The sequence below is a fragment of the Myodes glareolus genome, chromosome X (genome assembly GCF_982192425.1).
Source record: "Myodes glareolus chromosome X, mMyoGla1.1, whole genome shotgun sequence".
Taxonomy (NCBI): domain Eukaryota; kingdom Metazoa; phylum Chordata; class Mammalia; order Rodentia; family Cricetidae; genus Myodes; species Myodes glareolus.
Genome location: NC_142053.1, coordinates 129374306 through 129518011, shown reverse-complemented (window position 1 = coordinate 129518011; position 143706 = coordinate 129374306). Strand labels below are relative to the sequence as shown.

The 143706-nt window shown below is 40.3% G+C and overlaps 1 protein-coding gene and 1 pseudogene across 1 annotated transcript; one reads left to right on the top strand and one right to left on the bottom strand.

Annotated features, from left to right (window-relative positions):
- Window positions 1–65831: 65831 nt before the first annotated feature.
- On the bottom strand, window positions 65832–94685 carry LOC148117491 (spindlin-2-like). Its single transcript, XM_087902592.1, has 4 exons — window positions 94598–94685; window positions 73206–73305; window positions 66827–67012; window positions 65832–66658 (listed from the first exon to the last, which is right to left on the bottom strand). Exon 4 carries the CDS (start codon window positions 66654–66656, stop codon window positions 65847–65849), a length of 810 nt encoding a protein of 269 aa, XP_087758718.1. The 5' UTR covers window positions 66657–66658; window positions 66827–67012; window positions 73206–73305; window positions 94598–94685; the 3' UTR covers window positions 65832–65846.
- On the top strand, window positions 66807–139714 carry LOC148117490 (spindlin-2-like; annotated as a pseudogene).
- Window positions 139715–143706: the final 3992 nt, after the last annotated feature.

Here is a 143706-nt window from a genome sequence, read left to right as displayed (position 1 = left end):
CAAAATTCTTCACAGACCTTGGGAGAAAAATAATCAATTTTATATGGAAAAACAAAAAACCCACGACAACCAAAATAATCCTATACAATAAAAGTACTTCTGGAGGCATTACCATCCCTGACTTCAAACTCTATTACAGAGCTACAGTAATGAAAACTGCTTGGTATTGGCACAAAAACAGAGATGTTGACCAATGGAATCGAACAGAAGACCCAGATATTAATCCACCAACCTATGAACACCTGATTTTCAACAAAGGAGCTAAAATTATACAATGGAAGAAATAAAGCATCTTCAACAAATGGTGTTGGCATAACTGGATGTCAACATGTTGAAGAATGAAAATAGTTCCATATTTATCACGATGCACAAAACTGAAGTCCAAATGGATATTAAGACCTCAATATTAATCTGCCCACACTGAACCTGATAGAAGAGAAAGTGGGAAGTAGTCTACAACACATGGGCATAGGAAACCACTTCCTACATATAACCCCAGTAGCATAGACAATAGGAGCTACAATGAATAAATTGGACCTGCTGAAACTAAGAAGCTTTTGTAAAGCAAAGGACACTGTCATTAAGACAAAAAGGCAACCTACTGATTGGAAGAAGATCTTCACCAACCCCTCATCAGACAAAGGTCTGATCTTCAAAATATATAAAGAACTCAAGAAACTAGACACTAAAACTCTAACTAATCCAATTAAAAAATAGGGTACTGAACTGAATAGAGAATTCTCAACAGAAGAAATTCAAATGGCCAAAAGACACTTAAGGTCATGATCGGCCTCCTTAGCTATCAGGGAAATGCAAATCAAAACAATTTTGAGATGCCATCTTATACCTGTCAGAATAGCTAAAATCAAAAACACCAATGATAGCCTATGCTGGAGAGGATGTGGAGTGAGGAGAACACTCATCCATTGTTGGTGGGAAAGCAAACTTGTTAATCCACTTTGGAAATCAGTGTGGAAGTTTCTTGGGAAACTGGGAATCAACCTACCTCAGGACCCAGCAATTCCACTCTTGGGAATATACCCAAGTGATGCCCAATCATACTACAAAAGCATTTGCTCAACTATGTTCATAGCAGCACTATTTGTAATAGCCAGGACCTGGAAACAACCTACATGCTCCTCAATAGAAGAATGGTTAAAGAAGGTGTGGAACATATACACTTTAGAATTTTACATAGTGGTAAAAAACAATGACATCTTGAATTTTGCATGCAAAAGGATGGAAATAGAAAACGCTTTACAGAGTGACGTAACCCAGACCCAAAAAGAGGAATATCATATGTACTCACTCATAAGTGGATTCTAGCTATAAATAAAGGATATTGAGCCTATAATTTGTGATCCTAAAGAAGCTAAATAAGGAGGTGAATCCAAAGAAAATTATATAGCTATCCTCCTTGATATTGGAATAGACAAGTTTATCAGGAAAAAGTAGGGTTCATGGGGGTTGGGGTAGGGTCGGTGTAAGGGGAGATGAGGAGAGAGAATGGAGAAGGGGAGGATTGGGGAGAGCTTGGGGGAATGGGATGGGTGGGATGGATGAAGGGTGGATATGGAAGCAGGGATGTAGATATCTTAATTAAGGGATCCATTTTAGGGTTGGCAAAAGACTTGACTTTAAAGGGATTCCCAGGACCAAGGAGAGGTCCCCAGCTTGTTTCTTGTGCAGTAGAGAAGAAGGTGCCTGAACTGGCCTTGTCCCATAGCCACACTGATGAATATGTTGCATATCACCATAGAACCTTCATCTGGTGATGGATAGAGATAGAGACAGAGACCCACATTGGAGGACTGGACTGAACTCCCAAGGTTCCAATGAGGACCAGAAGGAGGGGGAACATGAGAAAGGAAGTCAGGACCGCGAGGGGTGCATACAACCACTGAGATGGTGGGACTGATCTAATGGGAGCTCACCAAGGCCAGCTGGTCTGAGAGTGATGAAGCATGTGATCAACACAGACTCTCTGAATGTGGCTGTCAATGATGGCTGAATGAGAAGCCAAGGACAATGGCACTGGGTTTTGATTCTACTGCATGGAGTGGCTTTGTGGGCGCCTGGTTTATTTGGATGCTCACCTTCCTAGACCTGGATGGAGAGGGGAGGACCTTGGACTTCCCATGGGGCAGGGAACCCTGAATGCTCTTAGGAACAGAGGGGGAGGGAAGTGGGGGTGTGGGAGGTAGAAATTTGCAAAAAATAGATAAATAAAGAAAATAAATACAAATAAAAAAATAAAAGAAAGAAAAATAGATAGCACATCAAATGTGTTCACACAGGACAAAGAGTTTTGGAGGCAATGTCTAAAATTGATACTCACCAACTAGAGGCCCTTTCTAGGGCCAGAGACCCTGAGTGAAATAAAGAATCTGTGTAAAGAAGAAGCAAGTAAAATGTAAGAGGATTCGTCAAATATTCCAAAGTCAGGTCCCACACCACTTTTCTTAAATGTTTCAATCACTCTCTGCCATGGTTAATTTTGATCAGTTCTGGGATCGACTATGAGACACCCTTTGTAGGGACCAGCCTTGACAAAAATACCTCTTGCCAGGTTAGAGGTGTGGGGATTTAGAAATATAATAAAGAATATGAAGATGTGAATGAAAGTAATAAAATGGAGAAACATAGAATAGTATCAGGAAGGAATTCCAGTGAGTACTGAAATTCGCCCGTTTAATTTCCAACTGCTTAAAATGCCCCTGGCCGCAAAAGGTAGGAGAAAGGCAAAAGACTTCATTAACACAGTACAAAGAAATGAACATACCAATTGAAGTTGGCAGACTGTGTCCTCAGTAAATCGTCCTGCTGTTGGGACAAGCCTACTCCCACTCGTACCCTAGACTCAAACATTCTATAGGTACCCTCTGTGTGGAATCCCAAGTTAACTTCATAAAGGAAACTATTACTTAGTTGGATTCTTAGAATTTTGTTTGAGGTAGGAACATATCTGCTTCCCTCTTGCTGAATTACATATTCTGGCTATAAGGCACACCTGTTGACAATAGCATTGAGAATACATAACTCTCTGATGTAACTCTAGGTGGGACCTTGTAGAAGCAATATAACCTTGAAGGAATAGAGTTAAGTTCAACTCTCTGACCTTTGGTCCAGGTGGAAATAGGCTTACAATTTTGGGCCCCCACAACACTTCATAATATTTTAGGGAAAAAATTAACTGAGCAGGAAATGCTCCCAGGAAATATTCTCCCAGGAAATGGGTAATACCTTTTGACTGTAGTGCATGTGTAAAAAGGCCTGAGACAAAATTGCTGCTCCCTTTGTCTGCCTCCCTTCACTTCCTGCTGATGAGTATACCTACTTGAGGCTCCCACTGCCTCTGCTGCTAACATTCTTGTTCCCGTTAGAATCCAGTTTCTGCAGACTTTTATCATGAACTGAGGACCAAAAGCACTTCAGAAATCCTCTAGGTTTTCAGCATTAAAATTGGAATGTATCTAGCTCCGTGGAACAAAAAGCTACCAGGCTCTTAGCCTCTCTGGTATGCAGACAGCCATTGTTGAACTAACCAGACTATACTGTGTAAACCAATCTAATACAACCCCTCTATGACATTCTGTATTATCAGTTAAGTTTCTCTAGGAAAATGGTTCTCAACCTGTGGGACATGGATCCATTTTCAAACCTCTATCTCCAAAAATACATTATGATTCATAATAGAAGCAAAATTACAGTTATAAAATAGCAAGGAAAATATATTTATTTTTAGGTGTAGCACAAATAATAAAATTCCAGAGACAGATATTGGGGTTCAACCTGTAGGACATAAAAGCAAAACAACCAAGCCACTAGAAAGTTCTTACCTTAGGAAATCTCCAGACTGAAATGCTGTAACAGTTAGTTCCTCATATTGTGGTGACTGTAATGGTCTGTCCTGTTCCTTTAAGAGACAAACCCCACCCACTCCCTTTCCCATCTGCTGAGGAAAGCAGATCTTCTTTCAGTTTCCAGCCTGAGTTCCTTCTTACCATCTCTCTCCTAAAGAGGCAGCTTCTGCCTCTCTCCCTTCTCCCCAATGCTCCCCTTCCCCCCTCTCTCTGCCTCTTACTCTTTCTTCTCCCTTCTTTCCTTACCTTTCCTTTTCCCCTACATAACCCACTAAATAAATACCCACTTTCTCTGCATGGTGTGCCTAATAGGTCTCTGTCTCTCATCTGCTACACATGGCTCCCTGACTGGGACTGACTACTTTCATGCCCATCTTGGTCTCATGCCTGCTTCCTACTGCCACCAACTCGGGGACCTGTGGTGTTTTACTTTTACCATAACAGAAAGAGAGTGAGTTTCTCCCTCATGCAACTTTATATTTCTCTCTAGTGCTGAGATTAAAGGTGTGCATCACCACCACAGGATCACTATGGCTACTAGTGTGGCAGCTGGGAATAAAAGTGTGTGCTTTTATTCCCATCACTACCTGACTTGTAAGACTGACTAGTGTGGCTGCTTTGCATTCTGATCTTCAGGAAAGCTTAATTAAAATACAAGTGAAATATCACTACAGTTGTGGGGCACTGTTATGGCAAAAATAAAATGGCACCATTCCCCAAGGGGGCTGTAGTCCATGATGGGTATTGAGTCCCAGGCAGGGTGAGAGACAGTAATGGATCGGCACATGCCATGCAGATTGCAGTTGGATTTTTAGTGGGTTATGGAATGGAAGGTGAGAAGGGGGAAAGAGCAGAGACAGAGAGAGAGAGAGGGAGAGAGAGAGAGAGAGAGAGAGAGAGAGAGAGAGAGAGAGAGAACACCATAGAGAAAAAAGAGAGGATGAGGGTGAAGGGGAGAAGGGGGATGAAGTGGGAAGAGAGCCAGAAACTGTCTCTATGGAAGAGAGATGAAAAAGAAGACTCGCAGACTGGAAGCTGAATGAAGATCCACTTTCCTCAGCAGACAGGGGCTGGAGTGGGTGGTACTTGTCTCTTAAAGGGAAAGGACAGACCTTTACAGTAACCACAGTGTGAGGAATTAATTGTTCCAGCATTAGTAAGGTTGAGAACCACTGCTCTAGAGAATTCTGATACACCCTTTTTATTTGGTAGTGGTGAGTTCACAATCACATAGACATTTTTCACCTATTATATTAAAGTTTAGTTGTAAAAATGCATAGAATGTAGATTTTTAATTATTTATTTATTCATTTTGTGTGTTTGAATATTTTATCTGCAGGTACCTTTGTTTGCCACATGTATGTCTGGTTCCTGTAGAGTTCAGAAGAGGGCATCAGATGCCCTGGAACTGGAGTTAGAGATGGTTGTGAGCCACCATGTGAGTGTTGGGAATTGAACCTTGGTCCTCTGCAAGACCAGCCAGTGCTCTTGGTCACTGGTCCATCTCTCCAGCCCAGAATTTAGATTTTTTTAAAGTCAGTGCAGCTGAATCACCATAAAAATCTATGTTCAGAGAAATTGCCACTTACGTATTTATGGGCTAAGTAATTATATGTTTGTATGTGGAGTCAGGTGATGTGTGACATATCTATGAGTTTTATCTCATTTATCTCATGATAAATCTATGAGTCAAATTTAGGGCAGGGTGAACAACCTGAGAAAGTAAATAAATGAACTAGACAATATGAAAGTTGTTCAAGTAAAAGCTCCACACAGATGCACTTATCCCATTCTAGACCCAGTTCCAGAGAAAGCTGGCTACGGATCATGTCCTCCCCCAGAGATACTCAAGACCATGCCTATAGGCTATTTATGCCAAAGTCCCCTGACCTGCCATGTGGTTTCCCCCTTGTTTCTCCTCTTCCCCTGGAATCTCCTGGGAATGCTGTGCTCAGATTAAACCTGCTAGATAGTCTACGGGCTAAAGATTGGATGCCTCAACAATGCAGAAGAACTTTGGGTGACTGTCCATGTAGTGAGATGTCTCTGTCAATTCTAGAGTTTTGGAAGTTGCTTATAATGTACTTCCTGTTTATAAGGTAATATTATATCTTTCTGTGGTCTTTGACAGAGTTGAAGTATTGATAGTTATAGTTTTTATTAGTTATGATAAAAGAGCAGATATAAATATTGAAACTTTAATTCTTGCTTGTTACTCATTTTGTTATATGTTACTATGTTAAAGTTAAAAACTTCCTTTTTATTTAAACAGAAAAGGGGAGATGATATGGGATTCCCCTGTATGCTGTGAATATAATTGGTTAATTAATAAAGAAAACAGGCTTGGGCTGATAGGGTAGAGTAGAGCAAGGTGGGGAAAACTAAATTGAATGCTGGGAGAAAGCTAGGCAGAGTCAGAGATAAGCCATGTAGCCCATTGGAGACAGACACTGGAAATTTACCTGGTAAGCCACAGCCTTATAGTGATACACAGATTAATGGGGATGGGTTAAATTCACATGTTAGAGCTATCCAATAAGAAATTAGAGCTAATGGTCCAAGCAATGATTTGATTAATAAGATTTCTGTGTGGTTATTTTGGGTCTGAGTTGTCAGGCAGTTGGGAGAAAATCAAGCGGTCTCTTATCACACATACATACCCTCTGAGCAAAGCAACATACCTTACAGAAAATGTACTAGAAACTTCAAATTGATGATTCATCAGGCCTATAAACATTTCCTCAGAGACAGGGAAGGAATCCCATCCATCCCTCAGGGACTGTTGTAGTAATCATTTGTCAGAGTAAGGCAAATAATTTTCTTCAGGGGTGAAACCACTGATAAGTTGCTTTTGCTCCAATAAATAATCTCCTACCCACCGTCAAGCAAAAAAAAAAAAACATTTTAACTTAGTGGGTTATACATAAAAATAAGGGAGAAAAGCTGGGAAAGGACTTGTTGAAAAGAAAGGGTCCCATGAGAGACAGAGGATGATGAGAGAAGGGAGAAGAGTGAAAACGACTAAACTTTATTGTCTAAGTATATGAAAATATCAAAGAACAAAAAGATTCTTAGGAAATTGCAAAGATGAGGCCCCAGATGGTTCATCTAGGTTATATTGTCTAGACAGGAGTTAACTTGTATCTGCCAGATAGATGTATATGCCTCATCTTTAATTGTTTGCAAAGATGTTTAACCAAATCTACTGCTTGAAGGTGATGTGGATCTCCAAGAGGCTATAATATGTCTGAGAATTAGATCCATTGGTGCATGGCTTTAATTCAAGTACTGTTAAGATTTGATATACTCAAGAAACCTGCCTAGGAAACAAATACATGTTTGCAGTATGGATCATGTAGTCTATGACTGTAGGACATATGAGGGTTGCTGGGCACAATACAGAATACATTATGAAAGCATAATAGATTAAAAATAAGTTTGCTGAAATAACCAAGTTCATACGAGAGTAAAAACATTAACATTCAGCCAGGTATGTTGTTACACAACTTCAAGTCCAACAATTGGGGAGAAAGAGGTAGGTGTATCCCTGTGAATTTAAGGACAGCCTAATCTACAAAGCAAGTTTCAGGGCAGCCATGGCTGTATCACAGTAACCCTGTCTCAAAAACCAAAACCAAGGCCAATAAAGTTAACATTGTTAATGGAAAGAATTTAGCTATGACTGCTAAATGAAAACCTTTCTAAAGCTAAACTATACGCTTTCAGCAGTTAGGACTTTAACCACTGCTCTAAAATGATAAGTAATATGGAAAATATGTGTAGTTTATCTGGTAAGGCATCAGTCATCACTGTACCATACAGAGTCCAAAGTAATCACCAGGTCCTTCTACAGTCCCAGACCAAATTACCCTGCATGACCTTCAATTTCGTCCTTTTTTTTTTTTTTACCTCAACGACAATTGTCAAGAGCAAAACACTTATAAATTGGAGCCTTGGGAATTTATCCAATGCCATATGAACCTGCTGAGTAAGTTGGGCTTTGTTTAGTGAAATATTTTGACTATAATGACTCTGTTAGGCATGGATGACCAAAATCTCTGGGTACCAGACTCAGTGGAGAAAAAGGCTACTGGAGGCACATGGAAGTTGTGCCATATTTTACATTCAACATGATGTTAGACACACACACACACACACACACACACACATTTAATTTTATATGTGTGTGCATAACACATTAAATGACACTTCTACAACAGAAATCATCTTACACATACTGTATTTTAAAAATATATACTAGCAATTACACTATTATAGCCAGATTGTGGCCTTCCCCAAATAACAGCACCAAGGCAAATCTGTATGCAAAAGCAAAGACACTTTATTCATTCAAGTCTGAGATGGGACCCTTTTGTTTGTCCAATGCGGAAGTGTAAATGGAGAGGTCCAGTCTCGTGGGGAAAGGTTTGTATTTTTAACATAGCAGTGGTTGGGGGTGAGGGAGTTTTCAGGTTTCAAACCCTGACTGGCTGATAATTGTCTAGGGGTGTTTTGGGGAAAGGAATAGGTGAGTGCTGGGTTCAAGGAATCTGGTGTTCCCATTTAATCCAATAGAACATTTAGTATATGCAGAATGTCAGGTACTTCCCTTTAGATACTGACCTGTCCCTGGATGGTATCAGCTTATGGATTTTCCTGGAATCAGGTGCTGCCTTCCAGTAAATGGAAACTGAAGCCTACACACTTGGCTGGTGTCAAACCTGTTAAGGCAGCTGTGCGGCTTGGACACCATATATGTGTCCAGACTTCCCTTAGCTCCATATTATCAAAGATGAAGTTGAACAACATTCTAAATAAAATATTACTGAAACGATGAGAAATATTCTGCAGTTTGATTCTTAGATTTTCTTTAAAGGCTTATATTATAAAGGTTCAGTTCCCAGGATGACACTGTGTGAAACATTAAGAGATTTAACATAGTGGAAGGTTATCAGGTCATGTGGTATGTTATTCCTCATAGATTGTTCAGCCTTTGTCTTAGTTAAAGTCTCTTTTGGGTGTTTTCTAGACATGGTTTCTCGGTAGCTATGCAGCCAACCCCGGAACTTGCTCTGTAGTCCTGGCTGGCCTTGAACTCACAGAGATACGCCTTACTCTGCCTCCCAAGTGCTGGTATTCAAGAGCACAACACCACCACCGGCTGTTATTGAATGTTTCTATTGCCGTGAAGAGACAGCATGATCACAAGAACTCTTATAAAGATGAAGATCAACATTTTATTAAGGTACTGGCTTACAGGTTCAGAGGTCTGGTCCACTCTCATCAGAGCAGGAAGCATGACGGTTGGGATTATGGTGGTGTGCAGGCAGACATGGTACTGGAGAGGAATTAAGGCTTCTACATTTTGCACAGCCAACAGGAAGTGGTTCAAGACACTGGGTGCTATCGTGAGAGCATATATGAGATCTCAAAGTCCACAATGACATGTTTCCTCTAACAAGGCCATAACCACTCCAATAAAGCCATACTTCCGAATAGTGCCACATGCTTTAGGAGCCATTTTTTCTGATTTCTTTTTTTTTCTTTTTGATATTTGAGACATGGTTTCTCTGTAGCTATGGAGCCTGTCCTGAAACTCACTCTGAAGACCAGGCTGACCTTGAACTCACACAGATCCACCTGCATCTGCCTCCGGAGTGCTGGGACTAAAGATGTGGACCACTACCACCTGGATGCCATTTTCTGTGAAACTATCACAGCCTGCAGTTAGAGAGAGGATCTCAAGAGCCCCTCCTGTGTCTGCAATGGACTATTCTACAGCACTCTGCTTGTTTACTTCTTTATTGGATGTGAGAACACATGTCGTCCAACTGTGTTTACAGCTTTATGCATCTCTCTTCAATTCTGATATTTTTGATATATGTATTTGTTTATAATTATTATATCTTCTTCATAAATTAGTTTCTTTATCAAAATATTTTGTCTTTACCTCATTATAGTTTTTGTTTTAAATTCTATTTCATTTAATGTTAATGTAGCCATACCAGTTCTCCTTAATGTGCTTCACAAAATAGAAACAGAAGTGTCATTGCCTAACTCTTTTTTATGAAGCTACAGTCACCCTGATATGAAAATCACAAAAAACTTAAACAAGAAAGAGAATTACAGACCAATCTCACTCATGAACATCAATGCAAAAATTCTCAATAAAATACTCACAAACAGAATCCAAGAACACATCAAAAAAATTATACATTATGATCAAGAAACTTCATCCCAGAGAGGCAGGGCTGGTTCAACATATGGAAATCTTTCAACATAATCCATCATATAAATAAACTGAATGAAAAGAAACATATGATCATTTCATTAGATGCTGAAAAAGCATTTGACAAAATTGAACACCCCTTTATGATAAAGGTCTTGGGGAGATTAGGGATACAAAGTTCATTCCTAAATACAATAAAAGCATATACAGCAAGTCGACAGCTAACATTAAATTAAAGGGAGAGAAACTCAAAGCCATCCCACTAAAATCAGGAACAAGACAAGCTGTCCACTTCAATACTTCTTCAATATAGTGCTTCAAGTTCAAGCAATAGCAATAAGTCAGCATAAAGAGATCAAGGGGATTCAAATTGGAAAGGAAGAAGTCAAACTTTCATTATTTGCAGATGATATGATAGTGTACATAAGCAACCCAAAAAAACTCTACCAAAGAACTCCTACAGCTGATCAACACCTTTAGTACTGTGGCAGGATACAAGATCAACTCCAAAAAGTCAGTTGCCCTCATCTACACAAAGAACAAAGATACAGTGAGGGAAATCAGAGAAACATCATCTTTCACGATAGTCACAAATAGAATAAAGTATCTTGGGGTAACTCTAACCAAAGAAGTGAAAGATCTATTTCACAAGAACTTTAAGGCCTTGAAGAAAGAAACTGAAGAGGATACCAGAAAATGGAAGGATCTCCCATGCTCTTGGATTGGGAAGATCAACATAATAAAAATGGCAATTCTACCAAAAGCAATCTATAGATTTAATGCAATCCCCATCAAAATCCCAAAGAAATTCTTCACAGACCTTGAGAGAACAATAATCAACTTTATATGGCAAAACAAAAAATCTGGGATAACCAAAACAATCATATACAATATAAGTACTTCTGGAGGCATTACCATCCCTGACTTCAAACTCTATTACAGAGCTACAGTAATGAAAATTGCTTGGTACTGGCCCCAAAACAGAGATGTTGGCCAATGAAATCGAATCGAAGACCCAGATATTAATCCACCAACCTATGAACACCTGATTTTCAACAAAGGAGCTAAAAGTATACAATGGAAAAAAGAAAGCATCTTCAACAAATGGTGCTGGCATAACTGGATGTCAACCTGTAGAAGAATGAAAATAGATCCATATCTATCACCATGCACAAAACTCAAGTCCAAATGGATTAAAGACATCAATATTAATCGGCCCACACTGAACCTGATAGAAGAGAAAGTGGGATGTAGTCTACAAGACATGGACATAAGAAACCACTTCCTCCATAGAACCCCAGTAGCAAGACAATAAGAGCAACAATGAATAATTGGGATCTCCTGGAACTGAGAAGCTTCTGTAAAGCAAAGGACACTGTCATTAAAACAAAAAGGTAACCTACTGACTGGAAGAAGATCTTCACCAACCCCTCATCAGACAAAGGTCTGATCTCAAAACTATATAAAGAACTCAAGAAACTAGACACTAAAACTCTAATTAACCAAATTAAAAAATGGGGTACTGAACTGAACAGAGAATTCTCAACAGAAGAAATTCAAATGACCAAAAGACACTTAAAGTCATGCTCAACCTCCTTAGCAATCAGAGAAATGCAAATCAAAACAACTTTGAGAAGCCATCTTATACCTGTCAGAATAGCTAAAATCAAAAACACCAATGATAGTCTATGCTGGAGAGGATGTGGAGTGAGAGGAACACTCATCCATTGTTGGTGGGAATGCAAACTTGTTAAGCCACTTTGGAAATCAGTGTGGCAGTTTCTTGGGAAACAGGGAGTCAACCTACCTCAGGATCCCACAATTCCACTCTTGAGAATATACCCAAAAGATGCCCAATTATACTACAAAAGAATTTCTTCAACTATATTCATAGCAGCACTATTTGTAATAGCCAGAACCTGGAAACAACCTAGATGCCCCTCAATAAAAGAATGGTTAAAGAAGGTGTGGAACATATACACTTTAGAGTTTTACATAGTGGTAAAAACCAATGGCATCTTGAATTTTTCATGCAAATGAATAGAAATAGAAAATGCTTTATTGAGTGATTTAACGCAAACCCAAAAAGATGAATATGGTATGTTCTCACTCATAAGTGGATTCTAGCCATAAATAAAGGACATTGAGCTTATAATTTGTGATCCTAGAGAAGTTAAATAAGGAGGTGAACCCAAAGAAAATCATATAGCCATCCTCCTTGATATTTGAAGTAGACATGATTGCCAGGCAAAAGTACGGTTCACGGGGGATGTGATGGGGTGGGTGTAAGGGGAGATGGAGAGAGAGAATGGAGAAGTTGAGGATTGGGGAGAGCTTGGGGAAATGGGGTGGGTGGTATGGATGGAGGATGGGTAGATATGGGAGCAGGGATGTAGATATCTTAATTAAGGGAGCCATTTTAGGGTTGGAAGAGACTTGACTCTAGAGGGGTTTCCAGGTCCAAGGAGATGTCCCCAGCTTGTTCCTTGGGTAGTGCAGGATAATGTACCTGAACTGGTCTTCTCCCATAGCCACACTGATGAATATGTTGCATATCACCATAGAACCTTCATCTGGTGATGGATGGAGATAGAGACAGAGTCCCACATTGGAGCACTGGACTGAGCTCCCAGGGTTCCAATGAGGAGCAGAAGGAGGGAGAACATGAACAAGGAATTCAGGACCGCGAGGGGTGCGTACACCCACTGAGATGGTGGGACTGATCTAATGGGAGCTCACCAAGCCTAGCTGGACAGGGACTGATGGAGCTTGTGATCACACTGGACTCTATGAATGTGGATGTCAATGAAGGCTGACTGAGAAGCCAAGGACAATGGCACTGGGTTTTGATTCTACAGCATGGACTGGCTTTGTGGGAGTCTGGTTTGATTGGATGCTCACCTTTCTAGACCTGGATAGAGGGGGTAGGACCTTGGACTTCCCATGGGGCAGGGAACCCTGACTGCTCTTAGGACCAGGGAAGGAAGGGGTGTGGGGGTGTGGGAGGGAAATGGGAGGTAGAAATTTGCAATAAATAGATAAATAAAGAAAATAAATACAAATAAAAATAAAAGAAAGAAAAAGAAATAGCACATCAAATGTGTTCACATAGGACTAAGAGTTTTGGAGGCAATGTCTAAAATTGATACTCACCAACTAGAGGTCCTTTCTAGGGCCAGAGATCCTGAGTGAAATAAAGAATCTGTGTAAAGAAGAAACAAGTAAAAGGTAAAAGGATTCTTCCAATACTCCAAAGTCAGTTCCCACACCACTTTTCTTAAATGTTTCAATCACTCTCTGCCATGGTTAATTTTGATCAGTTCTGGGATCAACTGTGAGACACCATTTGTTAGGGACCAGCCTTGACAAAAATACCTCTTGCCAGGGTAGAGGTGTGAAGATTTAGAAATATAACAACGAATATGAAGATGTGAATGAAAGTAAAAACATGGAGAAACATAGAAGAGTAACAGGATGGAATTCCAGAGAGTACTGAAATTTGCCCATGTTTAATTTCCAACAGATTAAAATACCCCTGGCCCCAAAAGGTAGGAGAAAGGCAAAAGACTTCATTAACACAGTACAAAGAATTGAACATACCAATTGAAGTTGGCAGGCTGTGTCCTCAGTAAATCGTCCTGCTGTTGGGACAAGCCTACTCCCACTGCTACCCTAGACACAAACATTCTATAGGCACTCTCTGTGTGGAATCCCAAGGTAACTCCATAAAGGGAACTGTTACTTAGTTGGATTCTTAGAATTTTGTTTGAGGTAGGAACATATCTGCTTCCCTCTTGCTGAATTACATGTTCTGGCTATTAGGCACACCTGTTGACAATAGCCTTGAGAATGCATAACTCTCTGATGTAACTCTAGGTGGAACCTTGTAGAAACAATATAACCTTGAAGGAACAGAGTTAAGTTCAACTCTCTGACCTTTGTCCAGGTGGAAATAGGCTTACAATTTTGGCCCCCCACAACATTTCATAATATTTTGGGGGGAAAAATCAACTGAACAGGGGATATCCGTCCAGGAAGTATGCAATACCTTTTGTCCACAGTGCATGTGTAAAAAGGCCTGAGAGAAAATTGCTGCTCCCTTTGTCTGCCTCCCTTCACTTTCTGCTAATGAGTATACGAACTCTGAGGCTCCCACTGCTTCTTCTGCTACCATTCTTTGTTGCCATTAGAACCCAGTTTCTTTAGAATTTTATCATGAACTGTGGACCAGAAGCATTTTAGAAATCCTCTAGGTTTACCGCATTAGAATGGGAATGCTGTTGTATTTAGCTCCATGGATCAAAAAGCTACCAGGCTCTTAGCCTCTCTGGTATGCAGACAGCCATTGTTGAACTAACCAGACTCTATTGTGTAAACCAATCTAATACAACCCCTTTATGACATTCTATATTATCAGTTCAGTTCCACTAGAGCAATAGTTCTCATCCTGTGGGGCATGGATCCTTTGCAAACCTCTATCTACATAAATACATTATGATTCATAACAGTAGCAAAATTACAGTCATGAAGTAACAAGGAAAATAAATTTACTTTTGGGTGTAGCACAAATATTATAATCCCAGAGACAGATATTGGGATTCAACCTGTAGGTCAGAAAAGCAAAGCAACCAAGCCAATAGAGAGCTCTTACTTCTATAAAATCTTCAGACTGAAATGCTGGAAAAGTTAGTTCCTCATGTTGTGGTGACTGTAATGGTCTGTCCTGTTCCTTTAAGAGACAAGCCCTGCCCACTCCTTTCCCCTTCTGCTGAGGCAAGCAGATCTTCCTTCAGCTTCCAGCCTGAGTTCCTTCCTTCCCATCTCTCTCTTAAAGGGGCATCTTCTTCCTCTCTCCGCTCTCCGTACTTCTTCCCTTCCCCCCCTCTGCCTCTCTCTCTTTCTTCCCCCTTCTTTCCTTACCCCCTTTCCCTATCCCCTCCATAACCCACTAAATAAATACCCACTTTCTCTGCATGGTGTGCCTAATAGGTCTCTGTCTCTCATCTGCCACACAGCTCCCTGACTGGCACTGACTACTTTCATGCCCATCTTGGTCTCATGCCTGCTGCCCACTGCCACCACTCAGGGACCTGTGATGTTTTACTTTTACTATAGCAGAAAGAGAGTGTGTTCCTGCCTCATGCAACTTTATATTCCTCTCTAGTGCTGAGATTAAAGGTTTGTATCACCACCACAGGACCTCTATGGCTACTAGTGTGGCAGCTGGGAATAAAAGTGTGTGCCATCACTACCTGACTTGTAAGACTGACTAGTGTGGCTGCTTTCCTTCTGATCTTTAGGAAAACATTATTAAAATACAAGTGAAATATCACTACAGTTGCGGGGCACTGTTATGGCAAAAATAATTTGGCACCATTCCCAAGGGGCCTGCAGTCCACGATGGGCAGCAAGTTCCAGGCATGGTGAGAGACAATAATGGATAGGCACATGCCATGCAGAGTGAGGTTGTATTTTTTAGTGGGTTATTGAATGGAAGGAGAAAGTGGAGAGGGGAAAAAAGAGCAAAGACAGAGCGCGCACGCGCGCGCGCGCGCGCGAGAGAGAGAGAGAGAGAGAGAGAGAGAGAGAGAGAGAGAGAGAGAACACCAGAGAGAAAAAGAGAGGATGATGGAGAAGGGGAGAAGGGGGAAGAAGTAGGGAGAGAGGCAGAAACTGTCTCGTTGGAAGAGAGATGGAAAAGAAAAGACTTGCAGGCTGGAAGCTGAAAGTAGATCCACTTGCCTCAGAAGACAGGGGAGGGAGTGATTGGGGCTTGTTTCTTAAAGGGACAGGACAGTTACCAGAACATGAGGAACTAACTGTTCCAGCATTAGGAAGGTTGAGAATCAGTGCCCTAGAGAATTCTGATACACCCTATTTATTTGGTAGTGGTGAGATGACAATCACGTAGACATTTTCACCTACTATATTGAAATTCAGTTGTTAAAATGCATAGAATTTAGATTTTTAAATATTTATTTATTCATTGTATGTTTGAATATTTTATCTGCATGTATATTTGTTTGCCACATGTATGTCTGGTTCTTGTAGAGTTCAGAAGAGGGCATCAGATGCCCTGGAACTAGAGTTAGAGGTGGTTGTGAGTCTCCATGTGGGTGTTGGAAATTGAACCTTGGTCCTCTGCAAGACCAGCCACTGCTCTTAGTCACTGAACCATCTCTCCAGCCCAGAATTTAGACTTTTTAAAGTCAGTGCAGCTGAATTACCATTAAAGTCTATGTTCAGAGAAATTGTCACTTATGTATTTATTGGTTAAGTAATTATATGTTTGTAGGTGGAGTCAGGTGATGTGTGACATATCTACCAGTTTATCAGATGTAAGGTAGGGAGAACTACTTGAGAAAGTAAATAGATGAATTAGACAATATGAAAGTTGTTCAGATGAAAGCTCCACACAGATGCACTTGTCCCATTCTAGACCCAGTCCCAGAGAAATCTGGCTATGGATCATCTTCTCCCCCAGAGATGCTCAAGACCATGCCTATAGGCTATTTAAGCCAAGGTCCCCTAACCTGCCATGTGGTTTTCCCCTCGTTTCTCTGCTTCCCCTGGAATCACCTGGAAATGCTTTGCTCAGATTATACCTAGACTTTAATTCAACTTGATTGGTTCAATATATTTGCAGAGTTACCCACTACCAGGTTCCTGGGAGATATTTTTACTAATCAGAAGTTAAATATTTTACTCAGTTTAAAAAACAGAAAAGGCTGGTCTTCTTTTATTTTTTTTCCATTTCACATGACAATGATGCTCATATCTTGACATTTGAAGTACCCCCCTTCATCAGCTATGGTGTCGGTAATATGCTATTAGTCTAAATTGCAGTGAAGTAAAATATGATTTGTATCTTCTTGTGAGTCAATAAAAAATTCTCCTATATACACACACCTGATGTGGGATTCCCCTATGTATGCTGCGAATATGATTGGTTAATTAATAAGAAAACTGGCTTGCCATGATAGGGTAGAGTTAGAGATATGCAAAGAAAACTAAACTGAATGCTCAAAGAAAGGTAGGCCTATTCAGAGATAAGCCATGTTGCCCTACTGGAGACAGACACTGGAACTTTACCTGGTAAGCCACAGCCTCGTAGCAATGTACAGATTAATGGGGATGGGTTAAATTCACATATTATAGCTAGTCAATGAGAAATTGTCCAAGCAATGATTTAATTAATACAATTTCGGTGTGGTTATTTTGGGTCTGAACTACCAGGCAGCCAGGAGGCAAACTAGCAGCCTCTTATTACACTTAACTACCCTATGGGCAAAGCAACAACCCCTTACAGAAAATGTACCAGAAACTTCAAATTGTTGATTCATCAGGCCTATCAACATTTCCTCATAGATAGGGAAGGAATACCATCCATCCCTCAGGGACTGTTGTAGTAATCATTTGTCAGGGTAAGGCAAGTAATTTTCTTCAGGGGTGAAACCACTGATAAGTTGCTTTTGCTTCAATAAATAATCTCCTACCCATTGTCAAGCAAAATACTAATTAAAATTAATGGTTATACATAAAAATAAGAGAGAAAAGCAGGGGAAGGACTTGTTGAAAAGAAAGGGTCCCATGAGAGACAGAGGAAGTTGAGAGGGGAGAAGAGTAAAAATGACTAAACTTTATTATCTAAATATATGAAACTGTCAAAGAGCAAAAATATTCTTAAGAAATTGCTAAGTTGAGACACCAGATGGCTCATCTGGGTTATGTTGTCCAGACTGTAGTTAACTTATATCTGCTAGATAGCTGTATATGCCTCATCTTTAATTGTTTACAAAGATGTTTAACCAAATCAACTGCTTGAAGGTGATGTGGATCTCCAAGAAACTATAATATGCCTGAAAATTAGGTCCATTGATGCATGGCTTCAACTCAGGGACTTTTAAGATGTGGTATACTCAAGAAACCTGCCTAGGAAATAAATAATAAATACATGTTTGCAGTCTGGATCACGTAGTCTATGACCGTAGGACATTTGAGGGTTGCTGTCCACAATATAGTGTACATTACAAAAGCTTGATATGTTAACCAAGTTCATTGGAGAGTAAAAAAAAATTAACATTCAGCCAGGTATGTTGTTACATAACTTCAAGTCCAACAATTGGGAGGCAGAGGAACTTGCATCTCTGTGAATTTAAGGACAACCTGGTCTACAAAGCAAGTTTCAGGACAGGTGTGGCTGTATCAGAGTAACACTGTCTCAAAAACCAAAACCCAAGACCTTTTGAGTTTTATTTTTTGTTTGTTTATTCAAGTATCCGAAAACACTCTTTTCACTTCCTCCCCTCCTCCCAATACCTTCCTGCTCCCCCCACTCCCTCTCCTCCTCCCTCACCATTCCCAAGAGTAGTCAGGGTTTCCTGTCCTGTGGGGAATCCAAGTTCCTCCCCCCTCCCTCCGGGTGTCCATGTAGTTGATGTAACATATGCATAAGTGTTGTTCTGATAACATGATTCTAATGGTGTTTGTGTTCTGATAACCCGCTGTAATTAGTTGTGTATGCCAAAGACCTTCGCAGCATCCTCAAGTATTCTTTATCAAATAAATGCATGTGAGTTTGAAGTATTACTGTTTTCTCAGCATGCATTAAAAATACTCTAACTCAGGCAGGTGTGGTAGCTCATGCCTATAATCCCAGCATTTGGGAAGCAGAGAGAAGAGGATTGCTGCAAGTTTGAGGACAGCATGGGGAGGACTAGACAAGCCAGGGATATATATCAAGATTTTGTCTCAAAATATCACACATACCCGCGTGCGCATGCACGCGCACACGCGCGCGCACACACACACACACACACACACACACACACGTATATACACATATACACATATGTATTCCTTAACTTGGATTGTAAATAAATGTTTGGTGCTATTGATTTCAGTGTCTGTTTCTTTTCATTATATCTTGAATTTTTCACTAAGAGTTAAAAGTTTCATTCATTCTAGAGAAGAGAATTTGCTGATCTAATGGGAGCTCACCAAGGCCAGCTAGACTGGGACTGATGGAGCATGTGATCAAACCAGACTCTCTGAATGTGGCTGACAATAAGAGCTGACTGAGAAGTCAAAGACAGTGGCACTGGGTTTTGATTCTACTGCATGGACTGGCTTTGTGGGAGCCTAGTCTGTTTGGATGTTTGCCTTTCTAGACCTGGATGGAGGGGAGAGGACCTTGGACTTCCCACAGGGCAGGGAACCCTGGCTGCTCTTTGGACTGGAGAGGGAGGTGGAGGGAAATGGAAGGAGGGGAGGAGGTGGAAATTTTTAATAAAAACAAAAAAAGAGAATTTTCTTATTGGAAAAAAGTTATCTGTGATATACGAATTTTATAGTAAAAGAAAAAACAAAAGAAGCTACTGGACAGAAGAATTATGTGAAATCAATATTTAAAAAATAACTTATCTATACCTTATGAATTGACAGCAGTTGGAAAATCTATGTTAGTAATCCATGCCTGATGTTGATTGAAAATTTCCAGTGATGGTATGACTGGTAAAAGCTCTGACTACCTAGACAATTTTGCAATATTTAAGTTTTCCCTTAACTGCTATTGTGAAGGATTTAGTCTTTGTTTCCCTAGAGCCCTTTTAAAGGGGTGGGGGGGTGTAACTATTTTAGGTCTCCAAAAACAGTACTTTGCAAAACGCAGCTTATGGTTTCCTACTTAAATTCTTGACTTCTCTTTGAAGCAGGAATGCTTAATAACAAAATTGCAAGCCTTATTATTTTAGTTAGAAATGTAGTTCACAATTTATTATGGTTCAAATAATACCTTCAGAGACTGAGATACAGGGGCCAACAAAGCGAATCCCTTGAACTCATGGGCTCTTTATTTAAATAAGGGAAATGGGCAGTAACCAATTCTGTATGTTATATTGGGAGACAAATGTACTATGAAGAAAATTACAACAGTGTTGGAGGAAGGCATTGAGGCAGTCAGAAAGGTTATCAGCTTCTAATCCCAAAATTAAGGTTACATACATAATTAAAGCTATTGATCAGCTGCCCTTCAACAAAGTAAGATTTTCTTGCATGATCCATGTAGCGTATCATATAAGAACCCTTTAAATTTGGATGAGGAAAGCAGAACAATCAGTATCAGAAGTGACTGTGAGAAAGACTAAAAATCACTGTTAAAAATGGAAGCAGGTGGCCACTGGGAATTTGATCACGCACCAGTGATATACGGACAAGATAAAATAGATTTGTTTTTTTCCTAGAGGCAGGGTAAGAGGTGGGGGTGGGGGACAGACATGGGAAGACAGGGAGGTGAGCACCGTTGGGGTGTATAATGTGAGATTCCCATATAATCAATAAAAAAAATTAAAAAGTGGAAGCAGGTAGCCACAAGCCTATTGTGGAGTCACTAGGAACTGACAGAGGAATGAAGTGGCTTCTAGAACCCCAATTGCCTCAAGAAGAAAATAACCATATTGATACCTGGAGTTTAGACCTATGAAACAAATTGTTATTTGACCTCTAGAACTGTAATAAATTTCTATTATTTCAAGCTACCAAATTCCTGATAATCCATTAAAGCAATAAAAGAAAATATACTGGGCCTTCTCAAGAGAAAGAGGTGGTTTGAGGTGGGGTGGGGTGGGGTGAGGTATGTGTGTGCATGCTCGTGCATGTGTGCATGTGTAAGTAAATATAGGGGTTGGCTTATGTGATTATGGAAATCTGAGAAATCTCGGGGATCTGTACTTGGCAAATGAGACACATAGAATAGCTAACCAATCATATCTCAGTCTGAGTTCACACGTATCAAGGATCTTGGTCTGGACTCTTTTATCTCCCAGGCCCTTGTGATCTCCATCAAAAGAATTCAGGCAAAACACTAAATGTAGTGTCAAAGACAGATAAAGTTAGATTAGAGTATACAGTCATGGGGCAAGGACAAACAATGGCCAGGGAGACCAGAGCCTTGATGTGCAATTTAGGCAGATGAAATACTTTTTTAAAAAAATATTTCTCTAGACTAAGTGTCTATTCCTGAGGGACTTTGTACTGTCCAAGCGAATGACAGGCTAGTTTGGGCTGTGTATTAGTTACTTTTCCATTGCTGTGATAAAATACCATGACCAAAGTAACTTATAGAAGAAGCATTTTATTTTCTTGATTTATGACTATCATGGTAGGACAGCATGGACAGCAAGCAACATGCATGTTGAATGGAGCAGCACCTGAGAGCTGAAGGAACCTCCTCCTAATCTTTCCCAACAACTCCACCACCTGGGGACTAAGTATTGAAGCATGAGCCTATAAGGGTCATTCTCATTCAAACCACCACAGCTTATGTCTTAGAAGAGGGGGAATGATACATCCTTCTTTATCAGTAATCACATAAGGTTTAGGGGACCTATCCCCAGGTTTAAAAAGTTTTCTGTTTAACTTTTTATGCAGTTAAGGATATAGCTCGGATTCGATTTTCCTGACAACTATTAAAATCCTGATAATTTTTCTAGATTTTTTTTTTATTTTCCAAGTTGTTGACTATGAAGAAGGGGTCTAACGTCAAGGTCCATTGAGCCTCTAATACCTAACCTGCTGTCTAATACAAAAGCTAGGGAAACAACAGGATTGATGGTGGAAGATCTAGTCCAAATGCTGATAAATGGAAATACTGGCCCAAGAAAGCCAGTGTTGCATAAAACAGGAAGAGAAAGGATAACAATCCCCACTTAGGTCAGTCAGGCCAGTCTCTTGCTGCCAGAAGGATCATCCCGTATTTTCTGTTCATCTTCACTGGATGAGGCTCGTCCACATTAGAGAACCAATCTGCTTTATTCAACCTACCAATCCAACTGTTATTTTAATACAACAACAGGGTCATGGACATGATATACTTGTACACCTTATGTCCATTCGAGTTGAAAGAAACGAATAACGGGGATGCATTTCGTTAGGGAAAGCAGAATTAACCTCCTTGATGAAGTGATATTTGAACAAAGATGTGAATAAAATTAATGAACCATGTGCATTTGGGAAGCTTTATCCAGGCAGAGGGAATAATTAAGTATAAGGTCTATGGTTTGGGAGGATTCTTGAAATACTAGAGGAGCAACAGCAAGGTTAACGTAACTAAATGGGAGGCGAGAGAAGTTAGATGAGGTGGTATGGTGAGTTTATTTTAAAATTGGAGGCAAGCAAGATGGCCGAGCAAGTAAAGGCGCTTCCCAAACAAGCCCTGTAACCTGAGTTCAGTACCAAGAACCCAGGTAAATGGAGAGAAAGCCAACTGGCTCCACAAAGTTGTTTTCTGATTTCCATGTGCGACCAACACATGTGTGTACACAAGCATATATGACAAAATTTTAAAATAGAAAGTAAAAGTGGGTGAGAGAAAAGAGTATCAGAGTTTTCTTTCTTCCTTCTTTCTATTCTTTTTCCTTCCTTCCTTCTTTCCTTCTTCCCTTCCTTCCTTCCTTTCTTTCTTTTTGTTTCTTTTGTTTTTGTTTTACAAGACAGAGTTTCTCTGTGTAACAGCCCTGGATGTCCTGGAACTAGCTCTGTAGACCAGGCTGGCCTTGAGCTCACAGATGTCGACCTGCCTCTGCCTCCTGGGGTCCTGGGAGTAAAGATGTGCACCACTACTGCATGCTAGGTGACTGTAGAGTTTGATGTTTATTCCCATGAATGTTGGAAGCCACTAGAAAGGTTTTAGGCTGAGGACTGATATCACACTTTCAAAAAATGATTGCCGCTAGAAAACAGATTGGGGATCGAAAGGAATGAAGTGTAGGCATTTGTAGTAACAAATATGAATCTGGAATTTGGGGTCAGAATAATGAAAATTCGAAGGATTCTAGACAGTTCCTTAGAGCCATAAGGAGATCTTAATAAGGCGTGCCCAACAAGAATCAGGTAAAAGCCGAGGTTTTTCAGCTTGAGCAACGAGGTCCACATATTTCTTCCCCCAGAGGTCTTTCTTGCCAACTTTCCAATCATGTTCTTTCCAAGTCCCTGACCATCCAGGCAATCCACTGGCTACAGCCCATGAATCAATGAACAATCGCACATCTGGCCATTTCTCTCTCCAAACAAAATAAATGATAAAATAAATGCTGCCTGAAATTCTGCTCACTGAAGATCTCCAATCACTGGTGTCTTTCAGGGTTGCCCCAGATAGGGGCGGTAGTACTTCACCTTCCTCCTTCTTAGTGGTGCCTGCATAATATACAGAGCCATCAGTAAACGAGGCCTTTGTCTTCTCTTCCTTAGTCAACTGATGTTAAGGAACATTCCATGAGGCTAAAAGGTGCATACTTGGCAGCAGGCAACATTGTAACAGGAGTAGAAATTATAGGCATTTGGGCAGTGTCTTCATGTGACTTGTTTGTGCCTTCAGGATCTGCTCAGGCCCAACCACATACGTACCACTTCTATTTGATAATAGACTGCAGCTGTGTGCATCCTGCATCGTGACTTGGTGGGTCAGATAACACCCAGCTCATGTTGGACAGCTCAGGTCTCATGGTAGCATGGTGGTCCATTGTCAAAATGTTCAGTTTCCACTGAGGAAAAATAGCAGGTCAAGAACTGTCTCTCTCAAAGGGAGAAGAGTTGTCTGCAGAGATGGCAGAGCATTGCTCCCAAATCCCAAAGGTCTCTCCTGTGATTCACCTGTAAGGGCCTGCTAAATGCTCGAAACAGCGTCCCAATATACCACTAACAGCTCATGTTCCTTCGGATCTGCCAGATCATATGCCCCAAGTGCTAGAGCAGCCTGCACAGCAGCCTGGACCTGTTGAAGAGCCTTCTGCTGCAGGCTACACACAATGATGGCAGCTTTGCCAGTCACTTGGTATATGGGCCAGAGTAACAAACACCCTAGTCAGGAATGTGCTGCCTCCAGATTGCAAATAGGCCCAGTAAATGTTGTGCTTCTTTCTTGGTGGTGGGAGGGGCCACCCTTTTCACCTTAGAAGGAATATCTCTGTATGCCCCATACTGCTGCACTCCAAAAAATTTCACTGAGGTGGAAGGCCCTTGAATTTTGGTTGGATTATTTCCCATCCTCTGATGCATGTATTTGTTACCAACAACTCCAAACCACTTGCTGCCTCCTGCTCACTTGGTCTAATTGGCACAGTGTCGACAATATACTCAACCAATGTGATGCTTTGTGAAAAAGATAGACAATCAAGATCCCTTTGAACTAAGTTGTGACACAGCTGGAGAGTTGATATATCTTTGAGGTAAAACTTTGCAGTTTTATACTTCCGGCCTTGCCAACGGAAAGCAGATTGCCAGTGGTGGTCCTTATAAACACGTACCAGAAAAGAGCATTTGCTTGATGGATAGCTGCACACTATGTACCAGGACATGTGTTAATCTGCTCAGGTAAGGACACCACATCTGGTACAGCAGCTGCAATTGAAGTCACTACCTGATTGAGTTTTCACCAATCAACTGTCATTCTTGATGATCCATCTGCCTTCTTCACTGGCCAGATAGGAGAGTTAAAGGGAGATATGGGGGGAACCACCACCTCTGCATCTTTCAAGTCCTTGATGGTGGCACTGATCAATGCAGTGCCTCCGGGAATGCCATATTAATTTTGATTCACTATTTTCCCTGGCAGAGGCAACTCTGAAGGCTTCCCTTTAACCTTTCCAACTCTAATAACCCTCACTCCACAGTCAAGGAACCAATGCTAACTTTTAAGTATATCTATGCCAATTACACATTATAAGACTGAGAAAGTAACCACAAGATGAGTTCTGGAAACCTTTGGACCCACGATAAGATTGACTTCTGCCAAATCTTCATTAATTAATCACCTGACCTTCACAATCCCTTACTTTAAGTGGAAGACCACAGTGTTTCTTGGGGTCTCCTGGAATTTGTCAATTCAGAATCTATATCCAACAGATCCTGGAAAGTCTGATTGTTTCTTTTCCCCCATTGCACTGCCTTTGTAAAAGGTCATAGGTTATTTGGAGAAGAACTGGAGAAAGGCTAACAGTTAAACTCAAACAGAATTTAACAAGCTTTTGCCTCAGGTGAAGTTAGCTGGCCCTTCATTCAAGGGATTCTAGGTCTGCAAACTGGCCCAGGTCTGGAAATTGAGTTACAGTCTAAGATTCCCTTTTGCCACAATCCAATGGAACCTTTCTCATTTGTTTGAGAGTTTTCCCTACTTATACAGAGCAAACAAAAAGTGCAGCATGCTTATCTATTTCATGCCTGGAAACACCATGATTGATTAGCCAGTACCAAAGGTACCTACGGATCATGCTTCCATAAAAACCACATTGCCTTTGTTGCACATTATGGGTCAGACCATTATGGACATTTTTTGTCTATGCTGTCCTTACAATATAACTGTGATTACATTGTCTCTGGAAATTCAATACTGCCACCTGGCCCCTTCTACTTCAGGGCGCAACTAAACTCATTGCATTTAATTCATTCAGCTGAGCAGCAGCATATCCAGCCCTAATGTCTGGCACAAGGAAAATGGTGTAGTAAATGAGGAGTGGTGGGCTATGTTCCCGCCACCTGGCTCACAGCTATCTTTACCTGAAATAATTACACAGAATCTGTATTCATTTAAACATTGCCTGGCCCATTATTTCTAGCCACTTATTGGCTAACTCTCACATATTGATTCAACCCATTTTTAATAATCTGTATGTCACCACGAGTTCGTAGCTTACCGGGAAAGATTCAGCATGTCTGACCTGGCAGGTTCAAGATGGTGGCTCTCTGCCTCTGCCTCTGCCTCTGCCTCACTTTCCCCAGCATTCTGTTCTGTCTTCTCTGCCTAGCTAAGCTGCTGCCCTATCAAAAGGCAAAGGCAGAGTCTTTATTTAATAAACGAAAGTGACACATAGGCAGAAGACCCTCCTACATAAAAATGGGGACAGCAAAGGTTTCAGATGTTCTGGTACCCCCTCACTGTTTGGCGTCATGCAGGATTCATGAAGGCCATGCATTCTGGGCTGTCTTCCCATTGTGAAGATTGAGCTTTCCACAGCATACCAACACTATGATTGCAATTTCCCTGAGTCTTAAAATCCTTTTATCAATGTTAAACCAAGGAATATCAGGCATCTCCAACACCTGTTCAGTAGGTCATCTTTTGACAATAGCTTCAGCCAACCAACCATATGATGACATCTTTTTTAACTACTTAAGTTTCCATACTAGACCTGGAATCTCCACTTAGTAGCCCCTTACAAATAAACTCAGCCTGATCCAGTTTTTTGGTCCTTTCACCATTATCCCACACCCTTTGAATCCATTCCCACATGTATTCTCCAGACTTCTGCTTGAATGAATTAGCAAACTCATTAAGCTCTTTAGTAGCTTAGTGCATCTCCTCCTGGACTACAATTTCTACATCCCCCCTAGGATCCTGCTTTGACTTGAGTCTGTTTATAGGTCTAAAGGCAACTGTGTCTGGGCCCTGAGGGAGAACAGTATTATCTTGCCTGGCATAGCCTTCAGAAAAAGTCACTGCTGGTTTAGCGGACAACTCGGGATTGATTTCCTCAATCAAAGCAGAAATGGCAGTATTTCAGGGGGTGGACTGAGGGTACATATTCTGCTGAGGACAGAGGGACTACATCCTCTAGTGAGATAAACCCTTGAGAATCTAAGGAATCAGGATACTCAACTTCAGTGGGGTCTTTCCATGTCCTCATCACAAGTTATACACTCCCATTTTTTTACCAGTTACCCTTACTTTAATTGCTGACACCCTCCAAGGTTGGGATTTGAATTTTTGCTGTAATTCAGCAGTCTTATACTGAAGGCCTTGGTTTGAGTTATCACAACTTGAGCTCTGGCTACTGGAGAAAAAATTCTCTTCCAGGGCACATTTTGAAACCATAAGACTGTTTCTGAGCACTTGAGCCAGTTGATTTTATCACTGAATTCACTGTTGTGCTTTACAATATTCTGAGATGGTAGAAATCGGTTAATTTTATCATGGAGCTCATTCTTTTCTTGTGTCAGCTTATCCAGGGATACTAAGAGCAACCAACCAGAGTCATTATTTTCACAAATTGTGTAAAGCTTTATATAGAGTCACCAAATCAGTTGCCTGTCACAGTTAGTAAATTAGGATAATCAAATGCATTTGTCTGTAAGTTTGTAAAATAGTTCACACACATCTCTGTACTCTATGAGCTTCTAGGAGAGGCTTCAGTAAAGCCTATTCTAGATAACTTAAAATATTCATCTTACAGCTGAAGGGATGGATCAGCAGTTAAGAGCACTAGTTGCTCTTCCAGAGGTCCTGAGTTCATTTCCCAGCAACCACATGGTGGCTCACAAGCTGTTGGCCCATGGGATCTAATACCCACTTCTGTGGTACAAATGTACATACAGACAAAACACCCATATACATAAAGTACATAAATAAATTTTTAAAAACTAATTATCTTGGTTTTTAAAGGCAGGGTTTCTTTGTGCAACCATGGCTGTGCTAGAACTAACTTAGTAGAACAGGCTACCTTTGAACTCAGAGATCCAACTGCCTCTGCCTCCCAAATTGTGAGATTAAAGGTGTGCACCATCATCATCCCATTGAATAAATCTTCCTAAAAATAAAATCATCCATTTTTTTTGTTTGTTTGTTTCACTAAGGCTGCAGGCAACAAACTAGACCTTTTGTCTGTGAGGTCCCTGGCCAGCAAGGGGCCCTGATCCTGTACCAGAAGATCCATCAGAGGAGTGAGTGTGTTCCTGACCGGTGGCAGAATCCCCGGAAACAGGGCACAGACATTCCTCAACCCCCTAATATTCCTGGTTATTCTGCAGGGGCTTCTCTCCCTGGTTACTGCCTCTCTCTTCCTATCCCAACCCAGCTTGCACCCAGGCACCCCTTCCCTTCTTCAGGGCCCTAAGACCCCCCAGCTCAGCCTGTTTGGGGGCTGGGATGGGGTGATGAGTGCAACCAAGCAGGAGTTTCTTTGTTTCCCTAAGGCTGCTGGCAGCAAGCTAGGCCTTTTGTCTGTGAGGTCCCTGGTCAGCAAGCGGCCCTGATCCTGTACCAGAAGATCCATCAGAGAGCATTTGAAGGAAGACATGGGCAGGCACCAATGCAAGAATTCCTCCAACACTCTGGAAAACAACATGATAACACCAGAACCCAGCGAACACACAACAGGAGGACCTAATCCAGAAGAAGTAGGGGAAAAATGACATTATGAAAGCAATAGAGTCCCTTAAACAGGAGGTGAAAATCTCCCTTAAAGAAATGGATGAGAAGAATAACAAAAAGTTTGAAGAAATGAATAAATCCCTCAAAGATACCCTACGACCAAGAAAAAACAATCAAACAGATAAAGGAAATGGTTCAAGACTTGAAAACTGAAATGGAGGCAATGAAGAAAACACAAACTGATGGCTGGCTGATATGGAAAATCTCTGTAAAAGAACAGAGACAACAGAAACAAGCATAACCAACAGAATACAAGAGATAGAAGAAAGAATCTAAGGTGCTTAAGATACCATAGAGAAAATAAATACAAATCCAACAAATTCTCATCACAAAACATCCAGGAAATCTGGGACACTCTAAAAAGACCAAACCAAAGAATAATCAGGGTAGAAGAAGGAGAAGAATTACAGCTCAAAGGCCCACAAAATATATTCAACAAAATTATAGAAGAAAACTTTCCCAAGCTAAAGAAAGATATTCCAATGAATGTTCAAGAAGCATACAGAACACCTAACAGACTGGATCAAAAAAAATCCCCTTTGATTATTTTGATAATAATCAAAACACAAAACATACAGAATAAAGAAAGAATATTAAGAGCTGCAAAGGAAAAAGGTCAAGTAACTTATACAAGTGAACCTATCAGACTTACACCTGACTTCTCTAGGGAAACCACGAAAGCCAGAAGATCTTGGATAGATGTGCTGCAGAAACTAAGAGACCATGGATGCAAGCCCAGACTACGATTCCCAGCCAAGCTTTCGTTCACTATCAATGGAGAATACAAGATATTCCAGGATAAAAAAAATTAAAAATACGTAGCCACAAATCCAGCTTTACAGAAAATCACAACCCAAGGAATCCAACAATGCCCACAATAACTCAGACATCTAGCGACCCTTCACCAGTACACCTCAAAGAAGGGGAACACACAAACACAACCACCAAAAAAGAAGAAAAAATAGCCAGAGTTAACAACCACTGGTCATTAATATCACTTAAATATCAATGGACTCAATTCATCTTCAAAAAGGCACAGACTAAGAGATTGGATCTAAAAACAGGATCCAACATTCTGCTGTTTAAAAGAAACACACCTCAACCACAAAGAAAGACATCTACTCAAAGTAAAGGGTTTGGAAAAGGTTTTTCAAACAAATGGACCTAAGAAACAAGTGGGTGTAGCCATACTACTTTCAAACAAAACTGACTTCAAACTAAAATCAATCAGAAGAGATGGAGAAGGACACTTTATACTCATAACAGGAACAGTTCATCAGGATGAAGTCTCAATCCTGAATATCTATGGCCCTAATATAAAAGAACCCACTTATGTAAAAGAAACATTACTAGAACTCAAGGCACACATCAAACCCCACACACTAATAGTAGGAGACTTCAACACTCCTCTCTCACCAGTGGACAGGTAAATCAGACAGAAACCTAACAGAGAAATAAGAGAATTAATGGAGGTAATGAGTCAAATGGACTTAAGAGACATCTATAGAACATTCCACCCAAATAGGAAAGAATATACCTTCTTCTCAGCATCTCATGGAACCTTCTCGAAAATTGACCACATACTCGGCAACAGAGCAAACTTCCACAGATACAAAAAAAATTACTAATAACCACCTGTGTCTTATTGGATCAGCATGGAATAAGTTATAATTTAACAATAATTCTACCCCCAAGAAGTCTAAAATCTCATGGATGCTGAACAGTCAACTACTGAACCTCTCCCGGGTCAAGGAAGAAATAAAGAAAGAAATTAAAGTGTTCCTTGAATTCAATGAAAATAAAGACACAACATATCCAAACCTATGGGACACCATGAAAGCAGTTCATAGCTCTACATGCCCACATTAAAGAAACAGAGAAAGCTCACATTAGAGACTTAACAGCACAGCTGAAAGCTCTAGAAAAAAAAGAAGCAGACTCACCCAGGAGGAGTAGAAGACTGGAAATAATCAAACTGAGGGCAGAAATCAACAAAATAGAAACACAGAACACAATCCAAAGAATCAATGAAACAAAGAACTGTTTCTTTGAGAAAGTCAACATGATTGACAAACCTTTCTCCAAACTAATCAAAAGGCAGAGAGAGAACATGCAAATTAACAAGATCAGAAATGAAAAAAGGGACATAATAACAGACATTGAGGAAATTCAGAGAATCATTAGGTCCTACTACAAAAGCTTATATGCCACAAAGTTGGAAAATGTAAAAGAAATGGACTTGTTTTTAGATAAGTACCATTTACCAGAATTAAATCAAGGCCAGGTGAAGAATTTAAATAGACCTATAAGTCGTGAGGAAATAGAAGCTGTCATTAAGAACTTCCTGACCAAAAAAAGCCCAGGACCTGATGGTTTTAATGCAGAATTTTATCAGAACTACCAAAAAGAGCTGATACCTACACTCCTTAATGTGTTTCACGTAAAAGAATCATAAGGGTCATTGTCAAACTTTTTCTGAAGCTACAGTAACCCTGATTACAAAACCACACAAAGACCCAACCAAGAAAGAGAATTACAGACCAACCTCACTCATGAACATCGATGCAAAAATTCTCAATAAAATGCTGGCTAACGGAATCCAAGGACACATTAAAAAAATTATCCATTACTTGAAATAGGCTTCATCCTAGAGAGGCAGGGCTGGTTCAACATACAAAAATCTATCAATGTAATCCATCATATAAATAAATTGAAAGAAAAAAACCATATGATCATTTCATTAGATGCGGAAAAAGCATTTGACAAAATTCAACACCCCTTTATTATAAAGGTCTTGGAGAGATTAGGGATACAAGGTTCATTCCTAAATATAACAAAAGCAATATACATCAAGCCGACAGCTAACATTAAATTAATTAAATGGAGAGAAACTCAAAGTCATCCTACTAAAATCAGGAAGAAAACAAGGCTGTCTTCTCTCCCCATACATATTCAATATAGTGCTTGAAGTTCTAGCAATAGCAATAAGATAGCATAAGGAGATCAAGGGGATTCAAATTGAAAAGGAAGAAGTCAAACTTTCGTTATTTGCAGATGATATGATAGTGTACATAAGCGACCCCAAAAACTCTACCAAAGAACTACAGCTGATAAGCACCTTTAGTAATGTGGCAGGATAGAAGATCAACTCCAAAAAATCTGTAGCCCTCCTATACACAAAGGATAGAGAAGCAAAGAGGAAAATCTGAGAAACATCACCTTTCATGATAGCCACAAAAAGCACAAAGTACCTTGGGGTAACTCTAACCAAGGAAGTGAAAGATCTATTTGACAAGAACTTTAAGTCTTGGGAGAAAGTAATTGAAGAGGACACCAGAAAATGGAAGGATCTCCCTTGCTCTTGGATTGGGAGGATCAACATAGTAAAGATGGCAATTCTAACAAAAGCAATCTATATGTTCAATGAAATCCCCATCAAAATCCCAACAAAATTCTTCACAGATCTTGAGAGAACAATAATCAAGTTTATATGGCAAAACAAAAAACCCAGGATAGCCAAAACAATCCTATACTTTAAAAGTACTTCCGGTGGCATTACCATCCCTGATTTCAAACTCTATTACAGAGCTACAGTAATGAAAACTGCTTGGTATTGGCACAGAAACAGAGACATTGACCAATGGAATCAAATGTAAGATCCAGATATTAACCCACAAACCTATGAAAACCTGATTTTCGACAAAGGAGCTAAAATTAAACAATGGAAGAAAGAAAGCATCTTTAACAAATGGTGCTGGCATAACTGGATGTCAACCTGTAGAAGATTGAAAGTAGATACATTTCTATCACCATGCACAAAACTCAAGTCCAAATGGATTAAAGACCTCAATATTAATCTGACCACACTGAATCTGATAGAAGAGAAAATGGGAAGTAATCTACAACACTTGAGCACAGGAGACCTCTTCTTACATAGAGCCTCAGTAGTACAGACAATAAGAGCAACAATAAATAAATGGGACCTCCTGAAACTGAGAAGCTTCTGTAAAGCAAAGGTCACTGTCATTAAGACAAAAAGGCAACCTACTGACTGGGAGAAGATCTTTACCAACCCCACATCAGAAAAAGGTCTGATCTCAAAAATATATAAAGAACTCAAGAAACTAGACTTTAAAATGATAATTAACACAATGAAAAAATGGGGCACCTAACTGAACAGAGAATTCTCAACAGAAGAAGTTCAAATGGCCAAAAGACACTAAAGGTCATGCTCAACCTCCTTAGCGATCAGGGAAATGCAAATCAAAACAGCTCTGAGATACCATCTTACACCTGTCAGAATGACTAAACTCAAAAACACCAATGATAGCCTATGCTGGATAGGTTGTGGAGTAAGGGGAACACTCATCCAGTGTTGGTGGGAATGCAAACTTGGACAACCACTTTGGAAATCAGTGTGGCGGTTTCTCAGGAAACTGGGAGTCAACCTCCCTCAGGACCCAGCAATTCCACTCTTGGGAATATACCCAAGAGATGCCCAATCCTACTACAAAAGCATTTGTTCAACTATGTTCATAGCAGCACTATTTGTAATAGCCAGAACCTGGAAACATCCTAGGTGCCTCTCAATAGAAAAATGGATAAAGAATTTGTGGCACATACATATACACCTTAGAGTTCTACTGAGCATTAACAAACAACGACATGTTGAATTTTGCATGCAAATGGATGAAAACAGAAAACACTTTACTGAGTGAGGTAACCCAGACCCAGAAAGAGGAATATGGTATGTACTCACTCATAAGTACATTCTAGCCACAAATAAAGGACATTGACCCTATAATTTGCGATCATAGAGAAGCTGAATAAGAAGGTGAACCTAAAGAAAAACATACAGTTATCCTCCTGGATATTGGAAGTTGAAAAAATTGTCGGGAAGGCGTTGGAAGCATGGGACTGGGGGTGAGGTGGGGATAAGTAAAGATGGGGGAGAGAAGGGAGAAGGGGAGGATGGGGAGAGCTTGAGGGAATGTGATGGTTGTGATGACTGAAGGGTGAATGTGGGGGCAGGAAAGTATCTATCTTAATTAAGGGAGCCATTTTAGGGTAGGGAGACTTGACTCTAGAGGGGTTCTCTAGAGGGGTTCCCAGGTGTCAAAGGAGATGTCCCCAGCTTCTTCCTTGAGCAGCAGAGGAAAGGGTGCCTGAACTGGCTTTGTCCTATAGCCAAACTGATGACTATCTTGCATATTACCATAGAACCTTCATCTGGTGATGGATAGAAATAGGGACAGAAACCCACATTGAAGTGCTGGACTGAACTCCCAAGGTCCTAATGAGGAGCAGAAGGAGGGAGAACATGAGCAAGGAGGTCAGGACCGCGAGGGGCACGTTCACCCACTGAGATTGTGGGACAGATCTAATGGGAGATCACCAAGGCCAGTTGGAAGGGGACTGATGGAGCATGTGATCAAACTGGACTCTCTGAATGTGGCTGATGGTGGAGGCTGACTGAGAAGCCAAGGATAATGGCGCTGGACTTTGATTCTACTGCATGTATGGGCTTTGTGGGAGTCTGGTTTGTTTGGATGCTCACCTTCCTGGACCTGGGGGGAGCGAGGAGGATCTTGGACTTCCCATAGGGTAGGGAACCCTGACTTCTCTTTGGCCTGGAGAATGAGGGGGAGTGGGGTTGGGGGGGAGGGAAGGGGAGGAGAGGAGGTGGAAATTTTTAATAAAAAAATAAAAATAAAAAAATTATTTTCAAGATTATAATCTAACTTAATCATCAGCTAGTTCCTGAAACAGAGTGACTGAAAAGACTAATCTAGATTTTTGATTCTTCTCTCCATGCTAGATTTTTGGCTGTATTTTTTCTGCTAGAGGGGTCTGGATTTATCCGGGTCTTTCATTACTATAGATCACTTGGCTTTTCCTTTTCCCCTTTTTATTTGTGTCAGGACTCCCAGCCATGGATCATGCCACACAAGTTCAGAGACAGTCTTCCCCTACTTTCTGAATCTCCCCTTAAAAAACCCTCAGACACTGGGAGGTATTGATAGATATCCCAGGTGTTTCTTAATTGTCAGTTGAAATAAACCATGATAATTTCTGAATTTATGGGACTGGAAACTAATAGTGTTGGCTGTCAACTTGACTGACTCTGTAATCATCTAAGCAATATGACTCCTCATTGTTCCAGAGTGGGTGTCACTTTCCAGTAGTGTCTCATAGAAAAGGAGCTGCTGTTTCTTGTCTGCCTTTGCTCCTTTCTGGTCAGTGGATCTACGATATTGCTGTTGCTGCTGCTACCGTCTTTACTGACATCATAACCCATCTTTTTCAGCCTTCTAATGAAAACTGAAGACTAACACTCTCCAAGAATCCTCCAAGCTTCAGGACCGTATTGGGACTGTGGAGGCACCTGACCATGTAGACTGAGCAACTACTGGATTCTCAATCTCTCCAGCATCCAGACAGCCATATTGGACTAGCTGGTCCATATCATGTAAATCAATCCATATTCACAATATATACATATTTTTTGATTCTGCTGCTCTAGAGAATCCTTACTAATATAAGAGACATACCTGTCACATAATTATATAACCCTTGGGGTAACTGATTAAAATCTATCATTTGCTGTATATCTGTATGCTCCATAAGTACAAGATCCATGCCTTGTTGCCTTCTATCATATCTTTTGGATTAACATAATGCATGGAGTGTGGGAGGCTTCAATAAATCTTTATTGCAAAAATAGCAAACCTGAATGAGTCATCTGTGTCTCCTGGTGTGATACTTTGCATTCATCTAGTTGACTTTTACCCTAATTCTTCACATGACCTTGTTTGCCCTTTTAAGTAGAAAAAGTGAAATTAGGCAGAGCTGGCTTGAGAGTAACACCGAGCATGTTTTCAGACTGTTTGGCTAGGTATGAGAGATGTAGACAGAAACTTTTTTTTCCAAATGAGCCATCTATCTCTTTATCTTTCTTCTAAAACAGTTTATCATTCTTCATTTTGATCTCTTCCTTGCCTTTCTGCTCTTTCAAATAATTTCCATTTTATGTATTTTCAAAATCAGAAGTAAAAACATACTAGATGCAAGTGAAACATTTGAAAATGTGGTGCTCTGAAGATTACCCAAAGCGATTATTACTTGGCATGCTTGTGAGACTTGGGAATGTGGCTGGAACTTCATTGCCTATCAGGCAGAGACTCACAAACAGAAAGGGGTTATAACAGACTTGTAACCACACTTTGGGGTGACATCTGTTCGAGTCTAGCCTCAATGGGATTCACACTTGCACGGTCCAGGGTAGGGGTGTGTAGATTAGAAATTTAGATATGAGGAACAGATATGAACAGAGAGACATAGGATAGAATTGGGAAGGCTATCCAGTGAATACTGAGTATGCCCATGTTTATTTTCCATATGCTTATATACCCCAATCCAAAAAGGGGGAAGAAGGCAAAATCCTACTTTAACATAACACAAAGGACAAACAGAACAATTACTTGCGTCAGTACTTGAAACATCAATCAACTATATCTTTAATTAAGTATTCTGTTGTTTAGGCAGTACATGAACAACCATACTTTAGTGGGCAGCCACTCCCTGAGCCAAACCTCCTGTTACATCCTTGAAGAAGCAGGAACAGGCTTGAATTCTCTGTTCTTTTTGTCAATATAAAGCAGATCCACCTCTATGTGCTATCTTATATCCAAAACACCAAGTAACCACATCCTAGGTCAGGGTATCTTGTTTGTAGCTACTTTTAAGCCAGACTTCCTGTCAATAACTTTGAAAGAGCAAGAGTAGGCCTGCACTCTCTGACCTTCAGTCAAAATGGAGCGGACCCACTTCTGTGGACACCCCGCACAGACACAGATTGGCTCCTTGTGTCTCCTCTGATAGAACATGACTTAGTTAAGAAGACAAAATGCCAGAATCTCTCCATGGTTGTATTACCTAGAAATTCAAAGCATAATTAACCTCCCAGGTCAATGACTGCGGCTCTGCATCTGCATATTTTCCTTTTGGTTCATACTATTATGTTGCTCAAACCCAATAAAGACAAGTGCTTATGATCCAAGCTCTTAGAAATTGTGACGTCCTGGATTATGACTGCTTTGTGCTTCCATTGAGGACCACTATTGAAGCACTTTATGAGAAATAAAAATGGGAAAGCTGTATATCCACTCACTCAAGCAGACAAAATGTTTCTGTATCAGCTAGCGCACTTACATGTATTGCATTGAAGCACAAGGAATGAAGCTTTCACATTCCAGTTCTGCTGCTAATATGAAGTGGTAATTGGTGTGATGGCCATACTTGGTTATCAACTTGACTCCATCTGGAATTAAATAAAGCCCAACTGGCTAGATACACCTGTGAGGTATTTTTTCCTAATTAAATCATTTGAAGTGGGGAGATGCACTTTTATTCTGTATCTTTTGAGCTGGGAAGATAATCCAGGCCATACCTTCTGCTGGTTGCCTATATAAGGACATTGAAGAAAAAAGTTTTTGCCCTTTGCCTGCTTGCTCTCTCCTTGCTAGCACGTCCATTCCTTCCCTGGCATTACCGTCTACTTCTTTGGGATTTGAACATATACTGATGACCAACTGAGACATCCAACCTCGTGGACTAAACAGCTACCATATTCTTGGATCTCCCATTGGTAGACAGACATTGTAGGACTAGCTGGACCACAGCCCATAATCTACTCTAATAAAATATATTCTATATGCATAGAGATTCTTTCTATCAGTTCTACTCCTCTAGAGAACCCTGACTAATACAGGTGAGTTCTGCCTAACTCATTTGATTGCTCTGTAGTCAGCTGCAATAATTTTATATAGTATAGGGATACTTTTTCTGGGTTTACAAAAATCTTTTTACTCTTTCCTTAAATAATTTTCCAGTGTTTTTGGCAAAGTAGATAAATATCTATTCTCTCTCTCTCTCTCTCTCTCTCTCTCTCTCTCTCTCTCTCTCTCTGTGTGTGTGTGTGTGTGTGTGAGAGAGAGAGAGAGAGAGAGAGAGAGGTGGAGATGGATAATATGAGTGTATTTATTTGTCTTTGAAAGAGGTCTAAAATCTTAACAAATGCATATATGCACATACACGATAATTACATTGGAGTAGCAAAGTTACTAGGATATATTCAGCAATATCCCAGAGCAAAGAGATTTGAAACATTCCTTCTAATTGAATAGGTAAAAGATTTCCTCTATCTCAATCCTCTAGAACCTCTTGATAATAAACTAGAAGATGCCCATATCTTAAAACCCAGAAACTACATCTTGGTCATATTTACCTCCCCTCTAGATACTATATTCTTTTCCCATATTCTTCCCAACTTCATGAACTCCTTTTGTTTTGTTGAGACAGTATCTCACTGTGTATGTAGCCCTGTTCAGGTCTGAAACTTACTATGTAGATCTGGCTGGCCTAGCACTCACAGTTATCTGCCTGTCTCTGCCTCCTGAGTGCTGGCATTAAAGATGTGTACCACCATACCCAATCATGTATTCTTTTTATTTTTATATTCCATTCAAAATTATTCAAAATTTAAGTATTTTGGAATACATGTAACAAAAGAAATGAAAGACTTCAACGTCAAAAATATCAACATATTGAAAAAGGAATTCACAGAAGATATTAGATGATGAAAAGATATTCCATGCTCCTAGATTGACAGAATTAATACTGGGGACATCACCATAGTACCTAAATTAATTTACAAGATTAATACCCATCAACATTCTTTAACCTCTGAGCCATCTCTCTCCAGTTCCCTATCAACATTCCTATGTCATATGTCACAGGCTCAGAAAAAAAAATACAAGATTCCATATGGAATCAGCAAAGATTATGAATAGACAAAGAAATCCTAAAGAGTAAGAACAATATTGTAGGTATTACAACAAAAGTCCTCAAATTATCCTCCAGCATTATAATTATACAGTCTGCTATGGACATAAAATAGACAAGAACAAAATGGAGTCTAACAGAGGTCCTGGAACTAGAGTAAACCCACTTTACCTTGGAAAAAGATTTAACAAACGGTGCAGGCAAAACTATTTAGATTTCTACCCGAAGAGGAATGAACATAGGTTCTTTTTCTTTTCTCTTTTTGTTTGTTTGTTTTAAAGAATCTTTTACTGTGTAGCTTTGGAACCTGTCCTGGAACTTGCTCTGTAGACCAGGCTGGCCTCAAACTCACAGAGAACCACCTGCCTTTTCCTCCCAAGTGCTGGGATTAAAAGTGTGCATAAATACCACCCATCTTTATTTATGTATTTATGTATTTACTTACTTACTTACTTATTTATTGTGAGCTTAGATTCTTATCTTTCACCTTGCACAACAACCAACTCAAAAAGATCAAAAGCTTTAATTTAAAACTTGAGACTGGGGGCTGGAGAGATTACTCAGTGGTTAAGAGCACTGATGGCGCTCCCCAAGGTCCTGAGTTCAATGTCCAGAAGCCACATAGTAGCTCACAACTCAACTTCCAGGAGACTCAACACTCTCAAATCACATAGATGTATATGCAGGTAAACACCAGTGCACATACAGATAAAATTTTAGAAATGATCCTTCAATTTAGCAAGGTAATCTGAATTCATTTAATATAAAAATAAAACCTAATATTGAAACTTGTAGAATAAAAAACAAAGTGAACATTTCAAAACACTGGGGTAGGCAGGAGTTTTTTGAACAGAGCACCAATAGGCCAGGAATTACTCCCCAAGAATGAACAGTTGGGAATACACGAAAAGAAACACTTTCTGTCCAATAAAGGAACCAGTGAGCAGAGCAAACTGCCTGTAGAATAGGAGAAAATCTTCACTAGCCGCACATTACACAAAGGGCTGATATCCAAAATTTACAAAACTAATTAGAAATTAAGCACCAAGGAAATAAAACTGCCAGCCAAAAATGCTCAGATGAACTGGATAGTTTTCTTTTGTAACATGAGGGGTTGGCTTGTTGGGGTTTTCTGTCCTGCCTGGTTCCACAGCTGTTTAGCCCAAAATAAATCACACAGAGGTGTCCATAAGTTATAAGCTGATTGGCCCATTAGCTCAGGCTTCTTATTAGCTCTTATGACTTATAATAACCCATTATTCTGATCTATTTTAGACATATGGCTCAGTACCTTTTTCAGTTGGCAGGTCACATCCTGCTTTCTCGGTGTTTTGCGCAGGACTGGAAGGAATCAGCTTCCTCCTCAGAATCTTCCTGTTCTCATTGCATCACCTCTTCTTTCTGTCTGGTTTTCCCACCTATACTTCCTGCCTGGCCAATCAGGGTTTATTTAAAACATGATTGACAGAATACAGGCAATCTCCCACACCACTTACCCCTCTTTAAAACAAAAAATTAATAGTCCATTTTTTGGATGGAACATGTGGGTGTAGCATTACTGGCTACAGGCTACTTCCAGCTAGTTGGGGGCTGTGATGATTTTATAAAGACCTAAAGGAAATTAGAATTATGATCAAGTCCTGACTGAAGGATCCCATGAGTCTTGATCATCTCAGGCAGCAGTTTTGAACCTGCAGAACTCAAACATCTGTGCCATCTATTCCTGCCAATGATTTCTCAGGTGGTCTTCCTTGATCAAAGCTGATTTTTTCTTAACTCTGAATAAATCCAGAGCCTCTCATTTTCTGTGGAAACCAAAGCAAAAATTTCTTCTCCAAAGTAATACACCTTTTCACTTCAATTTTGAAATCAAGGTATTTTCAAAATACCTAACTTGGATTAATTAGAAGCTGTTGCTCCTTCCTCAGCATTCACACAATTTAAAGAGAGCATAATAGCGTACAGTATCAAGATTCTCTGTGTATTTTTCATCTTTACATGGCTTTATTTTAACCTCTATTTCTTTTATTTTTACTTTTAACTTTTGGCTTTCTGAGACAGGTTCTCTGTGTATCTTTGTCCTGGAACTCCCTCTGTAAACCAGGATATCCTTGAAATCACAGAGATCTGTCTGTCTCTGCCTCCCAGGCAAATCCTACAGGCATGTGCCACCACAACTGGCTACTCTCTTTCTTTCTTTCTGTTTTTATTTTCACTTTGAGAACTTTAACCTTTAGCCTGTATACATTTTTAACACACTTTAAACCATTTAGAGGTTTTCTTCCTCTTTGAATCTCTCTTTACTGTATATCTCTCTTTTTCTGACCATGTGGGTCTTTAATTTGCTAAGGAATATGGAGAAGATTAAAGCCATGGCTTTGACTACTAGATCCAGCCCACTCATTCTCTTTACAAAATTCCACCCTCATGGTGGAGGTACCAGCTGTAGTGACGGTTTTTTTGCCACAACTCTATGGTGTTTTCAGGTCCTTGCCAGAAAGCAAGCTGCAACAGTGTGTCCATAAACAACACTCAAAACCTCCATAGTCAGGACCGCCTGCTTGAAAGAGTCAGAGTTTTCCCTGGCAGAATTGCCCAGAAAGCCAGCATTTTAAAACAGCACAGCTTTTTTTCCTGCTAAGGCAGAAAACCCAAGTTTTCTCAGGCTTTCTGTGGACGCAGTTATCCATGTGGGCACCATTCTGTAACATGAAGGGGCCTGTTTATTGGGGTTTACTGTCCTGCCCAGTTCCCTCAACTGTTTAGCCCCCAAAGAAAATCACACAGAGGTCTCCATAAGTTATTAGCTGATTGGCCCATTAGCTCAGGCTTCTTGTTAGTTCTTTTGACTTATATTAACCCATTATTCTGATCTATTTTTGTCAAATGGCTCAGTACCTTTTTCAGCTGACAGATGACATCGTGCTTCCTTGGTGACATGTACAGGACTGGGAGGAATCAGCTTCCTCCTTCACAGAATCCTCCTGTTCTCATTGCATCACCTCTACTTCCTGTCTGGTTTTCTCACCTATTCTTCCTGCCTGGTCAATCAGCTTTTATTTAAAACATGATTGACAGAATACAGACAATTCTCCCGTACCATTCTTTAAAAAAAAAAAAGAAAGAAAAAGAAAGAAACACAAATGTCCAAAAGCTGTTTTTCAAAAAGTGTTCAGTATTCCTAGCCATCAGAGAAATTCAAATTCAATTACTTTGAGATAGCACCTCTCCCCAGTCAGAATGGCTATTATCAAGAAATCTGAAGACCAAGGTCAGAGAGGATGTGGAGAGGGAGAGAATGAATCCTTATATACTGTCAGCAGGGATTCAAATTACTGCAGTCATTGTGGAAACCAGTTTGGGGACTTCTCAGAAATTAAAAATAGAACTAGTATATATGCCCCAGCTAAATTCCTCATGGGCAAATACCCAAAGAAGTTCGCACCCTATCATAGAGATAATTGCACCCCTACAATGATTGCTCCTTTATTCATTTAACAAGGCCCTGGAATCAACCTAAAGGACCATCAACTGATGGATAATTAATGAAAATTTGTGGGATATATTTAAAAAATGAAGTTGGGTATGGTGGTGCACACCTTAATCTGAGGACTTGGGCAGCAGAGGAAGGCAGATTGAGGCCTGCCTGGACTAGAGTGAGTTCCAGGACAGCCTGTATGGTTATACAGAGAAACTTTGTCTTAAAAAAATGGAATACTAAGTCCACTCAGAAAATTTTCAGGAAAATGGGTGGACTCAGAAAGTATAACATTAATCAAAGTCACACAGTCTCAGAAAGAAACAGATCTCTCCCTCATGTGCAGAACCTAGACAGTAATATGTGTACACATGTAAACACATGTATGCAGTAACATGTAGAGAAAAGAACAAAGAAAGATGCATATTAAGAGACAGGAAAGACTGCATACAAGTAATGGACATGCGTTATGAAAGAGCATAAAAAGCTAAATTGTTTTTCTGGTTCTAACTCTAATACAGATATTTTGGGATTGGTGGTGAGTAACTGCATAAAAATACATCCAATAGTGAAAGTGTAAAATCTCTGTATTCTTTTTGAACCCATTGAGTTAGTTCATTTAGTGCTGCTAGCATGTGTATAGCCACCCTCTAGAACATGGGTAGCCTTTCAGCGTCTATATCCAAAACGTAAAAAGAAAAACCAACCACTGACTGCTTCCCACAGAAGCCATCAGTTGCCAATAGAATGTCAGTTAATGCAGATACTCAGACAGGGTCAAAGTAGAGACTTGAGACTTTAGAATGCTCAGCCCTCAATGGGACGTCTGTATCACACCCTTTCTCCCCATGGCTCTGGGATGAACTCAGAAGAAGGATCACAAAGACTAAGAATTAGAGGTAGTAGAGGATTGGTTGGCAATCATTTTCCTAACATGACAGAGCTGTTGTTCACATTCACTCACAGTGACTATGACGGTATGCACAAGTCCCACACAAAAGGATGGATGTGAACTGTGAAAAAAGGGCATGAAGCTAATTGTTCTTTGTAGTTCTAATCCCATTATGAACTTTGGGTCTTAAGACAATTGGTTTGAATGTTGCTGAACTCAGCTGCTTAAGGGAAGGGCCTTTTAGTGCCATTGGGCCATTGACATTTAAGGAGCACTATTGTCAGGCCTTTTCTGAGGCCTCTCGGGCTTAGTCCTTTCCCCCCTCCCCTGGGAACCTAGCAACTGCACCTGCACCTGCACGTACTCGAATGTTGGGAACTTTCCATCTCCCTGAGTCCTTGTGAAGGTTCTCCAAATAGAGTTCTGCTCCTGGAGTTGGGACAAGATAATTCACAGATGTCCACAGATGTTTTGACTCAGTCCCTGGGAAGGAGGTCAAAGTAACCCTCAAATGTTTCCTCTTATCTCGCCTTATCTGGCAACCATCCTCGAGCCCTGGCTCAAACCAATTATTGTTAATAGCCCTTTTTATGAGCCAATTCTAATAGTTAAAGTACAACTCCTGAGTCCCCCCGCCCTTGTTTCTATGACTTTGTATTTTAAAAGTAGCTTGAGACAGTCTTCCGGAGTCTTTTGGCTTCTCAAATGCTGAAAGACCCTGTCGCGAAAGAATTAAATCCTCTTGCTTTTACATCAACTGCAATGTGAGAGTGGTCTCTTGGAGTGACTCTTCCTCGGTGATTGGACTTCACTGTCAAACACTATGGTACACAGATACTCTGAAGAGAAAACAGTTTTGAAAGAATACAAATAGAGGTTTTTGGTTGGTTGGCTGGGTTTTTTTGTTTGTTTGTTTTTGTTTTTCAAAACCGTGTTTCTCTGTGTAGCCCTTACTGTCCAGGAACTCACTCTATAGACCAGGCTGGCCTAAAACTCTGAACTCAAGAGATCCGCCTGCCTCTGCCTCCCAAGTGCTGGGACAACCCAAATAGAACAGGTTTGAAATTCAAACAATGCACAAAAGCAAAATGCAAGTTATACACACACACACACACACGCACGCACGCACGCACACACACACACACACACACACACACACCAGTCTTCAGTATCCCTAGACTTCTAGCCATGAGTGATATTCATAACTAACACTGCTTTATATATTATTTTAGCAATGTTTTATAATTTTGCAAATTTTCTATAGGTCATATTTTTATAAAAATAACATTCTACTAATATGACTGCTTTCTACTTTCTTCATTCAGCTGTGTAACTTATCAGTGGTTCTATGTTAATAAGTATAAAGCTTCATTTTACAGTACAGTATTATAGTCATAGCTAGAAATTCTACATTTTATTGCTTTCCTATTTATAACTTGCTTAGTATATTTCTTGTGTTTTGCTATTAGAAACATTTTTACTGTTAGATCAGGATTGATCTAGGTGGCATAGACATCAAAGAATAAATAAAACAACTCTCACTAGAAGCAGATAGTCCTTTAATCAAAACAATGAGAGATAACAGTCTCTCTATAGGAATAGGAACCATGCATACGTGGCACATGGAGCATGGGGGTTTTATGTGCAGACAGAATTCTTGAGCTGGAAGAGTCCATCTGCAGGGCTGTTCCACCATGGTTTCAGGGCTGTAATTATCAGTGGAGGTTGTGTGGTGTTATCAGGGAAATCATGGATGTTTGTAAAAGGCGTGGAGGGCTGCTTCCAGCAACCCCGCTAGTTAACACCTGAAATAATCACACAGAAACTGTATTCTTTTAAACACTGCCTGGCCCATCACATCTAGCCTCTTCTTAGCTAACTCTCACATATTGATTCAACCCTTTTCTAATAATCCATATGTCACTATGAGGTTGTGGCTTACCAGGAAAGATTCAGCATGTCTGACCTGCCAGCTTCATGGCGGGTGGTTCTCTGACTCTGCCTGACTCTGCTTCTTTCTCCCAGAATTCAGTTCTCTCTTCCCTGCCTACCTATGTTCTGACCTATCAGGCCAGGCAGTTTTCTTTATTAATTAGCCAATGAAAGCAACAGATAGATAGAAGACTCTCCTACATCATTTTCCCCTTTTCTGTTTAAACAAAAATGAAAGGCTTTAACTTTAACACAGTAAAATTACATATAACAAAACAGTTATCAAGTAAGAATTACAGTTACAATATATATATATATATATACTTTATCTTTTGTCATACCTAAGGAAAACTATGACTATAACTAATCATTTTTCAACTCCATCAAAGACTCAAGAAGGATATAATATTAACTAAGTAAACAAGAAATAAGCAACTTTGGAGCAGCGGACTGCGTTCTCGCCGGCCACCTGGTTAGTTTTACCTGAAATAATTACATGGAAACAGTTGTCATTTAAACACTCCCATTAGTTCTCCAGCCCCTTATTGACTAATTTTTACATATTAATTAACCCATTTCTAATAATCTGTGTAGCACCACGAGGTCGTGGTTTACCGGGAAGATTCTAACCCATGTCCATCTTGGAGAGGAGAGCCATGGCGTCTGCCTCATTGCCTTCTTCCCAGCATTCTGTTCTACTCCACCCACCTAAGGACTGGCCTATCACAAAAGTCAAGGAAGTCTCTTTATTAACCAATGAAAGTAACACATAGACAGATGACCCTCCTCCATCAGATGTTCTTCTTGAAGGGGAAGGGAGATTGCTTAGTTTATGAAACCAGACAATCATTTGGCCTTCCTTGTCAGGAACCTCCTAGATCCTAGAGGCCTGGCAGATGCAATTAGCCTGTCCTTAGTGTAGGAGGCCCCATAGCTTTGGGCTTCCTTATCAGAAGCTTCCAGCATCCTGGCAGCCTGCAGATGTTAGTAGCTACCAACATTCCTCCCCTGGTTCCTTAATCAGCCTTAGGCTTTTCAGTCATTAGCCCTTTAGCTATAGTAAATATCTTTCCAGAAGAGCTGTGGAAAATTACACAGAATTGAAGCAGTCCATGAGTGCCCATTACCAGAAACATAGATGGACATGTCTGTGTCTTTCCAAGGTGTCAGAATTTGTTGAATAACAATTCCAAACTGTATCAGCAGCTTTGTCAAGTGATCCCAATTTCCACTGAGGTCTGGCTGTTGGAAGACAAGTTCTTTGATTTAACTTTATTTACTAATATTAAGTCTTAGTTCATACAAATTGTTTCTGTGTAAGTTGTAGCTTGGTCACAAAGGGTTAACAAAGCCACAGACATGTTGGGGATCTCAAAGAAGCATCACTGGAGACCAAAAAGAGGTGGTCCATACAGTCTGGGGAAGGCTTCTTAAGTACAGAAAGAACTTTGATGAAGACACTGCATAGTTGAGCCACAAGGTCACAGGACTGATCCAAGAAGGCTTGGGCCTGATTTGAGGTGCAGGACAGCATCAAGATAACAGTTGGACTAGACCAGGCCTGGAGTGGAGATTGAGCTGAGCTGAAACCCTTGAGACAATAGGATTCTCTGCCTGACCCTTGATGCACAAATCGGTTTGTTAGCTGACAGACTGGGGAGGCTGCCTTGGTCTCGGTGGTATGTGTCTTCTTTTGTTGTCTTCTTTTTGTTTTCATTCAGCTATATGTTACAGCCTGGGAACGGTCCGTGCCTTTCTCCTTACCCTCCTTATCACCTCTCCTGTCAGTCTCCTTGGTCATACTAGAGAGTCACATCTACTGTCATGTCATATATGCATACACATATACGCATACATACATACACACTGGTATGTCTGTGGAAAATCGAGGAATAGTGTGTAAAAGAAAACTTAGGCTAGTCATCTTTCAGCAACTTTCCTGTAAATGACAAAACGTTTTTCTTCTTTATGGCTGGAAAATAATCCATTGTATATGTATGCCACATTTTCTTTGTTGATTCCTCTGCTGTTGAATGTGTAAACTGTTTCCATGACTTACCTACTGTGAATATTGCTGCAGTGAACATCAGTGTTGCAAACATTATATCTAGTTGTTGCTCTCAGTTTAGGATTCCTTTGACTAAATGCCTTCTTCTGTGTATCCATATGAATTTTAAGATTGTTCTGGCAAGAATTTCATGGGGACATTGATGAGCATTTTATTGAGTAGAGTCCTTTGACAGAATATCCATTCTCACTTGTTGATTTTTTTTAATTCCAGAGCACAGGGGGTCTTTCTATCTTTTGGCATCTTCTTCACTTCCTTTCTTTGGTATTTCCAAGTTTTCATCATGCACCCCATGGAGGTCTTTGCCTTCCATGTTTAGGCACACTGCCAGGGATTTTCTTGAGGGAATCATGACTAGTATTGTTTCCCTCATTTCCTTCACAGCTTGTTTGCCATTTGGGCATAGGAAGGTTACTGATTTTTTTAAATTACCTTTGCATCTTGCCAGTTTGCTGAAAGTGTTCATCACCTCTAAGAGGTTTTTTATTTTGTTATGTTTTTTGACTTTAGGGTGTTTTATGTATTAAATCTTATTATCTACAAGTATTGAAACCTGGACATCAGAGTCCCATTCCTCATGTATTCCAGGTGAGGGTGGTGCACCTTCCTTGGCCTGGTGTGTTTGATAAGTCCTCGGGCCTAGTTTTTCTTACATGGTTTCTATACCCCTGTGTGGTGATTTAGTAATCTTTATCTACCTTAATCTTTCAGTCTACTTTAGTAAGTTTCCAGGATGGTTCCCTTCGACTTTTAGGAATAAGTCTTTTGTCAGTCTGGTTGCTGACCCGTGCTGGTGGTTATGCGTCCAATGGAGTGTGCTCAAGCCCCCTGTCTCTGCACAGGCACGCCAAGTGGAGCATTCGAATTCTGCTTGTAACATGGAGTTGCCCACTGTTTTGCATACTATTCAGGAATTTACAGCAGGAACAACCTGGTTTCAGTTTAGGGGAGTGCTTTATTAGTGTTGGTTTTATAAACCAGGAACAATATGGATCCAGGAGCAGTACAAATGTTCACTGTTTACTCTCAGTCTTAACAAAAACAAATAAATAAACAAAAAAACCAGGAGATACAAATTAGCAAAGAAATATCAGTTCCTTTGTTTTTGGGCCACAACTACAGTGGAAATACTTCAAAAAGCTTCATTTCCTTTCCTCCTGTATTAGTGTTACAGCAATTTTTACAATGTAATAAAAGCTAAGAATTATCTGTACATTTAGCTGTGAGCTAAGGTATTAGAAGTGTGAAAATTTCTTCCGGATGCAGTGGGTAGGGTTCCTTCTGATGTTATAGTTTCAGAATTCATCCATAGCATAGGATTATATGAAGAAATTTTAGTTTTTAAAGTCCAGTTGTTGGCCCCTATTCACCTTACAGTATTGAGTGTTGTAATGGTTGGTTTCCTGGATAAGCCACAAGTATGGTGAAAATTCGACAGACTTTCTTATTAGAAGTACCTGATGGTGAGGAGTTGGAATGCTGCAGACAACGGACCAAAATCGTCTTGGGCGATCATTATCCTCTTTATCACGCATGCATCACTCACCTCTGTTTCTGCCCTAGCATCCTCCTGACTATCAGATAATCACTGAAAAAAAAATGTGCTACCCTAGCAGGCCATTTGCTTCCAGTGACTCAAACGCTAAGAATAAGATAGCGTCTTAAGTCTGTGATGCCATAAGCTAGGGTCTGAAATCGGTAGTGGATTCCTCTGCTTTGCCTAACTATTGACCTGATGTCACCACCAGTGTATCTTGTAAACGGTTCATGGTTTTCTTTTGTTTCATGACTAGAAAAGGTTCATAGAAGCATTTCATTGATAGAACATGTCCTTCGTGACAACCAGAATTGCTCCTGGACCATGGTCACTCATGTGGCTCAGAATAAACCCCATAGTATTTCTTTTGGAATGGTAGTTGTGATCTAAAAATACTGTCGCATGAACCTTCAGAAACTTTCTTCTCTGTAAAAGAGGAAACAGTAAGAATGAATCATTTTTTTTCAGAATCTTGAAAATAAACTCAGGCTGACAGTAGTCTGAAAACATTTATTCTTGTGGGTGATCATGGTGAGTAGAGGAGATTCCCACCCTGTAGTTTGTCCTGTTGCTCTAGTCCATCCTCAGCTCCCATGTGGACTTGAAAGCCAGCCATCATCATGATAACCCGAGCCTGTCAATCACAGGAGCAGCAGCAATGGAGCCAGCACACTTTCAAAGATCCGTTCTTAGAAAATGCTCAGTATTTGAAATGTCTGCGAGTTTCCTATAAAAGCTCACTCTCAGCTCTTATCTGCATTTGACTTCATTCAGAGCTCACTTTATCCATTTCCCATCAGGTGTTCACAAAACAAAAACCAGACCAAACCAAACCAAACCAAAATAACACAAAACAAAACAAGGCAGTTCTTGAACTTTGAGCTAACTGAATCAGTAGCATAATATTGAGAAACAATTGCTCACCAAAACCAAAAGATATAAAAGGCAAATCTGGATTGAAGATGCCTTTGAACAGTTCTGATATATTCTGGGAAGCCAGAAGTCAGCGTTTATTCTTCATATGGTGAGCATTTTCAGTGAAGATCCTCATTTCCAGGTAACTCGAGAATCAATTAAATCAGGAAGTAAAGCCTGGGGCAGACTGTTAAGCAACCTAATTCTTAAAGCTTGTGTCTCAGTTAAGGTTTCTATTGCTGTGATAAAACACCATGACCAAAGGAACTTGGGGAGGAAAGGACTTATTTTGCTTATACTTTCACATCACAATTCTTATCAAAGGAAGTGGACAGGGACCCAAACTAGGGAAGAACCTGTGGGAAAGAGCTGGTGCAGAGGCCTTGCAAGAGTGCTGCTGACTGACTCACTCCTCATGGCTTATCCAGCCTGCTTTCTTAAAGCACCCAGTACCACCGGGCCAGGAGTGGTATCACCCACACGGGGCTGGGCCCTCTCACATCAATTGTCCATTAGGAAAACGCTCCACAGGCTTGTGGATAAGCCAGTCTTATGCAGGCAGTTGCTCAAATGAGGCTCTCTCCTCTCAGATGACTCTAGTCTGTGTCAAGCTGACAAAAAAAACTAGCCAACACACTTAATCTCTTGTCAGCTTGCTGGACAAACATCACTCTTCAACTCGAAACTTCCCTCTTTGTTCCTAAAATTGCATGTTAATTTTATATCACAATATGAAGCATTCCAACTTCGAAAATTTTCACAATCATTAAAAACTGAATTATTTAAAAGTTCACATGCTCTTTGTCCCTTCTAAGCCCAGCACCACTCTTTGAAGTGGTCCTTATTGGTCACATAGTATCAGATCCTACTCTCATTTGTTCAGTGCTTTGTTCTCCACATATTTCAAGTGTTCCCAAACATGATTCCTTCACCCTCAGGCTGGGGTTTGCTTACAACACTGACTTTATTTCTGGTTAATCATTTGTGTGCGCTCTGTCCCCTAACATGCTCCAAAGAAACCTACAATGCTGATGCTACCATTGCCTTCTATTTTCTTATGAGGGACAAAGTGGTTGAGGCACCAGTGTTATAGGTAGACTTTAAATCTCTACTGTCTATACTAGAAGCCGTAAACTTAACTCACAATCCTCACTCCCAAGTCCATAGATGGTTTCCCTGCACGCTTAACCTCTGCCCCGTTCATGGCGCACAGCAAGGGCCTGTATAATCTTGCTTCTGTCTACTTCTTCAACATTAACTACTTTCTCTTGGTTCACTTTGCTCTTACCAAGCCATGCCTGTTCTTCCTTTAAAGCATTAAACTTATTTCTACTTCAAGGTCTCTGTTCTAGCTACTACATCTTTTTTGATGGTTCTTCATGCCCCCGATTCCTCATCACACTAGTGTCTGCTCACAAATTGTCATCTCAGAAGTCTCCTCCATGACTGTATTATCATAACTACAATTATCTCACCTATGATCTTTTTTCTGTAGTACCATAGTTTCACGTAGTCGTCAGTACTTAAAGTTGCTGTTTTATTTGGTAATTATCTGTTGACTCTCACTAGAATTTTTTAGATCCTCACAAGGTTTGTTTCTCTATGTCAAGCACCTAGAGCAAAATACATGAAAAAGTAGATGACTCCGTACATACACAGTCCACATGTATCTGTTGAGTACTTTCTCTGTGACTGGCCAGATGATGATAAGACAGATTGAACTACAATGTACAGATTGACATAGGGTTGATTTTGCCACTGAAAGTTCTGCAATTTTTTGAAGAAGGAAATGTGACTGGGACAGGAGAAATGGCCGAGTTGATCCCACATTTAAAAAAAAGAATCAGGCATGGAGGTGTGCCTATAATCTCAGCATCGAGAGTCTGAGACAGGAGGATTTCTGGTGTTCACTGCTAAGCCAACCTAGCTGAATCAGTAAGCCCCAGGTCTCACTGAGAGAGCTTGTCTCAAAAACTAAGGTGAGCCGAGCAGTGGTGGCGCATTCCTTTAGTCCCAGCACTCGAAAGTTAGAGGCAGTCAGATCTCAGTGTGTTCCAGGCCAGCCTGGTCTACAGAGTGGGTTCCAAGACAGTCAGGGCTGTTACACAGAGAAAGCCTGTCTTTAAGAAAATCCAAAACAATTAATAAATAAAGTAGATGACCACTAGAGAGGAAAATCTGCAATTGATCTCTAGCTTTCACACACATGTGCATGCATTTCCACCCATAAACATGTACACAAACATATGAGTGTACATGTGTGTGTACACATACACAATATATGATAAATAGACAGGACACTCCTAGAGAAGAAGCCTATGTGTTATAATGTGTAGCATGAGGCAAGCAGGCCTGCTTTTTGTGCCGCCCGGCTCCCCCATGGCTAGCTTGACACCCGAAATAATAACACACATATTGTATTCATTTAAACATTGCCTGGCCCATGAACACCACTGTACTATACCTGATTCCATTTCCAAAGGCAGTTTTCCTAGAAAACTTTCTACCATGTTTTGTGGACTAATCAGAATAACTAGTAATAATCTTAAAATCATGAGATTCACATAGGCTATAGTATCAGATACTTCTTCTTAAAATTCTGTGTCTGGTTTATCTGACTTTAGTGGAACTGTTTAATGCTCTAGATGACTCAGTTTCATAGTCTTTTCCTTTTGTCAGTCTTTAATTCCCCCTATTTTACAGGCATATTAAAAATTATTCCCTTATTACATTTCAAAATTGTTGTTTCTTCATTTTCTTTTATTATTTCTGTTTTTATTAGTTCTTTGAGAATTTATCCTATGTGGTTTGATCATATGCACCCCCAACTTCTTCCAGATCTACCCACCTTTCCTGGCTCACTCAACTTTGTGTACTCTTTTCTCTAAGACCATCAAGTACAGTTTGTGTTACCTATATACTGTTGAGTGTGCAGACACCCACTGGTGCATGGTTAACCTACCAAGCACTATACTGTCCAAAAGAACTGACTTCACCTGTTCCAGAAGTTACCAATTGCCAGTAGTGCCTCAGCTAGGACTAGGACTCGGTGCCCAACTCCCCACTCTATGGTGGGATTATTTGGATTTGAATTTCACAGGACTTGTGACTACTGTTCCAATCTCTGTGAATTCCTATATGCAGCTACCCATTGTGTCTGAAGAACACTGTTTTAGGCATCAGTTTTCTCTGGCTCTTACAATCTTTCAACCCCCCTCTTCTAAAAATGACATCTTAGCCTTGGGAGGAGAGTTGTGATGTACTTGTCGCACTTAGGGATGACCATTTCACAGCCTCGTATTCTCTGTATCTTGACCATTTGTGAGCCTGTGTTGATAACCACCTACAGCAAAGAGAAACCTCTCTAAATGGGAGTTGAGTGATTCAGTAATCTATGGATATACCAATATGTTATTAGGAGCTGATTTAATACTGTGTCTATTTAGCAGAATAATCATGATAGGTTCTCCCTTAGGGCCTAAGACCTACCTAGCCACTTGTTTGGGTCTTGATAATGGTGCCAGGTATGGGTTTCATCTTGTGGAGAGGAACTGAAATCCAATCAGAAAGGTTGGTTACTCTCATGGCATCTGCACCACTAATGCACCATTGGGAATGACTTGACTGGGAAGAAATTATTGTATCTCTCAGAATCATATCTGGGTAAGACTGATGATTATTTTTACCCCAGTAGTATAATAGCACCTCCCAGCCTTATGAAAGTTTGCCACTATGAATGGAACTTCCAGGTCAGCACCAGCTTGACCCATGTTCTATGACTCAAGCATGTAATATCCTCAGCAGTAGAGTCTTACACTCAAGCTCTGGAGGCTAAGCAATGGCACTGGTAAGAGCCTGTTTTGGGGTCTGTGAGACCAAACTGGCCAGCAAACTCAAAAGCCTGTTTAGGCTATCACAAGGCTTTGATTTGTTAGTGTATCATGTTAGTCTCCCAGAGAACGTTCTCTCTCATAGCCCCAAACAACTTCCTCATCAATCTTTACCTCACTCCTCAGAATTTTTTTTTTCTTAATAGGTCAGTTTCTTGCTATTAGGTCAGAGACCATTGTGAAAGAGGAAAAGAAACATGTTACCAGATCTTAAAGAAAAATTGTTTCTAAATATTGCCATGAGAGGAACAATGTCCCTAAGACCAAGAATTCAAATCAGTATGCCACAAAATTCACTTTCCATGCTGTAAACAATGAATGTAATTATGATAATAACAAAAGAAGTCATCATTTATTGCACTTTTACTATGTGCCAAATGCTACCATGGAACACTTCTACAAGATCATCCTCCTTCATTCTTACAATATGAAGAGGATCCCAGCAGCAGCTCCCAAATATATGAACTTATGGAAGTCAGTTCTAGGGGTGGAGCATGGTGATTAAGGTACAGAAACCCTATTTTGAAAAACCAAGTAAAAAAGCAAAACAACAAACAATACTAACAAAAACCCTTCGAAATGAGTTTCATATTTGTGGATCCAACCAACTGTGGATTGAAAATATTTTTTAAATTGCTTTTACTGAATCAATATTCTTTCTTTTTTTGAGGTGAGGCTTCTCTGTGTAGCTCCGGCTATCCTGGAACTCACTTTGTAGGCCATGCTGGCCTTAAACTCACAGAGATCCAACTGCCTCTGCCTAGCAAGTGCTGGGATTCAAGGCATGCATATTCACTGCTCAGCTGATATTTCTTATTAAAATTCTCTTAGCACTATACTTTAAAAAGTAGTTATATAATATTTTCTTTGTGTTAGACATTATAAGGAATCCAGAGATTCTTGCTGTTTGTCCAAGGAACCCTCATTTGGTTCTCAGCAACAACATTGGGCAGCTCACAACTGCCTGTGTCTCCAGTTTTAAAGGATCCAAAACTTCAACTTCCATGGGTACCTGCACACAGTACCACAGTACACACACACACACACACACACACACACACACACACACACACACACACACAGAGTCATACATATAAATAAATGAAAGAATCTAAAGATTATGTGATGTTCATAGAAAGATGTGTTATATAAATACTATGCCACTATTAGACATTGTTGGTATCTGATAAAGGTCCTGGAAGCAACTCCCTTTGAACACCAAAGGACAGATGTGCATATATATGCATGTGTGTTTGTGTATGTGTGTGTATTCTATATTTTGACTAAATAAATTTGTACTAATTGTGTCATATCATTTTATTTTACTAACATTAATCATTTGCTGAATGCAGAACATATTCTCTAACCTTCGAAACAAACTTGTTAAAGTATTTTTCATACCTTGTACAGATATTTTCTTCTCATTGCAACATTGCATACTGAAAGAAAGAAGGAGGAATGCAAGAATCAAGAACCTGGGGCTGTAGTGATGGCTCAATGGCTAAAAGTACTTTCTTCTTGCAAAAGATCCAGGTTTGATTGCTAGCATTCACGTGGTAGATCGCAACTATCTGTAATTACAGTTCTGAGGGATCTAATGCCTTCTTATGACCTCTGCAGGTACTGCATGCATGTGGTACACAGACATATATACAGGCAGAATACCCACACACATAAATGAATGAATGAATGAATGAATGAATGAGTGAGTGAATGAATGAATATTTTTTAAATGTCAGGGACCAAAAAGAAGTAACGAGGCTCAACAACCTTGAAAGTTGTAAGATTCAGAAGCATTGACTCCACAGGGGAAGCCTCTTTGGTGAAGGACATTGCAGTTATACTGGGAGCACCAAGGATGCAAATTTGTGAGTTTTCAGCCACGCTAACATGACCTTTTTGGTTATACAAAAATGCCTTTGGGTCATCCATTGTCCTATAAGTAACCCTCACTCATTAGCCTGTAAGTAACCTCAATAAAGACTAGGGAGAAATGTTTCTCTAGTCTCTCCTCAATTCTCTCTCTGGGATGAATAGATATTTCAGTGCGTTTCCCCAGGAAAAATCACACAGAGATACCCTCCATAAACTCCACCCCACAATATATCATTAACAAAATAGATGACTGCTGTTATAATTTACAGAAGACAGATCCTTAGAAAGAAGCTATTGTGTGACAGTTTTCTCCAAGATTATAACATTCCACCATGCAGGAAGCCCCTCAAGGCAGAAGGTAAGCTACTCAAAATAGTTTCAGGAAGTCCCTGAAACTGACCAAACCCACTGGGCCCCTGCATCCCAGAGTAAGCAATGAAGATTTTCGAGAGTCACTCTCAGACAAGACAAGCTGGAAAGAAGACCCTGAGTGGACCTAAGCTGCACAAAAGATTCTCCAGCAAGCCCAGCTGCCCGAGAGAAGCAGAAACCAGCTCAGCTGCCTGGAAAGATTTAACCCATTGGGGTACCTGGAAAGGGCACTCTCCAACCTGTGGAGCTGCCAGGATTTGCAGTGTTCTCTGGGGCCCAAGCTTTGGAAGCTGTCACAATGCTGGAGTGGGCCTTGTGGATACAGCTGACTCTGAATCATCTGAGCTCTCATAAGTAACCCCTTACCCATATTCCTGTAACTAACCTCAGTGAAACTCATTGGGTCAGGACTGGAGAGATGGTTCAGTGGTTGAGAGCACTGACTGCTGTCTAGGGGATTGGGGTTCAATTCCCAGTGCCCACATGTCAGCTCATCACTGTCTGTAATCCAACGGCAAGTGATGGGTTTGACACCTTCACACAGACATACCCCAATGCACATGAAAAAAATAAACATTAAAAAACAATTCATCAAGATGGGCTTTGGTAGTATCTGTACTTTATTCTGTCATGAGTTCCCTATCTGGGCTGAGTAGGTGTATGTGTTGCTTCTCCCCAGGAAAAGCATAGTCACACAACAGAAGCTGTGATGAATTACTCTTCAGATGGGTTTTGTTAGGAAAAATGATGGCACCAAGGCCACAAGCAGCCATGTCTGCAGGGATGGGTATGACACCTTTACACAGACATACCCCAATGCACATGAAATAAATAAACATTAAAAAACAATTCATCGATGGGCTTTGGTAGTACCTGTACTTTATTCTGTCATGAGTAGGTGTATGTGTTGGGATGAGTAGGTGTATGTGTTGCTTCTCCCCAGGAAAAGCATAGTCACACAACAGAAGCTGTGATGAATTACCCTTCAGATGGGTTTTGTTAGGAAAAATGATGGCACCAAGGTCACAAGCAGCCATGTCTGCAGGGAGGGAGAGTGAGTGGGCTGTCAGGTCCAAAGACAAGTTTCATCAGGAGAGATAGCCACCAGGGATAGCAAATATTTAAGATTATCAAAGTTTAAATTTATGTTGAAAAATTAATCATTCTTTTGTTGAATTAGTATAAGATATTGTAGTGAGTTACTTTGATCAGTAATTTGGGGGTTTTTAGAAAACTAAAAATGAGATCTTCAGTGTGCTTTCCAAAGATAATTTGCAAGTAAGATAGAACACTGGCATAGGTAGGTAAACATAATACCCAAACTAGAGCGATTATATATTTGGGTCTGTAAATGAGAGAATACATAAAGAGGAGTAAGTGTAACATGAAGACCCTGCTTGTTGGGGTTTCTGTCCCAACTGCCACCCCTGCTATTTAGTCCCAGAGTAAATCACACAGAGATTTCTATAAGTTATAAAGCTGATTGGCCTACTTATTAGATCAGGCTACTTATTTGCTCTTGTAGCTTATATTAACCCATTATTCTTATCTATGTTATCCATTGCCTCAGTACCTTTTTCAGTGGGGCAGATCACATCCTGCTGCTTCAGTGATTTGGGCAGGAGTGGGAGGAATCAACTTCCTTCTTCCCCAGAATTCTCCTGTTCTCATTCCATCATTTTAACTTCCTGTCTGGCTTTCCCACCTATCCTTTCTGCCTGGTCAATCAGTGTTTATTTAAAACATGATTAACAGAATACAGACAATTATCCTACACCACTTCCCCTCTTAAAAAAAAACATAGGAAAATATCCATAATCCAGTTTTTGGGAATGTGGGTGTAGTATTCCAGGCTACTTCCAGCTGATTGGGGGCACTGATAATCTTATGGGTACCTACAGATTATTTAGAGTTACGATCAAATCCTGACTGAAGTATCCTGTGAGTCTTGATAATCTCAGGCAGCAGTCTTGAACCTGTTCTGGATGAAGAACTCAGACATCTGGGCCATCTACTCCTGCTGGAGATTTCTCAGGTGGTCTTCCTTGATCAAAGCTGATTTTTCTTAACTCTGAATAAATCCAGAGCCTCTCATTTTCTGTGGAAACAAAAACAAAATCTCTTCTCCAAAGTAAAATACCTTGGCTTCAAAATGACACCCAACGTGGGGCTGCTCTGCTTGCTAGAGGCAAGCAAGTGCTCTCATCTAAGAGAAACTCCTGACTCACCTTTAGCTGCAAAACCCTGCAGCTCTTTTAAGAGGTCCTGCCATGAGGGAAAAAGCTGCGCTGTTTTAAAATGCCGGCTTTTTCAGCCATCCTGCCAGGGCAAAATCTGACTCTTTTAGGCAGGCAGTTTGACTGAGTGTGGTCTGTGAGCAGAATGCTGCAGTTTGTTTGCTGGCAAGGACCCTGAAACACCATAGAGTTGTGACAATAAAAATGACTATAGCCGGTACCTCTGCCAAGAGGCTGGAAAGCTAAGGAATGGGCTTTATCCAGTGGTCAAAGCCATGGCTCTCTATATTGCTTAGCAAATTAAAGACTCATGTGGTAAAAAAAGAGAAATATACAATAAAGAGAGATTCAAAGACAAAGAAAATCTCTAAATGATTTACAATGTGTTAAAAATATATGCAGGATAAAAGTTAAAATTCTTAAAGTAAAAAGAAAGAAAGAGAGTAGTTGGGTGTGGTGGTATACACCTTTAATCCCAAAGCCTGGGAGACAGAGGTAGATTGATCTCTGTGACTTCAAGGGGCAGAGACAGATTGATCTCTGTGAGTTCAAGGTGTAGTAGCACACACCTTTAATCCCAGCACTGGGGAGGCAGAGACAGACAGATCTCTGTGAGTTCAAGTTTAGTCTGGTCTACAGAGTTATTCCAGGATAAAAATATATAAAGAACCTGTCTCAAAAAGTAAAAATAAACGAAATAGAGGTTGAAATAAAGCCGCATAAAGATGGAAAATACACAGATAATCTTGATACTGTATGCTATTATGCTCTCTTTGAATTGTTTGAATGCTGAGGAAGGAGCAACAGCTGCTAAAATGTATTTATTAATAAATGCTACTGAACTAATCCAAGATAGATATTTTAAAAATACCTTGATTTCAAAATTTGGATCTAAGATTATGATGCTTTGGAAAAGTTCTTCTTTTGTTTTTACAGAGGATGAGACCCTTTGGATTGCTTCTATCCCAATATGGTATGATAGACCACGACCTCCTGAAAGGTTGCTGTCAACACCCTCAGAAAATTACTTCATTCAACTGCCAACTGAGATGAACCTAGCACACAGGTTTTTACCATGAACGTCCTGATCAACAGTGACCCTGTACAGCAGGAAGAAGTTTGAAGAGAAATAACTGCATCCATATTCCCAAATACTGTTTATAACTGTTCTTTTACATTTAAAAGGGATATGATATAGATATGAATAATTTGCATTGGTATGGATTTTAAGGTCAATTTTATTACATATATATGTATTTCTGATCTTGATTAAGGTATTATGATTGTGTAGTTCATTTTAAAATGTAATGTATAATTAGGAAATATAGGTTGTTAATGGATAATCATCAATAATAGTTAAGCTTGTCGTCATGTTAGTTAGATTTTCTAGATATATGGAGATATATTTCAGTTAGATAGGCATTCTTCATATCTTTCAAAGACTACAGAATATGGCATTTAATGTTTTAATAACTTAGGGCTTTTCATGACAATGAGACATGTCTCCTCCTGACAGCACCAGCTACTTCAAGAGGAAGATGGGCATTGAAGAGGCTCCTAATGGAGTTAGTTAGTCATTTGGGCAAGAAACTGCTCTTGCCTGGACTGTTGCATAAACTGGACACAGAGAACCCGCAGAGAGAGGACTGCTGAACTTGCCTAAAGATGAGATGGTCTTTCAGGGTTCCTGATTCATGAAAGAGTCTGCAAGACATTCTGCAGGACACAGCAGATAGTGACTGAATTGCCTTTGAAATTTCCTGCTTTATGGAAATGTCTGTTGTATACTATGGGGCTGTAGGCTGAAGATGGATGCCCCAACGCTACCAAAGAACTTTGGGTGACTGTACAGGCAGCGAAATGTCTCTGTCATTTCTAAAGCTTGGAAGTTGCTTATTTCTTGTTTGCTTAGGTAATATTATGTCCTTCTGGAGTCTTTGATGGAGTTGAAGAATGTATGGATAGTTATGGTTTTCCTTAGTTATGATAAAAGATAAAATAGATATAAATATTGTAACTGTAATTCTTCCTTTATAACTGTTTTGTTATATGTAATTTTGCTATGTTAAAGTTAAAGCCTTCCTTTTTGCTTAAACAGAAAAAGGGGAAAAGACGTAGGAGAGTCTTCTATCTATCTGTTGCTTTCATTGGCTAATTAATAGAGAAAACTGCTAGGCCTGATAGCTCAGAACATAGGTAGATGGGGAAGACAGAACAGAATTGTGGAAGAAAGAAAGTAGAGGTAGGCAGATGCCATGGAACCTGCCGCCAGGTCAGACATGCTGAATCTTTCCCAGTGACCCACCACCTCATGGTGTTACACAGATTATTAGAAATGGGTTAAGGAAGATGTGAAAGTTAGCCATTAAGAGGCTGGAGCTAATGGGCCAGGCTGTGTTTAAAAGAATACAGTTTCTGTGAAATTATTTCCGATAAAGTTAGCTGTGAGCCGGCTGGCAGGAATGTAGTCCACCGCTCCTATCACTTCAAGTAAGGTCCTGGTATTAGCAGGAAAATGAATGGAACTGTAATTGATTGTGATTAACAAAACAGACAAGATGCAGAAAGACAGATACTTGACAAGTTTTCCTCCAAGGGAGGAATCACTTGTGAGTTTGTATTTGAGTGTAGTGGTTGGGGGGCACCTGAAACCAGAAAGGAGATCAGGATAGGGGAACAAAAGATGTTAAATGAGTTAGAGAGTAAGTGTAATTATGCAGCAACCAGGAAGGAGGACGCTGGGGCCATTAGGAAGAAGGGTACCAGCAAGATGGAGACATAGGATAGGACAGGATGATGAAGAAGGCTGAAAAATAAAAATAAAGTAACTATGAAAATGACATAATGAATCCTATTATTTAATATACTTAAAAAGTTAGTACCTTAACATTAGTTAAGGTATTAGAGAGATGGTTCAACAGTTAAAAGGACAAATATACTTGCAGAAATCTGTAGATTAGGTTCCCAGCACTCACCTCATATGGACCACAACTGCCTGAAACTCCAGCACCAGGGGGCATCTGAAAGCCTGTTCTGAGTTTCATAAGGAACACCTGCATACACAAATGCACACACACACACCTAAAAAAAAAGAACAAAAGATTTTGGGGCCAGGTTCAAGAAAAGATTTCTCTGTGTAAGAGCTCTGTCTGGCTTTCCTGGAACTTGCTTTGTAGAGCAAGCTGGTCTCAAACTCACAGAGATCACCTGCCTCTGCCTTTGAAGTGCTGTAATTAAAAGTGTGTACCACTACCACCGGGCTGAATAAAAGCTTTTAAACAACTCTTAATTTTAAAAATCAGGCTTGGCAATATAACAGGGCAACAGAAATCAGATCATATTTGAGGCAGCAAGAAACAAAATCACACCAGAGGAAACTAGTACCAAAGTAAACAAAAGCGAGATTCTCCCCACTACAACCACCATGGTCCAGTCTCTCTCAAGAAGTTGCCTTGCTCTGTGATCAGACTGACTGAGTCCCCATTGTGCATCTGTCAGCACAATCTCACAAGTTGTGGGGGTCGGGTTTTGTCAAATTGAAACCAAACCAACATATCTGAGAAGAGGGCATCTCAGTTGAGAAATTGCCTCATCTATTTTACATATAGATATAACTGCATAGAACTTTCCTAAACAATATTTGGTGTGGGAGAGACGACCCATCCATTGCAGGCAGTGTTATCTCTGGCAATGTCGACCTTGGGTGTACAGGAAAGCACACTGAATAAGCCATAAGAGCCTACAAGTAAGCATCCCTCTCCCTTGTTTCCACTGCAGTTCCCCTCTCTGGATTCCTGTCCTGAGCTCCTGCCTCAACTTTCTCTATGATGGACCACAACATAGAAAATGGAAGAAATGCTTTCCTGCCCAAGGTGCATTTGCTCATGGTTTTTAATCACATCCCTAGAAAGCAAACTAAGACACATTGCAAAACAACATCCTAAATAGACAATGGCAAATTTACCAACGGATGCTAAACAGGAGTGCCACAGAATGTTTCAGCCTACAACAAAAAGATAGAGCTATTACAGGACATGGTGAAAGATGAAATTTATGGGAAACTGAAATGATCTCTGCTCTGCTACATCTGCTCACATTATGCTGTTTCCCCACATTTATGTTTTGTGGGGAGCATGCCTATGTCATCTTCTTGTAATCCAGTATTTCTGAAGCCTAGAAACCTAGCCAGGATTGGCTGGGTAATGCATTTTGTGAGCATTCTTCTGTACATCACAGATTTAGTAGCATCCCTGCGTTCTTTTTACTAGATACCAGTGAATATGCCCCATCTCAATTTTGACAAGAAGGTGCCCATGTCTTAAGGACAGGGTTGAGAGGAACACATTCTGATTGGAAACTTTTTAAATCATTTATTGATACTGATGGCAAATATCCAATAAAAGTTCATGCAGAATAATTCCTGTTTTCACTTTTCTGTATTTTAGGAAAAAGTAATAATGGAATATGCACATTAAAATGACAATTTGTGTCTATAGAGATGTTTTAAGTTGCTAAGAACACATGCTTCTCATGAAAAACCCACACGACTGTTCACAGCCTCTTGCAACTCAAACTCTGGGGGATTCAAAGCTTTATTCTAGACTCCACAAGCTCCCACACATATTTGGTGCACATAAACTCATGCATACTTATGTGCATACGTGTTAAATAAATAAATAAATTAAGAAATAAATATTCATTAAAATTTAGAAATGTGTGTATAAAAAGTAAGTCCACTGCTAAAATATAAAACAGTGTCAAGTTTCAGCTCTCTGGACCCTGGTCTTGAGAGAAATATCCTGTGCCCCAGCCCCACCCATCTAGCCCCCAGACACCTGGGAACACTCTCCCCATACCCACATCTCTGACCACCAGAGTCTTGATTTTGTTTGCCCCTGGATAGGTGAGTGTCTGGGTTCGAAGAGGTAAGTGTCTTGGTTCAAAGAGTTGAGTGTCTGGGTTCACAACTGGAGGGCCCAGCAGGTCTCTGGACTGTAGCCCCAGGAGGCACATTCTGTGCCCCACCCCCACCAAGTTAGGCCCCAGGGACTTGGAAGAAATGTCCCCACACCCACAGCCAACCCCCTCCGGATCTCAGACCATCAGAGCCTTGGTCCTGGCTGCCCCTGAAGAAGTGAGTGTCTGTCTTCCCATCTGGATGGCCCTGCTCTCCAGGCCCTAACCCACAGAGAAACATCCCATGCCCCACCCTAACCACCAAACCCCAGAGACCACAGAGCAACCATTCTCCACTGCATCTATGACATCTGGAGCCTAGGCCATGACTGCACCTGGAGAGGAGTCCCCAGAACCTCATCAGCAATGACCAGATACATGGTGCAGCCTGCAAGAGGAGGAAGAGAGAGCACCTAAGCCACAGATCCTACCTGCATCAATTGGAGGAAGAGATGGGTAGACACCAAAACAAGAATACATTTAAGAACCTAAAGAACAATATGGCAACACCTGAACCTAGTGGTCCTACAAAAAGAAGACATGAACATCCTAGCCTAGAAGGTGCAAAGAAAATGTCCTTAAATATAACTTTCTGAAGATGATAGAGAACCTTAAAGAGGAAATGAAAAATTCCCTTAAAGAAATGGAGGAAAAGATAAAAATTGAAAGAAAGCAATAAATCTCTTAAAGCCAAGAAAACCAAGAAAAAACAATCAATCAAGTGCAGCAAAGAGCTGAAACAGTTCGAGACTTGATGAATGAAATAGAGTCAATAAAGGAAACAAAAACTAAGGGAATACTGGAAATGTAAAATCTGGGTAAACAAACAGGAGCTACAGATGCAAGCATAACCAACAGATTACAAGAGATGGAAGTGAGAATCTCAGGAACTGAAGATATAATAGAGAAAGCTTGACGTGCCCAACTATCTCCCAGTCTCAGTCATGGGAGAAGCAGAATTCCACTGTAGATGTTGTAACCTGCAGGGCTTTGGTCTCTCTGACACCCTTGTGACTTCTCTGAGATCACGTCCCACAGTTCTCTACCTCCCTCCATCATCCCCCACCATCTTCCATCCCAGCTGCTCCTCCTCACCTGTGCCAGGTCTTCTCTGAGCTCCAGCAACTGTCATCACTCTACCTGGAACGCTCTTTCTCCTTTACTGCTGCCAAGGGGCCACACTCTCGCTGCCTTTATGTTTTCATTCCAAACCTAGAGGATCCAAGAAACCTTTTCTGGCCACTCTGTTTCTCTGTAAAGAGCGTTATCTTTGAACTTCATTTTCCCAAAACTGGTCTACGTGTGTCCTTTCTTATCACTTATCAATATGAAAATATTTCTTATAGATTTATGAACTACATGGCTAACTACACATCTGACACACTACAGAGGAATATCCATGAGGATAAAATCCATTCATCTGCTATATCTACTGACCTCACCTCTGTGTCCCAAGCAGTGCCTGGTACAGCCCACCCAAATTGTTTATGGGATGAAGATAACAATGAATGGAGAATCCATGCTATTGATCATATGAAATCAGACAAGTATCCATGCTTCTAGCCATAAAACTGCAATTGAACCTCCTTCCAGGGCATGGACTCGTATTTTACTGAGGCACGGCCAACTAAAACCTTTCCAAGGTGAAAATGAGGTCAACCCTTCCTTCCTTGTATCCCTGTTGGGAGATGGGTCCTATCCCAGAGTGTTTATGTAATATGAACTTACCATAAGTCTAACTGGACGCAGAACACAGCAGAAACATAACCAACCAACAAAACATGGAAGCTAGCAGAAGTGCTCCCCAGAGGACCTGCTGATGTTGTCTGAACAAAACCACGTGATGTAGGAAAGAAAAGTAAGGCTACCGTTTTTAGGTGTGCTTTTTGTGTGTCATTCTTGAAGCAAACAGCCTATGGAATGAATGCTTGCTCGGTGGTGAGCATCGATGAGGTTTAGCACTTTCTTTCAGTGTTTGTCAGACCCTTGCTTGCTCCAAATGTGTCTTTAGGAAGACCCACACAGCAAGAAGCAGAAACACAGGCAACGGGTGAAGGAGGAGGCAGAGCACATTCAGTGTTCTCCAAGGGACTTTGGAAGGTTGGGGAGTGACAACAGAGATCTGAAAAAGACAGGGATCCATGTCCTGAACTCCACAGTTGGGAGACACTTTCCTGCATTCCCAATTCCTCTTCCCACAGAGCCCAGTCCTTTCAAAGGGCAGTTTCGTGCAAAAGGAATTACTTACTCAAATCCACAATTTCTAGCCCTACCCCATCCTCAGGTTATACCACTCACTTGCAAAAGAGAGGTGCACACATCATCATCAGGGGTAGCTGTGAGTTTAAAAAGGAAGCAGGAACTAATTTGGGTAGGAGGTACCTAGAAGGTGTCAGTTACTACAGGCTTTTCAGGGAGTCGAACCAGAATGTAATGCCTAAGAAGGTAAGTTTCCCTTTCTCTGGGCACTGATTGGAACCACCTGTGGCTCCAGGCAGCTGTGACAGAGCATGGACAGCCAAGTTCTCTCTATACCATGGAGACATGAGGCACAACCATCAGTTGTCCCATCTCTCCAGGAAGGCAAGGATTACTCCAGCAAGCAGAAGGACAGTGTCAGGACTGCTATTCCTGGATTCACCAAGGATCCATTTTCCCAAAGAAGTACTTGCCCTTTGCCCAGAGCTAGCCATGAACTCATATTAGTTCCTTAGGCTTCAGGCTGTGTCAGACTCTCTGAAAACGGACAGGCCTGATAGGTAGATACAAACTTGACATTGGCTTCCATTCTCCCAGTAGGCCCTTAGAAAATCAATTCAGTGACCCTCTAACATGGGTGCTTTGCTTGACAGCTGACCATAGCCACTATGAACAGTCAGAAAGAAGAAGATGGATGCATCAGGCCATTCTTCTTGGAATGCTCCTCCTAGTTAAGCTTAGAGTGTACTGTGTCCTATGTGTGAGTCCTCCTGACCTCTGAAGTCCCAGAGGCTCTCCTCAGGGACCTCCCTACCCAGAAGACCTTTCCTGCCCTTCCTGTGTCCCTCTTCACATTGTTGTGTGTATTCTCTTATAGGAGTTCCTTTGGTGTTCTGAAAGCCAGAAGATGCCAGAAAGCTTCACTCTGTTACCCCTCCTGACCTTACCAATCCATGTTTCTTGCTTCACTCTGCCCCCCGCAGGGAGCCTCTCTCTCACTCTGGCTCCCCTCCACTTCTCCCTAGGCAGTCCCCTCTTCCACAGCCCAACTCCAGTTCCTTCTCCTCCTCCCCCCAGTACCAGACCAGCTAAGTCCCATTCCATTAGATGATACTAGCTCCCTTCTCTCACAGGCTGAATTGACAGCTGTTCCCTCCTTTGCTGCTCCACCCACCAAACACACCCAGTGTTTTCCACAAGGCAAAGTGCTTACAGACAGTGTGCTATACCCACAGAAATGTGTATTCGACAGGACAAACTTATACCCATGGTGAGCTCCCAACACACTTAAAAGCAGCAGCCTCTAAACGTCTAGAAATGACAACTTTATTTCAACAGTTGTGGTGGCATAACTTTGCCAATTAGAAATTTTCCGCAAAATCATAGACATTAATATGACAATCATCATCAAATTTGATAAAATACACCGATGGTCGGGCTTGTACTTTGCCAATCATTTTGCCCTCTCTTTTTGTTCCATCATCATTGGTATATTCAATATGTTTTCCTATCAGACCATCCACAAATTTCTGGTCTACATCTTGTGGAGGAATCTCATTGTAATCTGGCAGGATACGAAGGTTGCCCTCTTTATAATCATCCAGAAGCTCATACATGTATAAGATGGGATCATTCGTATAGGTAATGTAAAAGAAGCTATTAAGAATAGGCGCTTGTGCCAGAACCATCCCTCTCCATTGATCTTTTGAGCCCTGCTCACCCTCAAATATGTGCTCCACCACTTTGCCAATTATGGCATTAGCAAGGTTGGGATCAGGAACTGGGGATGGTTTTACTGTTTCAGAGAGGACTTTAAGGGCCAGCACTCTTTCATCTTGGTGAAGTTCCAATGCATAGACAGCATCTATACCGTCATATTTCAACAAATAGAGAGAGGGATTTAAGGCGACACGATCCAGAACCGTTCCTCTCCAATGGGTGATGAGCCCATTTTCTTCCTTCCACTTATGCGAGATTCTGCAGCCCACAATATTCCTTTCGGCCAGCGACGAAGATCTGCTCCTCTGCCTCTTCTGCTTATGTTTTTTCTTGGTCAAATTTGCAGTTTCGTTGGTGGTGTTGTCACAGAATGCATGCCCAGCAGCTGCTTCTGCGGGGTCCCCTTGGCCTTCAGTGTTCCAGAAAGACCCGGTGCTGGTGCCTGGGTTCATGGCTGCATTGGAGAAAAGGGAAGAGACAGTTAGCTGAGGGGATAAAGGATAAAGGGTCAACTTACTCAACCTCCCCCGCCCCCCCCCCCGTTAGATGCCTCCATTCCAGATATCTGGTCCCTAACCGGCCCCCACCCCACCCCCAGAAGCATGAGGGCAATGCTGGACACCTCTCTGGGTGCCTGCTGCTGTGCTGTGCTCTCCTGGGTTCCCCGGTGTTGTTGGGAAGGGCTGGAGAGCTGCAGTGGGGCAGAGGATGTGGACCCGGATTTGGACCTCCGAAGTGCTGGAACCAGTGACTCTTAAGATCAACTGTCTCTGCCCTGTGCTTCGCTCCCCACAAGGCCTGAGCAAACCTGTTTGGAAACAGAGAGGAGAAGCATGACAAAGCTTACCCTTCACCTTACCCTTCACCTCGGTGTCCTGAGCATTCCTCCAAGAATTTGCTTTTTCTCCCCACTAATGCCCTCATGAAATTATTAGTGAACATGAATATCCCTTCGCTTTCATTGAAAAACTTTGAAGGGGGATGTGTGCTAGCACATTACACTGCAGTTTTGACCTAGTCTCTCCCTAATTTTTACTGACTTTCACTATCTTTCATTTGGGTGGGTTTTTCTCTTGTGGTTCCCCCCTCTTTTCTGCTTCATTCTATGAAAAAGTAATCATTTTTATACCTTTAAGTGCTATGTAAATTTCTTGAAACTGACATGAAGTTCATGATTTCAATTCTATCTTTCATTTAAAGGTCTCACAGCAAAATATTATTTCCTTTTCCTATTAGTGCTTTCTAAGGATATTACATTTTTTAAAATTAGTCTTTCTTTTTATTTAATATACAATTATTTCTTCGTCCATGTGTAAAATTTGATTTTGCAATCATCTGTAGCTTTCTCGTAATCTCTGAGTTTTGGAAGAATAGTGCCACGATAATTGGTAATGAAATTTATTCATCAGAATGTATATCTTTGTTGAATATCTTAAGTTCTCAGGAGAAAAATAACCAATTTCTAATCTGTGAATTAAGACTTGGTCTCTTTATCAAATACGGGAGTAATAATTTAATTTTTTTTTTCTTCTTCGTTTTTTGAGATAAGGAATCTTTGTTTAACACTCCTGTTTGTCTTAGAACTCTCTCTGTAGATCAGGCTGGCCTTGAACTCACTGAAATCCAGCTACCTCTGCCTCCCAAGTACTGGGATAAAGGGTGTGAACCACCACCATCTGGCCTAATATTTTTTGTTTTGTTTTTTCTCTGTTTTTGTTTTGTTTACGAGGCAGGGTTTCTCTGTAGCTTTGGAGCCTGTTTTGAAACTAACTCTTGTAGATCAAACTTGTCTCGAACTCACAGGGGTTCACCTACCTCTACTTCCAGAATACTGGGAATAAAGGTGTGTGCCAGCACTGCCCAGCTCCAGAATAATGTATTTATAAATTTGTGTATCATCAGATCCATTCTTGAGTTTCTATTTGATTCATTAAAACTATAAAGCATAGCAAAATCAAACACAGTAAAAAAAGGAAATAAACACATTCAACCCCATAAATAATAAATTATGAATCTGAAACACAATATTTACGCTAACAGCACAGCTGCTATTAAAAAAATGGCTAAATGGTAAAAGAACAATAATTTTGATTCAATATTTAAAGTATAAGAGGCCATTAAGCTATTATTAATTTTTTAAATGGCAATGGCAATGCAAAAGAATGTTCATTCTGTCTTTCTGTCTTTACAAACAGCAATCAACAGATAGGCCATAGTTTCTCTAAGGTCACAGCTAAAACTCAGACCTGAGATTGGAATCCTAACTGTGGTGGTTTGAAAACAAAATGATCCCCATACGCCCTTAGGAAGCGGCACTATTAGGAGGTGTGGCATTGTTGGAGCAGGTGTGTATTTGTTGGAAGAAGTGGGTCACTGGGGACAGGCTTCGAGGTTTCAGTTGCCCAAGCTAGGCCTAGTGTTTCTGTCTCTTTCTGTTGCCTTTGGATCCAGATGTAGAACTCTCAGCTAGTTCTTCAGGTTCATGTGTGCCTGCATGCCTCCATGCTTCCAGTCATGATGACAGGACAGACCATATTTTTGTTTGGAGGAATGTGAGTTAGAAAAACAATTGAATGCTTTAAGATGGTGAAGATGTAATTGAATATGTGGGCCATGTTCCAGCCCCTGCAAGCAGAAGAACTTGGCAGCTTCGGCCATGTGGCACTCACTGGCCTTAAAATAAAGGATAGAAGAAAGGCATTATGGAATTTCCCTTCATGACTAAGGAAGGCTGCTGAGACAAGGCATGTGTCAGGGGTGTCTGTGCATGGAGATCTAGAGAGAACACTGCGTGAAGTTGTAAAGTTGAAGCCTGGATTACCTTGGAGACCCCAAGGTGCTGGAGATGCCCAAGTCATGGGATACCTGATAAAGGAAGCTACTAATGGGGAGGGGGACCAGCCCAAGAGAAAGAAGTGTGTTGCAGTCAACAAAGCTGAATGAATTGAAGATATGAAGGCTTTTTTGACATCAGATATGGAGATGCAGAATTTGGAGTTTGCTCGACTGTTTTTTAGTTTTGCTTTGGTACGGTATTTTCTCACTATATCCCCTTTTTATGTGTTCTGTTTTATTACTTTGATTTTACAGGGGATTACAGTTAAGAGACTGCATGAATCTCAGAAGAGACATCGATCTTACTGACTTTTAAACAAATTTGAGACTGTCATACACTATGGGAACTTTTATAATTAGACTTAATGCTATTAGCCTGTGGGGGCCAGGGCAGGGAATTTGGTGGTTTGAAAGAAAATGGATCCCATAGGCTCATTTGTAGTGTTGTTATTAGGAAATATTGCCTTGTGAAAGTAAGTGTGACATTGTTAGAGGAAGTATGTCACTGGGGCCAGGCTTTGAGGTCTCAGATGCTAAAGCTAGGCCCAGTGTGGCATTCTTCTTCTGCTGCCTGCTCAATATGTTGAACTCTTAATTCCATCCCTAGCACCATGTCTGTCTGAATGTTACCATGTTTCATTCCATTATGATGATGGACTAAACCTCTGAACTGTAAGCTGCCACCTCAAATATTTTCTTTATAAGAATTGCTGTGGTCATGGTGTCTCTTAACAGCAATAAAAATCGTAAGTAATATAGAAGTTGGTACCAGGGACTCAGTTATTTCTGTGATAGGACAGACCATGGTCATGGTATCTCCTCAAAGCAGTAGAAATCTTAAGACAAGGATTCTTAGCCAGTTTCCTTCTCAGCAGTTGGACCCTACCTTTTGGTCCATTGGGTCTTTTTGTGTCTGGTTTATGTTCCCTAGCATAAAATTTGATAATCCATTAATCTCAAAACTATCCTTAAGAGGTGAAACCAAGAAAGAGCTTATGTCATTGAGTATATGCACTCAGAAGAGATAGTATGACTCTAGTACCTGTCTTTTCTTCATTTCATGTCTATCTATGGGAGAAATTGTCTTCACCAAGATGAACACACACAGTGATGCATTGGGCCATCATTGGTACAAAGCAGTGGATCCAATTATCACATGTTGAAACCTCCAAAACTATCTATTCTTTTTAAGTTGACTTGTGTTATAATATTTTCACTATATGTGACTAAGGCAGTGGACAAACCATATTTTTATTTATTTACCTTTTTATGGATAGATGTGCTGTTCTGTATTGATTTAATATGAATAACAGTGCTGTATATTTATGTACATTTTGTACATGTTTTATTTGGATTTCTTTTTATTTCTGTTATATTTATATTAAGGGAAGAACTGTTTGGCCATATAGTAGTTCTAGAGTTAATTGTTTGAGGAACCACTAGTGGTTTCCAAAATGATTGTGAGAGTTTATAGTCACACATAGATAAGAATTCCATTTTCTCAAAAGCCCTCAACAAGTATACCGTGAATTTTCATCATTGCCATTCTATTACGTGTGATGTATTATCTCACTGTGAAATGATTTGAATTTCCTTGTGATGTCAAGCACTTTATTACTATTTTTAGAGAAATATATATTCAGATAATTTCTATTTATATTGGGTTGTCTCTTATTGTTGAGTTGTAAAATATCTAATTATAAATCTCTCATAACATACATGACAAAGAAATATTATATCATATTGTGTGATTTGTCCTTTCAGTTTCTTGTTAGGGTGCTTTGAAACTTAAAACCTTCATATTAGAGTGTGTAAGGGGAGAAGGGGGAAGACCAGAGGAAAACAGGGAGACAGAGAGGGAGGAAGAGAGAGAGAGAGGGGGGAATGGAAGAATGGACAAAAGCAGAAGCTGGCTCTTAGGGGAAGAAACTGAAAAGAGGAGAGGCACAGGCTGCAAGCAGGAAGAAAGATCTACCTGCCTCAGTGGATGGTAGAGACAGTGGGTAGGGCTTGTCTCTTAAAGGGACAGGACAGATCATGACAGCCTTCCCGATATTAAAGTCTACTTTTTTGGAATTACTATCTACAGAGCATTCATAAATCCTTTAAGTCATCAATTCTACTCTTCTACATCACAGGTAAATGTGGAGTGCTAACCAACATATGAGATGTCTTTTAAAACCAGCACAAAATTACCCATAAATGGACACAACAGGTAACGGTTATATGCAAATTTTTGAATGTGTAGAAGATACTCAAGAAACTAGGCCTCTCTGAGTTAGGCAAACTGCTTTCCACGGCTGCACCAAAAGAGAACATTGTTCTTAATTACCAATAAACTTTCACACACAGCTCTCTGCTCCCAACACTCTGCACCGGTGCACCCCACAGAGCAAAGTTATCCAGAGGACTGTGCCTAGGTTCAGGGAGTAGCAGGGACCACATGGGAGCTCACAGAACAAGGAATATGGCTGCAGATTCCCACCTGGCCCTGGAGAGGACCCACCACACTTGCTCCTGCGCTTCCCAGTCTGATCTTGTTTTATCTGTCTATGGTGATTGAAAGTTTACCTGGGTATAGTAGTCTGGGCTTGGAACCTTGGTCTCTTAATGTCTCCATAAGGCTTGACCAGGTCGTACTGGCATTCATTGTATCCAATGAAAAGTCAGCTGTAATTCTGATACATCTGCCTTTGTATGTTACTTGGCATTTTTCCTTTGAAGCTCTTAATATTCTTTCTTTACTCTTCATGTTTTGTGTTTTGATCATTATGTGGTGAGTGGACTATTTTTTTGATCCAGTCTATTTGGTGTTCTGTAAGCTTCTTGAATCTTCATAGGCATATCTTTCTTTAGGTTGAGAAAGTTTCTTCTATGATTATGGTAAATATATTTTCTGTGCTTTTGAGTTGAACTTCTGTTTCTTATATATCTATTATTCTTAGGTTTGGCCTTTTCATGGTGTCCCATGTATCATGGATACTTTGGGTTAAGCGTTAGTTACATTTAATGTTTTCTTTGACTGATGAGTCTATTTTCTCTGTTGTGTCTTCAGCACCTGAGATTCTCTCTTTCATCTCTTGTATTCTGCTGTTTATGTTCGCATTGGTGGTTCCTGATCTTTTTATCAGGATTCCTGTTTCAATAATTCCCTCAGCTTGTGTTTACTTTATTGTCTCTATTTCAGTTTTTAAGTCTTGAATACTTGCTTTCATATGTTAGATTGCTTTTTCTTGATTTTCTTTAAGGGATTTGCTGATGTCTTCCAATTTTCTGTTTGTCGTTTTCTCCATTTCTTTGAGGGAATTTCTCATTTCCTCTTTAAGAGTCTCAAATATTTTCCTGAAGTTATTTTTAGGACATTTTCTTCTGCTTCATCTGTATTTGTTTGTTCAAGTATGGCTGTCGTAGTGTCTCTAGATATTACTGGTGTTGTGCTGCTCTTTGTGTTGTTGAATCTGTTCTGACCTTGTCTACTCATCTTTTCCTCTAATTGATGTGGTTGGGACTCTCTGTAACTCTAGTGATTAATCTTCTAGGTGCCAGTGGATCCAAGGCTCAGATAGTTGTTGCTCATGGTACAGTCAGTGCCACTGTTTTAGTTACCCCGATGATTGCTTCATGTTCCTGGAGGTCGCTTAGAGCTCCCAGGGTTTGCTCTGCTTATGGGGAGTTTGCTGTCTCAGGCCTACTGTTGTAGGCCTGTTTTCAGCTCAGACCTGTTTCTGTAAATATCCCTGGTCCGGATCTTCTCCTGAGGAGGTCCTTGGCTTGGGGCTGGTCCTGCAAGCTCTCTGGCTCTGATCTTCTCCCTCGGAGATCTCAGACTTGGATGAGGACCTGTCTCAGGACTACTCCCTCAGTGGTACCAGACTCATTCCCAGACCCACAGAGGTTTCTGGTTCCTGCCTACTCCTTCGGAGGTCCCCAACCAATGCCTGGACCCACAAAGGTCCTAGCTCAGTCCTACTCCCTCAGAGGTCCCAGACTCACACCCAGACTCACAGAGGTCCTGGCACAGGCCTAGTTTCTTTGAGTTCCCAGACTTTTCCCAGACCCAGAGGGGTCCTGTCTCAGGTCTACTCAATCGAAGGTCCCAGATTCATGCCCAGACCCACAGTAGTCTCTGGCTCTGACCCACTCCCTGAGCAGTTCCTCCCCTGTACCTGTTCCTGTAGATTCTTTTTTTTGATCTCAGGTCTTCTCTGGCCCAGGTGGCTGGCACAGTCGCGATCTTCCTGAATTTACTGCTTCAGTTAGGGTTACCTATTATGAGTAGAGGAGGTGAATAAACTAAGTGATAGAAGCTAGGCAGGCAGTTTGGGGAAACTCACACATGCTTGGAATATGTTCTACCTGTTGAGTTATACACTTAGCCCATATTCCTGTGAAATTAAACCATAATGTATGGGATCTATTTTATATTGACCTTGAGAGTTTTATGCATATTATTCACTATCTTTGATAATGAAATCGAAACTTATAAAAGAAGTTATTAATTTTTCAACTGCAACATTTATTGCCAAGGTGTGGGGTCAGTATAAAATACATATATTATCAGTTTAAATGAGAAGTAACCTAACTAAAAGCATCCCTAACCATCTACTACATTTGAATTCATGAAGTTGGAGGCAGGTTGAAGGAGAAAGACTTGGAGAAGACACATATTGATCTGAAGAGTGTTTGAGTTTTACCCAAGTTTTAGTTAAACATTACACAAATTTAAAGTTGGAGCAGTGTAACTCCTGATCAGATGATCAAAAGCACAGGCATGTGAAAAAGCTTTGGTTGATTGCCACCCAGCACCCACCATTAAGGCGTCCTCCAAGTGGAAGGTGGAGATTCATTAAGTGTATGTCCCACATAAGAGGCCTCTGAGTCTTTCACTGCAACTTGTACAGAAACTGTAATGTACTGACTATCATGACATCTTTACTAATGCCCCTTCCAAACAAAGAATTTACAATTGTCTATGAAAGATCTTGAAAATTGGCACAATTTTGGCTTAAAACTGAACTCTTCAACTTCACTCTTTGATTTCTCAAGGCCTGAATAAAATAGTAAGCTCCCCTCATTGTAGACTCTAAAGAACCAGATTTCTGAAACACTGCCTGAAGATGCAAAATATAATTCTAGGCCATAGAAGGATCAGCCTTCCCTGGCAGACTAAATCTGGACATGAACACAAACTAGTCAGGTTCATACCAAGGAAAACAGGTTCTAGAGCTCGTCTACATTTATGGTAGTAAACTAAGAGGACTGTATGGATCTAAGAACTCCATAATGTGTCAGTTTTGTTGACACAATACCTGACAAGAAGTTAGAAAATATATTATATAGACTACTCTTTAGTAGGCCAATGGTATTCAAAGGCTATTGAATTATTCAACTATACATAGGCCAAGGTCTTGTTAGGGGAACTCTTGTTTTGACCAAAGACTATGAACAAAAGTAGCTTGGGAAAGAAATGACTTATTTCATCTCACATTCCTCATGTCACAGTCCATAAGTGAGAAAATCAGGGTAGGAACCTAGCGGCAAGAGCTGATGCAGAAGCCATGGATGGGTGATCTTTACTGACTTCTTCTTGGGGATTGCTGTGGTGGTTTGAAGGAAAATGGCCCCCAAAGGGAATGCACTATTAGGAGGTGTGGTCTTATTGGAGGAAGTGTGTCACTGTGGGGTCTGGTTTTGAGATCTCTTTTTCTCAAGCTTCCCTCAGTGTGACTGTCAGTGTATCTCTGTTGCCTCTGAGTCAAGATATAGAACTCTCAAATCCAGTACCACATCTGTCTGCATGCTCCCCTTCATAATGGACTGAACCTCTGAACTGTAAGCAAATGACCACAATTAATTCTTTTTATTAATAAAAGTTGTCATGGTCATGTTATTTCTTCAGAGCAATAGTGAACCCTAACTAAGACAATTGCTCTGCCAACCTTATTATACAACTCAAGACCAACTGCCCAGGGATGACACCACCTGCAGTGGGTTGGGCTCTTCCACATCAATCCCCCACAGGCTTGCCTATATGTCAATCTTATGGAGGCAATTTCTTAGGTGAGCTTCCCTCTTCTCAGATAACCCTAACCTGTGTTAAGTTGACATAAAAACTAGAGAGCATAGTATGCAAAGTAATGAGAATCTGCCTTGTTTTATATTCCCCATTTTCAGTAGTGCATCATGCATGCTCTACAACAGGGGGTGATTAGAATATTTACAGGTATCTTATATTGTTCCATATGTGTATGCTACACTCGAAGAAGGCAAGTAAAGACATTCTGTAAAAGAAATAGCACATCAAATGTGTCTACACAGTAGTAAGAGTTTTGGAGAAAATGTCTAAAATTGATACTGACCAACTAGAAACCCTTTCTAAGGGCAGAGACCCTGAGTAAAATAAAGACTCTGATTAGAGCAGGAGCAAGTACAAGGTAGAGGATTCTTCAAATATCCCAAAGTCAGGTCCCATGCCACGTTTCTTAAATGTTTCAGTCACTCTTTGCCATGGTTAATTTTGATCAGTTCTGGGATCAACTGAGAGACACACTTTGTCATGGAACAGCCTTGACAAAAATACCTCTTGCCAGGGTAGAGGTGTGGGGATTTAGAAATATAATAAAGAATATGAAGATGTGAATGAAAGTAATAAAATGGAGAAACATAGAATAGTATCAGGATGGAATTCTAGTGAGTACTGAAATTCGCCCATGTTTAATTTCCAACTGCTTAAAACACCCCTGGCCCCAAGGGGTAAGAGAAAGGCAAAAGACTGCATTAACACGGTACCAAGAATTGAACATACCAATTGAAGTTGGCAGGCTGTGTCCACAGTATATCGTCTTGCTGTTGGGACAAGTCTACTTTCACTCATACCCTGGACCCAAACATTCTATAGGCACTCTCTGTGTGGAATCCCAAGGTAACTCCATAAAGGGAACTGTTACTTAGTTGGATTCTTAGAATTTTGTTTGAGGTAGGAACAGATCTGCTTCCCTCTTCCTGGATTACATGTTCTGGCCATTAGGCACACCTGTTGACAATAGCCTTGAGAAAGCATAACTCTCTGATGTAACTCTTGGTGGGACCTTGTAGAAACACAATAACCTTGAAGGAATCGAGTTAAGTTCACTTTCTGATCTTTGTTCCAGTTGGAAATAGGCTTACATTTTTTGGCCCCCACAACACTTCATAATATTTTGGGGAAAAATCAACTGAGCAGGGGATATTCTCCCAGGAAGTGGGTAATACCTTTTGGCTATGCAGTGCATGTGTAAAAAGGCCTGAGACAAAATTGCTCCCTTTGTCTGCCTCCCTTCACTTCCTGCTAATAAGTATAACTATTCTCAGGCTCCCAGTGTCTCTGTTGCTACCATTCTTTGTTGCCATTAGAACACAGTTTCTTCAGACTTTTGTCGTGTATTGTGGACCAGAAGCATTTCAGAAATCCTCTAGGTTTCCAGCATTAGAATGGGAATGTTGTGGTATCTAGCTCCATGGATCAAAGAGCTACCAGGCTCTTAGCCTCTCTGGTATGGAGACAGCCACTGTTGAACTAACCAGACTATATTGTGTAAACCAATCTAATACAACCCCTTTATGATATTTATATTATCAGTTCAGTTCCTCTAGAGCAATGGTTCTCAACATGTATGACTTGGATCCCTTTGCAAACCTCTAGTTCCAAAAATACATTATGATTCATAACAGAAGCAGTTACAGTTATGAAATAGCAAGGAAAATAAATTTATTTTTTGGTGTAGCACAAATAATAAAGTCCCAGAGATAGATATTGGTTTTCAACCTATAGGTCAGAAAAGTAAAGCAACCAAGCCTCTAGAGAGCTCTTACTTCTATAAAATCTCCAGACTGAAATGCTGAAACAGCTCCTCATATTATGGTGACTGTAATGGTCTGTCCTGTTCCTTTAAGAAACAAGCCCTGCCCGCTCTCTTCCCCATCTACTGAGGCAAACAGATCTTTCCTCAGCTTAAAGCCTGAGTTCCTAACTTCCATTTCTCTCTTAAAGTGGCAGCTTCTGCCTCTCTTCCTTCTCCCCATTGTTCCCCTTTCCCTTTTCTCTCTCCCTCCCTCTCTCTCTGTCTCTGTCTCTCTCTCTATGTCTCTGTCTCTCTGCTTTTCTCTCTCTATCAGCTTTTCTCCTTTTCTTTCTGTTTTTCTCTCTCTGCCTCTCTCTCTTTCTTCTCCCTTCTTTCCTTACCCACTTTCCCCTCCCCCTCCATAACCCACCAAATAAATACTCACTTTTTTTCTGCATGGCATGTGTAATAGATCTCTGTCTCTCATCTGCTACGTGACTCCCTGACTGGGACTGACTACTTTCATGCCCTTCTTGGTCTCAATCCTGCTGCCTACTGCCAAAACTCGGGGACCTGTGGTGTTTTACTTTTATCATAAAAGAAAGAGAGTGAGTTCCTGCCTCATGCCACTTTATATTCATCTCTAGTGCTGAGATTAAAGGTGTGTATCACCACCAAAGGACTGCTATGGCTACTAGTGTGGCAGTTGGAAATAAAGGTGTGTGCCATCACTACCTGACTTGTAAGACTGATTAGTTTGGCTGCTTTGCATTCTGATCTTCAGGAAAGTTTTATTAAAATACCATTGAAATATCATTACAGTTGTGGGGCACTGTAATGGCAAAAATAGGATGGCACCATTCCCCAAGGGCCTGCTGTCCATGATGGGTATTGAGTCCTAGGTGGAATGAGAGATAGTAATGCATAGGCACATGCCATGCAGAGTGAGGTTGGAATTTTAGTGGGTTATGGAATGGAAGGGGAAAGGGAAGATGTGAAAAAGATCACAGAGAAAGAGAGAGAGAGAGAACCAGAGAGAAAAAGAGACGATGAGGGTGAAGGGGAGAAAGTGGATGAAGTGGGGAAACAGGCAGAAACTGTCTCTATGCTGAGAGATGGAAAGAAGACTTTCAAGCTTTCAGCTGAAGAAAGATTCACTTGCCTCAGCAGACAGGAGAGGGAGTAGGTGGGGATTGTCTCTTAAAGGGACAGGACAGACCACTACATTCACCACAGCATGAGGAACTAATTGTTCCAGCATTAGTAAGGTTGAGAACCACTACCCTAGAGAATTCTGATACACCAGTTTTATTTGGTAGTGGTGAGTTCACAATCACATAGACATTTTTCACCTTTTACATTACAATTCAGTTGTAAAAATGCATAGGATTTAGATTTCTAAATATTTATTTATTGTGTATTGGAATATTTTATTTGCATGTATATTTGTTTGCCACATGTATGACTGGTTCTTGTAGAGGTCAGAAGAGGGCATCAGATGCCCTGGAACTGGAGTTAGAGGTGGTTGTGAGCCACCATGTGGGTGTTGGGAATTGAACCTTGGTCCTCTGCAAGACCAGCCAGTGCTCTTAGTCACTGGACAATCTATCTGACCCAGAATTAAATTTTTTGAAGTCAGTGCAACTGAATTACCATAAAAGTCTATGCTCAGAGAAATTGTCACTTATGTATTTATTGGCTACGTAATTATATGTTTATATGTGGTGTCAGGTGATGTATGACATATCTACCAGTTTATCAAATTTAGGGCAGGGAGAACTACCTGAGAATGTAAATAAATGAATTAGACAATATGAAAGTTGTTCAGGTGGAAGCGCCAAACAGATGCACTTGTCCCGTTCTAGACCCAGTCCCAGAGAATGCTGGCTATGGCTCATCTCCTCAATCTGAGATGCTCAAGACCATGCCTATAGGCTATTTAAGCCAAAGTCCCCTGACCTGCCATGTGGTTTTCCCCTTGTTTCTTCTCTTCCCCTGGAATCACCTGGGAATGCTTAGCTTAGATTAATCCTGGACTTTCATTCAACTTGATTAGTTCATTATATTTGCATAGTTACCCACTACCAGGCTCCTGGGAAATATTTTTACTAATCAGAAGTTAAATATATTACTCAGTGGAAACCGAGAAAAGGTTGATCTTTTTTTTTTCCATTTCACATGACTGAGGATGCTCATATCTTGACATTTGAAGTACTCCCCTTTATCAGCTATGGTGTGGATAATATGCTGTTAGTCTAAATTGCAGTGAAGTAAAATATGATTTATATCTTCTTGTGAGTCAATAAAAATTCTCCTACAGACACATACCCAATGTCAGATTCCCATATGTATGCTGTGAATATGATTGGTTAATTAACATGGAAAAGTGGCTTTGCCTGAAAGGGTAGAGTAGAGCTAGGCAATGAAACTAAACTGAATACTGGGAGAAAGGAAGCAGAGTCAGAGAGAAGCCATGTGGCCCTGCTACAGACAGCAGAACTTTACCCAGTAAGTCATGGCCTTGTGGCAATACACAGATAAATGGAGATGGGTTAAATCAATATGTAACAGATAGCAAATAAGAAATGAGAGCTAATGGGATAAGAAGTGATTTAATTAATGCAGTTTCTGTGTGGTTATTTTGGGTCTGAGCTGCCGGGCAGCCAGAAAACAAGTGAAATCTTAGTATAAATTGGCACCCAACATGGCCAACCAAAATTCACAGAAAACCTGTTTTAAGTTTAAAACCTGTTTTAAGAGTTTGGGAAGGATTGTAGGGATAAAAAAAAGGCTTAAGCACAACTTAATGCCATGGCTCCTTTAAGAGAGGATTTCTGGATTCAACAATGGCCGAAAAAAGTTGAATGGTGACTTCCTGGTCTGTACTGCCAGCACAAACCCTGGCTCTTTCAGGAGAACGAGCATTTAAATGGGGTTTGTGAGCAGATTTTTACCAACTGCTTAATGGCTCCACATAGACCTGCTGCATATTTGGAACTAGGGTGGAATGTGCAGTTTGCAGAGACATTGAACATGTCTCCATCATATTTGACTGGGCAGAACCAACTACAAAGCAGCATTAGCACTTATCATGCCACCACTTAGCTTTTTTAAAAAAAGCAGTCCTGGTCAGAAAATAATTACAGATACACAATAAAGACAGATTCAGATTGTAAAAGATCTCTAAATGAATCACAGTGTGTTTAAAAAAATGTATGTCGGGTTGGAAGACAGAAAAAAAGAGTAAAGAGAGCTATAAAAGGAAGTAATGGTTTTTAAAAAATAGTTGATCAAGATACAGTATAGACAGTAATAGATTAAAAAATTAAGCCACATAAAGATAAAGTATATACAGAGTCTGGATTATGTATATTATTATGTTTGCTTGGAATTTTTAGACTGTGAAAAAACTAAGTAATAAATGTACTTTAACAGTATCTTGTCTTCAAAATTTGTGTTTGTGGATTTGTTGCTTTGGAAAAGAGGTTCTGTTTTTTTCCACAGAAGATGAGAACCTATGGATTAATTCCAGACTAATGTAGTTTGATGGACAAAGGACCCCTGAAAGGTTTCCATCAACACCCCCAAAAATTACATCGCTCAACAAAAAGCAAGAAGCAGTTCGGAGAAAACTGTGCCGAAATTCCCAAATATTGTTTATGAATGTTTCTTTATATTTTAAGGGGATGTGCTATAGAGATTTGCTTTGGTATAGATCTTGGTTTATTGATACAAATTTAAGGTCAATTTTGTTATACTGTGTATATGTGGTTTTTTTTAAAGTTTATTAAAATATAAACGTTTCCATTTTCGTCCCTCCTCCCAACACCCTCCCACTCCACCCACTCCCTCTCCTCTTCCCTCTCCATCCCTAAGAGCAGTCTGGGCTTCCTGCCTTGTGGGTAGTTCAAGTTCCTCCCCGCTCCCTCCAGGTTCAGGAAGGTGAGTATCCAAACAGACTGGATCCCCAAAAATCAAGAATATGCAGAGGAAACAAGTCCCAGAGTCATTGTCAATGGCTTTTTAGAAAGACTTCGGGTCAGCCACATTCAGGGAATCCAGCCTCCTCCAGAGAATCTGGTTGGATCAAGCACTCCTTCAGTCTCAGTCAACTGGCCTTGGTGAACTCTCATTAGATCAGTCCCCTCGTATGAGTGGGTGATCACTCCCCTTGCGGTTCTGATTTCCTTTTTCATGTTCTTCCTCCTTCTGCTCCTCCTTTGGACCTTGGGGGGCTCAGTCCGGTGCTCCAATGTGGGTCTCCGTCTACATCGCCATCCATCACGGGATGAAGGTTCCCTCTGATCTTGCCCTCCCTGCTCACGTAATTCTTCCTTCTGCTTCTCGCTTGGACCTAGGGAGTTAAGTCCAGTGTTCCAACGTGGGTCCCCGTCTCTGTCTCCATCCATTGCCAGATGACGGATCTATGGTGATAAGCAAAATATTCATCAGTATGGTTATGGGCCAAGGTCAGTTCAGGCACCCTCTCCTCTGTCCAGAGAACAATCTGGGGATCTCTCCTTGGACCTAGGATCCCATTTACAGTCAAGTCTCTAGTAAACCCTAAACTGACTTCCATAGTTGAGATATATTCTTCCCTGAACCCATATCTATCCTTCCTTTCTCCCTCCCTCCTCCCTCCCTCCCTCCCTCCCTCCCAGTCCCCGAGCATTTCCCATTCCTCCCCTGCTCCCTTCTCTCTAACCCTCTCCCCTTCCAACTACCCTCCCACCCCCCCCCCCCCATGCACCCGTGGTTACCTGGAACTCTTGTCCATTTCCAATCTCCAGGAGGAAAACTAACTGCATTTTCTTCAGGTTCACCTTCTTATTTAGCTTCTCTAGGATCACGAATAATAGGCTCAAAGACCTTTCATTATGGCTAGAATCGACTTATGAGTGAATACATACCTTATTCCTCTAATTGGGTCTGGCTTACCTGACTCAGTAAAGCGTTTTATTTTAATTTTTTTCTTTTTCTTTTTATTTATTTATTTATTTATTTAATTTTTACTGGGAACCCCTCCAGAATCAAGTCTCTTGCAAACCCTAGAATGGCTCTCTTAGTTGCGATATAAACTTCCCTGCTCCCATAACCATCCTTCCTCCCTCCCCCCCTCCCATTCCCCCAAGCCACCCCAAATTCTCGCCCTCTCCCCTCTCCCTAACCATCTTCCCTTACTTCTACCCCCCCAACCCCCATGCACCCGAGTTTGCTTAGCAATCTTGCCTAGTTTTATTATCCAGGAGGATAACTATATAAATTTTCTTCAGGTTCACCTTCTTACCTAGCTTCTCTAGGATCACAAATTATAGACTCAAAGACCTTTAATTATGGCTAGAATCCACTTATGAGTGAGTACATACAATATTCCTCTTTTTGGGTCTGGGTTACCTCACTCAGTAAAGCATTGTCTATGTTCATCCATTTGCATACAAAATTCAAGATGTCATTGTTTTTTTACCGCTGAGTAAAACTCTAATGTGTATATGTTCCACAACTTCTTTATCCATTCTTCTATTGAGGGGCACCTAGGTTGTTTCCAGGTTCTGGCTATTACAAATAGTACAGCTATGAACATAGTTGAACAAATATTTTTGTAGTATGATAGGGCATCTCTTGGGTATATTCCCAAGAGTGGAATTGCTGGGTCCTGAGGGAGGTTGACTCCCAGTTTCCAGAGAAACCGCCACACTGATTTCCACAGTGGCTGCACAAGTGTGCATTCCCACCAATAATGGATGAATGTTCCCCTCATTCCACATCCTCTCCAGTATAGGCTATCATTGGTGTTTTTGACTTTAGCTATTCTGACAGGTGTAAGATGGTATCTCAAAGTGGTTTTGATTTGCATTTCCCTGATCGCTAAGGAGGTTGAGCATTTCTTTAAGTGTCTTCTGGCCATTCGAAGTTCATCTGTTGTGAATTCTCTGTTCAGTTCAGTACCCCATTTTTTAATTGGGTTAATTAGAGTTTTAGTGTCTAGTTTCTTGAGTTCTTTGTATATTTTGGAGATCAGACCTTTGTCTGATGAGGGGTTGGTGAAGATCTCCCAGTCAGAAGGCAGCCTTTTTGTCTTACTGACAGTGTCGTTTGCTTTACAGAAGCTTCTCAGTTTCAGCAGGTCCCATTTATTCATTCTTCCTCTTATTGTCTGTGCTACTGGGGTCCTAGTTAGGAAGTGGGCTCCTTGCCTATATCTTGTAGACTACTTCCCACTTTCTCTTCTATCAGGTTCAAAGTGGACAGATTGATGTTGATGTCACTAATCCATTTGGACTTGAGTTTTGTGCATGGTGATAGATATGGATCTACTTTCATTCTTCTACAGGTTGACATCCAGTTATGCCAGCACCATTTGTTAAAGATGCTTTCCTTCTTCCATTGTATACCTTTAGCTCCCTTGTCAAAAATTAGGTGTTCATAGGTTTGTGGGTTAGTATCCGGGTCTTCTATTCAATTCCATAGGTCAACTTCTCTGTTCTTATGCCAATACCAAGCTGATTTCAATACTGTAGCTCTGTAATAGAGTTTGAAGTCAGGTATGGTAATGCCTCCAGAAGTTCCTTTATTGTATAAGATAGTTTTGTCTATCCTGTATTTTTTATTTTGCCATATAAACTTGATTATTGTTCTCTCAAGGTCTGTGAAGAAGTTTGTTGGGATTTTGATGGGGATTGCATTGAATCTATTGATTGCTTTTGGTAGAATTGCCATTTTTATTATGTTGATTCTCCCAATCCAAGAACAGGGGAGTTCTTTCCATTTTCTGGTATCTTCCTCAGTTTCTTTCTTCAAAGGCTTAAAGTTCTTGTCAAATAGGTCTTTCACTTCCTTGGTTAGAGTAACCCCAAGAAATTTTATGCTATTTGTGGCTATCATGAAAGGTGATGTTTCTCTGATTTCCCTCTCCTCTTCTTTATCCTTTGTGTATAGGAGGGCCACTGATTTTTTGGAGTTGATCTTGTATCCTGACACGTTACTAAAGGTGTTTATCAGCTGTAGGAGTTCTTTGGTAGAGTTTTTGGGGTCTCTTATGTACACTATCATATCGTCAGCAATAATGAAAGTTTAACTTCAGCCATTCCAATTTGAATCCCCTTGATCTCCTTATGTTGTCTTCTTGCTATTGCTAGAAGTTCAAGCACTATATTGAAGAGGTATGGAGAGAGTGGACAGCCTTGTCGCGTTCCTGATTTTAGTGGAAAGGCTTTGAGTTTCTCTCCATTCAATTTGATGCTAGCTGTCGGCTTGCTGTATATTGCTTTTCTTATATTTAGGTATGATCCTTGTATCACCAGTCTCTCCAACACCTTTATCATAAATGGATGTTGAATTTTGTCAAATACTTTTTCAGCATCCAATGAAATGATCATATGGCTTTTTTCTTTCAGTTTATTTATATGATGCATTACATGGATAGATTTGTGTATGTTGAACCATCCCTGCATCTCTGGGATGAAGCCTACTTGATCATAATGGATAATTTTTCTAATGTGTTCTTGGATTCGGTTTGCCAGTATTTTATTGAGAATTTTCTCATCGATGTTCATGAGTGAAATTGGCATGTAATTCTCTTTCTTGGTTGTGTCTTTGTGTAGTTTTGGTATTAGGGTGACTGTAGTTTCATAAAAGGAATTTGGCAGTGACTCTTCAGTTTCTATATTGTGGAATACATTAAGGAGTATAGGTATTAGTTCTTCCTGGAAGTTCTAGTAGAATTCTGCATTGAAACCATCTGGTCCTGGACTTTTTTTGGTAGGGAGATTTTTGATAACAGCTTCTAATTCTTCACGACTAACAGGTCTATTTAGATTGTTCACCTTTCTTGGTTCAACTTTGGTATATGGTACTTATCTAAAAAAATCTCCATTTCTTTTACATTTTCCAACTTTGTGGCATATAAACTTTCGTAGTAAGATCTAATGATTCTCTGAATTTCCTCTATGTCTGTGGTTATGTCCCCCTTTTCATTCCTGATCCTATTAATTTGCAATTTCTCTCTCTGCTGTTTGATTAGATTGGATAGGGGTTTGTCAATCTTGTTGATTTTCTCCAAGAACCAGCTTTTTGTTTCATTGATTCTTTGGATTGTTTTCTGTGTTTCTATTTTGTTGATTTCAGCCCTCAGTTTGATTATTTCCAGTCTTCTACTCCTCCTGGGTAAATCAGCTTCTTTTTTTTTCTAGAGCTTTCAAGTGTGCTGTTAAGTCTCCAATGTGTGCTTTCTCCGTTTTCTTTAATTGGGCACTTAGTGCTATGAACTTTCCTCTTAGCACTGCTTTCATAGTGTCCCATAGGTTTGAATACGTTGTGTCTTTGTTTTCATTGTATTTAAGGAAGAGTTTAATTTCTTTCTTTATTTCTTCCTTGACCCAGGGGTGATTTAGTAGTTGACTGTTCAACTTCCATGAGTTTGTTGGCTTCCTGTGGGTACCATAGTTGTTGAATTCTAATTTTAATCCATGGTGATCTGACAAGACACAGGTGGTTACTAATATTTTTTTGTATCTGTGGAAGTTTGCTTTGTTACCGAGTATGTGGTCAATTTTCGAGAACGTTCCATGAGTTGCAGAGAAGAAGGTATATTCTTTCCTATTTGGGTGAAGTGTTCTATAGATGTCTGTTAAGTCCATTTGATTCAGTACCTCCAATAAATCTCTTATTTCTCTGTTAGGTTTCTGTCTGTTTGACCTGTCCATTGGTGAGAGAGGAGTGTTGAAGTCTCCTACTATTAGTGTGTGTGGTTTGATGACTGCCTTGAGTTCTAGAAGAGTTTCTTTTACATATGTGGGTGCCTTTATATTAGGGGCATAGATATTCAAGATTGAGACTTCTTCCTGATGAATTGTTCCTGTTATGAGTATGAAATGTCCATCTCCATCTCTTCTGATTGATTTTAGTTTGAAGTCGATTTTGTTAGATATTAGAATGACCACACCCGCTTGTTTCTTAGATCCATTTGCTTGGAAAACCTTTTCCCAACCCTTTACTCTGAGTAGGTGTCTGTCTTTGTGGTTGAGGTGTGTTTCTTGTAAACAGCAGAATGTTGGATCCTGTTTTTGTATCCAATCTCTAAGTCTGTGTCTCTTTATAGGTGAGTTGAGTCCTTTGATATTAAGTGATATTAATGACCAGTGATTGATGACTTCGGTCATTTTTTTGGGTAGTAGAGTGTATGTGTTTTCCTTCTTTGAGTTGTGCTTGTGAAGGGTCGATAGATGTCTGAGTTATTGTAGGCAGTATTGGGAATGTTGAATTTCTTGGATTGTGATTTTCCTTCTAATATTCTCTGCAAGGCTGGAGTAGTAGCTACGTATTGTTTAAATTTGTTTTTATCCTGGAATATTTTGTTTTCTCCATTGATAGTGAACAATAGCTTGACTGGGTATAGTAGTCTGGACTTGCATCCATGGTCTCTTAGTTTATGCAGTACCTCTATCCAGGACCTTCTGGCTTTCATGGTTTCCATAGAGAAGTCTGGTGTAAGTCTGATAGGTTTACCTTTATAAGTTACTTGATCTTTTTCCTTTGCAGCTCTCAATATCCTTTCTTTAGTCTGAATGCTTTGTGTTTTGATTATTATATGGCGAGGGGATGTTTTTTTCTGATCCAGTCTATTCGGTGTTCTATATGCTTCTTGAACCTTCATAGGAATATCGTTCTTTAGGATGGGAAAGTTTTCTTCTATAATTTTGTTGAATATATTTTCTGGACCTTTGATCTGTAATTTTTCTCCTTCTTCTACTCCTACTATTCTTAGATTTGGTTTTTTTATTGTGTCCCACAGTTCCTGAATGTTTTGTGATGATAATTTGTTGGATTTGCTGTTTTCTTTGGTCAGAGTGTTTAATTTCTCTGTGGTGTCCTCAGAGTCTGAGATTCTTTCTTCTATTTCTTGTATTCTGTTGATTATGCTTGTTTCTGAAGTCTCTGTTCGTTTACCTAGATTTTCCATAGCCAGCTGGCCCTCGGTTTGTGATTTCTTCATTGACTCCATTTCAGTTTTCAAATCTTGAACTGTTTCTATTACCTGTTTGATTGTTTTTTGTTTTTTTGGTTTTTTTTTTTTTGGTTTCCCAGAATTTCATTTATGGATTTACTCATTTCTTCAAACTTTTTCGTATATTTCTCTTCCATTTCTTTACTCATTTCCTCAATCTTTTTGTTATACTTAGCTTCCATTTCTTTACGGCAGATTTTCACCTCTTGTTTAAGTTCCTCTATTATTTTCATAAAGATCTGCTTAGAGTCGATTTCTTCTATTTCTCCTGGAGTAGGGTGTTCAATTCTTCTAGTTTCGAGCTCCCTGGATTCTGGAGATGTCATGTTGCCTTTCAGGTTGTTGTAGGAATTCTTGCATTGGCGCCTGCCCATCTCCTCCACTCTGGATGAAACTCCTCAGCACTTTCTGGATAGAACTCCTCAACATTCTCTGGGTAGGACTTCTCAGCACTCTCTGGGAAGAGCTCCTCAGTAGTGCAACAGGGCTAGCTGGTCTTCCCAGGACCCAGGAGACAAAGGGCCAGCAGCAGTGGGGGGAGGGAGGGATCCCGTGGAACACCAAAGACCCTGCTGCAGAAACTGAGAAGGGAGGGGCTATGCTCTCTTCCCGGACAGGCTGGCTGCCCAGGCGAGCACCCACTCACCTCTCTGGGAAGAGCTCCTCAGCAGTGCAACAGGGCTAGCTCTGTATATGTGTTTTTGATCTTCATTAAGAAATTGTGTTTGTCTAGCTCATTTTAAAATGCAATGTATAATTAAGAAATATAGGTTAATAGATAGTCATCTGTAATAGTCAACCTTGTATTCATATTGTTAGGTTTTCTAGGTATGTAGAGGTTTATCATTAATATAGGTATTCTTTAAATCTTTCATAGACCTTCAGAATATGGCATTTATATAGTTTTAATAACTTAGGACTTTTTATGACAATGAGACACATTTGCTCCTGGCAGCACCAATATATTTAAAAAAGGTTGCTGGGCATTCAAGAGACTCCTTATAGATTTGTTAGCCACTTGGGCAAAAAAAAACTGCTTTTGCTTAGGCAGCTTGATGCTATACTGTATGAGCTAGATATACAGAACCCACAGAAATATGACTACTGAAGCTGCCTAAAGAAAGTGAGACAGTCCTTCAGGGTTTCTGCATCATGAAAGAGTCTGCCACACATTCTGTAGGACACAGAAAAAAGTGACTGTAAATTGCCAATATAGGTGGAACTGTCTTTGAAATTTCTTGCTTCATGGAAAAGTCTGCTAGATACTATGGGCCAAAGGTTGGATGCCTCAACCACACAGAATAACTTTGGATGACTGTACAGGCAGTGAGATGTCTCTGTCAATTCTAGAGTTTTGGAAATTGCTTATAACGTACTTCATGTTTATTAGGTAATATTATATCCTTCTGTGATCTTTGATGGAGTTGAAGAATTAATAGTTATAGTTTTCTTAGTTATGATAAAAGATAAAGTAGATATAAATATTGGAACTATAATTCTTGCTTGATACCCATTTTGTTATAAGTAATTTTACTATGTTAAACTTAAAACCATCCTTTTCATTTAAACAGAAAAGGGGAGATGATGTGGGATTCCCCTGTATGCTGTGAATATAATTGGTTAATTAAGAAAGAAAGGAGACGTTGGCTGGTAGGGTAGAGTAGTCCAACAATTGGGAGGAAGAGGCAGGTGCATCTCTGTGAATTTAAGGACAGCCTAATCTACAAAGCAAGTTTCAGGACAGCTGTGGCTGTATCACAGTAACCCTGTCTCAAAAACCAAAACTAAGGCCAAAATTGTTAACATTCTTAATGGAAAGTATTTAGCTATGACTGATAAATGAAAACCTTTCTAAAGCTAAACTATATGCTTTCAGCAGTTAGGACTTTAACCACTGCTCTAAAATTATAAGTAATATGGAAAATATGTGTAGTTTATCTGGTAAGGCATCAGTCATCACTGTACCATACAGAGTCCAAAGTAATCACCAGGTCCTTCTACAGTCCCAGACCAAATTGCCCTGCATAGCCTTCAATTTCGTCCTTTATTTTTTTTACCTCAACCACAACAATTGTCAAGAGCAAAACATTTATAAAGTAGAGCTTTGTGAATTTATCCAATGCCATATAAACCTGCTGAGTAGGTTGGGCTTTGATTAATGAAATACTTTGACTATAATGTCTCTGTTAGGCATGGATGACCAAAATATATGAGTACCAGTCTCAATGGAGGCATAGGCTACTGGAGGTACATGGAAGGTGTGCCACATTTTACAGTGAGAATCACCATGATATTACACACACACACACACACACACACACACACACACACACACGTGCATAACACATTAAGTAACACTTCTACAACAGAATGCATCTTACACATACTGTATTTTAAAAGCATATTCTAGCAAGTACACTATTATAGCCAGATTGTGGCCTTCCCTAAAGAACAACTCCAAGCCAAATCTGTATGCAAAAGCAGAGACACTTTATTCATTCAAGTCTGAGATGGGACCCTTTTGTTTGTCCAATGCAGAAGTGCAAATGGAAAGGTCCAGTTTCGTGGGGTAGTGTTTTTTTTTTTATCATAGCAGTGGCTGGGGGTGAGGCAGTTTTAGGTTTCAAACAATGACTGGCTGATAATTGTCTAGGGGTGTTTTGGGGAAAGGAATAGGTGAGTGCTGGGTTCAAGGAATCTGGTGTTCTCATTTAATCCTATTGGTCATTTAGTATATTCAGAATGTCAGGTACTTCCCCTTAGACACTGGCCTGTCCCTGGATGGTATCAGCTTATGGATTTTACTGGAATCAGGTGCTGCCTTCTAGTAAATGGAAACTGAAGCCTACACACTTGGCTGGTCTCAATCAAACCTGTCAAGGCAGCTGTGCAGCTTGGACATCATATATGCATCCAGGCTTCCCTTAACTCCATATTATCATAGATGAAATTGAACAACATTCTAAATTGACAGTTACTGAAATGATGAGATATATTCTGTAGTTTGTATCTTAGATGTTCTTTAAAGACTTATATTATAAAGGCTCAGTTCCCAGGATGACACTTGGAAACATTAAGAGAATTAGCATAGTGAATGTTTATCAGGTCATGTGGTATGTTATTTCTCATAGATTGTTCAGTCTTTGTCTTAGTTAAAGTTTCTTTTGGGTGTTTTCAAGACATGGTTTCTCGGTAGCTATGCAGCCAACCCCGGAACTTGCTCTGTAGTCCAGGCTGGCCTTGAACTCACAGAGACCTGCCTTAATCTGCCTCCCAAGTGCTGGTATTCAAGAGCACACCAACACCACCGGCTGTTATTTAATGTTTCTATTGCTGTGAAGAGACAGCATGATCACAAGAACTCTTATAAAGATGAAGATCAACATTTAATTAAGGTACTGGCTTACAATTTCAGAGGTCTAGTCCACTCTCATCAGAGAAGGAAGCATGATGGTTGGGATTATGGTGGTGTGCAGGCAGACATGGTACTGCAGAGGAATTAAGGCTTCAACATCTTGCACAGCCAACAGGAAGTGGCTCAAGACACTGGGTGCTATCGTGAGAGCATATATGAGATCTCAAAGTCCACAATGACATGTTTTCTCTTACAAGGCCATACCCACTCCAAGAAAGCCATACTTCCTAATAGTGCCACATGCTTTACGAGCCATTTTTTCTGTTTTCCTTTTTTTTTTCTTTTTGATTTTTGAGACATGGTTTCTCTGTAGATTTGGAGCCTGTCCTGAAACCCACTCTGGAGACCAAGCTGACCTTGAACTCACAGAGATCCACCTGCATCTGCCTCTGGAGTGCTAGGACTAAAGATGTGCACCACTACCACCTGGATGACATTTTCTCTGGAACTATGACAGCCTGCAGTGAGGGAGAGGATCTCAGGAGCCCCTCTTGTGTCTGCAATGGACACTACAGCACTCTGCTTGTTTACTTCTTTATGGATGTGAGAACACATGTCGTCCAACTGTGTTTACAGCTTTATGCATCGCTCTTTAATTCTGATATTTTTGGTACATGTATGTGTTCATAATTATTATATCATCTTCATAATTTAGTTTCTTTATCAAAATATTTTGTCTTTACTGCATTATAGTTGTTGATTTAAATTCTATTTCATTTAATGTTAAGCCCTACCAGCTCTCTTGTCATCTTTGAATTTTTTGACTGCAAAGAAGTATTTGATCTGGGGACTGCTAAACAAAGCCAATATGTATATTTTCAAGGTATCTTGACTTTGGAATTTGAGTCTAAGTATGTGTTGCTTTGGGAAAGAGGTTCTTCTTTTGTTTCCACAGAGGATCAGAACCTATGGACTCATTCCAGACTAATGTGGTTTAATGAACCAAGAGAGCCTGAAAGGTTGCCTTGAACATCCCTCAAAAACTTACATCACCCAATAAATAGCAGGAGGGATTTGGAGAGAACTACACCCATATTCCCAAATATTGTCTATAAACATTTGTTTACATTTAAAGAGGATGTGCTATAGAGATAGATAGTTTGCATTGGTATGAATCTTACTTTATTGATACAAATTTAAGATCAAGTTTGTTTTATGCATATTTCTGCTCTTGATTGAGGTGTTGTGTTTGTGCAGCTCATTTAAAAGTGTGATATATAGTTAAGAAATATAGGCTAATAGAGTCATGCTTGTATTCATGTTTGGTTTCCTAAATATATAGAAATATATTTTAGTTAGATAGATATTCTTCAATTCTTTCAGAGATCTACAAAATATGGCTTTTAAAATGTGTTAAGCAGTTATTATTTCATGACAGTGAGACATATGTGCTCCTGGCAGCAACAATTACTTCAAGAGGAAGATGGGCATCGATGAGGTTCCTGATGGTCTGAAGATGTATGCCACAATGGTACAGAAGAACTTTGAGTGACTGGACAGACAGTGAGATGTCTCTGTCAGTTCTAGAGTTTTGGAAGTTCTTTACAATAAACTCATTGTTTACTTAGGAAATAAAATGACTCTATTGTATTTAAAGAAAAATAGTTGGTTAGATAGTGTAATGGATTAAATAAAATGCTTCCGGTTCCCGAGTGGCTGCAGAGGGCAGCAGGCAATGAGATCATGCTGCAGGTCCTCGAGCAGGACAGAAAGTGGGCAGGGTGTCTTGAGCAGCCAGTCCCTGGCATAAATGGTGCAGTACCCAAAGTGGCTGTAGCAGGCCACGAGGAGAGACAAACAGATGGGTACTCCATGAGACTCTTCTGCAGGTCTCCAAAGGCAACTGGTCTCGGACAGGGAGCCTCTCATGGCCAGTAAGAGACATGGATAGGCATACCATGAAGACTGGGGTTGGATATTTATTTATTGGGTTATGGAAGGGAAAGAAAGAGTGTGTAAGGGGAGAAGGACAAGAACAGAGAGAAACAGAGAGAGACAGAGAGAGGGAGAGAGAGAGATGGGAAAAGGGGAGAAGTGAGGAGAATAGAGAGAGGCAGAAGCTGCCTCTAAGGGAGAAGAGACTGAAAAGTGGAGAGGCATCGGCTGCAAGCAGGAAGAAAGATCTACCTGCCTCAGTGGATGGTAGAGACATTGGACAGGGCTTGTCTCTTAAAAGGACAGGACAGATCATTACAGCCTTCCCGATATTAAAGTCTACTTTGTTGGAATTACTATCGACAGAGCATTCATAAATCCTTTGTCATCAAATCTACTCTTCTACATCACAGGTAAATGTGGAACGCTACCCAACACATGAGATGCCTTTTAAAACCACCACAAAATTAATCATTAATGGACACAACAGGTAATGTTTATATGCAAATTTCTGAATGTCTAGAAGATACTCGAGAAACTAGGCCTCTCCGAGTTTAGGCAACTTGCTTTCCTTGGCTGCACCAAAAGCACAATGTTCTTTACTAACAATAGGGTTCCACACATAGCTACCTGCTCCCAATGCTCTGCTCAGGTGCACCCCACAGAGCAAAGTTATCCAGAGGACTGTGCCTAGGTTCAGAGAGTAGCAGGAACCACATGGGAGATCAAGGAATAAGAAATATGGCTGCAGATTCCCACCTGGCCCTGAGGAGGAGCCACCACACCTGCTCCTGTACTTCCCAGTCTGATCTTGTTTCATCTGTCTACAGTGATTGAAAGTTTAGCTGGGTATAGTAGTCTGGGCTTGTAACCTTGGTCTCTTAATGTCTGCATAACACTTGACCAGGACATTCCGGCTTTCATTGGCTCCAATGAGAAATCAGGTATAATTCTGATACATCTGCCTTTAGTTGTTATTCAGCATTTTTCCTTTGCAGCTCTTAATATTTTTTCTTTACTCTGTATGTTTAGTGTTTTGATCATTATGTGGTGAGTGGACTATGTTTTTTTTTGATTCAGTCTATTTGGTGTTCTTTAAACTTCTTGTATCTTCATAGGCATATCTTTCTTTTAGGCTGTGAATGTTTTCTTCTATGATTATGGTAAAAATATTTTCTGTGCTTTTGAATTGAACTTCTCCTTCTTTAATGCCTATTATTCTTAGGTTTGGCCTTTTCATAGTATCCCATGTTTCATGGATATTTTGGGTTAAGCTTTAGTTACATTTAATGTTTTCTTAGACTGATGACTCTATTTTCTCTGTTGTGTCTTCAGCACCTGAGATTCTCTCTTCCATCTCTTGTTTCTACTATTTATACTTGCATTGGTTGTTCCTGATCTTTAAATCATGATTTCTGTTTCTACAATTCCCTCTGCTTGTGTTTACTTTATTGTCTCTATTTCAGTTTTTAAGTCTTGAATACTTTCTTTCACATGTTTGAGTGCTTTTTCTTGGTTTTCTTTAAGGAATTTGCTGATGTCTTCCAATTTTCTATTTGTTGATTTCTCCATTTCTTTGAGGGAATTTCTCATTTCCTCCTTAAGAGTCTCAAACATTCTCCTGAAGTTATTTTTAGGACATTTTCTTCTGCTTCACTATATTTGTTTGTTCAAGTATGGCTGTTGTAGGGTCTCTAGATATTACTGGTGTCGTGTTGCTCTTTGTGTTGTTGAATCTGTTCTGACCTTGTCTACTCATCTTTTCCTCTAATTGATGTGGTTGGGACTCTCTGTGACTCTAGTGATTAATCTTCTAGGTGCCAGTGGATCCAAGGCTCAGATAGTTGTTGCTTGTGGTACAGTCAGTGCCACAGTTTTTGTTACCCCGTTGATTGCTCCATGTTCCTAGAGGTCGCTTAGAGCTCGCAAGGTTTGCTCTGTTTATGTGGAGTTTGCTGTCTCAGGCCTACTGTTGTAGGCCTGTTTTCAGCTCAGACCTGTTTCTGTAAATATCCCTGGTCCGGATCTTCTCCTGAGGAGGTCCTTGGCTTGGGGCTGGTCCTGCAAGCTCTCTGGCTCTGATCTTCTCCCTCGGAGATCTCAGACTTGGGTGAGGACGTGGCTCAGGCCTACTCCCTCAGTGGTACCAGACTCATGCCCAGACCCACAGAGGTTTCTGGTTCCTGCCTACTCCTTCGCAGATCCTCGACCAATGCCTAGGACTCACAAAGGTCCTAGGTCAGGCCTACTCCCTCAGAGCTCCCAGTCTCACACCCAGACTCACAGAGGTCCTGGCTCAGGCCTAGTTCCTTCGAGTTCCCAGACTTATCCCAGATCCACTGGGGTCCTGTCTCATGTCTATTCACTCGAAGGTCCCAGATTCATGCCCGGACCCACAGTAGTCTCTGGCTCTGACCCACTCCCTCAGCAGTTGCTCCCCTGTACCTGCTCCTGTAGATTTTTTTTGGTTTCAGGTCTTCTCTGGCCCAGGTGGCTGGCACAGTCGCGATCTTCCTGAAATTTTCTGCCTCAGTTAGGGTTACCTATTATGAGTAGAGGAGCTGAATAAACTAAGTGATAGAAGCTAGGCAGCCAGTTTGGGGAAACTCATACATGCTTGGAATATGTTCTACCTGTTGAGTTATACACTTAGCCCATATTCCTGTGAAATTAAACCATAATGTATGGGATCTATTTTATATAGACCTTCAGAGTTTTATGCATATTATTCACTATCTTTGATAATGAAATCAAAACTTATAAAAGAAGTTATTAATTTTTCTACTGCAACATTTTTTGCCAAGGAGTGGGGTCAGTATAAAATACATATATGATCAGTATAAATGAAAAATAACCTAACTAAAAGCATTCCTTACTTTCTACTATATTTAAATTCATGAAGTTGGAGAGAGGTTGACAGGGAAAGACTTGGAGTAGACACATATTGATCTGAAGAGTGTTTGAGTTTTACCCAAGTTTTAGCTAAACATTACACAAAAGTTAAAGTTAGAGTAGTGTAACTCCTGATCAGATGATCAAAAGCACAGGCATGTGAATAAGCTTTGGTTGAATGCCACCAAGCACCCACCATTAAGGAGGCCTGCAAGTGGAATGTGAAGATTTATTAAGTGTATGTCCCACATAAGAGGCCTCTGAGTCCTCCACTGCAACATATACTGAACCTGTAATGCACTGACTATCATGACAACTTTACTAATGTCCCTTCCAAACAAAGAATTTACAATTGCCTATGATAGATCTTGAAAATTGGCACAAACAATTTTGGCTTAAAACTGAACTCTTCAACTTCACTCTTTGATTTCTCAAGGCTTGAATAAAAACAGTAAGTAGACTCTAAAGATCCAGATTTCTAAAACGTTGTCTGAAGATGCAAAATATGATTTCAGGCCATAGAAGTATCAATCTTGCCTGGAAGAGTAAATGTGCCTATGAACACTAGCTAACCAGTGTCATGTCAAGAAATGAGGTTCTAGAGCTCTTCTACATATATGTTAAGAAACTAAGAGGCCTGTTAGCACCTAAGAACTTGATGCTGTGTCAGTTTTGTTGACACAGTACCTGACAAGATGGTAGAAAATATTTTATATATTGTCTGCAAGATCCTTGTCCCAGGAACAGTTCCTGCCCCTGCACTGAGGCTTTCTATCTAGACGGTAGTCCCATTTTTCTGTGCTGAGGATTTCCATTCAGATTGTTCCTTGGCCCAGGAACAGTTCCTGCTCCTACACTAAGGAGATCCACACAGAGAATCAGTCACAGCACAGATTGGACCAAAGCTCTCCTGGCTGCATTTGAAGGAAGAGATGGACAGGTGCCAATGTAAGAATTCCTACAAGAACTTCAAAGGCAAAATGACACCACCAGAATCTAGGGATCATGCCACAACAATAGTTGAACACCCTATTCCAGAGGAAGTAGAAGAAATGGACTTTAAACATAACATTATGATAATAATAGAGGACCTTAAACAGGAGGTGAAAAACTTCTTTAAAGAAGCAGAGAAGACAAACTAAAAGGTAGAAGAAATGAATAAATCTCTCAAAGATGTCCAAGAAAATCAAGAAAAAACAATCAAATAGTTAATGGAAACAGTTCAACATTGAAAAATGAAATGGAGGTAATGAAGAAAACAAAAAACTGAGGGAAGGCTGGATATTGAAAATCAGGTAGTACAGAGAGAAGTGTAACCAACAGAATACAAGAGATTGAAAAAAGAATCTCAGACACCAAAGATACTACAGAGGAAATAAACTCATTGATTAAGGAAAATAATAAATCCAACAAATTCTTAACTCAAAATATCCAGGAAATCTGGGACACCATGAAAAAATCAATCCTAAGCATAATGGGGTAGAAGAAGGAGAAGAATTATAGCTCAAAGGCCCAGAAAATATATTCAAAATATTATAGGAGAGAATTTTCCCAACCTAAAGAAGGATATTCCAATGAAGGTACAAGGAGCATACAGAACACCAAATAGACTGGATCAAAAAAAAAAAACTTCCACTTGCCATATAATAATCAAAACATAAAACATATAGAATAAAGAAAGAATATTAAGAGCTGTAAGGCAAAAAGGTCAAGTAACATATAAAGGGTTACCTATCAGAATTACACCTGACTTCTCAATGGAAACTATAAGAGCCAGGTCATGGATAAATAAGCTGCAGACACTAAGAGACCATCGATGCGAGCCTAGACTACTATACCCAGCAAAGCTTGCATTCACTATCGATGGAGAAAACAAGATATTCCAGGACAAAAGCAGATTTAAAAAATATGTAGCCACAAACCCAGCCTCACAGAAAATACAAGAAGGATAACCACAAACCAAGGAAACCAACAACAACCCTAGTAAGTCAAGCATCTGACAACCCTCAACCAGCACAACTCAAAGAAGGGAAACATACAAATAATACCAAAGGAAAAAATAACCGGAGTTAACAACCACTGGGGATTAATATCACTTAATACCAATGGACTCAATTTACATATAAAAAGGTACAGGTTAAGAGAATGGATACAAAAATAAGATCCAACATTCTGTTGTTTACAAGAAACACACCTCAAACTTAAAGTCACACACTACACAAGAGTAAAGAGTTTGGAAAAGGTTTTCCAATCAAATAGACCAAAGAAACAAGTGGGCATGGCTATACTAATATTTAACAAAACTGATTTAAAGCTAAAACCATTCAGAAAAGATGAAGATGGACACTTTATACTCATAACAGGAACAATTCCTCAGAAGGAAGTCTCAATCCTTAATATCTATGCCCCTAATATAAATGCACCCACATATGTAAAAAAAAAACCTTACTAGTTCTCAAAACATACATCAAACCCCATACCCTAATAGTAGGAAATTTCAACACTCCTCTCTCACCAATGGAGAGATCAACCAGAGAGAAACTTAACAGAGAAATAAGAGGACTAACATATGTAATGAACCAAATGGACCTAACAGACATTTATAGAACATTCCTCCAAAATAGAAAAGAATATACCTTCTTCTCAGCATCTCATGGAACCTTCTCAAAAATTGATCACATAATTGGTAACAAAGCAAGCATTCACAGATACAAAGAAATTGTAGTAACCACCTGTGTACTATCGGATCACCATGGAATAACGTTAGAATTCAACAATAATTCTACCCTGAGAAAGCCTATAAACTCATGGAAACTGAACAGACAACTAGTGAACCACCCCTGTGTCAAGGAAGAAATAAAGAAAGAAATTAAAGTCTTCCTTGAATTCAACAAAAATAAAGACACAACATACTCAATATTGTGGGACACTATGAGTGCTAAAAGGAAAGTTCATAGCACTCAGTACCCACATAAAGAATACAGAGAAAGCACAAATTAGAGACTTAAAAGCAAAACTGAAAGGTCTAGGGAAAAAAGAAGCAGACTCACCAAGGAGGAGTAGAAGACTGGAAATAATCAGAGGGAGAACAGAAACCAACAAAATAGAAACACAGAAAACAATCCAAGAAAATCAATTAAAAAAAGCTGGCTCTTGGAGAAAATCAACAAAATTGACAAACCCCTATTCAAAATATTCAAATGTCAGAGAGAGAACACGAAATTAACAAGATCAGAAATGAAAAGGCGGAAATAACTACAGACACAGGGGAAATTTAGAGAATCATGAGATCTTACTACAAAAGTCTGTATGCCACAAAATTGGAAAATGTGAAAGAAATGCACATTTTTTGATAAGTATCATATCCCAAAATTAAATCAAGACCAGATGACCAATTTAAATAGACATGTAAATTGCGAGGAATTAGAAGCTGTCATCAGAAATCTCCCTACCAAAAAAATCCCAGGACCAGATGGTTTCAATGCAGAATTCTATCAGAACTTCCAAGAAGAGCCAATACCTATACTCCTTAATGTGTTTCACAAAATAGGAACAGAAGAGTCATTGCTAAACTCCTTTTATGTAGATATAATCACCCTGATACCAAAACCACATAAAGACTCAACCAGGAAAGAGAATTACAGATCAGTCTTACTCATGAACACTGACACAATAATTCTCAATAAAATTCTGGAAAACTGAATCCAAGAACACATCAAAAATATTATCCATTATGACAAAGTAGGCTTCATCCCAGATATGCAGGGCTGGTTCAACATAAGAAAACCTATCAATGTAATCCATCACATTAATAAAGTGAAAGAAAAAAATATGATCATATCATTAGATATTGAAACAACATTTGACAAAATTCAACACCCCTTTGTGATTAAAGGTCTTGGAGAGATTAGGGATAAAAGGTTCATATCTAAATATAATAAAAAGTAATATACAGCAAGCCAACAGCTAACATCATATTAAATGGAGAGAAACTTAAAGCCATTCCACTAAAATCAGGAACAATACAAGGCTGTCCACTCTTTCCATACCTCGTCAATCTAGTGCTTGAAGTTCTAAAAATAGCAATAAGACAATATAAGCAGATCAAGGGGATTCGTATTGGAAAAGAAGTAGTCCAACTTTAGTTATTTGCAGATGATAAGATAGTGTACATAAGCGTCACTAAAAACTCTACCAAAGAACTCCTACAGCTGATAAACCCCTTTGGTAATGTTGCAGGATACAAGATCTAATGAAAAAAAAAAACCAGTAGTTCTTCTATACAGAAAGAACAAAGAAACAGAGAGGGAAATCAGAGAAACATCACCTTTCACAATAGCCACAAATAGCATAAAGCATCTTTTGGTAACTCTAACCAAGGAAGTGAAAGATCTGTTTAATAAGAACATTAAGTCTTTGAAGGAAGAAGTTGGAGAGGATACCAGAAAATGGACGGATCTCCCATGCTCTTGGATTGGGAGGATCAACATAGAAAAATGGCAATTCTACCAAAGACAATCTATAGATTCAATGCATTTCCCATCAAAATCCCCACAAAATTCTTCACAGACTTTTCGAGAACAATAATCAATTTTTTTATGGAAAAAAACAGGATAGCCAAAACATTCCTATACAATAAAAGTACTTCCGGAGGCATTAACATCCCTGACTACAAACTATTACAGAGCTACAGTAATGAATACAGCTTGGTATTGGCACAAAATAGAGATGTTGACCAATGGAATTGAATCAAAGACCTAGATATTAATCCACAAATCTATGAACAAAGGAGCTAAAATTACACAATGGAAGAAAGAAAGCATCTTCAACAAATGGTGCTGGCATAACTGGATGTCAACCTGTAGAAGAATGAAAATAGATCCATATCTATCACCATGTACAAAACTCAAGTCCAAATGGATTAACGACCTCAATATTAATCTAACAAATATGTGACAGTCAGCCAGTAAGGGGCTGGCGATAATGGGCCAGGCAGTGTTTAAATGAATACAATTTGTGTGTTGTTATTTGGGGTATAAACTTGCCAGTGATCCGGGATCTCGGCAGGAACGCAGTCCATCGTTCCTTCTACAGATTGGCACCCAACGTGGTAACTAAATCCACTTAAAAACCTGGGAGAGCTTAAAAATGAGAGAGAGAGAGAGAGAGTTTAACACAACTTTTTGTTGTTTGTCGGTGGCTTGCTGCAAAGAAATTTTCCTGAATCTGCGCCAGTTTAAAACGCGGCTTCCAGTGGGCCCTACTGCCAGTGCAAACTCCAGCTATGGAACATTTCTGGGCCCAGACATTTGTGTGCCCACTCGGGGTCGGGAACAAAGTACCTGAGACCATGCCTATGGCTTCGCTCTTCCTGCCTGAGTAAGCAGTGGGATCAGGTCTACTAGAACTTGGCGGTTTTGAAATACCAGTTTCTGGTGTGTGCTGCCATCACAATCTCTGTCTGTCTCCTGCGGGAGACAGACCTTTTGAATGGCGCATTTGGAGTAAAGTGCTAGGATTTTTTGATGGCAACTAGACTCACTGTGTGCCTAAAAGGAGATCACTGCGTGCTGCAATTCAGAGGCACAAGCACCTCCGCCATGCTAGCAGTGCAATGTGCAAGGCTCAGAGGAACGAGCAGCTCCGCCATGTTGTGCTGAGCAGGGCAAGCAGGCAGTACCTGTTTTTGACCTAGGAATATCACAGCTTAGATTATTAAGTGCTTAGTGATTTAAAAATGCAAACAAAAATGCTCCCGGATAGTAAAAATAGTAAAAAATTACAGATTCACTATAGGACAGATTCAGACATAAATGACCTCTAAATGGGTCATAGTGTTTATGTATGTTAGACATATGTAGGCTTGGGAGAGAGAAGAAAAAGAATATAGAGAATAAAGTTAATGCCTTAAAAAGGGTAAAGTCTTTAACTGGACAGTGTAAATATAGTTATAGACTAAAAGAAATAAAGAAAAATAAGCCACATAAAAATGGAAAATTCACAAAGAGTCTGAATTATGTACATTGTGCTTTCTTTAAAATTTTTAGCTGTGAAGGAGCTAAGTACAGAGAGACATTTCATTATATGGGCTGCCAAGCTAAATCAGAATGGATATTATGACTTCAAAATTTGGATCTAAGGTTATGATGCTTTGGAAAAGTCCTTCGTTTGTTTTCACAGAAGATGAAACTGCATGGATTGCTTCTATCCCAATATGGTATGACAGACCACGCCCTCCTGAAAGGCTGCTATGAACACCCTCAAAAAATTACTTCACACAGGATACACCATAAAAGACCTGATTAACAGCACCCCTATACAGCAGGAAGAAGTTTGGAGAGAAATAACTACATCCATATTTCCAGTTATTGTTTATAAATGTTCTTTTACATTTAAAGGGGGATATGATATAGATATGAATAATTTGCTTTGGTATGGATTTTAAGGTTAATTTTGATATATATATATATTTCTGATATTGATTAAGGTATTGTGATTTGTGGTTTATTTAAAAATGTAATGTATAATTAGGAAATATAGGTTGTCAATGGATAATCATCAATAACAGTCAAGCTTGTAGTCATGTTAGTTAGATTTTCTAGATATATAGAGATATATTTCAGTTAGATAGGCATTCTTCATATCTTTCAAAGACTACAGAATATGGCATTTAATGTTTTAATAACTTAGGGCTTTTCATGACAATGAGACACGTCTACTCCTGGCAGCACCAATCTACTTCAAGAGGAAGATAGGCATTGAAGAGGCTCCTTCTGGAGTTTGATAACCATTTGGGCAAGAAACTGCTTGTGCCTGGAGTGATGTAGAAACTGGACACAGAGAACCCACAGACAGAGGACTGCTGAACTTGCCTAAAGGTGAGATGGTCTTTCGGGGTTCCTGATTCTTGAAAGAGTCTGTGAGACATTCTACAGGACACAGCAGATAGTGACTGAACTACATTTGAAAGTTCCTGCTTCATGGAAATGTCTGCTGGAAGCTATGGGTCTGTAGACTGAAGATGGATGCCCCAACAGTACAGAGGAACTTTGGGTGACTGTCCAGGCAGCGAGATATCTCTGTCATTTCTAGAGTTTTGGAAGCTGCTTACTTCTTTTTTACTTAGGTAATATTATATCCTTCTGGAGTCTTTGATGGAGTTTAAGAATGGCTAGTTATAGTTTTCCTTAGTTATGATAAAAGATAAAGTAGATATAAATATTGTAACTGTTATTCTTGCTTGATAACTTTTGTTATCTGTAATTTTACCATGTTAAAGTTAAAGACTTTCTTTTTGTTTAAACAGAAAAGGGGGAAATGATGTAGGAGGGTCATCTGTCTATGTGTTACTTTCATTGGTTAATAAAGAAAGTGCCTTGGACCTTTGATAGGACAAAAAATTAGGTAGGCAGAGTAAAGAGAACAGATTGCTGGGAGGAAGAAGGCAGTGAGGCAGTCGCCAAGACTCTCCTCTTTAAGTCAGACACAGGTTAGGATCTTTTCTGATAAGCCACCAACTCGTGGTGCTAAGCAGATTACTAAATATCGGTTAAAGCAAGATGTTAGGATTACCCAATATGAGGCTGAAACTAATGGGCCAGACAGTGTTTAAATGAATACAGTTTGTGTGTTATTATTTCTGGGTGTAAAACTAGCCGTGCGGGAGCCAGGCGGGATGCAGCCCGTCGCTTCTTCTACATCTGACCATACTAAATCTTATAGAAGGGAAAGTGGAAAGTATTCTACAACACATGGGCACGGGAGACCACTTCCTACGTAGAAGCCCAGTAGCATAGACAATAAGAACAATAATGAATAAATGGGACCTCCTGAAACTGAGACACTTCTGTAAAGCAAAGGACACTGTCATTAAGGCAAAAAGGCAACCTACTGGATGGGAGACCATCATCACCAACCCTGAATAAGACAAAGGTCTGATCTTCAAAATATATAAAGAACTCAAGAAACTGATGTTAAAACTCTAATTAACCCAATTTGAAAAATGGGGTACTGAACTGAACAGAGAATTCTCAACAGAAGAAGTTCAAATGGCCAAAAGACACTTAAGGTTATGCTCAACCTCCTTAGTGATCAGGGAAATGCAAATTAAAACAACTCTGAGATTCCATCTTACACCTGTCAGAATGGCTAAAATCATAAACACCAATGATAGCCTTGGCTAGAGATGTTGACTGAATATGCTGGAGAGGATGTGGAGCAAGGGGAATACTCCTTCATTGTTGGTGAACATGCAAACTTGCGCAACCCCGTTGGAAATCAGTGTGGTGGTTTCTTAGGAAACTGGGAATCAACCTACCTCAGGAGCTAGCAATTCCACTCTTGGCAATATACCCAAGAGATGTCCAATCATACTACAAAAGCATTTTTCAACTATGTTCACAGGAGCACTATTTGTAATAGCCAGACCCTGGAAACAACCTAGATGCTCCTCAATTTACGAATGGATTAAGAATGGATGAATATTTAGAGGTATCTTATATTGTTTCATATGTGTATGCTACACTCGAAGAAGGCAAGTAAAGACATTCTGTAAAAGAAATAGCACATCAAATGTGTCTACACAGTAGTAAGAGTTTTGGAGACAATGTCTAAAATTGATACTGACCAACTAGAAACCCTTTCTAAGGGCAGAGATCCTGAGCAAAATAAAGACTCTGATTAGAACAGGAGCAAGTACAAGGTAGAGGATTCTTCAAATATCCCCAAAGTCAGGTACCATGTTACGTTTCTTAAATGTTTCAATCACTCTTTGCCATGGTTAATTTTGATCAGTTCTAGGATCAACTGAGAGACACACTTTGTCAGGGAACAGCCTTGACAAAAATACCACTTGCCAGGGTAGAGGTGTGGGGATTTAGAAATATAATAAAGAATAAGAAGATGTGAATGAAAGAAATAAAAGGGAGAAACATAGAATAGTATCAGGATGGAATTCTAGTGAGTACTGAAATTTGCCCATGTTTAATTTCCAACTGCTTAAAACACCCCTGGCTCCAAGGGGTAAGAGAAAGGCAAAAGACTGCATTAATACGGTACAAAGAAATGGACATACCAATTGAAGTTGCCAGGCTGTGTTCTCAGTAAATCGTCCTGCTGTTGGGACAAGCCTACTCCCACTCGTACCCTAGACACAAGCATTCTATAGGCACTCTCTGTGTGGAATCCCAAGGTAACCCCGTAAAGGGAACTGTTACTTAGTTGGATTCTTAGAATTTTGTTTGAGGTAGGAACAGATCTGCTTCCCTCTTCCTGGATTACATGTTCTGGCTATTAGGCGCACCTGTTGACAATAGCCTTGAGAAAGCATAACTCTCTGATGTAACTCTTGGTGGGACCTTGTAGAAACACAATAACCTTGAAAGAATAGAATCAAGTTCGACTGTCTGAACTTTTGTCCAGGTGGAAATAGGCTTACATTTTTGGGTCCCCACACACTTCATAATATTTTGGGGAAAAATCAACTGAGCAGGGGATATTCTCCCAGGAATTGGGTAATACCTTTTGGCTGTAGTGCATGTGTAAAAAGGCCTGAGAAAAAAATTGCTGCTCCCTTTGTCTGCCTCCCTTCACTTCCTGCTAATGAGTATACCTACTCTGAAGCACCCACTGCCTCTTCTGCTACCATTCTTTGTTGCCATTAGAACAGAGTTTCTTCAGACTTTTATCGTGAACTGTGGACCAGAAGCATTTCAGAAATCCTCTAGGTTTCCAGCATTAGAATGGGAATGCTGTGGTATCTACCTCCATGGATCAAAGAGCTACCAGGCTCTTAGTCTCTCTGGTATGCAGACAGCCACTGTTGAACTAACCAGACTATACTGTGTAAACCAATCTAATACAACCCCTTTATGACACTCTATGTTATCAGTTCAGTTCCTCTAGAGCAATTGTTCTCAACCTGTGGGATATGGGTCCCTTTGCAAACCTCTAGCTCCAAAAATACATTATGATTCATAACAGAAGCAAAGTTACAGTTATTAAATAGTAAGGAAAATAAATTTATTTTTGGGTGTAGCACAAATATTAAATCCCAGAAACAGATATTGGTGTTCAACCTGTAGGTCAGAAAAGCAAAGCAAGCAAGCCAATAGAGAGCTCTTACTTCTATAAAATCTCCAGACTGAAATGCTGGAACAGTTAGTTCCTCATATTGTGGTGACTATAATGGTCTGTCCTATTCCTTTAAGAGACAAGCCCTGCCCACTCTTTTCCCCATCTGCTGAGGCAAACAGATCTTTCTTCAGTTTAAAGGCTGAGTTCCTTCCTTTCCATCTCTCTCTTAAAGGGGCAGCTTCTGCCTCTCTTCCGTCTCCCCAATGCCCCCCCTTTCCACTTCTCTTTCTCTCTCTCTCTCTCTCTCTCTCTCTCTCTCTCTCTCTCTCTCTCTCTGCTTTTTTCTGTCTCTTTGCTTTTCTCTCTCTCTTTATGCTTTTCTCTCTCTGCCTCTCTCTCTCTTTATTCTCCCTTCTGTCCATACTCCCTTTCCCCTTCCCCTCCATAACCCTCTAAATAAACACCCACTTTCTCTGTATGGTGTGCCTAATAGGTCTCCGTCTCTCATCTGCTACATGGCTCCCTGACTGGGATGAATACTTTCATGCCCATCTTGGTCTCATGCCTGCTGCCCACTGCCACCACTCGGGGACCTGTGGTGTTTTACTTTTATCATAACAGAAAGAGAGTGAGTTCCTGCCTCATGCAACTTTATATTCCTCTCTAGTGCTGTGATTAAAGGTGTGTATCACCACCAAAGGACTGCTATGGCTACTAATGTGACAGCTGGGAAAAAAGGTGTATGCCATCACTACTTGATTTGTAAGACTGATTAGTGTGGCTGCTTTGCATTTTGATCTTCAGGAAAGTTTTATTAAAATATAAATGAAATATCACTACAGTTGTGGGGCACAGTTATGACAAAAAAAGATGGCACCATTCCCCAAGGGGCCTGCAGTCCACGATGGGTAGTGATTCCCAGGCAGGGTGAGAGACAGTAATGGATAGGCACAAACCATGCAGATTGTGGTTGGATTTTTAGTGGGTTATGAAATGGAAGGGGAAAGGGGAGAAGGGGGAAAGTGGAGAGAGAGAGAGAGAGAGAGAGAGAGAGAGAGAGAGAGAGAGAGGATGAGGATGAAGGGGAGAAGGGGGATGAAGTGGGGAGACAGGCAGAAACTGTCTCTATGGAAGAGAGATGGAAAAGAAAAGACTTGCAGGCTGTATGCTGAAGGAAGATTCACTTGCCTCAGTAGACAGGGGAGGGAGTGTGTGGGGATTGTCTCTTAAAGGGACAGGACAGACCATTAAAGTCACCACAGCATGAGGAACTAATTGTTCCAGCATTAGTAAGATTGAGAACCTCTGCCCTAGAGAATTCTGATACACCCATTTTATTTGGTAGTGGTGAGTTCACAATCACATAGACATTTTTCACCTTCTATATTAAAATTCAATTGTAAAAGTGCATAGAATTTAGGTTTTTAAATATTTATTAATTCACTGTGTGTTGGAAATTTTATCTGCATGTATATTTGTTTGCCATATGTATGACTGGTTCTTGTTGAGATCAGATGAGGGCATCAGATGCCCTGGAACTGGATTAAGAGGTGGTTGTGTGCCACCATATGATTGTTGGGAATTGAAACTTGGTCCTCTGCAAGATCAGCCAGTGCTCTTAGTCACTGGACAATCTCTCTGACCCAGAATGTAGATTTATTAAAGTCAGTGCAACTGAATTACCATAAAAGTCTATGTTCAGAGCAATTGACTCTTATGTATTTATTGGCTATGTAATTATATGTTTATATGTGGAGTCAGGTGATGTGTGACATATCTACAAGTTTATCAAACTGAAGGCTGGGAGAACTACCAGAGAAAGTAAATAAATGAATTAGACAATATGAAAGTTGTTCAGGTGGAAACTCCACGCAGCTGCACTTGTCTCGTTCTAGATTCAGTCACTGAGAAAGCTGGCTAAGGATCATCTCCTCCTGCTGAGATGTTCAAGACTATGTCTATAGGCTATTTAAGCCAAGGTCCCCTGACCTACCATGTGATTTCCCCCTTTTTTTCCTGCTTCCCCTGGAATCAATGGGAAATGCTTTGCTCAGTATAAACCTACACTTTAACTCAACTTGATTGGTTTATTATATTTGCAGAGTTACCCACTACCAGGCTCCTGGTGGATATTTTTACTAATCAGAAGTTAAATATGTTACTCAGTGGAAAACCAGAAATGGTTGATCTTCTTTTCTTTCTTTTCCATTTCACATGACTGAGGATGCTCATGTATTAACATTTGAAGTACGCCCCTTCATCAGCTATGGTGTGTGTAATATGCTATTAGTCTAAATTGCAATGAAGTAAAATATGATTTGTATCCTCTTGTGAGTCAATAAAAATTCTCCTTTATGCATATACCCAATGTGTGATTCCCCTATGTATGCTGTGAATATGATTGGTTAATTAATAAACAAATCTGACTTGGCCTGAAAGGGTAGAGTAGAGCTAGGCAATGAAACTATACTGAATACTGAGAGAAAGGAGGCAGAGTCAGAGAGAAAACATGTGACCCCGCTGCAGACACCAGAACTTTACCTAGTAAGCCACGACCTTGTGGCAATACACAGATGAATGGAGATGGGTTAAATTAAGATGTAACAGAAAGCTAATAAGAAATGAGAGCAAATGAGACAAGAAAGGGTTTAATTAATACATTTTCTGTGTGGTTATTTTGTGTCTAAGTTGCCAGGCAGTCAGAAAACAAGTGAAATCTTACTACAAATTTGCACCCAATATAGACAACCAAAATAAACTTAAAGCCTGAGAGAGTTTGGGAAGGATTGTAGGCATAAAAAAAGACTTATGCACAGCTTAATGCCATGGCTCCTTAAAGAGTATTTCCTGATTCAACAGTAGCAGGAAAAAAAGTTGCATGGAGGCTTCCTGGGCTGTACTGCCAGCACAAACCCTGGCTCTGTCAAGAGACTGAGCATTTAAATGCGGTTTGTGAGCAGATTTTCACCAACTGCTTAATGGCTCCACATAGACCTGCTGCATACTTGGAACTAGGGTGGAATGTGCAGTTTGCAGAGACATTGAACTTGTCTCCATCATGTTTGACTGGGCAGAACTAACTACAAAGCAGCATTAGCATTTATCATGCCACCACTTAGCTTTTTAAAAAGTGCTTATCATTTTAAAAAAAAGCAGTCCTGGTCAGAAAATAATTACAGATACACAATAAAGACAGATTCAGATTTTTTTAATAGATTGGTAGCCTTTACTTTTTTTCTTTTTTTAAATTAATTTATAAAAATTTCTACTTCCGCCCCTCCTCCCAATACCCTCCCACTTCCCCCACTACCTCTCCTCCTCCTTCTCCAGTCCTAAGAGCAGTCAGGGTTTCCTGCCCTATGGGAAGTTCAAGTTACTCCCACCTCCCTCCAGGACTAGGAAGGTGAGCATCCAAACAGACTAGGATCCCAAAAAGCCAGTACATGCAGACGAAACAAGACCCAGTGCCATTGTCAATGACTTCTCAGTCAGCCCCCATGTCAGCCACATTCAGAGACTCCGGTTTGATCACATGCTCATTCAGTTCCAGTCCAGCTGGCCTTGGTGAGCTCTCATTCGATCAGTCCCCTTGTATCAGTGGGTGAACGCACTCCTTGCGGTCCTGACTTCCTTTTTCATGTTCTCCCTCCTTCTGCTCCTCATTTGGACCTTGGGGGCTCAGTCCAGTGCTCCAATGTGGGTCTCCGTCTCTATCTCCATCAATCGTCGGATGAAGGTTCCCTCTGATCCTGACTTCCTTGCTCACATTCTCCCTCCTTCTGCTTCTCATTTGGACCTAGGGTGTTAAGTCCAGTGTTCCAATGTGAGTCTCTGTCTCTATCTCCATCCATCGCCAGATGAAGATTCTATGGTGATATGCAAAATATTCATCAGTATGGTTATGGACCAAGGCCAGTTCAGGCACCCTCTCCTCTGCTGTCCATGGAACAATCTGGGGTCCTATCCTTGGACCTGGGAACCCCTCAAGAATCAAGTCTCTTGCAAACCCTAAAATGGCTCCCTTAGTTGAGATATATACTTCCCTGCTCCCATATCCATCCTTCCTCCCTACCCCCATCCCATTCCCCCAAGCTTTCCCCAATCCTCTCCTACTCCCTTCTCTCTAACCATCCCCCCTTACTTCCATCCCCCCCCCCCCGCTTCTCCCAAGGTTGCCTGGCAATCTTGTCTACTTCCAGTAACCAGGAGGATAACTATACGATTTTCTTCAGGTTTACCTTCTTATTCAGCTTCTCTAGGATCACAAATTATAGGCTCAAAGACCTTTAATTATGGCTAGAATCCACTTATGAGTGAGTACATACCATATTCCTCTTTTTGGGTCTGGGTTACCTCACTCAGTGAAGCGTTTTATATTTCCATCCATTTGCATTCAAAATTCAAGATGTCATTGTTTTTTACCGCTGAGTAAAACTCTAATGTGTATATGTTCCACACCTTTTTTAACCATTCTTCTATTGGGGCACCAAGGTTGTTTCCAGGTTCTGGCTATTACAAGCAGTGCAGATATGAACATAGTTGAACAAATGCTTTTGTAGTATGATAGGGCATCTCTTGGGTATATTCCCAGGAATGGAATTGCTGGGTCCTGAGAGAGGTTGACTCCCAGTTTCCTGAGAAACCGCCACACTGATTTCCACAGTGCCTGCACAAGTTTGCATTCCCACCAACAATGGATGAGTGTTCCCCTCACTCCACATCCTCTCCAGCATAGGCTATCATTGGTGTTTTTGAGTTTAGCTATTCTGACAGGTATAAGATGGTATCTCAAAGTTGTTTTGATTTGCATTTTCCTGATAGCTAAGGAGATTGAGCATGACCTTAAGTGTCTTTTGGCCATTTGAAGTTCTTCTGTTCAGAATTCTCTGTTCAGTTCAGTTCCTCATTTTTCAATTGGGTTAATTAGAGTTTTAGAAGACAGAGTCAGATTTTAAAAGACCACTAAATGGATCACAGTGTTTAAGAAATATATGTCAGCTTGGAATACAGAAAGAAAAGGAGTATAGAGAGCTATAAAGGAAGTAAACGGTTTATAAAAAATAAAGTCTTTAAAGAAACAGTATAGGCAGTCATAGACTAAAAAATAAGTCACATAAAGATAAAATATACAGAGTCTGGATTATGTATATTATTAGGTTTGCTTGGAATTTTTTGACTGTGAAGAAACTAATTAATAAGCAAATGTACTTTAAAAGAATCTTGTCTTCAAAATTTTGGTTTACGGATTTGTTGCTTTGGAAAAGAGATTCAGTTTTTTTACCACAGAAGATGAGAACCTACGGATTAATTCCAGACTAATGTGGTTTGATGGACAAAGGACCCCTGAAAGGTTTCTGTGAACACCCCCAAAAATTACTTCGCTCAGCAAAAAGCAGAAAGCAGTTTGGAGAAGACTGTGGCAAAATTCCCCAAATATTGTTTATGAATGTTTCTTTATATTTTAAGGGGATGTGCTATAGAGATTTGCTTTGGTATGGATCTTGGTTTATTGGTACAAATTTAAGGTCTATTTTGTTATACTGTGTATATGTATTTCTGATCTTGATTAAGACATTGTGTTTGTCTAGCTCATTTAAAAATGTAATGTATAATTAAGAAATATAAGTCATAAGTTAATAGGCAGTCATCTATAGTAATCAACCTTGCATTCATGTTAGTTAGGTTTTCTAGATATATAGATAAATATTTCATCAAAATAGGTATTTTTTAAATCTTTCAGAGACCTACAGAATATGGCATTAAAAAGTTTTAATAACTTAGGACATTTTATGACAATGAGACACATTTGCTCCTGGCAGCACCAATATATTTCAAAAGGTTGCTGGGCATTGAAGAGGCTCCTTATGGATTTGTTAGCCATTTGGGCAAAAAACTGCTTTTGCCTGGGCAGCTTGATGTTATGCTGTACGAACTAGACATGCAGGATCCACAGAAAAATGACTGCTGAAGCTGCCTAAAGAAAGTGAGACAGTCCTTTGGGATTTCTGCTTCATGAAAGAGTCTGCCAGACATTCTGTAGGACACAGAATAAAGAGACTGTAAACTGCCAATATATGTGGAACTGTCTTTGAAATTTCCTGCTTCATGGATAAGTCTTCTAGATACTATGTGCCTGTGGGCTAAAGGTTGGATGTTCAACAATACAGAAGAACTTTGGGTGACATTCCATGCAGCAAGATGTCTCTGTCAATTCTAGTGATTTGGAAGTTGGTTATAATGTACTTCTTGTTTACTTCTGTAATATTAAATCATTCTGTGGTCTTTGATGAAGTTGAAGAATTAATAGTCATAGCTTTTCTTAGTTATGATAAAAGATAGAGTAGATATAAATATTGGAACTATACTTCTTGCTTAATACCCATTTTGCTATAAGTAATTTTACCATTGTTGATGTTGAAACCTTCCTTTTTATTTAAACAGAAAAGAGATGATGTGTGATTTCCCCTATATGCTGTGAATATGATTGGTTAATTAATAAAGAAAACAGGCTTGGGCTGAAAGGGTAGAGTAGAGCAAGGCAGGGAAAACTAAGCTGAATGCTGGGAGAAAGGTAGGCGAGTCAGAGATAAGCCATGTAGCATTACTGGAGATAGGCACTGGAACTTTACCTGGTAAGCCACAGCTTCATGGCGATTCACACATTAAAGGCGATGGGTTAAATTAACATGTTAGAGCTAGCCAATTAGAAATTAGATCTAATGGTCCAATCAATGATTTAATTAATACAATTTTTTGTGGTTATCTTGGGTCTGAGCTGCCAGGCAGCTGGGAGACAAACAAGTGGCCTCTTATTACAAACACCTACCCTGTGGTCAAAGCAACAATACCGTACAGAAAATGTACCGGAAACGTCAAATTGATGATTCATCAGGCCTATCAACATTTCTTCATAGATTGAGAAGGAATCCCATCCATCCCTCAGGGACTGTTGCAGTAATCTGTTGTTAGGATAAGGCAAATAATTTTCTTCAAGGGTGAAACCACTGATAAGTTGCTTTTGCTTCAATAAATAATCTCTTACCCATCAGCACGCAAAAAAAAACAATTAAAATTAGTGGGTGACTGGGAATATACCCTAGAGATTCCCTAACATACTACAAAAGCATTTGTTCTACTATGTTCATAGCAGCACTATTTGTAATAGCCAGAACCTGGAAACAGCCTAGGTGCCCCTCAATAGAAGAATGGTTAAAAAAGGTGTGGAACATATACACATTAGAGTTTTACTCAGCGGTAAAAAACAATGACATCTTGAATTTTGCATGCAAATGGATGGAAATAGAAAACGCTTTACTGAGTGAGGTAAGCCAGGCCCAAAAAGAGGAACACGGTATGTATTCACTCATAAGTGGATTCTAACCATAATTAAAGGTCTTTGAGCCTATTATTCGTGATCCTAGAGAAGCTAAATAAGAAGATGAACCTGATGAAGATTATTTAGCTATCCGCCAGGAGGTAGGAAATAGACAAGAGCCCCAGGTAACCTCTGGTGCATGGGGGGGGGGGTGGGAGGGTTGATGGAAGGGGAGAGGGTTAGAGAGAAGGGAGTAGGGGAGGAATGGGGAAAGCTCTGTGGCCTGGGATCGCGGGGGGGGGGGGAGGGAGGAAGGATGGATATGGGATCAGGGAAGAATATATTTCAACTAAGGCAGTCATTTTATGGTTTACAGGAGACTTGTTTATATATGGGATCCCAGGTCCAAGGAGAGATCCCCCAGATTGTTCTCTGGACAGAGGAGAGGGTGCCTGAACCGGCCGTGGCCCATAACCATACTGATGTATATTTTGCTTATCACCATAGATCCTTCATCTGGAGAAGGACGGCGATACAGACGGAGACCCACATTGGAGCACCGGACTGAGCCCCCCAAGGTTCAAATGAGGAGCAGAAGGAGGAAGAACATGAAAAAGGGAATCAGGACTGCGAGGGATGCTATCACCCACTGATACAAGGGAACGGATCTAATGAGAGTTTACCAAGGCCAGTTGGACTGGGACTGAACGAGGACGTGATCTAACTAGATTCTCGGAATTTTGTCGAATTCTCTTAATGTGGCTGGCCTGAAGTCTTTCTGAAAAGCCATTGACTATGATGCTGGGACTTGTTTCCTCTGCATGTACTGGATTTTGGGGATCCAGTCTGTTTGGATACTCACCTGCCTGGACCTGGAGGGAGGGGGGAGGAACTTGAACTTCCCACAGGGCAGGAAACCCTGACTGTCCTAAGGGACGAAGAGGGAGGAGGAGAGGGAGTGGGGGGAGTGGGAGGGAGTTGGGAAGAGGGGCGGAAATGGAAACTTTTATAATTTAATAAAATTTACTCTCAAAAAAAAAAGATGCATTAAAGCTTTTCTGCAGAAGGAAAAAAAATTAGTGGGTGACACATAAAAATAACAGAAAAAAGCAGGGAAAGGACTTGTTGAAAAGAAAGGGTCCCATGAGAGACAGAGGAAGATGAGAGAGGGGAGAAGAGTGAAAATGACTAAACGTTATTGTATAACTATATGAAACTATCAAAGAACAAAAAGATTCTTAGGAAATTGTCAAGTTGAGACCCCAGATGGTTCATCTGGGTTATATTGTCTAGACAGGAGTTAACTTGTATCTGCTAGATAGCTATATATGCCTCATCTTTAATTGTTTACAAAGATGTTTAACCAAATCTACTGCTTGAAAGTGTTGTGGATCTTCAAGAAACTATAATATGCCTGAAAATTAGGTCCATTGATGCATGGCTTCAACTCAGGGACTGTTAAGATGTGGTATACTCAAGAAACCTGCCTAGAAAATAAATACATGTTTGCAGTCTGGATCATGTAGTCTATGACCGTAGGACATTTGAGGGTTGCTGTCCACAATATAGTGTACATTACAAAAGCACAATAGATTAAAAATAAGCTTGATATGTTAACCAAGTTCATTGGAGTGTAAAAAAAAATTAACATTCAGCCAGGTGTGTTGTTACATAACTTCAAGTCCAACAATTGGGAGGCAGAGGAAGTTACATCTCTGTGAATTTAAGGACAACCTGGTCTATAAAGCAAGTTTCAGGACAGGTGTGGATGTATCAGAGTAACGCTGTCTCAAAAACCAAAACCCAAGCCAAAAATGTTAACATTCTTTTTTTTTTTTAGTTTTATTTTTTTGTTTGTTTATTCAAGTATCCGAAAACACTCTTTCCACTTCCTCCCCTCCTCCCAATATCCTCCCGCTCCCCCCACTCCCTCTCCTCCTCCCTCACCATTCCCAAGAGATGTCAGGGTTTCCTGTCCTGTGGGGAATCCAAGTTCCTCCCGTCTCCCTCCGGGTCCAGGAAGGTAAGCATCCAAACAGGCCAGGATCCCAAAAAGCCAGTCCCTGCAGACGAAACAAGACCCAGTGCCATTGTCAATGGCTTCTCAGTCTTCATTTGGACCTCGGGGGCTCTGTCAGCCACATTCAGAGAATCCAGTTTGATCAAATGCTCGTTCAATCCCAGTCCAGCTGGCCTTGGTAAGCTCTCATTCGATCAGTCCCCTTGCATCAGTGGGTGAAAGCACCCTTCGTGGTCCTGACTTCCAGTGCTCCAATGTGGGTCTCCGTCTCTATCTCCATTCATCGTCGGATGAAGGCCCCCTCTGATTTTGCTTTCGTTGCTCACGATCTCCCTCCCTCTGCTTCTCATTTGGACCTAGGGAGTTAAGTCCAGTTTTCCAATATATGTCTCTATCTCTATCTCCATCCATCGCCATATGAAGGTTCTGTGGTGACATGCAAAAGATTTGTCAGCATGGTTATGGGCCAAGGCCAGTTCAGGCACCCTCTCCTCTGCTGCCCAGAGTACAATCTGGGGACCTCTCCTTGACATCTTGAATTTTGCATGCAAATGGATGGAAATAGAAAACGCTTTACTGAGTGAGGTAACCCAGACCCAAAAAGAGGAATATGGTATGTACTCACTCATAAGTGGATTCTAGCCATAGTTAAAGGTTTGTGAGTCTATAATTTGTGATCCTAGAGAAGCTAAATAAGAAGGTGAACCTTAAGAAAATCATATAGTTATCCTCCTGGATATTAGAACTAGGCAAGATTGCCAGGCAAACTCTGGTGCATCGGGGGTGGGGGTGGGGTAGAAGTAGGGGAAGATGGTTAGGGAGAGGGGAGTGGGGGAGGATTGGGGATGGCTTGGGGGAATGGGGGGGGGAGGGAGGAAGCATGGTTCTGGGAGCAGGGAAGTTTATATCTCAACTAAGGGAGCCATTTTAGGGTTTGCAAGAGACTTGATTCTGGAGGGGTTCCCAGGCCCAAAAATGTTAACATTCTTAATTGGAAGAATTTAGCTATGGCTGCTGAATGAAAACCTTTCTAAAGCTAAACAATATGCTGTCAACAATTATGACTTTAACCCCTGCTCTAAAATAATAAGTAATATGGAAAATATGTGTAGTTCAGTCTGGTAAGACATCAGTCATCACTGTTCCATACAGAGTCCATAGTAATCACCAGGTCCTTCTAAAGTCCCAGATCAAATTGTCCTGCATGGCCTTCGATTTCATCCTTTTTCTCACCTCAACCACAGCAATTGTCAGGAGCAAAACACTTATAAATTGGAGCGTTAGTAATTTATCCAATGCTGTATAAACATGCTGAGTAGGTTGGTCTTTGTTTAATGAAATACTTTGACTATACTCTGGCTACCAGACTCAATGGAGGTAAAGGCTACTGGAGGCACATGGAAGATGTGCTACATTTTATGGTGAGAATCAACATGGTGTTAGACAGTTATATATAATACAGTAAATGACACTTACACAGCAGAATGCATCTTACACATACTGAGAACTGTTGTCAGTAGTTCATGGCACAAGGCAGTAGTGATTGTGGACCATTTCTTAAAGCTTACCTGTTTCTTCTCAGTTGATCCAACACAAATAAACAGACTCTTCGGAAGAGAGAGGAAAAAAATCAAATCCCTTATATAACACTCAATGAAAGTACTGGTAGTAAGAATAAAGATTTTCCAAGCTCCATCAAATCTTTAAGATGAGCTGAAGTCTTGTAGCAAATTGTCAAGTTCATCCCAGCTATGACCTGAGCTGTTGTAGATATCATGACTGTAAGACCATTTTAGAAACTGATGGCACAGACAACACCGTTTTAGACATTTATTATACCTTCTTTTTATACTATTGCCACTGGTGAATTAGGATATACTTTCCTTCACATAACAAAAGCTATAATATGACTCAATATGCCTTGTTTTTTCTTGTTTGTTTGTTTTGAGACAGGATTTCTCTGTAGCGATGGAGCCTGTCCTGGAACTAGCTCTTGTAGACCAGACTGGCCTCGAAATCACAGAGATCTAGGATTAAAGGCATGTACCACCACTGCCCTGAAGGCCTTGTTTTTTTAAATTGTCCTAATGGAAGTATGCTTTAAAGAAAAAGTGTTTGTTGCCCCTCTCAGGGAAATTCAACCCCAGACTCTTCTGTCTACGAAATTACTGGATAGATGAAAGTCATTGACACAAAATTTGAGCTAAGTATTTGAGCCTGGTTCATCGATGTGCCCTATAACTAAAACCTGAGATTGTCTGTTGGCCTGTCATGCATGGTAAATCTCACTGGGATAATGTATGTAGAGTCAGAAAATTTTCATAACTGAGTGTTTTCAGTTTCTACAACTTAAGGCCATTTTCTCAGGTCTCGGTTATATTCCACTAGATCAGAGGTTCTCAACCTTTGGGAAACGACCCTTGGGAGTGGAACAGCCTTTTCACAGGAATTGCATATCACCTAGCCTGCATATCAGATATTTAAGTTATGATTCATAACATTAGCATAATTACTGCTATGAAGTAACAATGGAAATCATTTTATGGTAGGAGATCACAACAAATTTCATTAAAGGATATCAGCAATAGGGTTCAGACTGCATGGCTCATGTTCTTGTTTGACAGTGGAAATACTGAACAGCTTGTGCTTACTCAATGTGATCTTTTCTGTATCCCTGGGATGCCAGAACATTCAGGCTTTGGACCTTCTTCCTCTGCCTCATCTTAGCAAACTGTGTCACATATCTCCTTTCTCCCACTGGAATATCTTTTGGAGACCCACTGACCACTGCTTTCAAATCAAACCTGGCCCCAGTATACTGTGGATCAGGTAGTCAGGGAACTGACAAAGAATTCTCTTCTCTTTTTCTTTGCTCCAAGACCTGTTTGTTTGAGCCTGCTCTCCCTCTCTAAACTTCGTAAATATCCTGTCTATGTTTGTTGCAATGTGGGAATCAGAGATGGAGAGGCCAGCTTCATCTTGCTCAGCATATGCCAGCTCTCCCCTGCCATATCTGTTGATATAACCCTCAATAAAGTATGTAAGATGCAAAAGAAGGTCCTGTTTGGTGGCCTAGGACTCCAAGGCTTTATCCCTCTTTATCTGCTTGAGGGTGAAGTCTGAGAGGTGTAGTGCTAGGGTCTAGAGGAGGGCCTGGTGGAGCTCCTGAAAGGGCTTAGTAATAGCATGAGAAGGGGTGTAACGTGGAGTTCTGCTTGTTGGGGTTTCTGTCCTGCCCAGTTCCTATAGCTGGTAAGGTCCAAAAGAAGATCACACAGAGGTCTATATAGGTTATAAACTGATTGACCCATTAGCTCAGGCTTTGTAGTAGCTCTCATAGTGTATATTAACCCATTATTCTTACCTATGTTAGTCACATGGCTCAGTACCTTTTTTGGTGGGGTAGGTCGCATCTTGCTTCTTCTGTGATCTGGGCAGAACGGGGGAGGGAGCTTCATTATTCCCAGAATACTCCTGCTCTCCTTGCCCAACCTCTACTTTCTGTCTGGTTTCCTGCCTATACTTCCTGCCTGGTTACCAACCAATCAGCATTTATTTAAAACATAATGGACAGATATAGAATTGTTCTCCTGCATCATTTCCCCCTCATTTTTTAAAAACAAAGGAAAATATCTATAGTCCATTTTTGGGAATGTGAGTGTAGTATTCCAGGCTACTTCCGGCTGGTTGGGGGCACTAATAATCTTATGGGGATCTAAAGAAAATTTAGAGTTATAATCAAATCCTGACTGGAGTATCCCATGAGGCTTGATCATTTCAGGCAGCATCTTGAATCAGTTCTGGATGTGGAACTCAGACATCTTGGCCATCTGTTCCTACTGGAGATTTCTCAAGTGGTCTACCTTGATCAAACCTGATTTTCCTTAACTCAAAATGAATTCACAGCCTCTCATTTCCTGTGGAAACAAAAGCAAAATCTCTTCTCCAAAGTAACATACCTTTTGACTTCAATTTTGAAGTCAAGGCATTTTCAAAATACCTATCTTGGATTAATTCAGCAGCATTTATTTATTTTTTAAATTTTCAATTCACTTTTACTGGAATGTGTTCTTTTATTTTTATTTTTCCATTCAAAATTTGTACTCCCTCCCCTCCTCCCAATCCCCTCCTGTGCCCCCGTTTCCCCTTCCCTCTTCCCCTCCATGCTTGAGAGAAGGCAGGGAACCCTGCTCTGTGGGAAGTCCAAGGCTCTCCCTCCTATATCTAGGCCTAGGAAACTTTACATCCATATAGACTAGAGTTCCAAAAAGCCAGAACATACCATAAAAACAAGTTCCAGTGATTTTATCAATGGCTTCTCAGTCAACCCCAATTGTCTGCCACAATCAGAGAGTCTGGTTTGATCACATGCTCGTTCAGGCCTGGTACAGCTGGATTTGGTGAGCTCCCATTAGAAAAAGCACACTGCCTCAGTTGGTGGACCAACCCCTTGCAGTCCTGACATCCTTGCTTGTCTTCTCCCTCTTTTGACCTTCAACTGGACCTTGGGAACTCAGTCCATTGCTGATGAGGGTCTCTGTCTCTATCTCCATCTGTCACCTGACAAAGATTCTATGGTGATATTCGAGATAATCATCAGTGTGATAGTGGGCAAGGACAGTTCAGGCACCCTCTCCTCTGCTTCCTAATCACCTAGCTGGGGACATCCCCATGGACACCTGGGATCCCCTCTAGAGCCAAGTCTCTTGTCAACCCTAAAATTTTGTTAGATATTAGTATGGCCACACCCACTTGTTTCTTAGGTCCGTTTGATTGAAAAACCTTTTCCCAACCCTTTACTCTGAGTAGATGTCTGTCTTTGTGGTTGAGATGTGTTTCTTGTAAAGACCAGAATGTTGAATCCTGTTTTTGTATCCATTCTCTTAACCTGTGCCTATTTACAGGTGAATTGAGTCCATTGATGTTAAGTGATATTAATGACCAGTGGTTGTTAACTCCAGTTATTTTTTTTTGGTGGTAGAGTTTGTATGTTTCCCTTCTTTGAGTTATGCTGGTGGAGAGTTGTTAGATGCCTGAGTTATTGTGGGTGTTGTTGGGTTCCTTGGGTTGTGATTTTTCTACCATTACTTTCTGTAAGGCTGGATTTGTGACTACGTATTATTTAAATTTGCTTTCATCCTGGAATATCTTGTTTTCTCCATTGATGGTGAAAGAAAGCTTGTCTGGGTATAGTAGTCTGGGCTTGGATCCATGATTTCTTTTCTGCAGTCCATCTATCCAAGACCTTCTGGCTTTCATGGTTTCCATAGAGAAGTCAGGTGTAAGTCTGATTGGTTTACCTTTATAAGTTACTTGACCTTTTTCCTTTGCAGCTCTCAATATTCGTTCTTTATTCTGTATGTTTGTGTTTTGATTATTATATGGTGAGGGGACTTTTTCTTGATCCAGTCTATTCGGTGTTCTGTATGCTTCTTGTACCTTCATAGGAATATCCTTCTTTAGATTGGGAAAGTTTTCTTCTTTAATTCTGTTGAATATATTTTCTGGGCCTTGGAGCTGTAATTCTTCTTCTTCTACTACTCCTATTATTCTTAGGTTTGATCTTTTCATGGTATCCCCAATTTCCTGGATGTTTTTTGTTAAGATTTGTTGGATTTGCTGTTTTCTTTGATCAATGAGTTTATTTCCTCTATAGTATCTTCAGTGTCTGAGATTCTTTCTTCTATCTCTTGTATTCTGTTGGTTATACTTGTTTCTGTAGTCCCTGTTCATTTACGCAGATTTTCCCTATCCAGCTGTCCCTCGGTTTGTGTTTTCTTCATTACCTCCATTTCAGTTTTCAAGTCTTCAACTATTTCTACTACCTGTTAAATTGCTTTTTCTTGGTTTCCTAGGGTATTCTTGAGGAACTTATTCATTTCTTCATACTTTTTGTTATTCTTCTCATCCATTTCTTTAAGGGAGTTTTTCACTTCCTGTTTAAGAGACTCTATCACTTTCATAATGTTATGTTTAAAGTCTGTTTTTTTCTACATCTTCTGAATCAGGGTTTTCAAGCATTCTTATATGTTTGCTGGATTCTGGTGTTATCAAGTTGTTCCTCAGTTTGTTGGAGGAATTCTTGTATTGGTATCTGCCCATCTCTTCCTTCAAATGCCCTCCGGAAAAAAAAAAAAAACAGCTCTTCTGGTACAGGCTCTAGGCCACTTGCTGGCCAGAGACCCCTCTGGAAAGATGGATCTTCTGTTACAGGATCCTGGCCACTTGCTGGCCAGGGACCTCGCAGACAAAAGGGCGTGCTTGCCGGTTGCAGACTCTGTGGAACAAAGAATGTCCTGCAGCAGTTGCCCTCACCACTTTGACCCCCGACCCCAGCCTGGAAGCCAGCTGAGTTGGGGAATCCTATGACCCTGCAGATGGAGAGGGGTACTGGGGAGGGGAAACTGGGATGGGATAAGAAGAGTAAGGCACCAGCCAGGGAGGGAAGCCCCTGGTGAATGTCCAGAAAGTTTAGGGGAATGGGGGTGCCTGAGCTCCCCTTTCCAGGGTGTCAGGCCAGTGCTGGTTGAGCACTCACTCACCCTTCCAGAAGGACATACCTTCTGATCACAGCTTTAATCTTTATCTGGACTGGGACTATAAAAATATCATTTTTATTATATGTTTGTAGAGAATAGCAAAAACAAACATTTGGGAAGATTTATGAAATTTTACCCTGTTGGAAATATGATATACCAATAGGTCAATTTACTCTTTCTCTTGAGACATTTTTTTTCCTGGAAAATTTGTCCTTTTTCTTCAGATGTCTCTTTTGTCCAGTTGTCTTTGGATTCCTTAGCTGGATGCCTTTATTCTTCTGAAAATACAGAAACAAAAGCCTTCCACAATCCTAAATTTGGAGAGGTTCCCTTTTGGCAAGTTATATTTGAAAAAATTAAAACCATTATTTAGTTTTATAGATTAGTTCAGAATAAACAGTCATGCTGTTTGATGAACTATCATCTCTTCTAATTAAGAGATATCTCTTGTTCAAATTGAATCTTTATCCATTTTGATGGTATTCATATCTTTTCTTCTCCTGTGGAAACCAAGCAAAACCCCTTCCCCAACATAACATATGCCTTTGTTTCCATTCTGAGGTCAGTACATCTTTACAGAATCCCGACTGATTTAATTTTGCTTTTTTCTATTATCCAATGCCTCTCTGCAGCTATTGTTCCTTTCTCATTAACATTTAGAAAATTTAAAATTAATAAACCATTATGTGATCTATTTCTGGGGGTCTTTATCATACTTTCTGTTTACTTAACATATCTTTTAAGTTCAGTTTGATCTTTCTGTAAGCTGTCCTGTAAGCTTGTATAATATACCTGTAATATGTTTTATATTATAATAAGCAAAAATTCATTTCATTTTCTTAGAGACATATGCTGTCTTCATTTGTACAGGTATACCTATGATGGCCATAACTTCTAGAAAATGTGTGATTACTGAATGAGCCACCTACAAACTCAAAGCAGCTTCTCATTGAATATTTGAATTGGTATCAATGGTGTGTTGTACATATTTTAATTTTCCAAATTCTACAAAATGGAACACATCTATCTGCCAGATTTCATTCTTTTTGAGTACCCCTTGAATTACTTCCTGTAGGTGGTGCTGTTTGGTTATATAAAGAACAAGTAGGACATTTCCTTATAATTTGGTTTGTTTCATGAAGAGAAAAGTCTTTTTTTAAACTTTTGCCATTCACTTAACTTTTTAATGAAATTCTGAGGTCTTTATCACATTTCCAATCAATACTTGATCTATTTCTGCATTACCTTGTGCTAGAGAGCCTGGAAGGCCCATATGGGATTGAATGTGTGTTATGTATATCAGATGATGACTATTCCTAATCATATCTTGTTCCTGAATATTAATGAAGTCAATTCTGTATCATCTGATATAAATTCAGTGGTTTTAATAGGCAAAACAACTCTTTCTGTAGATTGTGAATGTGTAACTATGTTGAGAGTTTCTTTACAATACCTTAGTAACATGAGAATAGTATGTAATTTTGAATTTTGGACAGAATGATAAGGGCTTTGCTCTATTGCTCAAATTTTTGAATTTTTGATCTGACTTTTCTGATTTATTTGCATCAGTATAGAATGTAGGGACTCCAGTTATTGGTGCATCCTGTACAATGCAAGGAAGGATCCAATTAGATCCCTTTATAAGTTAAATTCTCTAGGTTTTTGGTATAGTTTTTGTAAATATCTCTCAAAAAATTGCTACAAGCTCTTTGCCAGGATTCACTTTCTTCCCATAATTTGTCAATTTAATCATTATTAAAAGGTACTATACTTTCTACTGGGTCTATTCCTGCTAATTGACAAATCTCAATTTTCCTATTAGAATTAACTCAGAGACCCTTTCCACATAAATTTTTAATTTTTATTTGCTTTATGTGATAAAAAGATCCATTATAATACAATATCTTCCCTCTGCATTAAAATTTCTGTAGGGAAATATTTAGAGGGTAATATGACCAGAATGCAGTTAAGATTTGGATCCATACAATCCATATGTGCCTTATGCAATTTCTCTAAAATCAAAGATAATTCTCTCTTAGTTTCAGTTGATAATTCCCTGGTATTATTTAAGTCCTTGTCACAATCTAAGATTTTGTTTAAAATAATCCCTTCATCGGGTTTTATCCCAATAGTGCACTGTAGATGAGAAATATCTCCTAGCAACCTTTGAAAGTCATTAAGAGTCTGCAATTGATCTCTTCTAATTTGCACCTTTTGGCATCTAATTTTTTTGTAAATCTATTTTATAGCCTAAATAATTACTAGAATCTCCACTTTGTACTTTTCAGGAGCAATTTTAATTCCCAACAAGGCAAAATTTTCTTTAATTCTTCAAATATTTTTCTAAAGTATCTTCATTTGAATCAGATAGTAAAATGTTGTCCATGTAATGTAGTGGTAAATTTTATATTGAGGAAATTGCTTATGTATCATTTCCAATGGCTGCCATACAAAATATTGGCACAAGGTGGGGTTATCTAACATGCCCTTTGAGAGAACCTTCAATTGATATGTCTTAGCCGGTTGAGAATTATTATAAGTAAAAATTGTGAAGGCAAATTTTTCTCTCTTTTTCTTTTAAAGGTATAATGAAAAAACAATCTTTTAAATCAATAACTAAAAGAGGTCATCCTTTAGGTAACAGAGAAGGCAAAGGAATTCTAGACTGTAGAGAGCCCATTGACTGAATCACCTTATTAACATCTCTTAGATCTATTCCTATCCTTCATTTTTTCTTATTTCTTTTTAGCAATAAATATAGGAGAATTCCAAGGGCTTGTTGATTCTTCAATATGATGAGCCTTTATTTGCTCCAGTACCAGTTGTTCTAAAGCCTGCAGTTTCTCTATTGTTAAGGGCCATTGTGTTACCCATACAACTTTGTCTATCAATCATTTTAAAGGTAGGGCTGTTGGTGCCTTTGAAATATCAACTGTTATTTCCTGTTTTTGTATAACTTGAATAATCAGTGACTGTTCTTTATAATGTCTTGTAATATTTTTCCTAGAATATACATTAATTTGTAGTTTGTTTCTAAGATTGGGAGAATGTTAATCTGAAGATTCCATTGCTGTAACAAATCACATACCCACAAATTCATTGCTATATTAGCCACGTATGATTTTAAGAGTACTGTCTATCCTTCTAGTCCTATACAATCAACCCATTTCATGCTCTGCTTTACTTGAGATAAAGTTCTGATTCCTAAACTGAACATTTACATCCTGAGGGAACTAATTTGGATCTCAAGATTCTGACGAAATTTTTGTTACATTTGCACCTGTGTCTACCAGTCCTTCAATGACAATGTCAGTTATTCATATTTTTAATTTTGGTCTTTTTCATTTATAGAAATTTTCCAAAATACTTGCTTTATGATTGCTCCTGAATTTTTTGTTCTCTCTTCTATAGATGGTCTGTTATCAGAGCAGTATAGTTTCTTACAATAGGCATTAGGTTCTTTAATTGCTCTGGGAAGGAGTTTCCTCTACAATCACAGGAAACAATTGAGCCAGATTTGGAATAGGGACCTGCGAGAGGCCCTTCAAGGGGTTCCCCAAAGCAAAGGATTGCCTTCAATATCCCTTATTGACTTACATTCATTAGTCCAATGGCTGCCTTTGCCACACCTTCTTGTTAATCCAGAAGGGAAGGGCTTTCTGAATGAATTATGCGTAGAAAAAATATTGTTTTTAGGAATGCCCTGTTTATAATCCATGTTAAGGTGACCTTGTTTGCCACAATTGAAATCCCTGACATTTTGATTTTTATTCAAACCTCTGGAAATCACCTCTCCTATCCAAGTATCATCATGGTCATGAGATTCATTATTAATTGTATCTCAGATCCATTCTTTCAAAGGTGCTGACCTGTTTTATGGGGTTTTTTTCCTAAGGTCTGTATCTTAGCACTCAGATTAACTAACTTTTTAGTGATAAAACAAAACTGGTAATGCTGATAGTATTTACAGTTGACATGACATAAATCTTATCTAAATTAGTTATCCTCATTCAATTGTTCCATTTTCAAACTGTCAAACATAATGTCATACAGAGATCCAAATCCTTTCATTGTAATGGTTTTTCCAATTTTTTTCATGTTGTAGAAAACTTTTTCTTTTAACTAATTCGTCACTTTAAGAATCTCTCATTGTCCTAACAAATCTGCCTTTGGTGTTCATGAAGATGTGAGGCTTATTGCTGCTGAATAGAACAATAAAATCCTGACTGAATTTCAAGGCAGATACCTAGTTTGGCAGCAGCCCTCTAGGAGAGAAGAGCAAAAAAATCTAACTGGTAGAGCAGTGATTTTAGCCACATGTAGCTCTTGCCTATGCCAGTGGCTGTAAAGCTGCAGGGAAATGGTTTTGTTGTAAATTTGTACAACAAAAACTGGTCACCAAATGCAGCACAATTAAAGAAAACCCAGAGAGAGATTTTGAAGTTCAAGCAGAAGATTTAAAAAGCAAAGCAGCCAACCACTAGAGAAACTTTTTACCTTTAATCTTCAGGCGATATCCTATCTCCACGAATTCTGACTCCACACTCCAGTGAGTTCCTGTCTTGTCCCCTTTATATTCTTCTTTCCACCCAGCCTATTGGAGAAGGGAAGCTTGTTGGTTCCCGGCCACCTGGCTAGCTTAGACCCAAAATAATCACACAGAAACTATATTAATTAAATCACTGCTTAAACCATTAGCTCTAGTTTCTTATTGGTTAACTCTTATATATTAATTTAACCCATTTCTATTAATCTGTGTGTCTCCACATGGCTGTCGCTTACTGGCTAAACTTCTGGTGTCTGTCTCCAGACATGGCAGACAGCATGAGTTACATGGCATCTCTCTCTTGCCTTCCCTCACCCAGCATTCAATCTAGTTTTCCCTGCCTACCTAAGTTTTGCCCTATCCACAGGCCAAGGCAGTTTCTTTATTCTTTAACCAATAAAAAAAAACATAGACAGACGGACCCCCACACTACCAGCCATATTTCTCTTGTCTCCACTTCCATAGTGCTCCTCTACTTCTATGGGATACTGGTATTAAAGATGTGAGCCATCACCATCTGGATCTGTTTCTGAATTGATCTTGTTTCTAGGTACCCTTGAACTCATGGAGATTTATCTGCCTCTGTCTCCTGAGTCCTGAGATTATAGAATTGTATGGCTGGCTAATGTGGCTGCTTTGCCCTCTGATATTCAGACAAGCTAATCTATTAAAATATAATATATCACTATAGGGGGCAATATGTGACTGTACTTTCCCATGAAGGCCACCATGTGAGTACCTTTGCCTGCAGAAGTAGGAGGTGTGCAGGTAATGCAGGATCCTGTAGGTGCCTGCAAAGTTCAGTGGGGCTGATGCATTAGAGTGAAGGTGTGCACGTAGACCAAAGTGTGTCCATGTGAGTGAAGGTTCCAACAGAGGCCAGAGTTGGACTGTTGGCATGTGAGTACAGGTGCTTGGAGAAATCAGATTGGGGCAGTGGGCTTGTGAGTGCAGATGCCTGCAGAGATCAGACAGGGACAGTGGATATGGTGAATGCAATTTTCTGGATAGGCCAGAGAACAATGTGTATGTGAGTGTAATATGGGGTCTGGTATGTGAGTGTATTTGCCTTCAGAGGCAAGTGTAACATGTAGGAGCCTGCTTGTTGGGGTATCTGTCGTGCCCAGTATCCCATAGCTGGCAAGTCCCAAAGAAAATCACACTGAGAACTCCATAAGATGATAAACTGATTGGCCAGTTAGCTCTAGCTTTTTGTTAACTAATTCTTACATCTTACAGTAACCCATAATTCTTGTCTGTGTTAGCCATGTGGCTCAGTACCTTTTCCAGCGGTCAGCTCACATGTTGCTTCTTCGGTGGTTTGAGCAGGAATGGTGCAGCTTGCTTGCTGGCAGGGACCTTGAAACGTCGCAGAGTTGTGGCAAAAAAAAATGGCTCCAGCAGTACCTCTGCAATTAGGCTGGAAAGCTAAGCAATGGGTTAGATCCGGCCATGTAATCAGAAAGAGAGAGAGAGAGAGAGAGAGAGAGAGAGAGAGAGAGAGAGAGAGAGAGATACAGTAAAGAGAGATTCAAAGACGAGAAAACCTCTAAATGATTTACAGTGTGTTAAAAATATGTGCAGGATAAAAGTTAAAGTTCTTAAAGTTAAAAAGAAAGAAAGAGAGTAGTTGGGTGTGGTGGTACACACCTTTAATCCCAATGCCTGGGAGACAGAGGTAGATTGACCTCTGTGACTTCAAGAGGCAGAGGTAGATTGACCTCTGTGACTTCAAGGTGTTGTAGCACACACCTTTAAACCCAATGCCTGGGAGGCAGAGACAGACAGATCCCTGTGAGTTAAAGGACAGCCTGGTCAACAGAGTTATTCCAAGACAAAGATATACAGAGAACCTGTCTCAAAAAAGTAAAAGTAAAAATAAAAGAAATAGAGGTTAAAATAAAGCCTCATAAAGATGGAAAATACACAGAGAATCTTGATACTGTATGCTATTATGCTCTCTTTGAATTGTTTGAATGCTGACAACTGAAAAAGGTACCAAGCCATATGGCTAACATAGATAATAATAATAATGGATTAATATAAGTTACAAGGTCTAATTAGAAGCCTGACCTAATGGGCCAATCAGTTTATTATTTTATGGAGTCCTGTGTGTGATTTCTTTGGGGCTTGCCAGCTGTGGGGTACCGGGCGGGACAGATACCCCAACAAGCAGGCCCCTACATGTTACAGACAAGAGCAGAGCTTTGGACATCTGAGTGTAGAGTTATGAAAAGTATATATTGGTAAATTTGTTATATTAACTTAAGGTTGCTCTGGAGGGAAAAGAGAGGTAGACAGCAAGTGAGTGCTGGTGTCTTCTGAGTCCAGAGGAGAGGGTGGCTATGAGTACAGGTACCTGCAAAGACCAGAAGGGATTTGTAGGCATGTGAGTGTTGGTGCCTACATAAGCCAAATGGGGATGTGGACATGTGAGCACAGGATCCTGCAGAAGCAAGAAGGGACAGACTTCATTGAATGTAGCTGCCTGTGGAGGCCAGTTGGATATCTGGCATGTGAGTGCAGGTGCTTATAGAGGGCAAAGGGTGGCTATGAACATGTGAGTATGGGTTCTTGCAGAGGTCAGAGGGGGACAGTGTGTATGTGAGCAAAGGTGCCTACAAAGGGCAGTGTGAGGGCCAGGAACCTCTGAGTACAGGTGTCACCAAAGGGCAGAGAGGGTCAGTGTGCATATGAGTGCGAGTAACTAAAGAGGACAGTAGAAAAGTGGCCATGTGAATGCAGGTATCAGCAATGATCAGTTGGGCAGTGGGCAGGTGAATTCAGATGCCTGCAGAGCCCAAAGGGGTAGTAGTCACATGTGTGAGATGCCTGAAAAGGCCAGGGATCAAATGTGGTTATAGTGCACACCTTCAGTCCCTCCACTTATGATGCAGGGGCATGTTGATCTCTGATTTCAACACCTTGTTCTTCTAGGACAGCCAGAACTACACAGGGAAACCATGGCTCAAAAAAAAATTAAAAGACTGGGAGGAGCAATGGACATATGAGTGCAGTTTTTTGCAGAGCCCAGGGGGCAGTAGGCATGTTAATACAGGTGCTCACAAAGGCTAGAAGGTGACAGATTGCATATACAGCTTCCTACAAGACCAAGTTGGCAGTTGCCATGCAATTGCTGTTGCTTGCTGAGTCCAGGGGCAATTTTCATATGAGTTTAAGTTCCTACCAAGGCCAGTGGGATGGATGTTTTAGAGTTCAGGTGCATATAGACCAGAGCATTGATATGTGAGTGCAGGTTTTTGCAGACTCATGGTCCAGCAGTGAGCATGTGTGGTGGCCCAAAAATGTGAGCCTATTCCATCTTACCTGAAGGTCAGAGATTTTCAGCTTACTCAAAGTTAGTGACAACAAGTGTGACTGCACGTGACCTAGGGTGTGTTTATTTGGTCTTTTGAAGAAGAATTCAGCGTTCAGTGCTGAGTTGCCCTTCAATTACTATCCTGTGTCTTTGTAATTCTTTCTTATCTCTGTTTCTCCTACCTAACATTTCTAATCCTCAGCCCCTACTCTGGAATGTGCAAACTGGCTGTTGCTAGGATCATGGCAGAAGTCACCCCCAAATGTTTGCCCCTAACAGTCATGTGAGTAGAGGTGCCAGCAAAACCAGATTTGGGCAGTGGGCATGTGCATGCAGGTGCCTACAGAGGCCCGAGATGAGAAGCTGACATACGAGTGCAGGCACTTGAGGAGACCAGAGAGGTTGCAGTGGGTCTGTGAATGCCTGCATAGGTCGAGGGGGCATGCGAGTGTACTTGCCTGCAGAGCATGGGGGCCTGTGGGCATGAGAGTACATTTACCAGCAGTTGCAAGAGCAGAGCAATGGATATGAGTGCAGAGGTTTGTGAAGAGGTTAGATGGGTAAATTTGGCATGCTAGGGAAGATTCATTCTGAGGAAGGAGTGAGGAAGAGAGCAAGTAAATGCTGGAATCTGCAGAGGCCAGGAATAAAATGGACATGTCAGTGCAGGATCCTATAGAAGATGCAGTATTGTATGTAGGGTCTAGAAAACACTGAGGGAAGATTAACTTTATTTACGAATCACTTTATATTGAAGTATTTTATGACCACTTTGTAAGCAATTATTTTAACTAAATTCTAATACAGTTAATTTTATTTGTGATGAGAAAAATAAATATCCATGTATCTAAGTTATGCAAATGTTGCTGCTATAAAGCATGTAAGATCAATACATGCAAAATAGCCAGCAAGTACTGTTGCTCAGTTCAGTGCCTTCTCAGCAGTTGGGTGGGATTGAGGGAGAGACAATAACGGGTACAGTCAACCAAAACCATGCAAAGTAGTGGAGTGGACACACTAGGCCAGAAAATGTCCTGTGTCCTTCATTTTCTTCCGTTGGTCATATGCCAGACTGAATAGCCTTCATTAACTCCAATAAGGTATGAAAAATGAGCAGAAAAACAAAATGAAACAAAAAAAACCAGAAAGACAAAACAAACAAAATGCATAACAAGCACTTGAATGAGAGAGACAACTCTTAAAGGCTGTGGAGTCTCAAGAGCTAACAAAGACATTTGAGACAAGGTTTCTCTGTGTAGCTGACCTGGTTGTCCTGTAACTCACTATATAGACCAATCTGACCCTGAACACACAGAGATCTTCCTGCCTCTGCCTCCTGAGTTCTGGGACTAATGGCTTACTTCATCTTTTTTTTTTTAATAAGAAAGAAATGTTCTTTAGTGCAGGAGAGATGGTGTAATGGTTAATGGTATTTCTAGAGGATCCAGATATGATTTGATTCAAAGTCATTCCAAACCTCAGTTTCAGAGGACCCAACACCTTCTTCTGACTCCATGGGCATCAGGCATTTAAATAGTTCACATACATTCTTGCAGGTAAAACTTACATGCACATACACAAATTTAAAAATGTCTTCTAGCTTTTTTCTTTTAAAGGAATAACTGATATAAATTATGGATCTTTCATAATAATTAGGTCTTGCTAATGTTCTATTTGTTTGTTTTGCACAGTGGCTCTCAACTTTCCTAATGCTGCAACTCTTTATTATAATTCTTTACATTGTGGTGACCCCAACCATCTTTGTTGTTACTTCATAATTATAATTTTGCTACTATCATAAATCATAATGTAAATCTGTGGCTTTTTACTATCTTTTATTCATTCTTTGTGGCTTTCATATGATTCATCTCAATCCTATTCATTTACATGTTGTTGTGGTAAAAATAAAATGGCACAGGTCCCCGAGTGGAGGTAGTGTGCAGCAGGCACGAGACCACCATGGGCCTTGAAGTCAGCATGTCCCAGGGAGGGAGCCATGTGGCGGATGAGAGAAAGAGACTTATTAGTCACACTATGCTCAAAAGTGGATATTTATTTAGTGGGTTATGGAGGAGAAAGGGAAAGGGGAAAGGGGAGAAGAAGAGAGAAGTAAGAGAGAAAGAAAGAGAAACAGAAAGAGGAGGAGTGAAGAAGTGGGGAGAAGGGAGCAAGGCAGAAGATGCCTCTTTGGGAAAGAGCTGGAAAGGAAGGAACTCGGGATGACAGTAGAAGGAAGATTTGCTTGTCTCAGCAGACCTGAGAGAGAGTAGGCAAGGCTTGTCTCTTAAAGGGACAGGACAAACCATTACATTTGCATCTCTTTTTTATAATAAAAAGGCAGGAGGTTAGGCACAATGGGTTAAAGGAATTGGGGTGGAAAATTCTCAAGACGGCTTTCTGCTTATTTGTGGGAGTCATCTTGTGTGTGGGAGAACCTGAGATGGCTGGGTGCTGGCCACATGCTGAAGTTGCTGGTCTCTTTGCTCCTGTCTGGTGTTTGTGGTATAGAAGTGTCTGGTGTTTTTTTATACCTGATAAAGGTATTGGCAGAACAGAGGGCAAAGTTAACTTTTGGAAAAAAATTTAGGACCAGGGAATTGAGGAGGGGGTGTATCTGACCTGTTTAAGGTGGATTCTTCAATTTGGCTCCCTGGTACTCAAAAGAATTTTTTGGGATTGTGAAAATACAAGTTCTATCTATCTATCTATCTATCTATCTATCTATCTATCTATCTATTTATTTATTGTAACCATTCAAAAATTTCCACTTCCTGGTGTGGGAGAATTGTCTGTATTCTGTCAATCATATTTTAATAAAATGCTGATTGGCCAGGCAGGCAGTATAGGCGGGAAAGCCAGACAGGAAGTAGGGGTGGAGCAAAGAGACTGGGAGTATTCTGGAAGCAGAGCTCCCTCTGCCACTCCTGCGCAGACCACCGAAGAGGCAACATGTAAGCTGTCACACTGAGAAAGGTACTGAGCCCATGTGGATAACGTAGATAAGGATAATGGGGTAACATAAGTTATAAGAGCTAATAAGTAGCCTGACCAAATGGGCCAATCAGTTTATAATCTTATGGAGTCTTGTGTGTGATTTTCCTTGGGAGTTGCCAGTTGTGGGGCACCAGGCAGGACAGAAACCCCAACAAGCTGGCCCCGTCATGTTACATATGGCGCCCAGATGTGGATAACTGAATCCACAGAAAGCTTGAGAAAGCTTGGGAAAGAATAGAGTAAAGCATGTTTTGTTGGTAGCAGCAGTTTCTCAGGTCTGCTCTGCTTGCTAGAGGCAAGCAAACACTCTCATCTAAGAGATGCTTCCTGACTCAGCTTTAGCTGCAAAACCCTGCAGCTCATTAAGAAGAGGTCCTGCCACAAAACACTTAAACGGTGTTGATCAAAAGCTGAACACATGCTTTTCGGTTTTCAGCAGTATCAGGAAAAAAGCTGCGCTGTTTTAAAATGCCGGCTTTCTGGACTGTCCTGCCAGGGCAATCACTGACTCTTTCAGGCAGGCAGTCTGACTGAGTGTGGTCTGTAAGCAGAATGCTCCAGCTTGCTTGCTGGAAGGGACCTTGAAAAGCCATAGAGTTGTGTCAGTAAAAGGCTCCAGTGGTACCTCTACCATGAGTCTGGAAAGCTAAGGAATGGACTGGATCTAACTGTCAAAGCCACGGTTTTAGACTCATGAGGTCAGAAAAAGAGAGATATACAGTAAAGAGAGATTCAAAGAGGAAGAAAACCTCTAAATATTTTACAGTGTGTTAAAAATATATGCAGGCTAAAAGTTAAAGTTCTTAATGTAAAAAAAGGAAGAAAGAGAGTAGTTGTGTGTGGTAGTACACACCTTAAATCCCAATGCCTGGGAGGCAGAGGCATATTGACCTCTGTGACTTCAAGAGACAGAGGTAAAGATTGACCTCTGTGACTTCAAGGTGTGGTAGCACACGCCTTTAATCCCAATGCCTGGGAGGCAAAGGTACATTGACCTCTGAGACTTTAAGGGGCAGAGGTAGTTGACCTCTGTGACTTCATGGTGTGGTAGCACACACCTTTCATCCCAATACCTGGGAGGCAGAGACAAACAAATCTCTGAGTTCAAGGTGTTGTAGCACACACCTTTAATCCTAGCACAGAGGAAGCAGAGACATGTGGATCTCTGTGAGTTCAAGGTGTGGTAGCAAAAACCTTTGAGCCCAGTACTGGGGAGGCAGAGATGAAGGATCTCTGTGAATTCAAGGACAGCCTGGTCTAGTGTGTTATTCCAGGACAAAGATATACAGAGAACCTGTCTCAAAAAGTAAAAGTAAAAATAAAAGAAATAGAGGTTAAAGTAAAGCCACACAAAGATGGAAAATACAAAGAGAATCTTGATACTGTATATTATTATGCTCTCTTTTAATCGTTTGAATGCTGAGGAAGGAGCAACAGCTGCTAAAATACTTTTGTTTATAAATGCTGCTGAACTAACCCAAGATAGGTATTTTGAAAATTCCTTGGCGTCAAAACTGAAGTCAAAAGAAATGTTACTTTGGAGAAGAGATTCTGCTTTTATTTCCACAGAAAACGAGAGGCTCTGGATTTATTCAGAGTTAAGAAAAATCATCTTTGACCAAGGGAGGCCACCTGAGAAATCTCTGACAGAAACAGATGGCCCAGATGACAGAGTTCTACATCCAGAACAGATTCAAGACTGCTGCCTGAGATGATCAAGACTCACAGGATACTCCAGTCAGAACTTGATTATAACTCTAAATTTTCTTTAGGTCCCCATAAGATCATCAGCGCCCCCAACCAGCAGGAAGTAGCCTGAAATACTATGCCCACATTCCCAACAAATGGACTATGGGTATTTTCTTTTGTTTAAAAAAAAAGAGGGAAATGGTGTGGGAGAATTGTCTGTATTCTGTCAATCATATTCTAATAAAACACTGATTGGCCAGGCAGGCAGTATAGGCGGGAAAGCCAGACAGGAAGTAGGGGTGGAGCAAAGAGACTGGGAGGTTTCTGGGACACAGGAAGCTCTCTCGCCACTCCTGCACAGATCACTGAAGAGGCAGCATGTAACCTGCCCAGCTGAAAAAGGTACGGAGCCATTATGGCTAACATAGATGAGAATAATGGGTTAATATAAGTTATAAGAGTTAACAAGAAGCCTGACCTAATGAGCCAATCAGTTTATAATCTTAAGGAGTCTTGTGTGTGATTTTTCTCTGGGATTTACTGGCTTGTTGGGGTACTGGGCGGGACAGAAACCCCAACAAGCCAGCCCTCGTGTTACAACTTCCTCTCTTCCTCCCATTCCCCTCCAATTCCCCAACTCACCCTCCTTATTCCCTCTCAAGTCTTAAGAGAGGGCAGGGTACCCAGCCTGTGGGAAGTCCAAGGCCCTCCCCCCTCCATTCAGGCCTAGGAAGGTATGCATCCAAACAGACTAGGGTCCCAATAAGCCAGTACATACAATAGAAACAAATTCCAGTGCCATTATCAGTGGCTTCTCAGTCAGTCCCCATTGTCAGCCACATTCAAAGAGTCTGGTTTGATTACATGCTTGTTCAGTCCCAGTCCAGCTGGATTTGGTGAGCTCCAATTAGATCAGACACACTGTCTCAGTGGGTAGAGCAAACCCTCATGCTTCTGACTTCCTTGCTCATCTTCTCCATCCTTCTGCTCTTCAACTGGACCTTGAAAGATCATTCCAGTGCTCTAATGTGGGTCTCTCTCTCTACATCCATCTATCGCTGGACAAAGATTCTATGGTGATAATCAAGATATTCATCAGTGTGACTATGGGACAAGGCCAGTTCAGGCACCCTATTCTCTGCTGCCCAAGGACTTAGCTAGGGACATCCCCATTAACACCTGGGATCCCCACTAGAGGCAAGTCTTCTGCCAGCCCTAAAATGGCTCCCTTGGTTAAGATATGTTCTTCCCTGCTCCTATATCAGCCCGTCCTTCTTCTCAACCCTCACATTCCCCCAAGCTCTCCCCACCCCTTCCCTTCTCCCTTCTTTCTACACCTCTCTGCTTCCCCCACTCCACCTCCATCCCCATGCTCCCAACTTTTGTCCACCAATCTTGTCTGCTCCCAATTTCCAGGAGGATCTATATATGTTTCAGGGGGGAGGTCACCTTATTATTTGGCTTCTCAAGGCTTGTAAACTATAGGCTTAATGTCCTTTGTTTATGGATAGAGTCTACTAATGAGTGAGTACATACCATATTCACTTTTTTGGGTCTGTGTTATCTCAAACAGGATAGTGTTTTCTTTTTCCATCCATTTGCATACAAAATTCAAGATGATCATCGTTTTTTACTGTTAAGTGATACACTAATGTGTATAAGTTCCACACTTTCTTTATCCATTCTTCCACTGAGGGGCATTTAGGTTTTTCTAGGTTCTGGCTACTACAAATAATGCCGCTATGAACATAGTTGAACAAACGCTTTTGTAGTATGATTGGGCAACTCTTGGGTATATTCCCAAGAGTGGTTTGCTGGATCTTGAGGTAGGTTGATTCTCAATTTCCTGAGACATTGCCACACTGATTTCCAAAGTGGTTGCACAAGTTTGCATTCCCACCAGCAATGGATGAGTGTTCCCATTACTCCACATCCTCTCCAGAATAGGTTATCTTCTGTCGTTTTGATTTTAACCATTCTGATAGGTGTAAGATGATATCTCAAAGTTGTTTTGATTTGCATTTCCCTAATCACCAAGGAGGTTGAGCATGACCTTAAGTGTCTTTTGGCCATTTGAACTTCTTCTGTTAAGAATTCTCTGTTCAGTTCAGTACCCCATTTTTAGCTGTGTTATTTAGAATTCTAATGTCTAGGTTCTTGAGTTATTTATATATTTTGGAGATCAGACCTGTGTCTGATGTGGGGTTGTTGAAGATCTTCTCCCACTCTGTAGGTTGCCTTTTCATCTTAATGACAGTGTTCTTTGCTTTGCAGAAGCTTCTCATTTTCAGTAGGTCCCATGTATTCATTGTAGCTCTTATTGTCTGTGTTACTGGGGTTATACCTAGAAGGTGGTCTCATGTGCTCAAGTGTTGCAGTCTACTTCCCACTTTTTCTTCTATCAGGTTAAGTGTGGTTGGATTTATATTGTGGTCTTTAATCCATTTGGACTCAAGTTTTGTGCATGGTGATAGATATGAATCTATTTTCATTCTTCTACAGGTTGACATCCAGTTATGCCAGCACCATTTGTTGAAGATGCCTTCTGGCTTCCATTGTATAATTTTAGCTCCTTTGTCAAAAATCAGATGTTCATATGTTTATGGGTTAATATCCGGGTCATCGATTGGATTCCATTGGTCAACATCTCTGTTTTTGTGCCAATATCAAGTTGTTTTCATTACTATAGCTCTGTAATAGAGTTTGAAATCAGGGATGGTAATGCCTCCAGAAGTACTTTTATTGTATAGGACTGTTTTGGCTATTGTAGGTTTTGTGTTTTTCCATATAAAGTTGATTATTGTTCTCTCAAGGTCTGTGAAGAATTTTGTTGGGATTTTGATAGGGATTGTGTTGAATTTATAGACTGCCTATGGTAGAATTGCCATTTTTACTATGTTGATCGTACCCATCCAAGAGCATGTTCCTTCCATTTTCTGGTATCCTCTTCAATTTCTTTCTTTAAAGCCTTAACGTTCTTGTCAAATATATTTTTCATTTCCTTGGTTAGTGTTACTCCAAAATTCTTTATGCTATTTAAGGCTGTCATTAAATGTGATGTTTCTCTGATTTCCCTCTCTGCTTCTTTATCCTTTGTATATATGTGGGCTACTGATTTTTTTTAGTTGATCTTATGTGCTACCTCATCACTGAAGGTATTTATCAGTTTTAGGGTGTCTTTGGTAGAGTTTTGGTTGCCACTTATGTACACTACCATATCATCTGCAAATAAAAAAGGTTTGACTTCTTCCTTTCCGATTTGAATCCCTTTGACCTTCTTATGTTTTCTTTTCAATATTGCTAGAACTTCAAGCACTATGTTGAAGAGAGTTGGAGAGAGTGGACAGCCTTGTCTTGTTCCTGATTTTAGTGGAGTGGTTTGAGATTCTCTCCATTTACTTTGATGTTTGCTCTTGGCTTATTGTATATTGCTTTTATTATATTTAGTTATGATCCTTGTATCCCTAATATCTCCAAGACCTTTATCATAAAGGGGTGTTGAATTTTGTCAAATGCTTTTGCAGCATCTAATCAAATGCAGATTCATGTTTTATTATTTATGGCATTGAATGTGCTTATTTGCTTATTTTTTGTGTTTGTTTTTGCTATATTTTTAAGTTTTCATGAAGCAAATAGCAACACAATTTATAAAAATATTAAACCAGAGCTGGGCAGTGGTGGCACACACCTGTATTCCCAGCACTTGGGTGGCAGAGGCAGGTGTTCCTCTGTGAGCTCAAGGCAAGGCTGATCTACCGCAGCTAGTTTCAGGACAGCCTCAAAGCTACAGAGAAACCCTGTCTCAAAAAACAAAATGAAAACAAACAAACAAACAATAAACAAAATCAGAAAAAACAAAACAGAAATATTAGGATGAGTGGTGGTGGTACATGCCCTTAATACCAGAACATGGGAGGCAGAGGCAGCTGGATTTCAGTGAGTTCAAGGCCAGCCTGGTCTACAGAGCGAGTTCTAAAGCAGACAGGAGTGTTATGCAAGGAAACCGTGCCCTAAAAAAACAAGAAGTAACACCAATTTAATTATCACTCCCATATTTGTTTAAGAGACCATGTCTTAATTCACAGATTACAAATTGGTTATTTTTCTCCTGAGAACTTAACATATTCAAAAAAGATATACATGCTGATGAATAAATTTCATTACCAGTTATTGTGGAACTATTCTTCCAAAACTGAGAGGTTACGAGAAAGCTACAGATGGTTGCAAAATCAAGTTTTAAACATAGACGAAAAAATAATTAAATATTAAATAAAAAAGAAATCTAATTTTAAAAATATGTAATTTCCTTAGAAAACACTAAAGGAAAAGGAATTAATATTTTGCAATGAGGCCTTGAAATGAAAGATATATTTGAAGTCATGTCCTTCATGCCAGTTTCAAGAAATGTACATAGTACTCAAGCTATAAATATGATTTCTTTTCCATAGACTAAAGCAGAAAAGAGGAGGGAAATGAAAAGGAAAAAACCGCCCAATTGAAAGATAGTGAAAGTCGGTAAAAATTAAGGAGAGACTAGGTTAAAACAGCAGTCTAATGTGCTAGCACACATCCCCTTTCAAAGTTTTTCCAGAGAAAACGAAGGGATATTCATGTTCACTAATAATTACATGAGGGCCTTAGTGGGGAGAAAAAGCAAATTCCTGGAGGAATGCTCAGGAGACTAAGGTGAAGGGTAAGGTGGAGGGAGGAGAGGAGTTTTGATGTGCTTCTCTGCTCTGCTTCTAAACAGGTTTGCTCAAGCCACATGGGGAGTGAGGCCCATAGCATGAACAGTTGAGCTTAAGAGTCAAGGGTTCCATCATTTCGGAGGTCCAAATCCTATTTTGTATCCTCTGCCCTAGTCCAGCCCTTCCCAACAACACCAGGGGACCCAGAAGAGCATAGCAGAGAAGCAGGCACCCAGCCAGGTACCCAGCATTGCCCTCAGGCTCCATGAGGGGGGTGGAGGAAATAGAACTCTCCCTGGATTGGAGTCATCTAACTGGGGTGGGGTGGGTAAGTTGGCCCTTTATCCCCTTAGCTAATTGTCTCTTCCCTCTTTCCCAATGCAGTCATGGACCCAGAGACCAGCTCTCAGTATTTTCGGACCACTGAGGCACAAGGGTAACCTGCAGATGCAGCGGCTGGACATGAGTCCTGTAAGAACTACACCAAGGAAACAGCAAACTTGACCAAGAAAAAACCTACGCAGAAGAGACAGAGGAGTACATCTTCATCCCTGGACCAAAGGAACATCGTGGGCTGCAGAATTTCTCACAAGTGAAGGAAGGGGATGTTCCCATCACCCATTGGAGAGGAATGGTTCTGGATCAGATGACCAAAAGTCTCTCTCTCTATCTGGTGAAATACGATGGAATATAATGTATCTCTGGATTGGAACTTCACCAAGATGAAAGAGTGTTGTCTGTAAAAGGAAAGGCAGGCCGCTTCCCACCACCCACCCAGCTAGCTTTACCAAAAATAACTACACAGAAACTGTATTCATTCAAATACTGCCTGGCCCATTATAACTAGCCTCTTATTGGCTAACTCTTACATATTTATTCAACCCATTTCTAATAATCTGTATGTCACCATGAGGTCGTGGCTTACTAGGAAAGATTCAGCATGTCTGACCTGGCAGCTTTATGTCGGGTGGCTCTCTGCCTCTGCCTGACTCTGCTTCTTTCTCCCAGCATTCTGTTCTGTCTACTCCGCCTATCTAAGCTGCTGTCCTATCAAAAGCCAAGGCAGTTTCTTTATTAACCAATGAAAGTAACACATAGACAGATGACCCTCCTACATCAATTGCCCCTTAAATTGCTCTCTGATACACTAAAACCATCCCCAGTCCGTGATCTCAACCTTGCTGATACCTTAATTGGCAAAGTGGTGGAGCACATATTTGAGGGTGAGCAGGGCTCAAAAGATCTATGGAGGGGGATGGTACTGTCACAAGTGACTATCCTTAATACCTTCTTTTACATTAACTATGCAAATTACCCCATCTTATACATGCATAAGCTTCTGGATGATTATAAAGAGGGTGACCTTCGAATCCTGCCCAAGTATAATGAGATTCCTCCACTAGATGTGGACCTGGAATTTGTGGATGGTCTGATAGGAAAACATGTTGAATATACTGATGATGATGATGGCACCAAAAGCCTGTAGCAACTGACACCTTCTAGGTACCTCCTACCCAAACAGACTCTCCCTTTCTTTTTAAACTCACAGCTACCCCTGATGGAGGTGTGGGCACCTCTCTTTTGCAAGAAGGTGACATAACCTGGGGGTGGCAATAGAGCTAGGAATTGTGGCTCTGCCTAATTCCTATCGCTGGAAACTGTCCTTTGAAAGGGCTGGACTCCGTGTGAAGAAGAATTGGGAATGCTGGAAAAGTGTCTCAAAACAGTGGAGTTTAGGACATGGGTCCCTGTCCTCTTCAGCTCTCTGTTGTCACTCCCCAACTTTCCAAAGTCCCTCTGAGAACACTGTGTGTGCTCTGCCTCCTCCTTCACCTGTTGCTTCCCAAGAGAACTGGAGAACTGTATTTCCGGTTCTTGCTATGGGGGTCTTCCTAAAGGCACATTTAGGAAGCAAGCAAGGATCTGCCAGACACTGAAAGAAAGTACTAAACCTCATCAATGTTCAGCACTGAGCATTCATTGACTCTATTGGCTGATTGCCTCAACAATGTCACACGATAAGCACACCTCACAAGGGCAGCCTTAGTTTTCTTTCCTATATCATGTGGTTTTGTTCAGACAACACCAGCTGGTCCTCTGGGGAGCACTTCTGTCAGCTTCCATGTTTTGTTTGTTGGTTATGTTTCTGCTGTGTTCTTCATCCAGTTAGACTTTGGGTAAGTTCACATCACATAAACACGCTGGGATAGGACCCATCTCCCAACAGGGTTATAAGGAAAAGTGGGTTGACCTCATTTTTACCTTGGAAAGGTTTTAGTTGGCCATGCCTCAGTAAAACCCGAGTCCATGCCCTGGAAGGAGGTTTATTTGCAGTTTTATGGCTAGAAGCATGGATACTTGTCTGATTTCATATGCTCAATAGCATGGATTCTTCATTCATTTGTTTTATCTTCATCCCATAAACAATTTGGGTGGGCTGTACCAAACACTGTTCAGGACAGAGTGGTGAGGTGCGTGAATACAGTATATGAACGGATTTTATCCTCATGGAGAATCTTTTGTAGTGTGTCCCGATGTGTAGTTGGGCATGTAGTTCATAAATCTATGAGAAATATTTTAATATTGGTAAGTGATGAGAAATGACACACCTTGGCTCATATTGGGAAAATGAAGATCGAAGATAACACCCTTCACAGAGAAATAGAGTGGCTAGGAAAGGTTTTCCAGATTCTCTAGGTTTGGAATGAAAATGTAAAGGTAAGGAGAGTGTGGTACTTTGGCAGCAGTAAAGGAGAAAGTGAATTCCAGGTAGGGTGATGACAGTTGTTGAAGCTCAGAGAAGACCTGGCACATTAGAGGAGAAGCAGCTGCAATGGAAGCATGATGGCGGCTGATGGAGGAAGGTAGAGAACTGTGGGAAGTGATCTCAGAAAAGTCACAAGGATGCCAGAGGGACCAAATACCTGCAGCTCACAACCTCTACAGTGGAATTCTGTTTCTCCCTTGATTGATTCTGGGAGATAGTTGGGCATGTAAAGCAAAAGTACAGCATGATTTGTGTTATATTTTAAAGGAACACTCTGGCACTGCTTAAATTCAGGAACACAAACAAGCAAATATACAAATTTGAAGGTATGCTTAGATGAAAATATATTTTACATCCAAAAATCATGCCATAGTATACCTCAGATATGCTTGGAGATAACAACTACTAAACAATTTTTCTTTTTCCACAGCATTTAGGAATCTTGGCCCACTCAATGAGGTCTTTGTATCAAATACAATTCTGTATGTAATAGAGATGAGTCATTTATTAATATTTAGATGCTCACTTACCCAGATGAACCTTTTAGGCTGACAGGGTGGGATGAAAGGCTGAGCCAAAGTAATGTAAATTCTCTGTTGCAATATGCCCTTTGGCAATACACTGCTAACCCTAATGTCTAAAGCCCATGAGAAAAGTAAATATCCTTTCTTTCTATGCCAAGGGTATGAATATCATTGTCCCACATAAGTTCATAGGGGATGACACTATGAGGAAGTGTGGCTCTGTTGGAGTAGGTGTGATTTGTTGGAGGAAGTATGCCATTATGTGGGCAGGCTTTGAGGTCTGCTATATGCTCAAGCCACATCCAGTGTCTCAGTCTGCTTCCTATTGCTTTGTGATAATGATGGAGCTAGTACACTGTCTGTCTGCATACTCCTATGCTCCCTGCCAAGATGAGAATGGACTGAACCTCTGAGCTGTGAGCTACCACATTGTTCAAATATTTTCCTTTTTAAGAGTGGCTGTGGTCATGGTGTCACTTCCCATTAATAGAAACCTTAGCTAAGGCCCTAAGTTATTATTAATATTGCCAATAAATTTTCTGCTATGTTAACCAAGTTTATTGAAGAATAAAAATATTAACATTCAGCAAGTTGTGTTGGCACACTGGTGTAGGGCAATTGTCTATATTCTGTCAATTATATTTTAAATGAACACTGATTGGCCAGTAGCCAGGCAGGAAGTTTAGGCAGGACAATCAGACAGGAAGTAGCAGCGGGTCAATGAGAATAGGAGAATTTTAGAAAAGAGGAAATCCATTCCTCCCCAGGCCTTTCCAGACACCAGAAATGAATATGTGACCTGTCCCACTAAAAACATATTGAGCCATGTGGCTAATATATACTGGAATAATATAAGTTAATATTAATTAAGTTATAATACTGGCTAATATAAGTTATAAGAGTTAATAAGAAGCCTGAGCTAATGGGCCAATCAGTTTTATAACTTATGTAGACCTTCTGTGTGGTTTTCTGTGGGGCTTACCATCTGTGGGAACTGGGTGGGACACAAACGCCCAACAAGTAAGTCTGCATGTTTTGAATTCTGTCCAACTTGTGGACAACTGCATCCACAGAAAGCCTGAAAAAGTTTGAGACGTAATTTAGACAGAGAAGAATAGAGTAAATCCTGGATTCTTGGTAGCAGCAATTTCTCAGGTCTGCTCTGCTTGCAATAGGAAGCAAGCACTGTCATTTAAGAGAGACTTTGTGACTCAGCTTTGGCTGTAAAACCTTGCAGCTATTTTAAGAGGTCCTGCCACAAAACACTTACATAGTGTTGATTAAAAGCCAAATGCATGCTTTTTGGTTTTCAAATGTTGCAGGAAAAAAGCCCCACCATTTTAAAATGTTGTCTTTCTGGACTGTCCTCCCAGTGCAAACTCCATCTCTTTGAGACAGGACGTCCAGCTACAGAGAGAGCATTTGAGTGTTTTTTGTGGACACACTGTTGCAGCTCCTTTGCTGGCAAGGACCTCAAAACACTATAGAGTTGTGGCAATAAACGTGGCTTTGGCTGGAACCTCAACCATCATGCTGGAATCTCATAAAGCTAAGGAATGGGGTGTGTCTGGCAATCAAAATCATGGCTTTAATCCTACCCATATTGCTTAGCAAATTAAAGACTAACGTGGTCAGAAAAAGACAGAAATATACAATAAAGAGAGACTCAAAGAGAAAGAAAACCCCTAAATTGTAATATAGTGTGTTAAAAAATATATGCAGGCTAAAAGTTAAAGTTCTTAAAATAACAAAGAAAGAAAGAGAGTAGTTGGTTGTGGTGGTACAAACCTTTAATCCCAACATTTGGAAGACAGAGGTAGATGGATCTCTGCAAGTTCAAGATATGTTGACACATGCCTTTAATCCCAACACTTGTGAGGCAGAGACAGAAAGATCTCTGTGAATTCAAGGTTTGGTGGCACACACATTTAATCTCAGCACTTGGGAGGCAGAGGTAGTTGGATCTCTGTGAGTTCAAAGACAGCCTGGTCTAGAGAGGGAGTTCCAGAACAGCAGAAGATATACAGAGAATGTCTCAAAAAGTAAAAGTAAAAAATAAATGAAATAGAGGTTAAAATAAAGCCATGTAAAGATGGAAAATACACAGAGAATCTGGATAATGTTTGTTATTATGTTCTCTTTGAATTGTTTGAATGCTGAGGAAGGAGCAACAGCAGGTAAAAGATA

Bases quoted from the DNA above. Each gene is read 5' to 3' on its own strand.
- LOC148117491 (XM_087902592.1), bottom strand. From the start codon at position 66,656: ATGAACCCAGGCACCAGCACCGGGTCTTTCTGGAACACTGAAGGCCAA.